Source organism: Passer montanus, unplaced genomic scaffold (assembly GCF_014805655.1).
Source record: "Passer montanus isolate IOZ18808 unplaced genomic scaffold, ASM1480565v1 scaffold55, whole genome shotgun sequence".
Lineage (NCBI taxonomy): Eukaryota > Metazoa > Chordata > Aves > Passeriformes > Passeridae > Passer > Passer montanus.
In genome coordinates, this window is record NW_024370485.1 from 415,907 (window position 1) to 555,211 (window position 139,305).

General features: G+C 48.6%; 9 protein-coding genes across 11 annotated transcripts in view; 4 read left to right on the forward strand and 5 right to left on the reverse strand.

Annotated features, from left to right (window-relative positions):
• The first annotated feature begins 3,936 nt into the window (after window positions 1-3,936).
• SHISA8 (shisa family member 8) lies at window positions 3,937-16,548 on the forward strand. Its single transcript, XM_039725339.1, has 4 exons — window positions 3,937-4,830; window positions 11,762-11,886; window positions 11,991-12,131; window positions 12,661-16,548. The coding sequence occupies exons 1-4, from the start codon at window positions 4,283-4,285 to the stop codon at window positions 12,972-12,974; spliced, it is 1,128 nt and encodes a 375-aa protein (XP_039581273.1). The 5' UTR covers window positions 3,937-4,282; the 3' UTR covers window positions 12,975-16,548.
• Window positions 14,057-38,844, reverse strand: SREBF2 (sterol regulatory element binding transcription factor 2). The gene is made up of 19 exons (XM_039725338.1): window positions 38,763-38,844; window positions 34,223-34,603; window positions 33,140-33,321; window positions 31,854-31,994; window positions 29,849-30,070; window positions 28,647-28,761; window positions 28,274-28,455; window positions 27,296-27,488; window positions 26,139-26,320; window positions 25,174-25,447; window positions 24,677-24,846; window positions 24,311-24,479; window positions 23,626-23,746; window positions 22,047-22,156; window positions 20,659-20,791; window positions 19,982-20,150; window positions 18,543-18,728; window positions 17,557-17,668; window positions 14,057-16,926 (listed from the first exon to the last, which is right to left on the reverse strand). Exons 1-19 carry the CDS (start codon window positions 38,842-38,844, stop codon window positions 16,706-16,708), a joined length of 3,345 nt encoding a protein of 1,114 aa, XP_039581272.1. The 3' UTR covers window positions 14,057-16,705.
• A 294-nt stretch (window positions 38,845-39,138) lies between these two features.
• CCDC134 (coiled-coil domain containing 134) lies at window positions 39,139-46,900 on the reverse strand. Of its 3 annotated transcripts, XM_039725238.1 has the most exons (8): window positions 46,810-46,865; window positions 46,185-46,346; window positions 42,699-42,816; window positions 41,776-41,897; window positions 41,485-41,569; window positions 41,071-41,252; window positions 40,774-40,845; window positions 39,139-40,423 (listed from the first exon to the last, which is right to left on the reverse strand). In XM_039725238.1, the coding sequence occupies exons 3-8, from the start codon at window positions 42,799-42,801 to the stop codon at window positions 40,298-40,300; spliced, it is 690 nt and encodes a 229-aa protein (XP_039581172.1). In that variant the 5' UTR covers window positions 42,802-42,816; window positions 46,185-46,346; window positions 46,810-46,865; the 3' UTR covers window positions 39,139-40,297. The 3 variants fall into 3 exon arrangements, with proteins under 3 accessions (XP_039581172.1, XP_039581170.1, XP_039581171.1); XM_039725236.1 differs by lacking the exon at window positions 46,185-46,346 and having other exon boundaries at window positions 46,810-46,900; XM_039725237.1 differs by lacking the exons at window positions 46,185-46,346; window positions 46,810-46,865 and adding an exon at window positions 43,852-45,354.
• Window positions 46,901-47,168: 268 nt separating this feature from the next.
• On the reverse strand, window positions 47,169-85,699 carry MEI1 (meiotic double-stranded break formation protein 1). Its single transcript, XM_039725240.1, has 31 exons — window positions 85,369-85,699; window positions 83,191-83,241; window positions 81,312-81,385; window positions 80,340-80,445; window positions 79,613-79,816; window positions 78,311-78,441; window positions 77,684-77,798; window positions 76,775-76,891; window positions 76,160-76,259; window positions 73,520-73,654; window positions 72,860-72,974; window positions 70,982-71,100; window positions 69,786-69,927; window positions 68,022-68,133; window positions 67,312-67,372; window positions 65,967-66,064; window positions 65,091-65,265; window positions 64,841-64,988; window positions 64,008-64,280; window positions 60,656-60,821; window positions 58,576-58,680; window positions 56,790-56,900; window positions 56,039-56,220; window positions 53,555-53,636; window positions 52,890-53,095; window positions 52,092-52,173; window positions 49,977-50,083; window positions 49,025-49,156; window positions 48,747-48,856; window positions 47,298-47,480; window positions 47,169-47,199 (listed from the first exon to the last, which is right to left on the reverse strand). The coding sequence occupies exons 1-30, from the start codon at window positions 85,391-85,393 to the stop codon at window positions 47,435-47,437; spliced, it is 3,630 nt and encodes a 1,209-aa protein (XP_039581174.1). The 5' UTR covers window positions 85,394-85,699; the 3' UTR covers window positions 47,169-47,199; window positions 47,298-47,434.
• Window positions 85,691-89,280, forward strand: SNU13 (small nuclear ribonucleoprotein 13). Its single transcript, XM_039725239.1, has 3 exons — window positions 85,691-85,801; window positions 86,618-86,738; window positions 87,314-89,280. The coding sequence occupies exons 1-3, from the start codon at window positions 85,799-85,801 to the stop codon at window positions 87,574-87,576; spliced, it is 387 nt and encodes a 128-aa protein (XP_039581173.1). The 5' UTR covers window positions 85,691-85,798; the 3' UTR covers window positions 87,577-89,280.
• Window positions 89,281-89,845: 565 nt separating this feature from the next.
• On the reverse strand, window positions 89,846-104,637 carry XRCC6 (X-ray repair cross complementing 6). The gene is made up of 12 exons (XM_039725231.1): window positions 104,486-104,637; window positions 104,275-104,384; window positions 104,044-104,182; window positions 100,455-100,709; window positions 99,409-99,592; window positions 97,891-98,077; window positions 96,562-96,730; window positions 95,266-95,427; window positions 94,236-94,365; window positions 93,448-93,548; window positions 91,758-91,871; window positions 89,846-90,983 (listed from the first exon to the last, which is right to left on the reverse strand). The coding sequence occupies exons 1-12, from the start codon at window positions 104,571-104,573 to the stop codon at window positions 90,787-90,789; spliced, it is 1,836 nt and encodes a 611-aa protein (XP_039581165.1). The 5' UTR covers window positions 104,574-104,637; the 3' UTR covers window positions 89,846-90,786.
• A 230-nt stretch (window positions 104,638-104,867) lies between these two features.
• DESI1 (desumoylating isopeptidase 1) lies at window positions 104,868-120,854 on the forward strand. The gene is given in 8 exon segments (XM_039725235.1): window positions 104,868-104,928; window positions 104,931-104,981; window positions 104,984-105,154; window positions 113,950-113,971; window positions 114,881-114,950; window positions 115,633-115,742; window positions 116,468-116,590; window positions 117,730-120,854. Coding segments are annotated over 8 exon segments (687 nt in total). The 5' UTR covers window positions 104,868-104,882; the 3' UTR covers window positions 117,824-120,854.
• Window positions 120,855-123,477: 2,623 nt separating this feature from the next.
• PMM1 (phosphomannomutase 1) lies at window positions 123,478-133,476 on the forward strand. Its single transcript, XM_039725232.1, has 8 exons — window positions 123,478-124,099; window positions 124,194-124,311; window positions 125,187-125,263; window positions 125,424-125,515; window positions 127,703-127,802; window positions 128,597-128,672; window positions 131,387-131,502; window positions 132,286-133,476. Exons 1-8 carry the CDS (start codon window positions 124,031-124,033, stop codon window positions 132,406-132,408), a joined length of 771 nt encoding a protein of 256 aa, XP_039581166.1. The 5' UTR covers window positions 123,478-124,030; the 3' UTR covers window positions 132,409-133,476.
• A 2,017-nt stretch (window positions 133,477-135,493) lies between these two features.
• The window catches only part of CSDC2 (cold shock domain containing C2), a 9,462-nt gene continuing 5,650 nt past the window's right edge, over window positions 135,494-139,305 (reverse strand). The window contains exons 2-4 of the mRNA XM_039725233.1: window positions 138,070-138,335; window positions 137,609-137,731; window positions 135,494-137,340 (exon numbers count right to left, since the gene is read on the reverse strand). Of these exons, the coding sequence (XP_039581167.1) occupies window positions 137,178-137,340; window positions 137,609-137,731; window positions 138,070-138,335 (552 nt within the window). The 3' untranslated portion in view covers window positions 135,494-137,177. The remainder of the gene's footprint in view (window positions 137,341-137,608; window positions 137,732-138,069; window positions 138,336-139,305) is intronic.

Consider the following 139,305-nt stretch of genomic DNA (forward strand, 5'->3'; position numbering starts at 1 on the left):
ATCCAGCCGTGTTTGGGAAGCTGGAAGCTCGCAAATCTCAACTTTTGAATGCTAGCAGTTATGATGGTAATGGTAAAGCACATATGCTTCTGTATTGTCTATAAGCCGTTATGAGGCACAGTTGTTCTTTTACAGCCATTTTACAGCCAGAGCATCAAGCACAGGCAGGAGAATAAAACCCTTGTGCACATTGTGGTGGAAATAGGGTGGATGGTGGCTGCTCTGGGCTCAGCCACCTCATCTCTGTGCCTGCCCCAGTGCATTTAACTTTCCCCTGCTTTAGTTTTCCAATGCCAGTAGTCCAAGATCTGCTTTGGTTTCCCTAATCCATTGAGCCTATGATAATGTGAGGAGGGGAGTAGCATCTTATTGCACACTAGGACAGCACTCAATCCCAGGGATCCCTAATCATAGTCCAGGGATCCCTTATCTCAGTCCTAGACAATGGGTCTGAGAAAACTCATAACTTACAAACAAGGTACTGATGGCCAAAGAAATTTCCCTCACACAGAAAAAGGCAAGGGGAGACTCTTCCCTGTCTCTAGCCCTGGCTGGAACAGAACCAGCTTCAGTAGCTAAAGTTTCAGAGAGAAGCAGGTTTCTCTGGAGTATCCTGGGGAATGGTGGGAGGTATGGGGGGATGCACACGCCCCATGTACCCTCAGGGATAGTGGCAGGAGCTCTGCCTCTCCTCTGCCTCCAGGCAGGGGACAGTGTCGCAGCGCATGCTGGAAGCTCTTCCTGACAGCCTTCCTTTGCCTTCAGCTCTTCCTAGATGATGATGTCGGGTGTTAGCTGCTGATTTGCAAGCAGCAAAACCCACTCTGGCAGCACTCCTCAGCACACAAACATGAGGTGCTGGAGCTCTCCTATTGCAGCACAGCCCTTCAAGATGGGGCATACATCCCACAGCAGCACCTTTCCCCTCATTCACCCCTTGGTCCTGAGTCTGGCTCGGTCCTACATGTTAAAAATCACTTTTTTGGGAGGGGAAAGTGTCTCTGATTCCCCGGGTGGGGGGAGGGGGAGCTGGCTGGGTAGCTTTGGGGCTCCAAACACCCACTGCCAGCTTTTCTCGGGAGCTGACTGCACCCCAAATCCTCCCACATTCAGGGAGGCTCCCAGGGTTTTACTTCACACTGATGGTGGTGATGGCTCCCTCCTCCTCCTGCTCCTCGGGCAAGAGCCTGGCAGCTCTGCTAGGCTTGCACCCCCATGATCAGCAGAGATCTGGGTCTGTCGGGCTCTCTGGCTGTGACAGAGAGGATCTTCTCCAGATCACCGTGCCCTGCCAGAAACAATCTGTTTACAGTGTCAGTGCTCGGCGCATCCCTCCCCGCTCGGTGCTGAACCGCCCGAATATCCCATTTCTGCAGGCGCAGAGACTCCCTTCTGTAGTCCGGGTGGCATTGTCACTACAGGGAATATTTCCGTGACATCCTCCAAGGCTGGTGGTCAAAGTCTAACGGAGCTCTTCTCCCAAACCCCTGTCCCTAGAAGTGTCCGAGGATGCTGCAAGCCTGTCCTTTGATTTTTTCTCCGGAGGTCCCCGCTGACCTGAATTTTCCTGCGGGTCCTGCCGCTGTTTTTCCCAGTGATGTGAGGGTGTGGGTGCCGAGCTACAGGATTTCCCTCTCTCAACCCCCTCCCTTTGGGGACGCAGCTAGAGGCTGGGTCACTAGTTTGACAAAGATGAGCTGACGGCTCAGCGGGGCTGCGGGCTGCAGCCCCTGGTGCCAGCAGCGCACGGAGCCAGCCCCGGCCGGCCCTGCGCCGGGGACGTGCCGGGAGGATGCTCCTCCGAGCCGTGCCTTTGCCTTTGGTTTCCTTCGGGCTGATGCACGCAGCTAACGCCTGCGAGCGGCTCTTCCTCCCCCCTTCTCGCTCCCGGAGACCCTTTAAATCGCTGCTTCACACTCAGTAAACACCCTCCCCCCCGCCTTAAAACCGTTCCCTTTCTCCCAGGTCATGCCAGGCAACCATTTTCCAGCAAACTCCCCGATTCTGGCCAGTTTTTCGCTGTGCCCGCTAACAGTCTGTTAAACCCTGCGGCTCTGCTCGCACACACGTCGGGAGCAATCACCCGGTGCTTGGGAAACGATTGCTGGCGTTACCTGGGCAGCCGCAAACTTTGCTTGCACAGCTTCTCTCAAGGCCGATGCTGCTCTCGGCTATTAGTGGTAACGACCCCCATGTCTGCAACTCGCAGACGATGGGGCCTTTCATCAGAGAGCCCTCCGAGATGCAGGGAAAGTGTGGCTTTTCCGCCTCACTAGATTTTTATCTCTTCCAGGAAGCTCTGGAGGATACAAGCTACCTTACCTAATGGATCTCTATTAGGCTGAGGCACTTGGGACCGATGGACACGTCCCGGGCTCCAGCTGCTCTCCTCATCCATGCTTTCAATGTCTTTGACTTTTGCCAGACTCCAGATGGGAAGCAACCGGGGGCCTGCAGGGCTCAGGCTTGGTGAATAGAGAAAGGATATTTTACCCTCTAAATCCATCCCCCAGAAAAACACAGTGTTTCACCCTCGATGGGGCGGGAAGCTTTTTGTGCAAAGCTCCAGCCTGAAATATTGGATTGCTGTGATGCACAGGCAGGTTGATGATCGAGTGTTTCATCCCCTGTAAGACCCTCAGCCTCCCCCTGTGGTGTGGCAGGTAAGGCATGGCTCCTGAGGACAGGCTGGTCCACGGGGCTTCAGTGTTGGCCTGAAGGAGGCATCTGCCAGAGGGAGGTGAGCCTCCCCAACCCGTTTAATCCCACCTCCATCATTAAAATGTCTTTTTGTATCACCACTTGCTTGGGGGCTGGGGTCTCCTGTGCCAGCACGATGCAGCCCAAGGGCAGCCACATCCCCCAGGTCAGAGTACAAACAGGGCAAGACAGAACAACGCATTATTCATCCTCTCTCTCACGGAGCATGGAGGGAATATATGCCCAAGAACACAGTGGTGATGCCAGATTTGCTGACCTTCCCTGCTACAGGATTTCGGTCTGTCTGGAGGTGATGAGACTGCAGCCACAGCTCCCATATGTCACTGCCCCTCACCCCAGCCACCCTGTTACAGGCTGTACAATGTGCTAGTGCTGGGCAAGGGGCCCAACGGCCCCTCAGTTTGCCCCATCCTACTCTTATCGCAATGGCCCCAGAGCAGGAAAAGCAAATCATGCCCTTCTGGGAAGAGGGGCTGGCAGTGAGGATGAATACCACCTTTACGGGTGGCACCAGCCTGGGACCAGAGCAGCGGGTGCACATTCCCCAGAGAGTCCGAACTTCGAAGTCCAAACACAGGGCCAGCCGGTGGCTAGTTGAAAATCATCCCAGCTCTGTGGAGGGTGGCTTTCTAGGGGTGCCCCAGCAGCCACCACTTTGCCCATCCTAAACCCCCTGTCGACAGCTCCCCTTGGGGGATGCTCTGATGTTCACAAGGGACTGGGACTGCTGCTCTCTCCCCTTCGCTAAGTGTCCCCTCGCTGAGGGGCTGCAGAAGGGCACCCCACCGCTCCGGGGGCTTTGTCCCCGCAGCATACACCTCTCCTGTACCACGGAGCTGGTGGGGGTGCCGCGGCGGGGCTCGGTGCTCGGGGGCAGGCGGGCAGCGCGGGGTTGGTGCCACGCGTGTCCGGCCGCCCGCGGCGGCTGCCCGACGGGGAGGGCGGCTGTCCTGCCGCCCGGTGGCGGCGGGGAGCCTGGCAGAGGACTCGGTGAAGGACCTTCTCCGGTTTCCTCGGGAGGCTGTCAGGCGGCGGGGGAGCCGAGCCCCCTGCGCCTCGCTGGCCGCGCCGGCTCCCTCCCCCTCTCCCCCGCACTCCTCCTCCTCCTCCTGCTGCTGCTCCTCCTGCTCCTCCCGCCCTGGTGCGAAGGGCTTTTGCTGCTTTTCCTTTCTCTCTCCTCCGTGTCTCCTCGGCGGAGCGCGGTGCCGGCAGGCGCGGGAGAGGCGCGGGGATGGGGCGGCCGCCGGCGCCCGAGCCGCCCGCCCGCTCCCGCCGCCCGCCGCCGCGTCCCCTCCCCGGCCGGCGGGAGGCGGCGGCTCTCCCATGCCGCCCGCCTCGCCCCCTGCTCTGAATCTCTGCCTGTCGGCCGATCTGGGGACAAACGGGGAAGGGGTACGTCCCCTCGCACTTTTATTTTTCGCCCACTTCTTTTTTTCTACCCTTTTTTGCCTTCCCTCCATTACGCCCCCCTTCTCCCCAGCCCGTTTCTCCTCCATCGGGGCTCTTCGGCGGCCATGCGGCCGGTCCCGGGCGAGCGGCTCTAACTCGTCTCCTCGCCCGGATGGCCCCCCGGAGCCGCGGGCGCATGGAGCCGAGCTACGTCGTGGGTATCTGCTGCCTGGTGCTGCTGGAGCCGGGCCGGGTGTGGAGCGGCGAGCCCAGCACCGGGGGGCCCGGGGAGAACGGGAACAGCAGCCAGGCTCCGCCGCCGGACACCACGGTCCCCGCGCCCACCGGAGCGGCACCACCGGGGGGGGACCGCTGCCGCGGGTACTACGACGTGATGGGGCAGTGGGATCCCCCGTTCAACTGCAACGCCGGCATCTACCAGTACTGCTGCGGGACCTGCGGGTACCGCTTCTGCTGCCAGTTCAAGCCCGGGCGGCTGGACCAGAGTGGCTGCTCCAACTACGACACCCCCAACTGGGTCAACACGGGCCAGCCGCCTGCCCGGGTGGACGAGACCCCCGAGGACCCCACTCGTGACAAGACCAACATGATCGTCTACATCATCTGCGGTGTGGTGGCCATCATGGTGCTGGTGGGCATCTTCACCAAGCTGGGCCTGGAGAAGGCACAGGGTCCCCAGACAGAGATGACCGTCTCCAGGTAAAGGGGTCCAGTCCCCCCATCTTCCCTGTTTCATCTCCCCAAGGGTGGCAGCTCATGTTCCTAGCCGATTGCATAGACTGAGCCTTGGCTTCACCTTGGGACTGCCGAGAGGGTGAGGTGATCCCTAAAATCCCTGTCCAGCATGCTGAAACACCAGGGGGTGGGTTGGCTGGTAGGGAGGGCTGGCAGCCAGGACAGCCTCCACGAGAAGGGGTGGTTGTACACTCATCTCCTCTCAAAATGACCTGCTCTGTCTCTTGAGGAGGCATGTCCCTGGCTCAGGAGTGCCAACCCACCAGGCAGTGGGGTGGGTGACATGTGAGCTATAGGACGTGGCTTTCTCCCCCCAACAAATGTGTGGTTCCCAGTGTCCCAGGAAGGTGAGACCAGGTCTGGGGTGTGGGGTGACTCTGGATTGCAGTCCCCTTGATCTCAGCCTTGCTTGCAGTGCTGGGGAGACGAGGTGGCAATGACAGTTCCACTGCTGTGGCTGCTGCGCCAACTCTGTGTGCATGTGTGCACACACGTGTGTGCCCTGGTGCCTGCTCTGTGCAGTGGCGTGGGACACTGCCCTTGCAGGGGGTGTCCACACTCTTGTACCCCGGGGAGCACACCCTCCAGTGGAAAGTTGGGCAGCTTCTTCCTGGAGTCCATGCCCTGTGGCTCCAACCCCTGCTTTCCAGCCCGTTCCTGGGGCTGAGCACAGGGCTGGCGGGGGGAAGGTCAAGGTGTCAGACACACTTGGGCACTGGAGACCCCCCCCAGCAACTCCTGTGCTGCTGCTGTGGCTGTCGCTGCATCTTCCCCTCTCCCTCCTGCTGCCAGTACATGCTTCTCTCCCTGTTTTGGGGCTCTACTTTGCATCTTCCCGGTGAGGACATCAAGCCTGGAGAGAAACCCATTTTCATGCCATTTTCCATTTTGTTAAGGGATTTTAGCTTTTAAAAAAAGGAAAAGCAGGGCTGGTGGAAATTATTTCATCAGAATTGTCAGGCAACTGTCCTGATTGCAACCCCTATCACCATCACACTCTCCTTCCCCTGGAGCACCCTTTTCCCCCTGGGACATTTGGGACTTATGCTGCACCCCAAATCCAGACCCATCCTACTTCTTGCACCCACCCAGGGATGCAGAGGTTGATCACCCCTGGTTTGATAAGGGTCATACTGAGCCATGGAAGAGGATCACAGGACCCTCCTAAGACACAAGAAGCAGTTTTGGGGGGATCCATGCCATGCCCCCACCTTGGCAGGGAGCCTGGCTGTGTGCTGCTACGTGCCCACGCCTCCCCCCGTGTTGCCTGAGGAAGTGCTGGCACCTTGACAGGATCAATACGGCCTCCGCCAGCCTCCTGATCCCCTTCCACTCGCCTGCCGCCGCGTCTTTTTTTGGTCATCCCCCCCACCTCCTGGGAAGGAGATACTGTGCTCAGGGAGGGGTCAGATCCTGGGACACCCAGACCTGTGTCCTCATCCCCTGCCATTGGGTATTGCCTTCTCCCACCACCATGCTGGTGGGATGCTGGTGGGACTGCTGCCACACACCAGGGGCTGTTTTCTGTGGGTAGCCTCAATTCTGTGCTGCTGGAGCCATGTGTTTCCCCTGGTTCCCCCTGCCCCTCTAAACTCATGCAAGCCTGAATTTTCCCACTGAGTTTGGAGAGATAGGTGCCTGTTCTCCATAAAGCCATAGGTCTTTTGGGCACTAGCATACAGATGGGGAGAAGGTGAGTTTTTCTCATCCGTCTTTGAGGACAAAATCAGAAGGGCACCTCCATCACTGCAGAAGTCAGGAGAAGTCTTGCCCTCTTCTGTGCCCTGTGTCCTTCAGTGCAAGTTGTGAGCAGCTCTGGTTCCTCAGGGATGGTGACTGCAAAGCTGTGGCAGGGCAGGAGTGGTGCATCAGGTGCAGAGCCCCAGGAACCAGGCAAGACACCAGGCTGACATGACTTCCGTGGTGCTGGGCTGATGGAGACAGCGTCAAAGGCTGGGTACACAGCATCAGCATCCTAAAAGGGATACTGCCACCTCCATTCCACTGTGCCTGGGCAGCTGGGGGTATATGCTTCATCTGGATGCCTCTGAGACAGCAGGGCTATTTCTACCTGCCTTGCCACTGTACCCACACATGGTCCAAGGCATGGGCAGTGCCACCTTGCCTCTCTCCTGGCGCCTCAGGTAGGAGCTTCTCATTTGCTCCTTGGGCACCGCATCATGGCCTTGGGCCAGCTCCCTGTTGCACGGTTGTCTTGATTTCCATTCCTGTCCCTCCCTCCTGCCGGGGTTTTTCCGCTCCTGGGGAGCACTTTGTGCTGCGCTGGACAGCTCCCATTGCTGCTGCTTGCAGGTTTCTCACGTGGGGGGTAAGGTCAACCACTTCTGCACCTCCAGATGTTGTTTGTCATGGTTCCAGTCCTGGTCCAAACCCAAGAAGAGTGACCAGGGGCAAAAAGTCCATTAGCTCCTCACTGATGGAGACACCTGAGTCTGTGTCCAGCTTGTCCTGAGACCCCCAACACCTTGGCCATGTCCAGCATGTCTTTGTCTCCTCATGGATTTGGCTGCTGGTCCACCCAGGGAAGTGAGTGCTCAAGTGACTGCAGCTACCTGGTTTGTCCTCCCATCCTCATCCGCCTTCCTCCTGCAGGACCTTATGGCAGCTCCTGCAATCCCCTCTCCTTCCTGCTCGGCTCATGCTTGGCATCTGTCCCCGGCACTCGCTTAGCCTGGCCAAACCCCGCGTTGAGTCAGGAACACCTGCCTGTGTTTTTCTTCAGTCCCCAGATCTCCGAGGACGTTGGGTCCTTGGGGGCCTCCAGGATCTGTCTGTGCCCATTACACTGACAGCAAGCACGTGCCCCAGACCTCACCCAGAAAACCTCCTGGGTGGGAATTGCAAATTTATAGCTGGTGTGAACAACCCTGCGGGAAGAACTGGGCAAGGAGCAGCCTCCTAGGGAGTAGGGGGGATTCTGGAGAGGAGCAAATAGCTCTTAGGAGCAGGTGCCCTGGCAGCTGCAGTGGGTGAGTGCTCAACTCTGCCTTTTCACTCCTTGGGTCTCCCTGTGCTATTTGGGGTCCCCAAATTTGGCCCCACTGCGCCTCCAGCTGTGCTGGGTGTTTCTCTGGCAATGCTCAAGTCCAGGGCCATGCCTGCAGTTGATGTCCATGGTAGCAGGTAGTGGTGAAGACCTAGAAAAGGTGTTTGCAGGCAGCATGGTGTGCTATCACGAGCTGCCCTGGCTCTCTGGGGGATGAAAGAGGATCCAGCTCCAGTAGGGAAGGAGACCTGGAGCTCTGTCCCTAAACTGAACATCATGTTTAGGGATGCTGATTTCCACTTTGCCCAAGCTCCAATACCCACCACTGCAACTCCAGTTTTGCAAAGACACTTTGATAACCCAACTCCTCCAGTGGCTGCCACCTTCTGTGTCCCCACCAAGGGTTCAGCTCACGGCAATGTCACTTCACCCCATCAGTTCATTATCTCTCCTCTCTCCTGGAGGCTGTACTCCTGTCTACCCCCACTGCTCCCTGCCCGTTGCCAGGACTTGCATACTCTCTCCTGCTGGGCTGGCCAGGTATGGGGCTTGGGCCTCCCAAAAGTGAGTCAGGCCCTGGGCTGGGCTGCCGTGCCAGGTCAGCATCTAGCTCCCACACAAGCACATCCCTTGGGGCTGAATCAGGAGCACTGAGTGCTTCATGCATGGCTTCTGCTACTAGGATCTCTTGGCCTCCATCATTATTGCTTCTGGATCTGCCTCTGTGCTTGGTCTCAGGTCTTGCACTAGGCTGGTTTGGGACATCTTTGTTGCACCCTTAAGCAGAACTAGGCTTGCCATGGTGGTGGCTGCATGTCCCCCCCAGATGGTGCTCAGGCAAGCTGGGTGGCAACACACCTGCACACATGGCCTGGTGTTCTCTGCATCCATGGCCAGAGTGTGGATGGAGGCCTCAGTGGTTCCATTCATCAGGAATTTTTGCAAATGAGCAGTGCAGGTCTAAATCTACATCTGCTCTGTATTCCCTTCCTCCATCTGCACTGCAGATCCATCTTGGTGCTGCAGACCACCAGGTGACCTAGGGAGATGTGGCTTGACCTTCCTCAAGCCCCCACCCAAAGGCTCAAAATCCCCAAGGTGATGTTCAGTGAGACAACAGCTCCTCCATAGTGTCACCTCCCATGTCCCCCTTCCCTGCACTGCATCACCTGGGGATGAGCCAGGGAAGGGGTGCAGTCCCTGAGAGCCCTCCTGGCAGCCCTGGCCAGAGGCACTACTCGTGGTGCAAGGGCAGGGTGAATCCAAGTGTGGGGACTCGTGCGTGCTCCTCACCTTAGCAAAACAGCTCATTAATTGCTGCTCGAGCTGTTGTTGTTAATTGTTATTGTCCACATGCCCTAAGCGGTCAGCACGGAGGGCACATTTATGAGAAAGAGCATTGACAGATTTATGTGGAGAGAAATCATAGATAAAGGACTGCTCAAGCTTCATAAATAGACCCGAGGAAAAGAAAAAAATAATTTAAAAAATAGGTCAAATCGCATCGGACTTCCTGTTGAAAGAAGCCTGTTTGAGCGCTGGCCCCAGGGACAGGCAAGAGCCGGCAGCGTCCAGTGGGGAGGGGCTGGAGAGCAGCACACCCCAGGGAAGGTGGGAGTTGACAGGGCGGCAGCTCCCCGAGTTGACAGCCCACACCCATGGCCTCGGGGACCTGCCTCCCCCTGCCCTGCCTAGGCACAGCCCCTGCCTGCCTAGGCTTGTGCCCAGAGATTCTCTGACTGCAGCATCCGTGAACCCGGAACCCTGGGTGGGTTGGCCTGTTGCAGGAAGGCTCCTGGGAAGGTGCAGGTTTTGAATAGCTGCAGGATGGAGAAGCCACAGTCTCCCCAGGGGGCCTGGTCAAACACTTAACTACTCCTGCAGGAAAAACAAAGTTGTTTCTTCTGTTTAAACAGTATTTCCTGTTTCAGTTTGCACCTCTCACCTCTTGTCAGCTTGATGCTGTCCTTGTTGCACCCTCCCTTCAGATACTCACGTACATTGATAAGATCCCCAAAAACCTTCACTTCTCCAGGCTGAACAGTCTCAGCTCTCTCAGCCTCTCCTCATACAAAAGATGCTCCAGTCCCAACTTTGTGTCCCTTTCCTGGACTCTCTCCCGTACATCCATGCTTGTCCTATACTGAGCTGCAGCCAGCACTCCAGAGGTGTGGCCTTTCCAGTGCTGAGCAGAGAGGAAGGATCGCCTTCCTCAGACCTGCTGGCAACACTTTGCCTAATGCAGACCAGGAAACCATTCAGCGCCTTTGTCCCAAGGGCACTCTGCTGGCTCGTGGTCCACCAGGATACCCAGGCCCTTTTCTGCCAAGCTGCCCTGCAGCTGGTCAGCTGCCAGGGTTTGTTCCTCGCTCGTTTCAGTTTCTTCAGCTCTATCAGGGTTCTCTTGGCCCATCTGGAGATTAAGTGATCCCAGAGGGTTTGCTACACAAAGCTTCCCAAGAATGATGTGAAATTAACCCACAGGGTGAGTGACCCTTCCTTGTAGCTTTGCTCTTGCCCCTACCCTGTAATGTTGACTGATTCCAAAATGAGAGGGAAAAGGCTCCCTCAGGTCGCCACAAGCATAAGCATCCCCCAGGTTCAACTCCTTGCCTTCTCCCTTGTTCCCACTGCTTTTCCTGGAAATTCTGAGCATCACGTTCACTAGGTTTTTGAGCACTCTGGTGCCATGAGCTGACACATCTACCAAGTCAGGATTATTCCCCCCTTCCTCTCCAATTTGCATTTATGCATGTTGAGTTTAATCTGCTGTTTTATCGTCCAACCACTCGCTAACCGTCAGCTCACGGTGTGCGTCTGTGAGCCAGCCAGAGCCTTCGAGGCGCAAGGCACGCTGACAGTGAGCTGGGGATTAGCAAGCCAAAAAAAGCCCTGAGTGGACACCCCTGCACTCTTGCAGTCATGCAGGCATGGTCTCTGCAGGGGCAATGGTGTGTCTTCTGATCACAAAGCCCTACGCCAGTAGGAGCATCCCATCCTGTTCTGAGACTCGCTGCCAAAGGCTGCAGTGGCACGTGGCTAGGTCCTGCTCCAGCACTGCCAATGTGCTCCCTCTGTCACTGCTGTTGTACCCTCCTCTGGCACCACCAGCATTGGTGTACCTTGCTCCAGCATTGCTGGCGTGTCCTGCTTTGGCACTGCCAGTGTGCCCTGCTCCAGCACTGCCTGCGTGCTCTGCTCTGGCATTGCCTGTGTGCCCTGCTCTGGCACCAGCAGCATGCCTCGCTCTGGCACTGCCAGCACACTGTGGTGGGACTGCAGAATCTCTGTCCATGAATGTTAAACGAAAGAGGGCTCTATCTTATGTAATGGTGTTTAATGTTTAATGCTGTTACTTACAAGGAGGGTGTTATGCACAGACAGCGCCTGCGCCAGAGGCTGCCACTAGTTTATTTCCTTCCCTGAAGGGACACAAGTGCTTCTCTAATCCCTTCCTTGGGGTCTTCTCTGTTTCGAAGGGACTTGAGTGGAGGTGTTTCTTCCTCTCCCCTGTTCCACCAGGCTCTTGCTCCAGGGCAGCATCCCAAAGGTGTTGCTCCAGCTTCCATCAGATCAGTTTGCTCTGCCCCAGTTCATCGTACCCTTGCAGCCTGCTGCAAGCCATGCATCTTCCTCACCACTCTCACGGCTCTTCCTCACTCTCCCGGCTCCGGGAGGGCTCAGCCCCAGCCAGATCCCAATTAGCTGTTGGACTTGTTAGCCCGGGCTGCAGAAGCCTGGGGGCACTCTGGGGGCACTGCTCCCAGCTGCTCTTTCCTAGCCCCAGGCTGCCTAGCTCTGCCTTCAGAGTGAAGTTCAGCGCTGGGATGAATTAGGGGTCCCAGGGGAGCAGGATATTGTTCTAACAGCCCTTCACCCCCTCTCCAGGACACTGACAGATCTGCTGAAGCAGCCAGGCCACAGCCCCTCTGAGAACATGGACAGCCTCATGGGGGGTGTGCAGGTCCCGCTGAGTGAAGGGCTGGCCCGAGGGCCCCCCAGAAACAGCACAGGTAAGGCACTGGTGTGGTGGGGAAAAATAAGTTCCTTTGAGTGAATAAAGGCAGTGGGAGGGCACAGTCTATGGCTGAGCCCCCTCCCGTCTCTGCCCCTCCAGACAAGCCACCCTTGAACAACGCAGTGGCCATTGCCCCCTCACTGGGGCGGCCCCACAGCCATGGCAAGCGCCTGCCGCTGGCCAGCAGCCTGGCCCTGTCAGCCCCGGACTACACTTCCTACACCACCCTCAAGGTTGGAGGTGAGTGCCACTGCCGTGGGAGGTGGGATGGTGGCTGGGGGCGTGCACCCTGTTGACCCCAGAAAGTAAGTGAGGAAAGGCACGGGGCTCACAAAGGGGCACAGGCAGGACAAGCATCCCAGTTTCCCAATGCTCCTGGGGTGGCTGCTCACAGCAGAAACTCTGCAGCTCCTCCACCACTCCAGCAGCCAGCTGTGCTGCCCAGCCAGTCAGTGCCCAGGGTGCCCCCACAGACCCACTGCGCTTCCCAGTCAACCAGCACCCAGCACCCCACACCGAGCTGAAGCACTGCCCACCCCATCAGGGTTCAGCATCCACATGGACACTCTGCACTGCCCCACAGTCCCGGTTCCCCGGCATCTCCCAACAGCACGCCCAGCCAGTTCATTGCCAGTATCCCCCCCCAGCACCCGGCATCCCTCCTACAGCCCCATCCCAGCCTTCTTCACCACTGCACCCTCCCTAGTCCCCCCGTGCCAGCAGAAGGGAGTGTCCCTGCAGGGGTGACACCGCACGCCTGTCCCCACAGAGAGCGCCACCGAGGACTTCTACAGGCGGTTCGGGGGGCTGGAGCCATCCCCCGCCAGCACACTGCCCTTCCCAGCCGAGGCCCCGGTGCTGGCCGAGGGCTGTCCCCTGCCCAAGGCCAAGGGCCCCAAGGTGTCGGGGGGTCTGGCCTTCCCGGGGGGCTGGGAGGGGGGCCCCCACCGCGGCCCCCGCCGGCCGGGCCTGGCCACGCTGCGCCCTGAGGGGCCACCCGAGGCCTTCGGCCCCTCCGCCTCGCTGTACGGGCAGCACTCCCGGCACCTCGCCACCAACAGCAAGACCGAGGTCACCGTGTGACGGCCAGTGCCACCGGGGCCCGGGGCTGCCCCTCACGCGGGAGCTGCTGCCATCGGGGCAGCCCAGCGCAGGAGAGCAGCACAGGACTCACCCAAACGGCGAGGCCGGCCACAGCGGCAGTCCCTCCTGGGCCAGGCATGCGGACTGCCAGCCGCGCTTCACCATCGAGGAGGCACCGCCGACTCATCCGGACAAGTTTCAGGAGCTCTCAGCCCCCGTCCGGAAGAGGCTGAGCCGGGGGCACACTGGCCGTGCCCTGCTCAGGGGATGGGGGCCAGTGCTGGGCAGACTGGGAACAGATCCCGCTGGGGCCAGGCAGCCCCACCTGGCTCCTCTGAGAGGTGCGGGCAAGAACGATTGACTCAAAGCACCGCCCCCACGCTGCCTGCACAGCCCGAGCAGCCCCTTGCCCTCCCCAGCCTCCTCCCTTCCCCACTGCCCCAGCCTCCACCTTGTCAATAAATAACACATTAAACTGTACGGCCTTGGCATGAATTGGCTGGCGAACTTCACACTGCTCACAAAACCTTCCCCCGGGGCAGCAGGGCGCAAAGCCCACTGCCCCACAGGGCCTGGGGAACCCCTCGCGATGGGGCACGTGGTGGGAACACAGCTTACAGGGACAACTGCAAAACCCTTCAAGCAGCTGCACAAAACTCAGATCTTCTCTGCCTGAAGTTTAATGGTTCTGACAGAGTTTTACCAGGGGGAGCAGAGAAACAAAGAGATGGAGCGAAAGGACATTGTTCTAAAGCAAGGTCAGGTAACAGCCTTCCTCCCCTAGACAAGCTCCTAAAATTGCAGGCTTCTGGCCCAGCTCCACCTTGCCTTGGCTCTGCTTGAGCTATCATCCTCTTGAGCTGCTTCCAGAGGAGCATGGAGACACCACACTTGCTCCTCCAAGGGACTTTCACTGCAAACAGTACAGTTCTGTTCTCTAGGTCATCCGGACAGAGGACTGACAGCTTCACGAGGCGCCTGTGAGCTTTTATGTCTCTAAAGGACTTTTCAAGCTCACCTCTGCTTAAGAGCAGCTGCTGGGTGGGATGAATAGAGCTAAGAGAAAGAGGGCAGGTGGGAGGTGGTGGTAACATTCATCTTTATTAGGTAACAGATGCTCAGAAGCCCTGGAACAGGGTTTTCAGACAGCAGATATGTTCCCTGGGGAACTTCCCCACCACCAGTTGCATCTCATATCACAAAGCATCCCTACTCTGAACTCCATGTGGATAAATAGACTTTCTTCACATAATCCATAAAACAATTTCCTCCCACCCACAAACCAAAAAGTTACAGTATATACACACACATATAAAAAAAAGTTGTAGGGACAGATGGACAGCAATTTTTTGAACAGTGTAGAAAAAAAACAGGGCAAAGATCCCTCACTCTGGAGGGGGCAGAGACATACCAGCCATACTAGGACCCTTGGTACTTCATGCTATTCACTACCTGGGTTTCAGCCCAACAGCTTCTCCCAGCTCCTGGCCCAGCCAGTACTCCCTGCGGCCCAGCCCCCAGGGCTCAGACTACCATTAGTGACAAAGTGACACCTCAGCATCACTGTTTCCCAAAGCCTTACCTCCCATTTTACTAAAGCACAGAACTGCCCACATGCTGCACACGCAGACCTGGAGAAATGCAAGGTAACTTAGAGGCTGCCACAGGCAAGGAGTTTCTGTATTTTAGGAAAAAAACTCCTTGACAAGGAAAACAGCCACAGCTGAGAGCCACAGAAGAGGAAAAAAATCAGGAAGAGGCAATCTACTGCCCCCAAACAGGATCACTGGTAAGCTCCTGGACTTGGCAATGAGGAATCAAAATGTGTACAAATCAAGAGCTGTTCTGCACACTTAGGGTACCTGCTCAAAGCTGAAGTTGCTGTCACCAGAGCGTCCCCTACACTGATCAGACACTCTTGAGAGCAACCTCTTCCCCTCCAACAATGAGCTCCCCCTCCAACCACCAACTCCAGGAAGCAAGGGACACCCCAGCCAGCAGGACAGTACCAGCTATTGCAGCTGGGTGTCCACCAGCTATTCCCCAAATGAAGTGGGGGAGGTAGGCAAACACCTTCTGGTCCCCATGCTTTCATCCACAGCTACAGACCACAATCACTGGGAACAGGCTTTGCTGGGAGACAGGCTTCTCCTGGCCCCAGTTTCCATCTCCTTGAAGCTGGGCAACTCCAAGACTAGCATTACCTGTGTTCAATCACTGCAGCACGTGAAATGGCCCTCCCAGATGCCAAAGGGATCCTGTGCAAAGGGAAACCACAAGCCCCTAACTTTCTCCTCTCATTCTGAAGCAGCTCATGCCTCTCTGCAAGAGCTGGATACATGTAAAAGCTTCTTGCAAAACAGTCCAAGTTTGCAGGAGCTGGGCAGTACAGGCCTGATTGGGACAGGATGGGTTTGGATGGCTGCCTGTATCTAAATGCTTTGAGCTGCCAACATGGAGAACACGCCGGCCGTACACACGGAGGAACAGCAATGCCCACTTGCCAAATGCTGGTTTCCACATATGCACATGAGAGAGGGCAACCACTCTGCACTTCTTTGGAGAGATGCAACAGGAAAGGCAGAGAGAAAGAGGGCAAACCGTTCTCTCCCTGTCCCAAATCCACCTCCCACTCCTGGAAAGTCACAGGCAATTCAACACCTGCAACTCAAACTGCTTGGAATAGCAACGGTAACAAAGCCGGGAGACTTGCACCCCCATACCAGTGCCTCCCAAATCCTGCAAGAGCTGTGGAGCAGTTAGAGAAGGTAAAGAGAAACACCTGAAGACAAGTTCTGGGACTGAGAGTTGAGTGACATAAAAAAAACTGTTTCTAAAAATTGTTTCTGCATCAACAAAAAGGCACCAGAGAAGCATTCACCCTTCATGCCAAGTGCAGGGCACAGCATATCCACCTCTGCTGCCACCCAGCACCAGATGACCAGGGATGCCAAGGTCTTTTATCAGGCTCTGCTTGTTGCATTTTGCCACAAACCCACCCCCTGCTGAAAACTGGAGGCAGCTATCACAGGAAAAGATGCATGAAGCAGAAGGGAAGGGAAATCTGCTGCATTGTTCCCCATGTTTTTGTAAAGCCACAAACATTCCTATAAAAAAACCTGTATAAAAACCGTAGAGAAATTTTCCAGGCAGTACTGGCCCCAAGCAATAATCCCAGAGCACCTAGGTAAGTTGGGTCTAGGGGGCTTCAGTTTCCTGACACACAACTCAAGGAAAGCTGGTGCCTTTCCCTCTCTTTTGGGAACAGCCTTAGGCCCCAGCAGCCCCATGGGACAAGGCCTGAACAGATCTTCTGCCCTCACCAGAGATTTCCTTTCTGCAGAGGTGTTTGGAAAGGGAACAAAATACCCCTGAGGACAGACACGGGATGTGCCACTTCTCTATGCCGTGGGCTTGTGGGCTTCTCTCCCAAGCAGGGACAGGTGATTTGTGTCGGGGCAGCGCTTCTCAACAGCCCCAGGCATAGTGACAGAAACCACAACTAGACAGATTCCTGCTGCAGTGCCTGAGAACAAGCAAGGAAGCTAGTAAAGCTAAACCTGGGGCAAGTTTACAAAAAAATTCAAACCCAAAACCCTCCCTCCCTCTCCCACCCCCATCCTGATCCCACCAGCACAGCCCTAACCTAGCACTTTTTCTAAGCTCCAGAAGGGAAGTCCAGGCTGATGCTCAACCAGGCTGTCTTTGCACAAAGGGAAGCCATGCCGGCGTTAGGAGGCAGCGATGGCCGTGCCCCCGCTGAGCTTGACAATCATCTGCTGGCAGTCGTTGCAGGAGCGCTTGTCCCCCACCTTCTCCAGGGTGCGGGCAGCCTCGGCCAGCAGCACCGCTCGCTGGCCTGGCGAGGACAGGAAGGACAGGGGCAGATGGCGGCAGGCCAACAGGATGGCTGTGGCTCGCTCCCTTTGGCCAGGCAACGTGTCCAGTTCACCTACAGGCAAACAGTGAAGAGAGAACGCTCGTAACAGAGCCACCACCTGCGTGAGAACACCCCAGCACACAGGCCCTCAACTGCCACCACCGGGAACAGGCTGCTCTGGCTGGCAGCCCCTGGCTGAGCCAGCAGCACGGGGCACCTTGAGGGCCTTCAGGCTGGCAGAGGAGAACACTCTGAGCTAGAGTCAGCTAGGAACTGTCAGTCCTGTCTTCTACAGAGGCAGTTCCTTTCAGCTCATTTCCTAGGGCTCATCCCAACATGCATGCTTCCCATTCCCTTATATCCTTCATCTTTTGGCTCTTCCCTTTAGAATTCCCAGCTTCTGCCTTTGCACTGACTGCTCCAAACCCCAGACTGCCAAGTTTCGTGCACTTGTAGCTTCATGAAGGCAAATGGTTTCCAGTCTGTTGGCTGACAGCTCCAGCCCAGGGCTCGCAGCTCTCGTTAGCTGGCTTGTAGAGAACATGGCAGAAGCATTGCCTTGAGCCACAGGCTGATGGCAGCTCATTATCCTGACACAGCAGAAAACACTGCAGGTTGTATCTATGTCCCCACACCTTGCCCAAGCAGTGTCCCCTCCCAGTCCCCCTTGCAGTGGGGTGCTGCCTGGGCCCCAGGGCTGACCTTGTTTGCTGCTCTGGGGCGTGCGCCGCCTCAGGCTGTGCTCCAGCAGCTGGTGCGTGCGGGTAGGGCTGGCCCCTGCCATCAGGCGCACGGTGGCCTCGTGGAGGAAGACCTGGAAGGGAAGGCAGGATGGAAGATGAGAGGTGGGCTGTCACAGGGACAATGCTGTGGCTGAACTGTCATCCCTCAGCCACCACATTTCAAGAGCAGAGCACTGACACCTTGACAAAAACAGAGACCCATTTCCACGCTCCTCCCTCATCTTTCCACCTGTCTCTGGGGAATTTGCAGGTCAGGGCAACCATGAGGAAGGGGAAAAAAAGTTGATACCTAACTGTGAATGGCCTGGAAAGGGGAAGTATTGAGAGCAGGGAACAGGGTAGAAAAATCTGAGAGCAAAATTTGGTACTGTGGTCCAGGCAGGATTCTCAATCTATGCTGCTAGTGCAGTGCTTTGGTAACAACATCAAACTTTGAAATCCAGAGTTTGGACAACACCAGGACAATTCTTGTGTCCAAGTATTAGAATCTACTTTCTCTACAGAGGCCTAAAACTGGATAAACTGAAGAGAAGTGGGGAAATAGCAAGAAAAGCACCTGGGGCTCTGCAGATGCAGAAGGCATTTGACTCTCCAGCTACTCAGCAGAGCCAACATGGCTGAGGAAGCTTCCCTCCACACTCCCCAGAGGGACAGACCCAGTCTTAATAGACAGGATGCCATGGTATTTGGCAATACACGTGTGCTGATGGTTTTCTATGCAGAAACTAAAGTGAATACTTTCCCACACACCCTGAACTCCCACGAGAGCCTCCCTCATCACCCACCAACAGAAAGTAGAGGCTGGTAGTGGAAGAGCATCCCACCCTAAGTAACCAAACCACGCAAGCTCAGATACACCCCGTTTCCAAGGGCACCAGCTTCCCACGCCCCCAGGAAGGGTCGCAGACAAGCGGAGGCGGAGCAGGCAGGAGAGGCAGCCATCACCTTGCGGTAGGCGGGTCTGAAGCTGTGGGCCAGCTTGCGCAGGCTGCCCAGGTCGCGCTGGAAGCCCGTCAGCTCGGGCGCCGAGGCGTGGTAGGTCTCACCCAGCACCTGGCTGGCGTTGGCCTGCTTCTGCCACAGGCTGGTGCGCAGGGACAGCAGCAGGTCACAGGCCAGCAGCTGGATCATCTGCAAGAGCCAAGATGGCCGGGCACACACTTTTAGTAACACTGCATTGGGTGAGTAACAAGCTGCACGGCTGCTGACACAGCTGTGGGAAGGCAACCACAGCACCTCCGAACCTCCTGCCCGCCTGGGGGGCTCCCCTGCCCTCCCTGCAATGCACCGGCCTTTGCATTTTGCCCAAGTGGCATCTCTCGACCAAGACAAGGAAACGTGCCAAGGGCACATTGTGTCAATGTTACATGCCCTTGACTGCACCTTTCACTGGGATCAGTGCTAACAAATACAAACTGATCCCACAGAAACACAGCCTCCTGCAGAGGCTTTCCTGCCCAAAAAGTGATGCTAACTAGTGGGAAACAGCAAAGACAACCGTGCCACCTGCAGAGAAAAAAGAGGCAGTCTCGGCACAGCCGACAGTGGCTGCCAAACCCTTTTCCCCATCTGCTGCTGCCCCCTAGCACCGCTCCCGGCTCGGGGAGGGCTCTCTGCCTGTGCTGCTGAACGGAGAGTGCCTCTGTACTGCACTGCAGAAACATTGCACAGTCACTGCCACAACATGCAATGCAACTACAATGCACCACAGCTGCCACCCAGCAACGACGAAAGGGACCAGAACCACGTCCCATATGCCATGGAGGGAAGCTCCAGTTTTACATAATCCTGGAAAGAAGAAAAACAAGCCCCACACAAACTCAGGAGTAGCACAGCACAGTCACACTTCTGTGTCAGAGGACTCAAACATTCATGAGTGTGGTCTGAAACAAGCAGACTTGACTTGGTGATGTCCTGTTTTACAGGAATCACCAACTTGACCTGGAGGAGAGAGATAAGATACTTTCCATATCTGCAGGGCCAAATTCAAACTGGTCAAAGCCCCAGAAAGGGGTGACAGCCGTTTTACAGGATTCACCAACTTGACCTAGAGGAGAGAGATAAGATACTTTCCATACTGCAGAGCCAAATTCAAACTGGTCAAAGCCCCAGAAAGGGGTGACAGCTACTGGCACAAGAGGAGCAAGAGCTCACACCATGCCCAGGGACATGACATTGTACCTAGGGCTCTGCTCCCCCATGCAGCAGAAACAGAACAATGGCAATGCCCTTTTCAAGGAGAAGGGAAGAAGCCTCCCCTCTAATCCCATGATACACAGAGTAAATGCAGAACGCAGCTACAACAGAGAAGTGACACACCTGCAGCAAGACCAACCTTACAACCAAGGCAGACCATGTGTAATCCCAGGGATTACAATGCTTACATTGTTGAGGACAGTGCTGGACGTGCTACTGCTCATGTTGAGGCTGTTCCACAAGTGACTGCTGGCCCTTTCACAGTGACCCAGGGAGCTCTGCTGTCCATCTGCCTTCCCAGACAGAGAGGCCTGCATAGCTTTACACATGTAGAAGGTAGCTTTCACCAGGGCATTCCTGAAAGAGAAAGTAGGTTGCTTTCAAGCAATACCATGTCATGTTGCTACCACATCAGCTTTCACTCTCCCACCTTCAAGAGATATCATCACTCCTTAGACAGAAAAAAGATGGCAATTGTTCCTCACCTACACAGACAGAACAGAAAAATGAGAGAAAGCTGGCAAAGATTCTTTAGTGCAAAAGAACAGAGAGGGTGACACCATCCTTTCCATCATCACGTGAGTTTTGGTTGATTTTAGAAGGTGGGAGACTGTGCAATTAGAACAAAGCCAAAAGACATCCCTGAAGAAGCAACTATGACTGTGAATTCCAGTCCACAGCTTTACTACCAGTCTGCAAGGCTTGACATACACATGAACTACTGAGCACACTGGCACTCGCAGAGCACAGGAGACATGCAGCTCCAGAGCACAGGTAGGTGTGACCCCACAGGACAGCAACAGGGGAAGGAGTCACCCCTGTTTAGCAGGAGCAGCAGTTTGAAAAGTGTACGAGGCCTACGCACTCTGACATCTCCAGGGACTTGGGCATGCGCTCCACTTCTGCAAAATGTGACCTCACAGCTGCATCGTCCCCTCTGAGCCAGGCGACCGCCATGGCCACGGCTGCTGACCACCACCGGCACACCACGTCGGGACCTGCAAAACAGGAGAGCACACCTGGCTGCCTCACACCTGGGCAAGGGACAGCTAGCACAGGCCCTCGCCTGTGCCTCCTGCTGGGATTGATGCTAATGAGCCCCAACTGATCCCACGGGAACTCAGCCACCCGTGTGAATGCTGAAATGTGCTGCAAGAACACAAAGGAACTTGGCAGCATGCGAATACCCTACATCTGACTGCAAGCAGAGTTTGGGATGGCATGTTTGTATCCTGTCAACAAGAATGTATCCCACCATCTTGTCTAGAAATTTGTTGACTTCCTTTCTGACAATCATCTCCACTCAGCACCACAAAATAACAATTCCACTCATATATACACTCATGATTGGCACTGATAACTACTAAGACAGTACACTGGGCTCCCTATAGAATTGCCTTCATTATTTAACACCCCCTCAAAAACTTCCCAAAGTCTGCTTAGGGCAAAAGGACATATGTTCTGCTACTCTAACCTGCTTTTCAATTCTATGGCAATACTGGCCCAAGCAGATACTTCCCTTTAAAAAAAATAATTATTTCATTTTCCTACTATGTTTGCTCTATACATTTTAGGTACAGCAGTTAGTCTGTGTCTAAAGCTGCACCAGCATCCTAGCGAGCTGTCTGTACCAACTCCAAGCTAAACAAATACTGCAGCAGCCTGTTACCAACACAGCCCAGATGAGTGCATGGTTCAGAGGGATTCTGCAGCCATTGCTATCCCATAAATATACACTAAGGGACCAAAGCAAGCCCTCCCAATATATGCCCAGAGCTTGCTTACAACAGAGGCTGCAGGTCTCTGGAGATTGAGGAATATATCTGACAGCCACCGTGAAAGTGGGGGCAACTCAGTGCAATGGGTAATTAAATGGAAAAAAACCCCTTCCTGTACTTCAACTGCAATGCTGCTATGTTTGTTTATATGCTCCACCCTTCCTCTCACTTTGCATTGCTAGGAGCAAGCTCTCAGGCAAGGGCACAGGGTTCAGATTGGAAATAAAACATTGCCCAACAATACAAACAGCAGCAGTCCCTGGCTGGGCACTCAGCATTACAATTGAGAGCCAAATCTATAAGCCTTCTTAATCACTTTCCTCCAGTCTGAGCTGTGGTACCACACTGGCATGCAATCAGGCCTCGCTCAAGGACTGCATTTCTCCCTGACTAGAGTTTGAGAGGTGGTAGGGAGAGGAAATTTGTATTGGCAGTAAATCCTGCACCTGAAAGAGTTCAGTTCTGCCAGACTTACCCAGGGCAGACTTGAGTACAGAGTTGCTGGCAAAGGGTGGGGTTCCACTTCCCATTGAGTCCAAGAAGGAATTGAGCAATTTCAGGTACTCCATGGCACCCGAGAATTCACTGAAACAAGGAACAAGGCAGATCTTTGCTATGCTGTCAGACAGAAGATACCAAGGCACTTCTGTCCACCAGTCATGTTTAAACAGTGCTGACCCATTAAGCCCACAAAAAATTCAAGCTCTACAAGTCAGACAACACTGCTGGACTGTAGAGACCACCCCACGATTAGAAGTGCAGCGCAATGCTCTGAGAGGAACAGCTTCATATCTCCCCTTTCATGACCACCAGCACAGAACTAGATTTAAGCTCAAGTCTCACCTCAAACATAGACATATGTTACAAGTTGATTATAGGCTTCTTTTCAATCATTGCCTCCAAAAGAGGCTGAACTACACTTCTCTGATTATTTGCATATATGCAAATATGTAAGCATGGAAGTGACAGCACGTTCTCACTACTGGTCAGAGAAAATAGCATATGCAGCAATGACCTAATTTAACTGGGACACGTTACAGATGAAGATCTTGAGCTCCCATCCCTAGAGTGGGACAAAAAAAAAGCTTGCTCTTGTACTAATCTAGTCCTTCCCCATGAGGAGACAGGACTCCCACAAGTATAGTAACAATCCACCTCCCTTAGACAAATCCTGTTACTTTCTCTCAACAGCAGCATCTGATCATGAGCAATTAAACCAAACTGTTGCTCCTTCTCTGCCAGGAAACAGATGAGATTGGGGAAAAAAGCCAAGCTAGAGTATTTTTCCTACACAGGTAGGGAAACTGGATTATCTTCCCATCTGAGGCTTTTACCCACACTTTCTGGGGACAGGATCCTTACAGAGCTTCCCATATATGTAGGTAACATTTGCCTGGCATCAGCATATCTGCAGATCAGCAAGAAACAGTGCTGAATTACTAGCAAAGGCTGGGCTCCTGCTTCCTGTGGAATCCAGGAGAAAGTTGGACATGGTTCAATACAAAAGCTGCTGTTTCCCGCCTATTTTCTCCTTTCATATGGTCAAGGAGCTTAGAGACAATTACAATTATGTTCAACACCATCTTTCCTCCTCTTGCCACACGTGTGTTTGGTTCTTTACTGCAGGTAAATGTCACACTCAGTCAGAAGAACACTCACACACAAAGTAGCAAGCTGGTGGGTTCACTCCCTGACCTGCTCTAAAAGCCCTGGACATAGGTCCTGGTCCATAGAAGAGGTAGGTGCACACTAATTTTAGTCCTCCTGAACATTAAACTTTGTCTTAGCAGAGAAAGTACCATCCATTTAGTTGAGCAATCAACCAGCATTACCCCACCACTCCCAGGTTCACCTTTGACTTGAGAGATTTTAATACAAAGAAGCAGAGCTTGCTCTGCTAATGAACAGTGGTGGTCAGACCAGCATTGTCACTCCAAGCCTTTAACAAGGACCAACCAAGCAGTCTGCCCCACAGCACTTGGTCAGTGGTTACAAGCTCTGCCTCAGAGCCTGCTGCTGTGGCCAGCAGTGCCCAGTGGGCCACACATACTCACCACGACTCCTCCTCCTCTTGTCCTGCTGCCTCTTTCCTAGTTTGAGGCTTCACAAGCGAATCCACTGCTCGCTCCAGCAGGTTCTCACAGAATGCCTGATGGACTTGTGCAATGGGATCCGCTAGAGAAGAAGGATAAACCAAACAATTTAACTCACATATCGCCCTAGACACCTCCCAATACACTCAGAAAGAAGAATCAAAATGTAGGAAAGACCATGAGGAAGAATAGTAGAGGGAAATTCTCAAGAAACTAATGGAATGATTTAGAGACCAAATTTTAGGGCTTTTTTATCCTTTCAATCCCCTTGTAAAGTTGCAGCCTTTGGCCAAAGATCCCTCTGGCACTTCAGCCTCTCAGCAGAACAGTGACGACACTGCTCTGCAGAGGGTAGACCTTGGTCACCCCAAAGTCACTTCCCAGACATTCAGGGCCACCTTTGGGTCGTGTTCCAGCAGATAGAGTCAAGAACAATGACACAGGATACAAAGGAAGGCAAGCCAGACCCTGCAGGCTGAGGAGACGTCTCAGCTCCTCATGCCCTCTCACCCACCAGAACCACAAGCAGGGTGGGGATAAAAGAACACTCTCTCAAACATGACACCCATTTCTGTCCCAGACAAGAGTGGAGAGACTGCCTCAAAGTGCTGGGATGCCACACACTTGGGAAATGAGCAGCCCTCACCGGGATTCCTTTGTGTGCAGTACAGGCTCTCCTTCGCAGCCGACTTCACCATCCAGCTTCTCTCCACAAAAAACTTCTGTCCCAGGGGGTGGCACAGCCAACGCAACGAGTCAGGAATGGCACTGCGCTCCGAGCTGCACAGGCTTTGAGCCTGGCTGAGAAAGTAGCTCTGGTGAAAGGACAGGACACTATTGAGAACAGTAAGGAAAGAGCAGCACCACCAAGGACAAAGATCGTATCATAACTGCAGGTCATATTATAATTGTAATACTGGTAGATGCCCTCTCCAAGATAGAGCAATGGCAGCTTCCAGGCTTCCCTAGATCTCTGCTTGAGGGTGTGATCAGGGAAGATAACACAACTCACCGCCAGGAAACCAAGCTTGCCTCCACAGCGTGTTTTCAAGCCAACTGCAGCCGTCAGGTGGATTTCTGCCATTGTGCTGGGTGGGATTTTTTCTTCTGCACACTCAGCCAGATTCACAGCACACAATGCCATGTGCAAGCCCGAGTAAGCTGAGCTGGAGGGAAGTTTACCTGTACCAGCAGGAGAAGGAAAAGTGTTAATTTTTAATCAGTAGTACCAGCTACTAAACACTACCACAATTTGCAGGGCTGCTATCCTAAAGAAACAACAAGAACCTGTTGATATGAGAAGCTTACACTGCTGTTGCTTCAGCTGCTCTTACAGAGTTCTTCTATTGCATGAACCTGTTGTGCTTTAGTAACGTTTTTCAGGCTAATTTCTAACAGCAGCCCTCCCAGAGGAGAGAGGCTGTAAGTGCTCTCCCTGTATGCTGCAGGATCAGCTGAGTCTCCTCATTCAGGAAAACCAGACAGCAGCTCTGCCACCTCTGCTCCCACCTGTTATGTGGAGCTGATGGAGCTTGTGATACGCCAGGGCCGCATCCCGAGCGCTGGTCTTGGCCTCATCCTCGAATCCTGCCGTGGCCTCCCGTGCCCTCCACTGGTGAGAAGTCCTCTTGAGCAGCCACCGCACCAGCGCCAGCTTCTGCAGGCTGTAGCGGATCACGTTCCAGGACAGGCTGCAGGCCAAGTCCAGGCGGGAAGCTGGCAGTGCTCGCCCGAGCACCGACAGGCACGTCTGCAGGTTTGACGCAGCTGCAGCAAAATCACCCTGCAAATAACACAACGAAAGGTTCAGCAACAAAAATCACTGTCAGAGACACTTTGGGACCTCCTCGGCACTGGGAGCAAGACAAACTCATGTGCAAGTCAGGACAAGATCTTTAGCAGAGGGACATCAACACAGAAACTGAAAACATAACAGCAGTTTACACCAGCTTGAAATCCGGCCTTAAATATAATTTCTACACATGGTTCTGATCCTGTACTCCCTGTGAGACATCAGCACTAGAGGAAAAGAGCTTCCGGCCTTGTCAAACACCACAGAAATTTCAGGGTCCTTCAACAATATAATGTTATAATGTAATATCATAATATAATGTTTCCTCAACAATAAAGAGGACTTCCAAGAGGCTGGAGGACAGCAGACAGACACAGCAGAGGCCAGATTCTGGACAAAACCCAACATGTTGCTGCCAAAAACTAATACAAGATGCAGTAGCTAGCAACAAGGACAGAAATTAGGAGCCTCTTCCTCTGCTTCCTTGCCTCACTAACTTAGGCTGAGTAGGACAGTAACCTGCTCAGAAGAAGCTGGCAACAGCTTCTCCGAAATCACACAGGATGATCCACTCAAGGAATAGAGTACCTTGCAAGTGCCAAGCCACTGCCTCACTGAGAAACATTCACCCACAATCCCATCTAAAAGATGCATTTGATGGAAAATGACGAGTCAGCTTTACCCGTGCCAAATCCAGGTCCGCTTGCTTGCGGTGCCTCCAGAAGGTGACCGAGGACCTCGAGTGCAGCCGGGTCACCGGCTCGCCGTGCACAAGGAGCTTTATAAACACGCTCAGTACAATCACTCCGTTCACAAACCACAGGATTAGGGTGGGCATCACCCAACCGAACCAACCAGCTGCATCTACAATGGATATCCCAAAATGGAAAGTTAAACTCCAACCTGGACACCAAAAGCCCGGCAGCACGACGAGTGTGCACTCCAAAGGATGTCTTGCTATGCTTGCCACGTGTTTAATCAGCTTTTGCAAAGAGTGCAGTAAAATCAGGAAACACCTTACCAACACCTCTTCATCCAAACTCCAACCCTCAACATTCCCAACTAAATGATTATTTTTACAAGACTGATCTATTAAAAAAATGAATCAGCACTTAGCTTTCCAAGAGCTGTCTTCTGATTTTTCTGTAAGACACACCCACAGGTACTCAATACTCCAGTATCCTTTTCCAATCTTAGTTAAATTTACAAAGCAACACTGAGGAACCATACTTACCAGTCAGGAAAACAACTGCATGCCTACAGCATCCCCCCACCCTCTCCTAAGCTGCACTTTTAACTATGAATTTTATGGAATGAGTGTATCAACAAGCCCAGTTGCAAGACTCCATAGAAACAGTAGTTAAAGTAGTCACTTAATCATAAAGTAGTAATACTTTATGATTAAGTGACAAAAATCAGTCAGTTACTTTAAAAACAAATACAAAGTGAACACGCCTCAAAGGCTGGTGAAGACAGGAAGACACCCCTTACCCTGAACCACTTTTCAAGGGTCTATGCCAAAACCCAAGCTGCTGGGCTACAAATAGGTGCCACCTCAACCTCACCATGCTGAGCCATGGCTGGTTATGCAAGAACAACACTGGATGTGAACTGGAGCCTTATCCAAGCTGGCTGTCCTTCCATGCCCTGCCCTGCAGTCACTGCCCCTCCCCACCCACTAAACAAAGGTCGTACAACTCCCTGAGCACACAAACCCATCCTGCTGAACCACAGCGACCGTCCCCTCTGTGACCGGCAGCCTCCACAGCTGCAGGTGGCTTTTGGGGACACGGCGTGAGGCAGGACATCCTCTGCAGCCCAGGCCAGCCTGGCTCTTACCTGACTCAATGGTCAGCACGCTCCTGCCGGAGCCGTGGCGCACCAGGCTGTCGGACTCGGCGCTTCCTCGGGCGTCCAGGAGGGACGTCAGGGGATTGAAGGAAAGGCAGAGGAATGTGAGAGCACACAGGAGTATTCGGGAGCGATCCACCATACCAAGGGCCACAGGAGGAGAGTCAGGCTCATCTTTAACCTTCAAGGGAATAGGAATGGAGAGGAAAAGGAGAAAAAACTCAATGTTTACCCTTCTGGAGCACAAAGAATGTTTATGCCAAGGAAGGGGTAGGGAAGAAGGAGAAACAGAACATATATAAATTTGCTTCTGAGCTCCAGAGGAGCAAGAACTCCAGTAAAGCTTTTCTTAGCTTAGTAAGATAAGGCTGAAATATTTGACTGCCTTCAACTTCCTTTTGTGTCCAGTCATTTTGGGTATTAACTGTAACTGTATCCCTGGGTTAGGCTAGGATTAACCTTTGCTGCCCTTACTCTTTTGAGGATCTCCCAGAAAACCCACTTCTGTGATATCCACAAAACAAACCCATAAGCCCAAGACAGCTAACAGCTTTTTGTTACTCTGATTACTTACGGTCTCATTAACCACAACTGATGTCATTATCCATTTCCAAGTTCCCCTGCTTTACTCACTGGACATACATATCCTGGAAAGCCATGGGCTCCTTGAGTAATGAACATGCACTCCAAGTGCACAGAGACTGTACAGGGGCTGAAGGATAAGCACAGTTCTTCCAGGAACTAAGGTAGGGCTCAGGTAATACAGCTCAGGAAATAGTCTCAGTAATTCAGAGAAAGATAGGCACATGTTTGTGTTTTTTCTCATCCTTACAAAGGATCTCTAAGCCCTGCAAATCTGCTTGCCAGATGTCTGCTGCTTCCACTCTTGAGAATATGAATTTTAATTCTGGCTCTTAAACATCCTGAAGAAGACAGCTTGAATTTGACAGCTGAAGTCACAACTACCTTTGCATCATCAAGGAGAGGGCTTCCTGGCTCTGAGTCAATGGAATACGGAGAGAAGCCAGCCTGAGATCCTGTATCAGAGGCTGGAGGAGACATCAGCAGCACGTTCTGGTTGAAGTCATCAATCTTCAGGTCTACATCATTGTCAACCAGACTGCTCAGGTCAATGCCCTTCAACAGCTCTGAAAAAAATCAGAGTGCATGATGTACATGTTTCTCCATCCTGACTACTGTCAGTAGCTCTCAGATTGGCTCAGTCATCTGGAGTAACACTGGCCACTATTAATACAATTTCAGTGAAGGATAAACTGCAAGATACATCCTACATCCACACTGACTGCCTCCCATCTGCTACAGAGCCTCCACAACTTACTGTTTTTTTGGTTAGCCAGCTTCAGAACCATGTTCTCCTGCCTCAGCTTATGGTTAGCTTGCTGCAGGTATTTAATGTAGTCAATGGCTTTTCTCAGGACTCCAGACTTGTGCATCTGTAAGGAATTAAATGTACAAAAAGCAGTTTATATTAAGAGTATCAAAGGATCACTCCTGCCTGTAGGAATACCACAGCCCTTTGTATTCTGTGCTGAAAAAAAGGGTATCAAGGACTCTCAGCAGCTGCAAAGGAGCCATTAGCAGGCAAGGTATCAAAGACAAGAAAGAGGTCTCTCTAAGATCTCAAAAATAGTACAAGAGAAACAGATTAACATCCAAATTACAACGGAGTTCACACATAGGTTTCAGCCAGAAATAGTCCTTAGAAAGTACCACAGTTTGTAAATGAAGTGGATCACTTCTGGGATAGAACAAACTGCTGTCTGATCACCAATAAATTCTGAGCTAAGTAGTTCCCTCCTTGCCCTACTGGCTTGGCCATCTCCATGCAAATCCTTGCTTCCAGCAGCAGTGGGCAAGTTTATCTTCTAAACATAAGCCAAAACTACTACAAAGCCACTACACACTACCCATGTTTTTAAAAGCTTCCACTTCCAGCAATAGGAGGTGACTTCACTCATGCACTTATTTGTGCAGTAGTCACAGAAGGTATCAAGAATACTCCTGCCTGCCTCACCAGCATGAGGTAAAGCAAGCAGGAACAAACCCTGAATATGTGGTGCAAGAAAGCTTCCAATATTTGAGCAACAGGAGTTTTTACAGCTCAGTGTCTACAGGAAATAAATTGGAAAGCTCTGTAAACCCTCATCCTTACTGCAGTCACATGGAAAAGGAAACTTAATTGAAGCAAGATCTGCTTTAGCAGAGTTATCAAAACATCCACTTGGATATTCTACCTAGAGGGCCTATTTTAAGTTAGACCTAATTAATATAAGAACAAATGCCTAAGGTATAGCTTATTTTCAAGAAACAGTACCACTAGCATAGTAAAATTAGTATTTTACAGATGACCCTTCCCGAATACAATTATGGAACACAAATGATTCTCACCAGTCTTACCCCCATACACGAGTGCATGCTACTAACAGCTGCACGTACCCAAATGCTTCAAGTGGTAGAGCAAATGAGCACCTCAAGACAAGTATTTAAGACACCAGATTTGCACTTATCTCCCATCTTTACCTTGGCATCTGTCCCCATGACGAGATCCTTCAGCTCAATGATTTTGTCATTTATGGACGACCGGTAGCGCTTTTCAATGATGTTATGAGTTGTTCTCCTCTCTCCTTCTTTAGGTGGTTCAGGTTGCTTGACACCCCCAGGAACTTGTTTGATAGGCACCTTTTCCTGTCCCACCATCACTGGCATTGTGGTCAAAATGGTCCCATTGCTCCCCACAAGGGTCTACAAAGACCAGGCGTAACAAGTGGCAAGAGAAATCAGGCAATTTAGATAAGGTTTATGATGGCAAAAGAAAGAGTAAACAGGAATCAGGAAAAGTTGGTACAGCTCAGAAAACGAGTGAGATGCCAAATTCCTTCCATCTTTCTTAGCTGGCACAAGCATTGGCACAGCAACACAGGAAAAATCTGTCACTCTGGCTCCCACACTGGTCACTGTGGAATAGGAACATCTCTTGTTCTCCAAGCACATCAACACTTCTGCCAATACTACACTCTGTTCATCCACTTAAATAGATAAAGGGGCTAAAGCTCCTCCTTGTTCCTACAATCTTTACACTCCAAGTGTCAAAATCCACCTTTTCTTTAGACAAATAGTCATGAAAACAACAACAGCCTACACTACTTCCAATGAAACAAGTAACAACAATGCTGGAAAGGATCCAACTATGAAAAAACAACCTTTGGCTTGAGGAACGCAGTTCAAATTGATTTGAATTTCATTAAATGAAAACAATCCTAACTCATAAGCTATAAAAATGCCTTAATATGAGGAACTAAGACTAATGAGTGATATACAGCAGAATGGAAAGCTCAAACTTGGGCATCTAGATGTAGGACAGACCATCTAAATAAACTAAAGCAGTATGTACTCAGAAATAAAAAATGATGAATCCCACCACAGCAGCTGCAGAGAGGGGCTCCTAGGACAGCTGCAATGAAAGAAAGTTCAGACTGCTTAATCCAGCAAAGCAAGATTTAGAAAGGCACATGTGTTCTCTGAAGTACACCAAGGATCAGGGAAGCAAGTAGCTATGGAGAGTAAGAGTTATTTCTGTCAAAAGACAAAACATAGTAACTAGCCTAGAGCAGCTAGCCATGAGAATAAACTAGTAATGAGCAATTTCAGAATCAATTTCAACTGAAATAGCCTTCTAATTGGGATACCAGAAATTAATTCAGTTTCACTTCAAGCTGGAACTTGACAAATAAGAGAATTTACGTCCTATACCTTTCCTTGGCTAATATCCACCTAATTTCAATGTGTTCAAACATGCCTCAGATAGACACAGCCTCATAAGCTTCAAATTGTGTGAAAATGTCATCTAAAAGCAAGCAGATTAATTGAAGATTTTAGCCTGGCTGCTAATAAGTATCTAAGAAACCTACCATGCTATTGCAAAACAAGTCAAAATTTAGGTCCACGTGGACAAGCTTATCTCCCCCAGTAAATATTTATACAAAGATATCTGTTCAGAACGTACAAGATCATAATAAATGTTTCTTTGGGGACATAAATTTCTAAAACTTGATTAGAAGTGGAGGCCATGAAGCACAATTGCCGCCTCCAATGATTATGACAAATCCTCCCTGCAAATGCCCTCTGAAAAGCAGTTTAATTAGTTGTCACATTTAATATACTACTATTAGACACTACTGAGGGGCAAAAGAAAGTTCCACAGGTACTCTGAGCAAGTTAGCTTTTGGCTTCAAGTTAAAAACTAGACTGAGATTTTAGGTCATATTCCTCGTAGTACCAGAAAAAGGCAAACAGAAATGTGCCCTTGATCTTTGCTTACTGGCCATGGGAAGGCAGCCAAACAACACAATCTGTGTGTTTACCCTTGACAGAACAGGGGTATTACTTGCCCTGGACGTGTGTACAACAGCCCTCAAAACTCCCTCTTGTCTGTGCCACTGGAGGACACTAAAGCACAGATCTCTTCCTTGTGTTAACAGGAAAGGACTTCAGTGAGGAGAGGGATGGAAGGACAGCCACAGGGTACCTGCAGAGCTGTGGTCTGAATGGGAGCAGTGAGTGCTGTCAGTGCTGGGTTCTGTACTGCAGCCATAACAGGATTGCCGTCTGTCTTCAGGGTTGTCAAGACCAGGGAATCCGTTTTTATGATCTGAGGCTGGACGAGAACCTAGGTTGAAAAGAGTTACAGGTGAAGAGGAGTGCAGGCACGTAGTTCCCTGCTGATCTCAGTAGCCAGAGGTAAGCACTGACAGAGTTGTAATAGCTTTACAACTCAGTGGTTGGCAAAAGAACAAGGTGAGTATTTCTTTGACTCGTACCCTGCGTCACCTGGATGCTTTCCATCAGCCCCAATGCAAACTGAGCAGGAGACAGTGTGAACAGCACTGGATAGAGTGGGCAGAGGAACCACTGGACAGTGGCTTTTAAACCAGTCACCAGAAGTAAACAAGTATATAAAAACACAAAAGAGCTGATGGAAAAGCTGCTTTCCCCTCTCCACTTACACCTATAATTAGCTCTCTACATTAGCTGTCTGAGTATTCAGTCTAACACAGCTAGGACAGTCTGCCTTGGCAAACACCCGTAGTAGCTTCTCCCTGCAATTTCACTGAAAGGATCTGTACCTTTAACATCAAGCAGATCAAAATCCATTCTAAGTTATTTTACTCTTATTTCTTTCAAATACCTTGTTGACTGTCTGAGAACACCAGAGATGGCATAGTACAACTGAACCATAGCAACTTTGTCATACTGAGCCTCATAGACAAACATTTTTCTTTAATGCAAAGATGCACAAGAGTGGAAAAAAAATCAAATGGCATTGTAACAGTAAAATATTAAAAAAAAGACAGAAGAATTAAAAGAACACATTCCAGGTATCAACCAGGCCTTATAACATGTGGTAGAGGTGATGATGTGCAAAGAAGTAGGCAAAAGTCAAAGAAAGCCTGTTCAAGAAAGTTTCCAACTGGGTTTGGCAGTACCAAGTTCAAAAATCATTTCAGACTGCATTTAGTTACTGTTTTACTGAAAACAGTTGCTGAGCATTGGCTGGAAGTCACATCACATCTCACAACAGGGACTCTCACACATGACCTGCTTGAAGTAAAATGCTTCTGGGACAGAGGCTGGCTAGAACCTCTCAGGTTTCTAAACCTCTCGGGTTAAGAAACATTTGTGCAGAAGCAATCCCAGCCACGATCGCCAGCCCTACAGCTTCACCACTTCTCCCCAGGCAAGCCAGGGGACCAGACCCACGAAAGCACTTTCTTGTTCTGCTGGATCCCCCCATCATTCCACACTTTTACTTACTGGGACCTGCTGAACCTGTGGAGCAGCAACAGTCTGGACCGTGGCTGGCGTTAAGGTCTGGATGGTGCCGTTGGCAGCCTGCGTCAGCACCCGCGGGGCCTGCACCGTCTGCACCTGCTGCTGGATCGCCACCGGCTGCACCTGCGAGGACGTCACCAGGCTCTGCACCTGAGGCTGGAGAACTGAAAAGCAGGAGAGATGTCAGAAATGGTCAAGAGACACACATCTCCCTCCTGGAGCCTGGAAATGCTCTTAGCATCGCTCCTCTTCTTCCCACTGCTTCTTAGTAGGCAGCAATCATCTAGCACATCCCACATGCTGGGAAACTTCCAGCTGCTTTGGTGCCTTCTGCAAGAGGGCACTGCACCTAGACTAGCAGCTTTCCAGGGGGCACCTAAGAGAAAATAGAGCCAAAACCCTTTAGTCTGATAGCACAGGACTGTTTCAATGGCATTACACAGGACATCCAACCTGCACCTTCCCACTCCCCCTGGTCTTGGTGGACCTTAGGATCCTATCTGTCATGTAAAAAATCAAAACCTACTGAAGAGGATCAAGTCATCCAGCATTCACAAAGAAGATTGCCAAATATTCCTACAGGTGTCTCTGCTCAGCACAAGTACTGAGCTCCAGAGTTTGGTAGATAAAATGTGCCTTCATTCCAGACTGCTGTGTGGGACAGACTAGATCTGCCCAGTGTACCCACCAGTGGGAGGACAGGGTTGCCAACAATGATGCTTCAAGACATCTTTTCTCAAGCCTCCCAAGAGCCATAGGGCAGAAGGCCAGGCCAGAGGAGAATAGCAAGACAATTATGGTAAGAGATGGCACAAAAACACAAAGATCTCATTCCTGACAATTTCTCATGCTCCCCAACTCCAAAGCCACGCAGGTAGGAGAAGGGACACCCCACAGGCAGCATCACAAGAAAAGCACCATCAGGCTTGTCACGGCTGATGATGCACTTGGAATTTGAACACTGACACCATTTACTGCAAGTGCACCAAGCACATCCACAGCCCGGCCATCCTGGAATCTCACGTGCACCGGGCACACCGGTACCCTGAGCACTCCAAGCACTACCTTGGAAGCTTGTGGCAGCATTCTGGTAGATGACTGGCTGCTGGATAATCCTGGTCTGGGGAGCAGAGCTGAACGTCGGCGCGATCATGACGGCCTGCTGCTGGAGCTGCGGCTGCACCGAGGGCCGCGGCTGCAGGACGGGCGCCGAGCGCGGAGGGGCCGGAGGCGTCGTCTGCGCCGCCTTCACCGGCGCGCTCGGCAGCTGCGGCGAGGCCGGGGCAGGCGGGAAGGTCTGGAGCTGCACCTGGCTGTAGGGCCGCTGCAACGGCGGCTCCAGGGTGCCGCTGCTGCCGCCGCTGCCGCCCTGGAAGGTGCTGCACAAGGGATCCGAAAACAGGTCTGGGAAGTCTCCTGCCTGGTTACTGACAAACTGCAGCATCTCTGGAAAACAGAAGGAAATTTGTTCAACGTTGCTTCGTCACCTGCATACTTTGACGCCTGCCATTTACATCGTGGAATTATGGTGTGTGCGCACAGAAGGGAGCTCTGGGTCCCTCGAAACCTTCAGAGAACATCACACCAATGCAACACCTCCAGAGAGAGACCAGGACGTGGCCAGCAGCAAAGCACTGCTGCTGCTGTTCAGGGCAAAAAGTAATACCTTCCCACAACCTTTTTCCAGAAAACAAGACCCAAGCACAGACTAGAACCTAAAGCCATCTCCAATATATATCTAAAATATTAGTCTTGTTCCATCACTCCTTCAGTCTAACCCTTGCAGAAGGAAGAAACAAGCACCTCCACAATTCCAGCACCAACCATTCTCCTACCCAACATTTGGGAGCTTTCAAGTCCCCTATCTGTACTGCCCCACAGAGAATCTGGAAAAGGAAGAGACAGGATAAGAATTCATCTTATCTCTCTTGTACTTACCAGCATAACAAAAATTGGAGAAAAACCATGAAAGGAAACATCACTTTATAAAACTGTACCAGGATAAGTCCATGCATGTGTTTGAAACATCAGAATAACTTTTCCTGTTGGTTTTATGCCTGCAATCACCGCACAACAGGTTTTCACCATCCCACCTTCTCCAGGATTTTATGAACCCACACCAAGAAGCTCCTACTGCAATACAAAAGGCCTTCCCCCCCTGGAGGTGAACATTTCACAACCAAGAGATCATTGCTCATAAGCAGAGCTTCCTCTTCTCTCCATCTAATCCAATTTAATATCTTAAGACGTATGAATGCTTTCCCTGATCTGTGTGCAGGCAGTGGCATGAGGAATCAGACATTTTTCCCCACCCCAGGACTTGCCCCTTCTGCACTGGCTCTTCCATGGTTTTCTGAAAGTCCTATTTATTTTTTTCTAGAAACAGGAAAAGAGGGGACCCACAAACCTAAGAGAGATTATAACAAAATAATAAATATGGGTTTAGGAAGCAAAAAATAGGTCCTGGCGTAAGGAGCCCTTTGCCACATTTTTTCCTGTAGATCAGAAATCTTTCTCATTCACAAACCCCAAAGGATGTCACTGCTGTGATTTATGAAGTAGGTTTGAAGCAGTAAACTTTTGACAAGAAGTTTCCATGGATTATGTCCCAGCAATAAGAGGGCTATTAATTTGCTCAGCTCTCTGAAATGCCACCCACACCTTATCCAATTAATTCGTCTGACACTCCTTTGTCAGAGCAAAGGGATGAATCCTCCTCCAAGCCTCTTGCTCCCTCAACACACATTTCAACATATTTCTGTGAACTACTACTGTTCCCTTTGGATAGCAATCCCTCCACACCCTGACACACACTTAAGCACTGGCCATGACCACTGCTCTCAAGAACTGGAGTTTTTTGGAGGGAGAGGTGTCCCCCTGGCCTGCTCAGAAGCTGACACTAAGTGGGGACACACAGCTCCCCCAGCACGAGGCAGCAGCCACCCTCGGGGACCAGCTGGACCAAACCCTTGTCTCCACTCTTCACTAGAGGAAGGAAAGATTTAGTTTTTCTAATACACTGCCTTAACTGGCTTTCACAAAACACTAGCAGAACAAAGAGGGCTGTTTCAAGATCAACATCTACATGGATATTAAACAGCTCTTCACTTTCCAACTGACTTCAGCTAAGACCATCCCAAATAACCCTCACCATGATAAAGCTGATAATTCAGACTAGTTCCTGAACTCTGCATTTGATAGTATTGCTATTTCACTGTCAGACAGCACCACTGCAAGTAGGGAATAAACATAAACCAGATGAGGTTTGCTCTGGAAGAGTAAGTAGAACAGCATAAGAACAAAATTTCAAACACTGTGTTTTAAAGAATGTTGCATTCAATGCAGCAGATTTAACAGATTATTTAAAAAACCACTCCTGCTCTCACAAGTTAAATCACATCTTTATGAGAGACTTAACTTTGACTAAATGCAAAAAGTCTACAGCTTAATTTTTAAGAAGTAAGAGTGCCAGAAAGTCTGGCAGTCTTAATTAAAACCCACCTCTCTTAAAGGGCTCAAGAGCTTTCCTAAAAAAACACACAAAAAATTAACAGCAAGAGAAACAGCCAACACCCAAAATCTAAATCTCTGCTTTTTAAGACACCTTCACCTACCCAGAAATCAGAATATCTACACTGACTGTGAGAAACCTCAGGTGCTTCTGGAGCCATCAGTGACAAACCCGGTGTCACCAGAGCACCTGCACCCTCTGTGCCAGAGAAGTATTTAGGTCTCAGGCCCAAAAGCAGAGTGACCTTACTGCAGAAAAAAATCCCAGCCCAACCCAAGGCTAAAGAATGTCAACAAGGTATTACAAAACCAAAACAGCCCACCAAGGGCTTCTGCCGCTTTCAGCAGCCTGAATACCTGGCAGAAAGGCAAGGGCTGGGCTCCAGCAGCAGCTCCGCTCTCCAGCACAGAGGCTGCTCCTCCTCACGCTCCTGGAGCTGCTGTGCTCCCAGAGACAGAAAGCAGCAGAGACCCAACCTCCACAGAAACAGCCTCCCTGTCCTGAAGCCTGATGTGCCTGCACCTCCCACGGCTCCAGCCCGGAGCCCAGCAGTGCCCTGCCAGCAGAAGATGCCCACGGCTGCTGGAGCAGCTGGTGCCGGGGCAAGAGGCAGAGCCTTTGGGCTCAGCACTGGGGCCACTCCTGTGCCCTGTCTGGAATTGTGAACCCAGCGAGCACTGACATCCCAGAGCACATCTGCCACAAAAAAAATCAAAATCCACGCAACAGGCAGTGAGGAGCCCCCTCAGCCTGAACAGGAGAGGAACACCCACAAGAGGATTTAAAAACCGAACGAAAATCCATGCAAAATTTCAAACCCTGGGATGAATCCATGCTGATGCACAAAAAAAGCAGGATTGTCACGTATCTTCCCCCTGCCTTCCCCGGGAAAATCCAGCCCTGGAGGTGGGGAGGAAAGTGAAGCTCGTTTTCCTGAGTTACTCATGGCTCTGAATCACACCTCCCAGGGCACACCTCAGTTCAGAGCCATTGCTGGGTTCATCAATTGGTCTCAGTTTCCGTATGGAACCTAAGACCTCATTTCATGGTGCTCCAACAACAGCAAACACCTCCTTCAATGTGCACTATCAAACTTTATGAGCAATAACCAGGCCCATTGCACTGCCATAAGGTACATTCTTCTTTGATAACAAAAGAAAAACAGGAGTACAAATTTTGCCCCAAGCTATGTGGCAAATCAGTATCAATTAGAAACCTAAAAATTCTCCCAGCTGCTAAACAAGGATATTTTGGACACCCCCAAAACTGAGCTCTGTTTGGGATTACAGCCCAGCAGAGCAGTGAGCTCATCTCCACCAGCCTACAGCACAGACCACACCGAGAAGTATCATTTTAAAAGGGGTTTTCAGAAGCTGCTTGGTGTCGCCAAAAATATACATAAAACAGGCGTCACACGCAGGCGCTTCGTCTTGTGCACTTCGGTGGAAAACAGGGGTTTTCTCACAGGTCTGCGCCGTGCCAGCCATGCAGTAAAGTTTTGGGATGACAGGGAAAACGGGAAATTCGAGTACTTAGAGCTGCTCCGATGCAGGAGGGCTTGGAGGCTCGGCCTCCCACGGGCACCAGCGGAGGCACAGCTTCAGCCGTGGCTCAGCACTGCTTCGGAAGGGCCACGAGGAAACACGGGGAAGGCGGGCAGCGCCGCCGGCCCCGCGGGAGCGCGGCGGGAGCGGGACACGGGCAGCGCTGCGCCGGCCCCTCCCGGCCCCGCCACGGGCGGAAGGCTGGGCTCGGACCCCCGCACCCCCCCGCCTTCCCGCGGCCACGGCCTCCGCTCCAGGCGAGCGGCAGCCCCACGGAAGGCGCTCAGGAGCGCTCCCCTGTCAGGGCAGACACGCGTGGCCGCTCGCCAGGCTCCGCTCCCCGGCCTGTGCCCACCCGGGACGGGGATGCCCGCTCCCGTGGGAAGCGCCCCCTCCCTGAGCACCTTACAAGCACGATCCAAGGACCGGCCACCCACCCACGCCTCCTGCCCCAGCCGCCGCGGGGAGACCCGAGCGCTGCCCCCAACCCGCGTGGGGAGCCCACGCGCGCCGCCTCCACCCCACCCCCGCTCCTTCTCGCGGCGCCTACCGTCGATGTCACCCAGGGTGAGCTCGTCGCCCAGCTCAGTCAGGGTGTCCATGCCCTCGGCGGCCAGCTCGCCGCCCTCCATCGCGCAGGGCCCGCCGCCGCCCCGGGCGCTCAAGCGGAGGCTGCTGCCGCTGCCGGCGGGCCCCCCGGGGAACGCGGGCGGGGCGGGGCTGGCGTCCCGGGATGCGCCGGGATGCGCGGCGGAAAGGGCAGCTGCAGGGCGGCGGCGGATGGAGCACGGGGCTCGTGCTTCCCTCCGCAGCGCCCACGGACCCGCAGCTCCTGAGGGGCCAGCCTCGACGCTCTCTGGCGTACACCCGCTCCCACCAGGAATGGGAGCAACAGCAGGATTCTTCTACTTAAAAAAAAAAAAATATATATAATAAAGTCAATTTTATTCAAGAAAAACCAAATGCGCCCATTGCCACCCCCTCCCCTCATTGGAGGGACTTGGCTCTGCTGTTAAAAACCCGCGGCGTTTCCCTTTCCTCAAAGGCTGTGGTGCTGCCAGCCCCGCGCAGAGAACCGGCTCCCTGGGGAAGAGCCTGCTCTGCTGCGAGGCCACCGGCACAGGGAGGAGCCACAGGTGGCTGTGTCCTGGGCCAGCCCCTCGCCTCTGTCCCCACGGCAGCCCAGACGCCCCGCGGAGGGTCGCAGCCCCTCAGGTTGGCTCCTGCTGTCGCCACGTGGCTGTCCCCTGACAAGGGGCTCCGGGGACTCATTTAGAGGATGAGCCCCAAAGAGAAGGGATGGGGCGTGGGCAGCGGGACAGGCTCTCAGCGCCTCAGGGCTGGTTCCCAGCATGTTCAGCATCACTTGCACTACAGGCACCCACGGCCTGCAAAGAGGCTGAGTACCAAAATTCCTCCTGTCCAAAAAGTCACCGGGCATTTGCCTCTGCGGGAATGACCTGACGTGGCCACGAGATGCCATCGGCCAGGAACAGCTGCCATCGGCATGTTCAGCTACGCCTGGACAGTGAAACGCACGCTGCTCGGTGAAACAGCCGCTGGGAAAAGGGAAGGTCTGACCTGGCAGAGGTAGCAGCTGTGCAGAGACCAGGTAGAACCCAGTGGGGGTGCCAATGAGATCACCCGTTGAGCTAAAGGAAAAGCAAACCCGAGAGAAGCAGCATTGCTCATGAGGCTGTTTGGCGTGACACACTCCCCAGCCCACCCGGGCTGGAGGAGGCACCTTCAGCGTGGGGTGTGCTGCAGTGAGGAGGGATCCCTGGGCTCCACCAGAGGCCTGTCCCCCACACCCTGCTTCCCCACAGGCAGCAACACCCTGACCAGGGGATGGCCCCAGTGCTGTCCTGTCTGTGCTTCACCTCTGTGGAAGGGGTATCCCACTTTAGCCCTTTGGGCCAGCCCACCAGCAACCTCCACTGAACAAAAACGAAAGGCAACAAAACAAAACCCACAGCACAAATGGAAAGGGAATGGCCAGGCACCGGCCCAAAGCTGCCAAAAAGGGAGCAAGCCACTCTGTGTCCGGTGGTGTCACCCCCACTGCAAGGCACAAGTCCCAGCGTGCTACAGCTCCGACTGCGAGCGGGAGATGCGTGGGCCCTTGCGGATCTCCTTCCGCTTCTCTTCCTTCTTCCTCCTCTTCTCCTCATCCCGCAGCGCCTTCTGAAAGGTGTCAGCACTGGGGAAAAACTGTGGGTTGACAGCAAGGGGTCAGCATTGGGGAGCATCCAAAGGCGCAACCCCTCCAAGCCCACCAAAGCCAAGGTACAAGCCTCGCACAGGGAGTGCAGAGCACAGATGCAGCACGAGGCAAACAGAGTCTCACCTACGAGGCAGGTGCCACAGAAGGGAAGAGAGGGCACCAGGTGCCCAAAGTACAGCACAGACGGGGAATTCAGTGTTTGTGTTTCAGCCATGATTATTCAGTGATAGGGGCTTTTGGCCATTTCCCACAAGCCACCCATTCCATTCCCCAGCCCCTGGAGCTGTGACACGGATGGGGAAGCCCATGAGACAAGCTGGCAGCATTGCCATCTTACCTCAGACTGGTCCGTTTTAAAGGGATTGCGGTAATCAGGCGATTTCTCACTGATTCCCAGCTCCTGAGCCATCTGCAGAGCAAAGGGGAGACCTCACTGGGGAGTGGTGCCTCCCACTCCCATCCCCCAGCTGTGTGACCGGGGTCACCTACTCTCCCACCAGTCCCATCTATGCTTTGTGCTCTTTCCCCATCCCTCAGCTCAAGGACAGCCCCCAGACACGGGGAGGCCCTGCCTTCCTTCTCCCCCAAACCCTCAGCTCCCCCAGCCCAGCAGCAGAGGGACGAGGAGCCGTACCAGCCGCAGGACCTGGGAGTGGGGTCCCTGCTCGAACACACCCGTCAGGTTGCAGAAGCCGATGCCCCAGCGGATGAGGCTGTTCCAGTTGGAGTTGCGGTCGAAGTAGTGGTGCACAATCTTGGGGAAGCGCAGCACGACGTCCCCGAAGAAGGCAGTGTTCTCCACCACGTGGGAGTACGCTGTGGGGACAGCCACCAGCTCCATCAGCGCAGGCTGAGGGCAAACCAACAGGCTCCCCAGAATGAACTGGTCAGAGAGGCAGCAACAGCGTCCCCAACAGTCAGGGAGCAGCCCAGGTCTGGTCTGGATACATGGGTTTTGTACCTACCCCAGCACTGATCCCAGGAAGAGTGTCTGTGGTGCACCAGAGCACCAGAAAAAGGAGGCGGGTAAAAAGCAGAGAGGACCTACCATCCTTTATCTTCTCATCCTGAGGGAAGGGCCCATCAGGAGGCACATCAGCAGCGATGAGCACAGCACGGGAGTCCTCCAACACCTGCCAGAGTCCTTGGTTACTGCTTTGTCCTGCCAGCCCTGCCCAGCACCCTGGAGGTGCTGCCACAGCTGCCCCACTTTGAAACCCCATGGCATCCTCCCTTCAGGTCCTAAGGCTCACCTGCCACACACTCCAGAGAAGCCCCCAACCCTTCCCATTTCTGCCCACCCGTGTGGGCTCAGAGAGCAGCCTGCACTGTGGCTTACTTTGAAGAGTCCCTTGAGCATGATGTCAATGATTTTGTACTGCTGATTGACGTCATTGAGCTCAATCAAGTTCTTCAGAGCATTCATCTGGTCCTTGCGCTTCACCTCAAACAGCTTCTTATCTGCACCACAGTCAAGGGCACTGTCAACACTCTCCCACCACAGTGCTGCTCTCCCCCCTCCACCGGGTCCCTGGCACCATCCCAGGCCCCCCACGAGGTGTCTGAGGGGCAGCACCTGTGCCAGGATGGAACAGAGATTTCCAGTGAACCCTTTGCCCAAACACCCCAGCAGGGCCCTTAACAATGCTGAGAGCTTGTGGGGAGCTCTCTGCTTGTCAGCCCACGCTCTGACTGATGGGCTGGAGGAACACAAACTGCCACCCTCCCCATGGGTCTCCCCATACTCATGTTTTTGTACTTTGCCTCTTCACCAAGGGATGCTGCTGTGTGCTAAGAAGGGCTTGCATTAGCCCATCATCTCTTCATGGGCAAAAAGTGCCTGTGGCACAGAGCAGACCAAGTGCCACACGCCCAGGAGTCCTCTTCCACCATCCCAGCTGGTGACCCCAAAGCACTGAGATGTGCAGGCATACTCTGCCTTCTGGCTGGCCATGCCACTTCCAAGAGCAGACTGGGAAATGTGCTCAGTGCCCAGCACAATGAAACAGAAAGAACAGCAGGCATCACTGCCATTTCTGCTCCTGCACCAAGCCAGGCACTTGGTTAGCAAACCCAGGAGCTTGGCTAAAACCATCTACAGAAAGACAAAGCAGCAACTTCCCAGTGCTTCTGGATCCTCTCTTTTCCACTTCCTTGTGCCCCTCTCCATGGTCTCTGACCCCTTCCCTGGGCATGTGCTCCCTCCAGCCTCTGCAGCCATTAGAGCATAAGTGGTTATGAGGGGCAGGTTGCAGAGGATACAGATTTCCAAGCCAGAGTCTACTCTCTGTTTCTCCAGGTCTGTGAAGCTGCCCTGGGACAGCAGCAAGGCCAGCAGAAAGGGACAGATGATGAGAAAATCCATGTTGGCCACTGCAGCCTGGAAGAAAAAAGACCAATAAAACCAATGATCAGTGAGGAGACTTACCAAAAGGAGAAGTCACACAAGCCACGTGGGACCGATGGCACCCTGCCCTTGGCACCAGGGGCCTTGCCCATCTCCCCCTTGTCCCCATGAGGGGTCTGAGGGATACAGTGGCCAGAGCAGAGCCACATGGTGATGCTGCAGCCAGCCTGCTCTCTCCTGCAAGTGAAGGCCTGGTGTCCCTCTTCTCTCTACCTGCCTGCACTGCCAGCCCCAGGCATCTGACCCAGCAGAAAATTTAAGTCCTACCCCTTCTTCCAAAAATAACAGCTAGGTTTTTGCCAGGTTTGTGAGGCAGAGCAGCCCAACAGCCACAACCGCAGGTCTGGAAGGAAGAGAGGGATCACTGAGGGGTTGAAGTCCATCTGTCCTTCAAGTCCCAGTGCAACCAGTTCAGCGAGCTCCCCTCACCACTTGGGTATTGGTACCTGGACCCTTTCCCTCACTACAAGCTGGGTGCCACCTGCACGTCCCACACCAAAAAACAACAGTTGGGTGACCTGGTGGTAACTTCCCCTCCCTCCAAACAAGTCCCTTCCCAGGCAGCGTCTGAGGCTTTGTAGGGATGCTCTTGGGCAGAGCTGCTCCTGACCACAAATGTCCCTCAGATAAAATCAACGGCTGGAGGAAAAGGTCCTTGAGAATGAGGATCCTCTTGGACAGTCTATACCTGGAAAAGGAGAGCAATAGCTCAGTCCCCAGGCAGCAGAACTCAGGCTGGACTGTCCTCAGGCACAAGGTTTCCATGGAGCTGAGCACAGGCCACTGGCAATTACAGCAGCAACAGCTCCTTCAGAGGCATCACCTGAGCCACCTCCTGCTCCCGAAGGAAAGGCAGATGTGTAAGGCCACCAGAGCTGACCTCACCCTGTGACCCACTGCCCTCTCGAGTCTGAGTTTGCCTGCCCAGCCAAACTTGTCTCTGTAATGCCCCAACACTGAAACAAAACCAAATCCCTTCTTGTTGCTTTTCTTTTTTTAAACAAATACAATTTCTTCAACTCCAAGCCCATGAAAGAGGCAAAGCAGGCAGCACCAGCAGTTCTCCCAGCCCTGCAAGGATCAGCAGCAGCTCCCACCATGCACCTCCTGCAGAGACCAAGCCAAGCATCTTCTCACCCCTGGCAAAGGCAGGGGAGCAGTGTCAGACAAACATGAGAAACCCTCTGAAATATTTTGCTGCTGTGCTTTGTAAAAGGCTACACCCCTGGTAAGGAACAGACCAGAGTAAAAACCAGCATTATTGAAGACAGGGCTGCCCCTGGAGTGGGCTCAGCAACACGCCCCATGTTTCTGACAGTGTGGAGCCAGGGCAGCAGCACAAATCCCCATGCCAGGTTTGGGGTCTGTCCCCTCTTCCCACTGTGGTGTGAGGCTTAAGCCATATTCTAGCCATCCTGAATGACACAAAGCACACCAACAAGCCAAGGCTGTAAAGTAAATTCTCCAGCCCAGACAAACAGATGTTCTGTTGGACCTGCCAGCCTGGTCAGCTTCCAAGAGACAGCTTCACCCTGCCAAAAACCATGACCCAAGGACCCAGGGCCTGGCTCAGTGAGGTGGTGCAGGTCTCCCCTCTGCAGAGCCCCACAGCTGCTCAATACCTCCCAAGATCTCAGGGAGGAGGAAGTGCAGCAATGCAAAAGCACAAAGAGTGACTGCCCTGGGACCAGGCTCCTGTTGGCCCCTCGGATCAGACATGAGGATTAGGCTGGCTATTTGCCATGCTCATGGAGAACTGGAAAGAGAAACTGGAGGTAGCCAGTGGCCTCCAGACTAGGCTGGAAGGCAAAGAGCAGAAACCCTGCCCACAACAGGTCTGCCATGCTGCCTGTGGCAGTCCAGCATGCCTGGTTAGGACAGGGCTGCAGTATCCCCCATTTCCAACACTGGAGCTGGGTGGCCAGAGGATGTTCCACAGGTGCAACAAGGGGGAGCTGAGCTGCAAAAAGCCCCGTTCCAGGCAGCAGCAGAGCAAAGCACAGCTCTCAGCCGGAGCAGCTGCAGGCCAGGCAGCTGCTGCAGCACAGCCTGCCTGGCTGCTTCCGAGTCCCACAACAGTGATGGGCTTCTTCAGAGACAGCAGCAGATGCTGGGGTAGGGATGGCCAGTGTTTGCAATGCAAATGTATTCAGATCCTCTGACACCAGCCCTAAAGACTGTTCCCTGGGACAAGGTCAGAAGTAGAGGGCTGGAGAACCACACCACACTGGAAGCCCATCACCTTTTGATCTGATCTGCTGGCACTCATTCTCACATCAGAGCTGTTTATTTGCCATTGTCCATCAGGGCTGAAAAGCTGGTGAAAATGAAGCAGGGCCCAGCTTGTTTCTCTCACCCACAGGGAACTTGGGGCCGCTGATGCCATGTGGGACCACCTCAGATTTATTTCCTTTCTCTGCCCTGGCAACTTCACCCCATTCTAACAGCAGAGGACATTAATTCCTCTCCAGGCCACACTATGTAACAGCAGAGATGCCAAAGCTCCTTGCAGATGTTCCTCCATGCTTTCCCCACAAACTCTCTCTCATGTCTTCACACCTGCTGAGGGATGAGATGAGACACAAACACTGCAGAGCTGCTCCTCTCTTCCCTCCCTGCTCCTCCCTGAATTGATTTCTGCCAGAGACAGCTCTGCCTGGTGCTCCCAGAGCAGTCCAGGGAGCCAGGGCCTGGCCTGATGCTACAGATGGAAAGGAGTTTCCACCAACATTGCCTTGCAGCCCTGGCCACCTGGCTGTTTCAGCAGCAAGCCCACCAGTCTGTCTCACTGTCTACCAACCTCTTAATTTAGATGTGTTTTGCCAAAGACATGACAACAGATGCCATGTAATAGATGGTTAGTACTTCCCATTAAAATGTTTTCAATTACTTTATAAATTTTCCTGCAGGAGCTCCATCTGAACCAAGCATCCCTGAGATTTATTCACTTAATGAGCTTGCAAGGCAGAGCCACGCTGCAACGCTTTGGTTCCCAGGAGAAACTTTTGCATTACCCCCCCACTACCGCTCTGCAGGCACTGAAATGTAGGGGGAAAAGCACCATCCTTCACCAGGAGCATGCTGTGGCAAAACAAGGAATGAAAACTCCCTGCCCCACGAACCCATTCCAGAGGTGCTCCTCCAACAACTAGATGAAGATTAATCTTTTGTTACAGGTGAACCAAAAGCTTCAGAAGTGAAACACCTCTGCTCAGACTCCTCTAGGAGGACATATCTATATGGGGCTTACAGGACCAGCTGCTTCAGAGGAAACAGGACTGGCCATTTACACCTGCTCGTCTCCAAAGTCTCCCAACCACCAAGCCCAGAAGCTCGCATACCACACGGTTTGGCAGCCCCGATTTCCTGCTGTGATTTCCAGCAGGAACGGCTCCGTTCCAGCCCACCCTCGCGTCTCCGTCGTGCCGGAGGGGTTCAAGCAGCACCCTGCGGAGCTCGGGCGGCCGCCGGCACAGCAGAGGAGGATTCTCCCGCCAGCTCCGCTGAAAGAAAAGGCAGTCACACGGGGACGGTGGGAAGGGGACCAGCCGAGCCTACCCCGGCCGCGCTGCGGGAAGCCCACCGGAGCCGTGTCCAGCGGACGCAGCGGGCGGCACAGGGGGACGCGAACCCTCGGGGCACGGCAGCTGCCCGCAGCCGCGGCGCCCCGCTCCTGCCGCGGCCCCAGCGCGGGGCGAGCGGGCGGCGACGGCAGGCAGAGCCCGTCGGGCACAGCTCTTCCACCCAGGCTCCGGGAAGGTGTCCCGGGGCCGCACTGCCCGCCCCGCTCATCGGCCACCCCGGCTGCCCCTCCCGGGTGTCGCTCGGGGAGCACCGGCCACCTCCGCCCCATCCCCCGGTGTCCCCGGAGCGGCCCCAGGGCTGCTCCCGCCACTCCCTCCTGCCGCTCCCCCCCGGCCCCGCTGGAACTCGCGGGGCGGGGATGGCTCCCGGGCCGGTCCCCACCTGCCGGGTGCCGCTGCCGGTGCCGGGGCCGGCGCTCACGCCCGCCGCGCTGCCATGCTGCCGCTGCCGCCGCTGCCGCCGCCGCTCCGCCCCGCCGTGTCACTTCCTGAGCCCCCGCCCCGCCCCGGCACCGCACCGGCGGGCACTGCCGGGGTCTGCAGGCAACAGGACAGCGGGGGCTGTAGTCGAAGGGGTCACTCGTGACCTGGAAGAAGCCTCCTCATCCCTATGGGACACGTAGCGTGTCTGCTCCTCCCGGGATCCTGGCTGAGCCCCACCGCCCCTTTCCGCGCAGAGCGGAGGGAGCATCCCGCAGGCCGATCAGCCAAGGCGAGTGAGCAGAACACATCTTCCACGGCATCCCTGTACGACATCGTTTCCCAGGCAGGTCTGTGTTTTGATAGATGAAGGGCATCAACCAAGCCTTATCCCGCACAGAAGGGAAAACTGAGTCGTTTCAGTAACAGAACCTTTTAATTTCAACAAACCTTTTTCTCAAAATGAGCAACAAGTAACTTCCTTCGTCCATCTTCTCCCTGCTACTCACTGGGAACGAATGGCAGGTTGGGGTCTCCTGCTACATTTTTGCCTTTTTCCTCTGCTCTTTGCACTGTATCTTCTCATTTCAATCTCCAATGTGTGAGAGGGACACTGCCACGCTTCCCAGACATCTGTCATTGACAGCATGAGTGGAAACCAAAGGAAAGGCACGCATGCTATGGGAATTCCCACATTTGACATATCACTGACAGGAGGTTTTCATTACTAAACCAACCCTCCCCAAGCCATGGAACCTCACCCCCAACATACACGAGAAACACCAGTGCAGGTAAACCTGAAGAAAAGTCAAAGCTCCATTTTGACCAGAGGATTTTGTCTTCCATGTCCATGACTATCTTGTTCACATAGCCCCACTGCTGCACTTCAAGTGCATCTAAGATCTTCCCTAACCACCAAAATTAGAAGGTTACTTAATACATGAAATAAGTCAGAAATGAAAAGTAACTTCAGCAATGTAACAAAACCTCCCATCCAAATTCCTTCATCCCTGTACAGAGAAGCAAAGTGGAGTGCAGAGAGACTTAATGGGGTTCAATGGCCTCCACCAGGACAGCCTGCCCTCTGATTGTTCCACAACAGAGCAGTAGCATCACACTGGGGGTAAGCATGAGGACAAGCTACTCCTGACAGGACAAACACCTCACCCACCACGTACCCTACACATGGCTGATGACAGTGCCTCGCAGTGAAGGAAGTCCCCACACCCACAGGAAATCACTGCCATGGCCATTTCCATCACTGCTGCACGTCTGAGGCAATGCAGCATGATGAAAACAGGAAGGCAAAAAAGTTTGAGAAAAAAAACAAATACTGCATCAGGTTCCCTCTTTCTCCACAAGGCATCTGGGAGTGGCCTTTGCCTCCATTGCCAGAGAAGAGGATTTAGTTCACAGTGGCAGACTAGGCCCAAACAGAACAAAATCTGGTAATTCCACTCAGTGATTCCCAAATGCTCTCTGTATTTTGAAAGTGCCTGAGTCACATTTGGGTTTCCACTATTTCACGGGCATACTGGCACTAGATGGCATGCAAACAGAGATTAACTCATTGCTCATCCTCCAGGGAAATCAATACAGGGATTGTTACTGCTTTGAAGCCAGAGACTCCCAAGCCTGCCCCGCTTTCAACAGACCACCTCTGCTTTATAGATTAATGCAAGCCCAGCACACAGAGCCTTCTTCAATCCCAATTGTCTCCTCATTTCCAAAATGTCTTCTCAGATTAGGACATGATTAAGTCTTTCATCCCACAGTTAGCCAAGTGTAGAAACCACTCAGAGTTTTTCAATTTTGTTTGGAACAGGAGAAGGAGCAGCAAATTAAGTATCCCTTCTACCTCTGTTACACCTGTCACACACATTAGCTATCAAAGGATACACCATGTCCTGATGCTTTACACACAGGGTCTTCTGTCCCAAGAGCTGATCCAGCAAGGTCTGAATGATCCCTGACTGTTCTGGCTCCATCTGGTAATGACTATTCTGAATCTGAGAGGTCAGAAAAAAAGAATGATTTTCACAACAACATAAAACTGTTGGGCTTGTTCTTTCATACTCCCTCCCTCATTTCCACACAGACCAATGACATCTTCAAAGGCCAAAGCAAACACCCAGGGATTCCCTTCCCATTTTCCTAAGCAGTCACTGCTCTCTTACCTGAGAAAGGAAGAGGTGAAGAGCATGAGACGTGGCCACAGGCAGCTCTGCTATGTTGGCTTCTGCTGCCTCCTGAATAATCTGGCTAATTTCTTTTTGAGAAATAATATTGCTACTCTGATATCTCACAAACTTGAACAAAAGAAAAAAGAGACATTAAATAGTGGAAGACCCAGAGAGTGCAACAGTGACTCATCACTTGCAAATACCTCTTCTGTGCACTATTACTGCAGCACCTTAACCACAGACCTGATTTTTATACCACTTCTAATGGAACCAGTGCAAATATCTATGCTGATGGTGCTCTGATTTATAGCCAGATTTATTTGGGTTTAAGCTGGGAAGGAACTAAAATAAATTAGGTAACCTTTTAAAACTGAAATAAGAACAGCAAATACTCACAGACCCATCTTATATTTGGAGGGGGTAGGTTCACTTTTAAATAACCCCTTCCTGTCATTCACTGCCATGAGGGCTGTATCTTCAGTATTTCTGCTGGGTAGGATCACATTCCCCCTCTGGCCCACAGACCCCACATACAGCAGGGTAGAATACTGCACTAACTCCCTGGCCAGAGAAGACAGGTTTGTAAGGTCAGGACAGGAGACAAGCTGTGATGCCAAGCAGCCAGCTTGCTCCCTGACTGGTAACAGCAGTTGCAGGTTCTCTGCAAGTTTCCCTTCTCCTCCCCAGGGATCCTAGATGATATAAATAAATGTTACCAGCACCACAAGAACGGGAGGTGCTCACTAACAACAGCCAGTTTCTGTAGGGTGTGGAAGTTCACTTGAAAGTATCATTATTGATACAGGGCAGGAATACAGTTCCAGGCAAAACCACAGCAGTATCAGAGACTGTGTTACACAGCAAGTTAACTACCAACAACCAGCCCACGTGCATGGTGCCAACATAGTGGGAAAGATGGGGAACAGCCCACCCTTCTGCTGCTCACCAAAGTCATCAGCCTGAGAACTTCTGGCTGCAGAAAGGACTTCTGGCCCCCACTGAGCAGTGTGAAGAGCAGGAATTGGTGCCATGGCTGCGAAGCAACGTGCAGAGCTGGGAGAGAAGGAGAAGCCAATCAAAGACAGCTGTAAAATTGCCAAAGTGTCAGGCTGAACCCAGCTAAGGACAGTCTTTAATACTGATCCCAAGTTTTCTCTCCTAGACCCCATGCTGTGAAACACTAAAGGGATATTTTTCACTGTTCTTACTTGCTTTTTTAATCTGTCACTCTCTGGGCAAGAGTTCAGTCAAGAGAACAAAAGCTTAATAGCTTTTCAAAGCAGAAAATACATATTGTCCATCTTTGTGCTGGTACAGGAAGAGAAACCTTCTCCTGGGGTATATGTCATAAAACAGTGAGAGAATATCTTTAGCCTGGGGTTTTAAAAATAATACCCTCCAGTTTCAATATGAGGACACCTCTCCTGACCTCAGTTTTTATTTAGCTGCAGAATACCCTCTGGGTAATGAAGAAAGCCCTATAACAGAAGCTGAACAAACTGAGGCTGGATCTGCATTAGACAGTGGACTATGGGGACCAGCCAGGCTGACGGTAGCAGTGCAGTCAGTAGAGAAAATGTTCTTACTAAAGAACAAACACGATAACATAACATGTATTAGGTAAGGCCAGAAGACTACACTGGCATGAAGTCTTTCACTGAATGCTGAAATAAAAATATTACCTTATTACCACGTCAGGAGCATGGGATGGACAAATAGATCAGCTGATATAACTTGTTATTCTATAGCAACTCACCAGAGTGTTGAAAAGGTCTCTTTTCTACTGGCAGTCACATAACCTCCCTATTGCCACTACAAGAATCTTTTCTATAGGAAAACAACACTGAAAAATAATGTCAAATATTTTGGGGATATCTTTCATCTGGGGAAAATGAGAAAGTACCAGCACTGTGCATGAGCCTGCTCTGCACATTTGGAAATATCTCTGGACCAAAAGAGGGTTTTAGAAAGCCTCAAGTGAGTCAACTCCTAGGGCAGAGTCCAGAACAGACTCTTTCCAGTGCTCTTGCATCTTTCAGCCAAATAAAGCTATGACCCTCATTCTGCTTGGAATAAGGAGACTCTTGTTATTGATGTTATGAACTTCAGCACCACAGCAGCCAAAGTGACAGGTTCAGTTGTTGCTGCAGCAGCATTTAATTAGTTCAATCCCGAATCCGCAGAGCCTCCCCATAACTTTTTTTCTTTAAATTCAGCCTTTTAATAGCCTCCTTTCAGCTACTGGCTGTCATTCATCTGCAGTATTACATCGTTATCCAACCACTTCCTCTCTCCCACCAGTGTCCCTTTTGCCTGGTTCATTCACTCTATTCCCTTCTCTATTAGTATTTAAGCAACTGAAGTGAACAGGTCAGGGTATGGAGAATTTTCTGGATTGAGAACGGAGCCAGCACCTGGACTTTGTGGCAGGAGGCTGACAAAAAGCAGAAGGGTCTATTCTTCCCCCCCAGCAATGCACATTGCACAAATGTACAATGCAGTCATATTATGTTATACTGAAAGCATGGTATACATTAGGTCTGACATGCACTCTGGAAACCAAGGTTGGAATTCACCCCTGGAAATCCAGAATTTCCATCTTCCATTGCCTAAGTCTGCCTAATATCCTGTTCTCCCTTCCCTTCCTTCAGGGCCAATCTATGACCAACTGTCCTTTTGTAAGACACATCACGTTCAGATCCTCCCTCCCTTGTGCTTATGGTCTAAAGGTTTGATACCATTGGCCTGAAGGTCAAAGACTATTCCTATACACCTTCTATTCCCAAACCTTTCCCTCTTACAGGGCTGGAAAACTACTTTTTGCCTTCTGGAAAGCATCTTGGTGTCCAGAGCCAAAGTGAAGGTTCATGCCTGCAGGGGAGCCAGGCACTGTGATCTCATCCCACAAAGCACAATATTAACTTTAGGCACACAAATAATTTTTCTTGTTTGGCATAAACTGATTATTAAATTTTCTCCAGAGTGCTACTAGATAAATAACAAAGACCTCAAAATCACTGCAGGAGGGGAACTAGGAAAAGAAAGAACATGAAGACTTTACCAACATCCTGGTTCTTCACATACAGGTATTCCACTAAGGTTTCTAGGCAGGCAACCACTGCCTGAGAGAGCAAGAAGTCTTTCTGGAATACCAAGAGAAAGAAAAAAAAACCCCAGTCAACAGCTATTACAAGAGGAAAATTCATAAAGTGCTAGGATCAGAAGAGTATGCAGCACAGGAAAATAACACCTTTCATCTCCTTCAAGGAATGCAATGTGCTGCAAATTATCTGTCACATCAAGGAGCCAGACAGAGGTATGACTACTTATTTTGAGACTAAAAATAATAAGTAACAGCCTCCAAAGAATGAAGATAGGAGCCCATCACAGCTTAAGAGTTAAATGTAAACTGATGTACCACCCCTGGAGGCCAGCATCACTTCAGCAAGTTAATTGTAAGCTGATGCACTCACTACTCCCAAAAGCACCTTGTCAGGGGCATGTGGGATGGATTGGGATTTGTTATACATTTCCCACATCTGTCCCTATGGATGTGGCATCCCTGCAGAGAAAGAGATGGGAAGACAGAAATCGTCATTAGTACAGAGAATTTCAGCTACCCAGTTGAGCAGCAGGGAGCAGCGCACAGCTTGATTTACCTCCTTCTCACTGCACTGTGCTGCAGCAAGAGCATTTTCCCTCCTCCTCATCACACGTCTGTAAGGAGTGGAAAATGCAGGCAGAAGAAAAAACAAGCAGGCAGCCCCTTTGATTCTGCAGCAGGGTGGTTTCTCCTCAGGTTAATGCTCCTGCTTGAAGCCCAACACTACTGATGTTCCAAAAGTCATATTTTATATACCTGCAACTGGACATGCACCAGAAGGTTCTGCAGACTGACAACAAGTGAGAAGACCTGCTGCATGGCAAGGGGGTGCAGGGCACTGTCCTGCAGTGATGATGGCTGTGGCTGAATGGCACCTGGGGCTGTGTTTTGGCCAACAATCACCAGCAGGGAGGAGGAGAAGTTCTGTCGCAGGACAGCTCTCAGGAACTGCATGATGCTCACTAGACAGGGAGATGCTTATTAGTGTGTGTCAGTGTTTTTCTCTGCTCTACCCTCTATGTTGGTGCCTGTGCAATAGCATGGGGAGGGTGACGAGAGAACATGCGAGCTTAATAGCCCACCAGAGTTGTCTGGCAGCTGCTGACAGCTGTAAACAGGAATGGCAACGTGAGTTTCTTTGTTCATCACCTTCTCTGAGACACTAACACAGTTCACACTCAGTTCCAGATGTCACTACCAACCTCCAAGGAAGATCTGTCCAAACACAGAAGAACTTCAGAACTTCCCTTTTGCCCTTTCTCACCACCAGTTACACATTTACAAAGTCATATGGACCAAAGTTTCCAGATTCCCTCCAGCACCCCACCATTCCATTCCATAGTCACCAATTCTCCCTTGCTGCTTGTATCATGGCACTAGGGACTGCTTCCAGACAAATCCCTCCAAGAGATGCAAAATACCTAACAGCAGGATTGGCTTCTTATTCCTGAAGATGACTGCATTTAGGACTTCTGTAAGGTCTACAGAGAGTGTCTGATGAACCTAAAAGAGAATTAAATAGAAGAGAAATGGTTTGGAACAGATAGAAATCTCCATTATGTACTTCCAGTTCTTAGACAGTACCCTATGATGACCACTGAAAACCAAGGGAACAGCAACAGGGTTTCAGGAGGCTGACACAGGAGAGTTACATCATTGGACCCTCATGTTTCACTTGCCATTAGCCTGAACTGCACAGCTTCCAAACTACAGCCTACCTTGTCTGTCTAGTTCTCATTATTCCCTGCAGGACCTCTGGCATGTGGCTGTCAGCCTGCCAAGCACATGAAGTGGCAGAAACACTTAGCCACAGAGCCAGGCAGCAAGACTGAGGAACCAGGCAGCCAAAAACCAGCAGTGGCCAGAAGCTGTCCTTGCCTGCTGGAGCTGGGGCCTGCCAAGAGCCCAGGGACAGAACCATTGCATGGGTGAAAGTGGCAGTGGAGTTTAGGGACTCGGGAACTCGGTGAAATAGGAAGGGTTGGCTTGAGAGGGAAATCTGCAACACATTGTTTCCTTCACAGAACAGCCATTTAAGAGAAAGGGCATGAAGCCTCAGAGAACAGCAGAAAGGTTCAAACTCTTCAACAAGCCAGAGGGTTGATATGGGAAGGCGGCATAAGGATCACAGGGCTAATTTCTTTAAATACTCCTCCAAAGAGAGAAATGTTCCACAGAGAGCTAGAAGTAGTTCCTGCAAGATGGTGGCAGTGGCTACTCAGAACTGACAAGCCAAAGCCTCTAATAGCCTACCATCCATGAGCCCTGTTTATTCACAGGGTAAAGGCAGCAGCAGTAACACAGTTAAGATGTAAGTTGGCTATGGCCAGACAAGTCCTCACTATTAACATCAGCCTGAGATGAATGTGGCCATTTCCTGAAGCCATCCTCCCCTGAGCCTGCAGTTCTCCTCTAAAGAACTGCAGGCTCAGGGAGACAGCCTGTCATCAGCTCATATTCACAGCCACAAAGGTGCTCTTATGAGAGTCTCCAGAATGGTTTGTGCAGCTCCAGCTACACTGAACAGCAGAAAGAAGCAAGAGAAGTGACTCTTCTGCTTCTTCCCCTTCAACAGAAGATTAGAAACACTGACAATTAGAAATGCTGAAGATTAGAAACATTGAAGCAGTCTTGAACCACTTCAATTTCCCAGCTGTAGCTGCAATTTCTGTCCTCATCTCTTGTGCAAAAAACACTTCTGGGTTGTATATCCCAGCACATCAAGCCAGTGGTATTGCTAAAATCAAGCAACAGGCTTATGAGCTGCTAAATGATTGCACTCCAAGGATCAATAGGAGCTGAGAGCACCACTCCCAGAAGATGAAGCTCAATACTTGACACTTGACACTAGAATGTCGTTTGGGACTGGCACAGCACCAGACACAGCCCTGACTTGGAAACTGAGAAGGCAGGCTGTACTTAGCAGCTCACAGAGCAGGGCCAGGCTGCATTCCCACAGCTGACAGTCTGTACAAGTACCATGCTCTAAGCTCTAAGCAGAGGCTGCATGCTGACAAAGTAAAGGGTGCAGACTTGGTCTGGGCTGGTCTTCTGGGAAAAAATCTTCCCTCAGCATTAGAAATCCAACCCTTGCTTTTCTGTGCACATGTATGCATGTCTTTAATGTGATTTTATCACCTGCAAACAGGTGTTCCAACTCCCAAAGAGCTTATATTCTGCTGGGCATAACTGCAAGAGCAGAGCTCACAACTTGTGACATGCTTTCTAACTCCATATCAAGAAAGGTCTGGGTAGATACTTCAAAAGGAAACATTTTCCCTTGTATTGGCATTGGAAAATGCTTCCTTCAAAGTTGTAATTCCATTAATAGCTGACAACTCCAGCTTAGATGTCTTGTTGGACTGCAAAGCATCAAATACAATGACAGCTGCCCACATTTGTAAGAGCTTGCTAATATTGAACACTTACTTGCCAATAATAGGTTCTATCTCACTATTGATCATTTGAGTAACAAAAAAGCTGTTTACAACATGGGAGCTGTGCCTTTCACCACCAGTCTTCCCTTGAGAAAGGTTTTTAAATATATTTTGCTCTGTCCTGAAGAGGAAAGTGATTTGGATCAGGAAGGCTGGGTATGCACTTCTCCCCACAGGATTTGTACCCCTCTTTTTAACTCTTCAATTATTCGTGTCTCAGAATAGTGTGTCTTCAGGGACATGCCAGCTTCCAGTCCTGCTGGAGAGGTGCAGCAGGGAATAACTTGTGGACAATAACAAAAGAGAAATCAACATAATCAGATTACAGGCCAAAGCAAAACACTTTCATATATATATATATATATATATATATAGGAAGGAATGCATGTATATTTACACACATATTTATTTTTAAGGTTTATCCATGTGCTGACTCTGAACACAAGAGTGGTTTAGAGTGGTTCTAACCTCAGTATTGTAGCGATGCTGATAAAGCAAAAGGGATGCCACCAACAGCCATCCAGAGCACAGCAAGGCATCCTCAGATGACAGGTAGGCAGGTCTGGAAGGAGGGGACCACAGCCAGGTGCATTCCAAAACCTTCTGCAGGAGTTCTAGCAAGGACACGTTGGAGAGCAGCACAGCCACTGCTGCATGAGAGAAACAGAATCAGAGAGGGTGATAGGATGGCACAGGTTAAACCAGCTTGACAAGCATAACAGAAGTGCAGAAGTGCAGAGCACACCCCTGCTGCAGTGAGGTAGCCCAGCTGCCACAGCTCATCTGAGTACGGCTGTCCAGCTACTGGTATTCATCTCCCAGAGCACAAGCAATTGCTCAGCCAGTTAATCACTAACAAAACAGCAGGAAAGTCAATTAGATCTTTTCCCTAGTATTGTTTAATTTTTTGAACTATGACAATATCAGGATATTTCAAACTAGGCATCAAAGGCCCACAGCTGTGTTTATGAACATGAAAAATACAGTGATTCTGTCTTTCAGCAGCCAATTCTTTAATCATGAGAAGGCAGCAAAACCAAACCAAACTCCTCAACCTAAAAAACCTCATCCAAAGTATGAAATGGTCTTTAATTACAATGCTGTATCTGGATGGGGAAACATAAACCTTACCTGCTTAGACAGTTAGAATACGGTCTCTGATTGTCAAGCTACAACCTCACTGAAATTAACTTAGCAATCAATAACAATCTTCCCTCACCTCTCTGTTGACTACAAGGTGTTGTTTGATGAAGGCTCCAGTACAGAAAATTCAAGGATGGCTGCAGGAGGTCAGTGTCCCTTGGCCTGCATTTCCCACAGAGATTACAGACTGGAAACAGAAGAACAGGTGTAACAAGGACACCAAGTTAACAGAGCACCTCAGCAAATGAAAGAAGTCACTCAGCGGGGAGGGAATTCAGCCAAAGTGAAAATAAACAGAGCATGGCACAGACAAAGCAACAGGTGTCTGCTCTACAGTGTTTGCTTTAGAGTGGACAGTGCAGTGGAGGATGAGTGCAGAGGTGGGGAGAAGAATTGAAAAAGGTATATTAGAGTGCATATATCACATGGGGCAGTAATGAATCCAAGAGCAATGGACTTTAGGTTATCTGTTTCCACAGCAAAAAAACTGCAGTGTGAGTTATCTGTTTGCACAGTGTGAGTTTGATTCTAGTACTAGAACAAGCACAAACAACCATGTGACTGTCTCTCATGGTGACCAGACTGGGGAAAGCCATGGAGAGCTGTGCTCCTCCACTCTCACCAACTCTGCTCACCCTAGGAGTAAAATGTCATGTTTGTTGTAAGCACCAAACACTTAGCAACAATGTTTAGTAAGAGTTAGGGATGGAAATCCAGGACTGCAGGGCTCAGCAAAACTGTCATTGGAGATCTTTTAGAGAGCTTACAATCACAAGACTAAGCAATTCTCAAAAAACACGCATCAACACACTCCTTCCATCTAAGAGGCTTCATTAGAGAAGAGAGTCTTGCACATCCACCCCTAGAGAACACAGTAAGGAGGCCAAGGCAGGAATAAATGGGGTGGCTGGGGTAGGGAGAGAGTTGTGTGGAAAAATACAAAGCAGAAAGCAAGAGCAAAAGGAGCTTGTGACTCCTGGGAGGAGCTGAGCTGTGTTCTAAAATCACAGCAGCTAAAAAGGCTGGGATAAAGAGGCTGTGGTTCTTCTACTCCCCCACCCCTCACAGTTCCCTTGGTTAATAAATGTCTGAGAAATGCCACTTCTTTACAAGGGCAGCCCTGAGATATGAAACATTTCAAACTGAAGGGGATGGTCCTTCAAAGTCTGCTGCAGAGACCAATTTGTCAGAGCAGGGAAGAGATGAGAGGATGGATCAGCAGGACTTTCCTCCTAGTATCTATTCTTTTTCACAGCCTATGTGAACCTGCAATAGGCAAGTAAGAAGGCAGAAGTCACCAAGAAAGGATCACCAGACAATAGGTCATGGTATGGTGAACAAACACAACCTGCTCTTCTGTCTTTGGGGTGGAGTGGGCAAGCCCTGCAGTTGGTTGGAAGCCATATACTCTGGATTCACATTCCAAGGAAAGCCCAGTTTCACTAGATTGCTGGTTCCTGATAGCTGATTAACAGGAATGATTGTGCCTGAACCCCACCAGACTGTTACAGCAAGGATGGACAGGAATGATTCAGGAAGCACAGCAGCCATGCAGTCATGTGCCAAACCAGAGACAGTCACTGACCCTGAAATCATGTCATGGTCAAGGGAATACTTTAGCCACCTTGTGAGGTTTCAGACAAAACATTTATTGTAAAAGCAAGAGGAAGAGAACCTGGGTTTTGTTAACTAAATTAGTTACCACAACTCTTTACAATGCTCTGGCTATGAAAGCATCTCAAAGCAACCATTACTATAATGCAAGGACAATCTTCTCTCAAAGGACAAGGAGCAAGCCCCTAATCATCATATAGAACAATTAAGAAACACTTCCCTGGGAGAAGATGGATGCACATACTCACCCTGGTGAAGCAGCTTGAAGTCTGTGCTGTCCAGCTCCCTTATGCCTTTGCTCCGCAGCTGCACCAGGAAAAGAAGGCTCAGCAAAACAGGCAGGTTCCTGTTAGCTAAGAAGGGCACAGACAGCTTAGCTTGTCAGTGAACTCCAAACTGTTGTACCTTAAAGTGTGCCAGGAATTGTTAATTTTCTGGCTCTGGAATAAGGACACACACACACACGGCCCCAAATTTATTCTCATCTCTACAGTCCCCTCTGGATCAGGTCCCCTTTCTGTCACTCTGGCTTGGCCTGAGTCACCTGAATCCTGCCAGCACCATGTCAGGAGCAACTAAAAAGGGGGGGAAAAGAGGCTAGGGTCATTCACACCCATCATGAGCTATGTAGCAAGCATGTTCCTCACACTTTGAAACTGATACTGCTAATAAGCTAGAAGTCATCAGCCCTTTCTAGACTGCTGCCTTCCTGCCCACTTGACCATTACTGTTACTTCTGACAGCAGCCCAGCTGCACAGCATTTGTTCTCCTCCATCTTGTGAGAATCCCATCCCACAAGGAAGGGCAGAGACCTCACACATCAAGCCTGTAGGTAAGGAAAATGGGGCTACTTAGACCACCAACCCCACAGAGCAATCTTCTCCCTACTATTCACTTTTTTGCAGTGCTGTAAACAGGTTAAGATTTTGTACTGTATACAGCCATATGTACAGCAAGCAACCAGTGAACCTCCAGTGAACATTTTCACAAAGGCACATGAGTTTTCAGTTTTGAGGAGGAAACATTTAGGGGTGTCTTTAATATTAACATATTCCTGATGGAGTCCAACTGTTGGGCCTCCTTCTTGTCTAAAAGCAGGCTACTTTTGAATAGGGATGCAGATCCCCTGGACTGAAGTGCCCCAGGCCTCACAGAGATGCCTGTGTGCTGGGAGACAAGGAAGCCTGTCTCCAGAGTACATCTGGTGTTTGACTTTCTGGATGGGTTGCCAGGACGTCACTTAACAAGTTCAAGATGTCATACAAAGAAGAGCTACACATATTAGCAGCAGCAGAAGGGCTCAAATCTTGCAAAAGCTCCTATAGCTCAGTGTCCTACCTCCATCACCAGTGGTTTGGAGGAATAGGTCTGACTCCCTACAGGAAATGGATACTTTGCTTCCACACAACTCCTGGCATCCCTAGATCAGCAACAGAGGGACATATAAGTTCAAATGTGCACAACTCCAAACAAGATCAGACCTAGCAGATCTCGTAGCCTCATGCTCTACCACGCTCCTGCTTTCAATGCCTCTCCTCCAGTCTATTGACTTTGTTGGAGATAAGGTAAAAAACTTTCCTTCTTGTTGTCTCCATCCCAACTGCTGTACAACAAAACACTTTAAACAGAGCAAAGCTGTTAAAAGCATCAGTGGCTCCCTCAGGAACAAGTAAAAGTTGTGCTAACTCTCTATCCTGAAGGAGCCAAGGACATCCTAGCACTGCTCCCTCTTTCAGTTCAATCTCACAGACTGGTTTGCATAGCACCTTTCTTAGTGGGACAACAGTTCCAACATCACAGACAGAGCTAGTAAGGAAAACAGGGATTTCCCCCAGTCACAGCCTTGCTCCCTATGAGCGACTTAACAGAGTTATAAGATCTGGTGATACCACAGTGCCTGTTTGGGGATCAATACCATGAATGATTCAGTCCTTGCTCCTGGTTTCTTGTCCTGGGGACAGTGTATATTCAGGCACACTCAGCTGTTTTGCACAAAGAAGAGGTAAAAAGGAGGATGTCTTTCAGCCACCACTTGGGCCCCTATTCAAGCAGGAAGATTTACCAGCACAGCTCTCCATTTGAACACTGACAGCAGTATACAAGAACCTTGCCTTGGTTTAACAATCACAGTTTGAAGCCAGAACAACCTAAATTAGAAAAAAGGCTCTCACTTCAAAATGAATCTCTGAAAAAGGAAACTAAATTAGTACAGTGTTGTCCATAAATTTACTGAAGCTACATCAGCAGTTCAAAACCACTTTACCCCAGACTGTATCTCTATAACTAGTTGATCTTACAGCAAGACCAAGTCACAGAGGTGGGGTCACCTTGTAGGGTGGCTGAGCTGCTCTCTACCAGGAGCTGCTGCAGGATCTGTAAAAATCGGCTCCGAAGGAGGTCACAGACAAGGACATCCTCATTTCTTTCCAGAAAGGTCCTTAGAGTCATCAACACCTTCCAAGCCACTTCCACAGAGCTTGAGCAGACTAGGTCCTGCAAAGGAAGAAACAAACACATTACCTTTTTACCCTGATTAGGCAGAAGTCACCACTATTTAATACCATTATGTTAATCTGGTGCCTTGGGAAACAGCCTAATAAAGCACCATTAAGATTAAGTATGTCCTGATTAAATAGAGAACTGAATAAAGCAGAAGGACTCATGTCTGTTAGGCACCTCTATGTAACATCCCATTTAAAAATAATTTGGCTCTGTAAGTGTAAGGGTAACATAGATTTAAGGTTACAGTTTTAGACAAGTGAGACCTAAACAAGGGAACAGAATCTCTGGCACCTCTGTTCTCCTTGTTCTTTCAAAAAATCAGCTTCCATATTAAAGATGCTTGCCTAAAATCAAGCTTACGTGTCAGTTCATAGTTCCTAATTTTCAAAAGGCTGGCAGCCTTGTATGTGCAGTAGTAACATAACTAAACTGCATGAAACATATGTAAGCTGGGCAAGCAATCAATCACAGGAAAGGAGAGAGTCATGTATACACAGCTCTCAAACCTGCCTCTTGACTACAGGGCTTTGTCTGGAGTCTCTGAGCTGAATCCCACAGCCAGCAGGCTTAATTTGGGCATAGTCTTCATGTTGAGGCACATAACATTAAATTCATTTGCACAGCATGTACAGAGGCAGTTGTACAAATATCAGACTGAAAATGCCTGGTAGTGCTGACATAATATGGCCATCTCAACATATATTAGGTCAGCACTACCTTTCCTCTCTTCCTGCAGTAGTCCTGGCTACTGCACTGCAATGGTAGAGTTGAACAGGTAAATAAGAAACTGGTCTCAGCAACTGAGCCTACAGCCTGCCTGGACAGCTTCCTGCCTTCCCCTATCACACATCAGTAATGCATCCAGACTTGACTGGAAAATGGCTGTGGGACCCCGATCCCAAGGAAAGCAATAAAGGAAAGAACAGGCTGGCTGTGCCAGAAAGAGCTCTCTAGTTCTGAGCTGAATTCCTGCCTCTAGCAGGAATTTCACAAATAAAGGGCAGGGAGATGTCTGCTCAATCATCTCTGCTGACATATGCTTCATATGACATTCAGGAATGCAATCTAACATCTCAGTTCTCTGAGAGAGCACCTCAGACCTGGAGCATGGAAAAGACAAGTAGGACAGTGTGTCATCATGACTACATTCACCCCCAGATGAACACACAGAGCACAAAATGACATGAACCAATGGCCACAGCCTTTCTGGTCCTGGCAAATGCACCACTGTGTTAATCGGTTCCTTCCTACCCAGAAGCTCAAGGTCTCAGATGAAGTCACTAACCATCTGTTATATCTAATCCAGGCAATTATTTAAAACAGATAAGCAAAGAAGTCATCCTTGGAAGGACATTCATTTTTGTTTCACTGTACCATGCAAAGGCCTTTCCACCCCACTAGTGCATTCTGAGGCTTAGGTTATTCATCTCATAAGTTTTCTTCACATCTGACAGTATATTCATCCCTGCATATTGCACTGTTTTATTAGTCCATCTAAATTCAGATTGATTATGCTCTTCCACAACTGAAAGGTGAATTGTCCAAGCCTGTGACTTATTACACCTCACTTTAAAGACTGGAACAGAGCTAAATGAATGTATTTTTCCAAGAGCATATGGCAAGGCAGAAAAGAGAAAGCAGGAATGTTGTACCATTCAGGGAAGGGAGACACTGTTTAGGTTTTGCTTATTGACAGAGCTGCTTCAGTTTATGGAGTGATAGGTTCCAGAACTACTGCCAGGTAGTTCTGCCAGGTAACAGTGTGGACAAGCCCCAAAATGCTGTACCATTCAGGGAAGGGTAAAACAGTAAACACTGTTTAGGTTTTGCTTATTGACAGAGCTGCTTCAGTTTATGGAGTGATAAGTTCCAGAACTACTGCCAGGTAGTTCTGCCAGGTAACACTGTGGACAAGCCCCATGGGACACTTCACCTCCTTAATTTGTCCTGATATGTAAACTCGTTGCTCACTTTTACCAATGCTCTGCAATGGTATCAAATGCCTGGATGTTGTTACCTACTCTGCAATATCATCCCAACTGTGAAAGAAGTGCCCTACGTGAGAGCCCTCCTGGCAGTCATCCCAGTAACATCAGATATTAAAATTTAGCCATAGCCTCTTAGATCAGACCAAACATGTTCTGTAATGCCCAGTGGATGCCCACTCAGAGTCAAGCCTTGCTTCCTCCTACTTCTTTACCATCTGCTGATGCAGGGTTTGCTTTCTCAATGATAGTTAGTTTCAATTTCTCTAACAGACTGGAGAAGAAATATCATAGCTCTTAGCTTTTGCCCTTACAGGCAAATCTCATGTTTTTTCTGTGGAAAAGTTAGCAAATATTTACTATGTGACTGGCTCAACAGTCATGGGACAAGAGGGCACTGGTGGGGAGGGGTGACAAGAAGGTGAGAAAAGTGGGAGAAAAGGCCTCTAAGCAGCCTCTAAGCAGCCTCTAAGCAGCCATCAGGACACGATTGTGACATGATTACATGGGTTAATAGAGATTATTACATCAGCTAAAGGCAAACACACCAGCCTGGTACTTCAAGGCCCCTTTCTCTCCTGAACTGATTAATTTTCCCTGTCACAAGACTTTTATTTTATCTTTTAAGAGCAATAAAACATGTTATTTGCAGTTGTGAAAACTCAAGAGTACTTCAAAATTCTCTGACAAGAGTCTCCAGTTAAAATGAGACAAAATGAAAACCTCAAACAGAAAGCTGTGCCCTCAAGACCTGTTCTCTCCACACTGCTTTTTCAAAGTTCTTGTTCGTTATACCCTTCTCATCTGTGAGTAGCAAAGCTTTGCTCCCAAATTTGCAAAAAAGCTTCTTCAAAGGCTGGCACTGAAGAATCTGAAGTGCCCAGCTGTGTATCTGGGTAGAGGAAGGAATGGGATTTTTCATGACATCAGCATAACTCTTCAGATCCCTGCCCAGCCAACTCTCAGAGGGTCCCTTCCTGTCACAGTAGATGGATGACAGAGAAAGAGATAACACACATACAAGGTTCCATTTTCCACATAAGGCTTCCCTGGCAGGTGGAAGTCTGTGTATACACAAATGGCCCCTTCTACTAAAATCCTTGGTTTAATAATGTCACTAAAAGCTTTAAGAAACAAAAAGCCCCCCAAAATCAGGGCCAAGATAGCAGCCCGTCCTTTGAAAGCCACATACCAGTAAAATAAGCAAAATGCTGGAATTGCTCTTCAGTATGGGAAGCAATGGGTTAGCACTGTTCAGCTGATCAGATGAGCCAAAATCAGCTTCTTCAACCTCAGTCTGCTTACAGTCTTCCCAGGAAAACCAGAGCTGCAGGACTTGGTGTCCAAATCTCCCCATGAGTTCAGGGTAGCGCAGGAAGAATTTCAGCAGGAGAGGACAATGGACATAGACCAAGCTCAGATCTGGAAAATTATCCAGGATCCTTCTTATGGTAGACAAAGACCTCTGGTAAAGAGGGAAAGGAGAAGTGAGACAGAGAACAAAATAATCACTAATACTGAATATAAAGCATCTGAAGTGATGAGACTTTACTGCAAGAAACAGTCACACTGCCTTTTCAGCAGACAATCAAACACATCAGTTAAACATCATTTTGTGAAGCCCATTTGCATCACAAAGGCTAAGAAACCTGTAGGCTTTATACAGAGCTCAAAGCTGTGCAGCAGCAAAAAGCCATATGGGAACACTAGAAAGCCTGCTGCAGAGGCTGGAGATGTGTTTGGGAGACCAAGCCATGAAATTCATTATATTCTGTATGTGAATTCACAGCCTATCCAACGCAGTTACACTTTCCACACATACACAAGTTTATTCTGTCATATCTATATTCCCCTGTGTATTTTCATAGTTCACTTTCCAGAGTGTAGATGCACTGCACAATCTTCACTCATTCACTGCTCACCACCTATGCCAAAATACCTTCTACAAGTAGGTTGATGTGAGTGGGGAGAAACCTTAGTTTCAATAAAAAGGCTTAAAGGGGTAGGAATGAAATCTTCTTTTACCACATCCAGGGCTTTTCCTTTGTCCTGACAGACAGCAAGGAGGTAAAGTGCAGCTCTGAGTATGTGTGGAGGGGGACAGTCTCCATGGTCCTGTGCTGACAGGAGAAAATTTCTTACAGCTAGAAATAATTCTGCATCTGGAACAAACCTGCATTGAAGGAGATTGGAGTGGAAACAGTAACAACAGATATGCTTTACCCACCAATCCATGGTATGTAATGGCCACTTGCTTTGTTTAGTCTTGGCTCACCTGTCCCCGAAGGTGTAGGCAAAGTATAAGAGTAGCACAAAGCAGTGCTGCTGGCTGCAAAGAGACTGATCCAAAAAGAAAGGCTCAGGGGTTTCAGACAGGAGGAGAAGGCTTTCAGCAATGGTGTAGTTTAACTGAGGCAGACCCTTCTGCAGGAGCTCAGACATCTCCTGCTCTAGAAATAAAAACATAAGCAGGCAGCAAATGATAAGCAATGTCTATGGATTGACTCCACAGTCTGCATACACCAAGCACATCTCTGGGATTTGGCATCAATAGTGGTGTGAGACCTGATTTAACAGAACTGGCTTTAAGGATGAAAAGACACTTTAAGGATGAAAAAACATAATCTGTTTGAGATTCTGAGCCCTTTGCTGATGCTGCCTGTATGGTGACCAACCACTGCTAATGGGAAAAGTGTCTTTTCTAATGTAGAAACTTTCATCTCATTTGTTTGGGACTTATCTATTATGAAAAGTTACAGTACACACAGGAAAGCTTTACAGAGTATGCCAGAAGGAAAAAATTACCTTAATCTGCAGATGCCACTTGACTGTGGCAAGTAATTTTGTTTCAATTAAGCATGCACAGCTGTGCTAATAAATGCCCCCATGTAAAGATAACCATAGGCAGATGAAATGCATTCTTTCAGGTAGGGATCCAAACTCTTCAAAAGGCATTTTCTGAGTGTTTTCTGTGTTGGTCCTTGCTGGACCAGATTAAAAACAAGCTGGGGAAAAGAAATCTCTCAATCAAGCTTTGTGTGTCCTCCCTTCTCCTTTGTCCTTTTCTATATTTTTTTTCACCTGTTGCCTAAACAGAGTGTGGCAGGGCCTCAAACTAAATGAAACAATTTTTCACTTTCCCCACACTTGCCCTCCTGAGAAGAAGTTCTTGTCTTCTCTGTGGCTGAGTAAAGGTTCAGGCATAAGCTGCAGAGGAAGCTGGAACAGGTGTGATTCAGGACAGGATTACTGTGAGGAAGAGCAGAAAAAGACAGTAAAAGAGGCTAGAAATATCCTCTTCCTACTTCTGATATCACACACTGTCTGCCAGAATCTCATTTTACTGAATGATCACATACAAGCACCTGCCCATCACAAGATTCTAGGAGCCAACCTAGGCTTCCAGGAAAATTATGAGTTCCCAATGGACTGTCAGCTCACAGATGTGGTGGGTGTGTGCAGGCACAACAGTGAACATGCTCATACTTTGGGCCAACTTTGGGCCATACTTTGGATACAGAGGGGTACTCACAACCATCACACCCTGCCTACACGGGGAGTCCTGTAAGGACCCCCAACACTGCAGAGAATGGGAGGTGTTTAAGGGTAGCTCCCAACACATGATTCCACTGGCAAACAAGGGTAGATCCCAATACATCATTCCACTGGCAAACAACACTTAAATTTTTTAGCATTGACATTGTCAAGGATAAACACTGAAGAATGCAGAAATATTAACTAAAAGGGTGAGAACAGCTATTTATAGGTGTTTCTCTCTCTCCAACTATTTCCTTGCAGAACAGACATCTGTAACACACCACCCTTGGCACAGCACAGTGCTCTATTCAGAAACCTAGATCACTTCCACCACACACCATTCACAGGCACAAATGCCCCCACTTGAAGCTCCACACTAGTAAACTGAACTAGAAATGCTGTGTGTTTTGTTTACTTTTTAAATGAGGTACAGTCACAGGAAAGAGGAGGTAAAACATCTCTGCAGACCCACAGAGAGTCTCCCCAAACACTCCTCAACCTAGAAATCATAGCCTCTACTACAGGAGATCTTTTGCAATGCTTGCTACTGTAGTTATTCTCCTTCCCCCCATTTCTAATATCACACCACGAGGAACAGCAACAGTGGTAGTAAATGGTTAGGAAGCCAGAGCTCAGATGGAACTGATGCTGCTGATACTTCTCTTCAGAACAGCCACTGATCTGACTACTCCAAAGTCAGGCTGCTTTATGTCTATCTGTGCAACTCACAACAGAGCACAGAATTCTCACAATGCCATGTAAATCCATCCCCCTACCAAACTGCTTCTCCCACATCAAGCTCTTTCACTGTCAGTAACCATTTACATTTTTCAGTAAGACACAACCATTCTTGAGTCTTTCAGCCTCTCATCTTGCCTAATCAGGAGTATTAGATAAGGCATGATCTACATTCCCATCTGGAAATTTTTGGCTCACTTACAATGCACACATCACAATACCTCTGTACAGAGCAAAATCTGGCCTTCAGCTCCAGTGTCAGGCGGATGAAGGACGAGGATGCTAGACAGAAAGTGAGGCAGAGATGTCAAAGGAGCACAGAACATGTATGATAAGAAAAAGAGTAGGCAGGTCCCATAACCACCCCCACACATCTCCATACAAGCCTGGTGAAGAGGGCAGGCCATCTCAGTAAGAATACATGTATTAGGCTGCCTCTTAGGAAGTAAACTACTCCAAATTTGGGTGTGAGGACAATATCTGAGATTCATTTTTTTTCTCAGGAGAAGTGAAGATTTGCCTGTTTCACATGTTTAGAACAGAGGAATTCTCTGTATCACCTCTCTGATGTGTGAATAAGGCATACAGAGACTAAACTAGGATTTCTACACAGTAAAATCCCACCAACAATTCCAGCGTAATCCCTGTCTACAGGAACAGCCAATTCAATTCTGAATTATTCCAGAGGGAAGGATAAAGCTGACATGACATTCTTATCTAAAATAAAACCTGTCCCATCATCATTGCTAGACCAAATAACTTTTCCATCCTGCTGAACATGACTATGCACTCTATCCTTACTCATATAAACTTGTAATAGAATCCTCCACATAAAGTCTCAATGTTAGGCTCATTGCCTCAGTAATATGCAGTAGCAGCAAGTTCCACCAGTTAAGAGCACAGAGAGCATGATCCCACAACACCCTCATACCCAGCTTCTTGGAGAACTTATTCCTCATGCTTGGCACCACTGTGAAGAGGGTAGTGAGTGTTGAGATGAAAACCTCTGTCACTGATGGGCTGACAGCCCTTTCCAGATAGCTCTGTGGAAAGACAAATACACAGGTGCACAAGATGCTATAAACACTGAAGGCAGCTTCCTTCCTTCCTCCTGCCTGCCCAGAAAGTTAGGTTTCTAAATCCAAACAAATGGGGTAGCAGTTCTTTTAGCAAAATGCCTGGCAGCAGAGCAGGCTCACAGAGCACTCTGAACACAACTAACACTCCCCCTGGCAGTGCTATGAGCTGTGCTGGTAACTCTGCCAGGCATCCCACCAGACAAGAAACTTCTCCTGGATTCCAGCAGGCAACAGTTAAACCTTAATGCACAGTGGCTGTCACTGCTGCCCACACTGCCCTGGAAGTTGCTGCTCTTACAGTTCAGATGGTTAATTCTCCTGTACAACATAGGATATATGTTTAAGTGCAGCTGACCTCAGCAACACTTAACACCTGTGCTTCAGTGTTTCACTGAGCAGTGGCAAACAGGCATTTGAGCTCTCTACAGAATCCAGCCCTGAACTGTTTAGAACAGAATGACTCAACTCACTCTTGTTGAAGGTCACTGAACAATTTTCTCACAGTCCATTAATTTTTACCCAAGTTCAATGAGCAAGAAACAGCACACTGACTCCAGCTTTGCCAAACTGGACATGCACTGCACCCTCCTGTCAGGGAGGAGAACAGCAGTGCCACTGCAGCTGCCTACCAAAAGACTGGTTAAGAAAACACCAACCAAAAAATCTCCAAGCTCCTAACAACTGCAAGAATCCATACAACTGTTCCTGTCACAAAGCACAAACAAACTTTACTAAATGTTAGGAACAACAATAAAAGTCCCATTGTTTTGACAATTCTGCTTGAAGTGTCTTAGGGACTGGCCTGTATGGAGCATTAAAGCATTTATGAATCTCCACAGCTACTTTTTAAATCATGTCACAGCCTTACTAAAGCACAATGTTTAATACTGCCCATGCAGACTGGGCAGCCTCATCAGTACCTTCTAGGTAGAAGCATAGAAATGGTGCAAACCATGGCAGCTGGACACAGGCAAGTTTTGAAAAAGTGGCAGAAAGGGAAACAATAGTTCAGGCACACTTCATTTTCTGACACATCCAGAGCTGCAGTGGATCCCACAGCATGGTAGGTAGGCTATGGGATTGCACAGTCTGAAGAAAGACATTGACATCCACATGGAAACTCTATGAATTTCTGCATCCTCTGAGAGCATACACTACCTTTTGCATGAACTATGAACTTTTGCATGAGGGAAGAAGCATAGAAATGAAATTGCAGGTGCAAACCATGGCAGCTGTCTGGGACACAGGCAAGTTTTGAAAAAGTGGCAGAAAGGGAAACAATAGTTCAGGCACACTTCATTTTCTGACACATCCAGAGCTGCAGTGGATCCCACAGCATGGTAGGTAGGCTATGGGATTGCACAGTCTGAAGAAAGACATTGACATCCACATGGAAACTCTATGAATTTCTGCATCCTCTGAGAGCATACACTACCTTTTGCATGAACTATGAACTTTTGCATGAACTAATTCCATATTTGGTTATGGAAACAGTTGTTCTCAGTTGACTTGACATGCCCTCTTCCCCAAAAACACATTTGTGCAACCCACTCTTGGTGCTTGAAAGCACCTTTCCAGGTACCCACGGAACAGATCATGTTCAAACGAAATCCTACCATGACCATGGGGATGCAGAGGCTGTCACAAATCCTCAACAGGAACTCAGAGAAGTTGCTTAGTGTGTCTTTGCTCTCAGAGTTGGGGGCAGTGAAAGCATTCTCCTGGGCCATGAAGTCACCCTGGAATTCCACTGCTAACCTACAAACACACAGTGGATAACAGAGGAAAGAGGAAATCTCCTCACTCTGTAAAGGAAGCCAGGAGATACTACATTTTAATCACAATTTTCACCATAAAGGACCCAGAAACACTCAATGGGTTGGAAACAGAGGAATCTGGCAATCACACTCAGTTACCTCTTGAGTGAAGCTATTAAAAGTCATCAAGGTTGCACAACAGTACACATTGGGAAAGGAAGACTTAGTTTCTGTGAAGAAAGCATGTGCTGTGAGAAACTCTGGTGTGGCAAGACTGTTTTCAGCCATACCAGAATGCCTCATGCACAATACAGCAAACCTTGTGAAAATCAGCCATGGGACTATTTAGCTGATATAAAATCCATGACAGAACCTGAGTGTCCTCTAACATGACCCTGAGACTCTAGGTCAGTGCAGAAAGAATGTCTGATTCTGACTGAATTATCTCAGCCAACCCACATGATGCAAGGCAAAAACTAATTTGGCCAGACCACCCTAAAAGCTGATCCTGATTCATCCTGATTCATATTCAAACTCATCTACCACTGTCTGATGTGCAGCTAGGGGTGCCAAATAGCTCTGATCCAGCAAAAGAGGCAAAGCTGGTCCCCATAAACCCACTTGCAGTAACAGGTGACAGACACAAGCAAATCCAAGGCCAGCATCTGGAGCAGATTTACATTTGTTAAATGGTTAATCCCCCCTGGCAGTGAAACCACATAGCACAGGAATCTGGTTTCACACATACCTTCCAATAGTTCTTACATTATCAGCAGTTTTGGTGAATTTTCAAGCAGTCTCTCAAAGCCCAAAGACATGAAATAAACTGATAGGTCCCAGGCAAATTTCATGGGAGACATATTCAGGTGTCACAAAATTTTCACTATTAAAACATACCCCTGACTTTGCTGTTTCACTGACCAATGCCATGCACTGAATTCACCTGTGATATTTCTGTGGTGGGGCTGGGTGGAGGAACAAAATCACAAGAACAGAAGAATGGACAGACATGGAAACACACCACCCACCCGCACACCTTCCTGACTTGTCCTCACCTGCAAGCATTTCTGAAACTTTCCAGGGTATTGAGCAAGAACTGACCCTGTCTCTGAGGAACTCTACCAAGATTTCTGTTTGCCGAGTGACTCTGAGACACTGAGAACAGGAGATCACCCTGTTAAAGGAGAGAAGTCTTTAAAATCTTACATCCACTTTCAGAAAAAAATAGCTTTCTCCTCTGACACCAGCAGCAGGAGGATCAACAGATTTCACTTCACTTCTTCACACAACAATTTTTTTTACTACTGTGCTTTCCCCAGAGATGGCAGAGTTAAACACCTTGTGTGCTCTTCCTAGGGAGGACAGAGTTACAGAGCTATTAATTCTGCACTGCCCTGTCTTTACAGCCTGTATTACCATGATTTGTTCTAATCTGAGTTTTAAGCATTTCAGCTAATGGAGCTTTAAATCCTTCTGAGAAAACTTTGTACTTTTAAAAATTTTCTTTCTTTCAAATACTCTTCAGACAACACAGAATAGTTCTTCTCCTTGCTTAGCAATGAAATCTTAGAAGTTCTTCTACTTTGGCTCAGAGTTTTAAGCAGCTATCCATGTACTAATTCTTGTTCCCACACAGCATCCCACTGAGTTAAGCCTGAAGCCAACTGAAGCGTCAGAGTTAATCATTTGCTCAAAGTGGGAACAACTTGGAATTCAAAATCTGCCTTTAAGCCTTAACTGGTTGTGGTGGTCTTCTCCATAATACCAGAGGAGGGCACAGCTATACACTCGTGCCTGGCAGTTCAGAACTCCTTCTCCATTTCATGCTGAGATACCTTGGCAGAGGTATCACCATCTCCTAATTTCTCCCTTTAAACACAGCCTGCATATCCTCACTATCTATTTTCCTTCCTGTTTCTAAAAGCTCCTAATTCTGAAAGGGACACCTAGCTTTGATTTCCTTCCTGTGAAGCTCCTAATTCTGAAAGGGACACCTAGCTTTGTGTGTGTGTGTGGAAACTGACTGGCCAACATCTGCCTATGGAACAGAAGGCACTTCTGCCTTCTTCAGGCAGAGAAGGCCAATATCTGGTACCACAGAACTTGGGTCTAGAAATAGTTCATGATGAATTTGGAGCTCTGCTACTCCTTTGAGTATTGAGGTGTTCTTCCCGAAACTGACTGGCCAGCATCTGCCTATGGGACAGAAGGCACTTCTGCCTTCTTCAGGCAGAGAAGGCCAATATCTGGTACCACAGAACTTGGGTCTAAAAATAGTTCATGATGAATTTGGAGCTCTGCTACTCCTTTGAGTATTGAGGTGTTCTTCCCACTACTGGCACGAAATCTAAACCTACATGGCCCTAAGATTACAGCAAGAAGGCTCAGCCCTTTTCTTTTCATTAGCCATCTGCACCTGGGGCTCTTCTCAGAAGTGCAGAGGTCCCAACAGCACACCACACTAACTACAGATGCCAGGAACAGGAAAGAAACTATTTATAGTTCAAATAGTGGCTAACAACTCCCTTGCTGAGGGATCACAGTGCATATATGATGACACTCTTGATCTGAATGGAGAACAAGAAATGTTCATTGCAGAAAAAATAGATTGACCAATGCAGCCTACAAGGTGAGGGTGGGAAGATGGGGAAGTTCAAATGGCTTTGGAGTACTGGAGACATAAAGAGAGTAGCATGCTCAAGTAGTGCCCCACAGAACTTCACTGATTTAGAAGGATATCATTCACTAGCATCCATCTTCATCCGCATCAAAGTCTGGTACCATCTCAAGGCAAGAGGATCAGAAGAAATAGCAGAGAAGCAAACAGTCACAGGGGATGTAAGCAAGGGGATGGAACATAAATAAAACATCGACATAGGAAGACCATTCCTGTCCTGCTCAGTCCTACCAACAAGCAACAGCTTCTGACTTACTGCATGCCTCTTACTACTCTGTGGTGGGGAAAGGTCAGCACATCGCTTCAGCACTGCCTCCAGAAGCTTCTGCAGTTCTTCATATGGGACTGGAGGGGAGCTCAGATGGTCTTTCCTTAACAAGTGAAGACAAAGACAAGATGCATAGTCCCTGCAGGGGACATTTCCACTAAGAAGGCAACACCATCAGAAATAACTGCTCTTCTGATGGAAATATGCCACTGCCACTTCTCTCCAGCAAAGCATAGTAAGGTTACAATATCTGAATAGTGCCTTCACCCACACATAAGCCCAAACACACCCTCAGTGCTCTGTCTGCTCCCACTACAGTCAGGAAGCCCATGACTGTCCAGAGTCTTATGTTTATTATTCTTATCCATCTGGATGGGGCACAGAGTGACAAAGCCACAGCAGCTGCTGTACAAGCCTGCCTGGAACACCAGGTCCTTGCTGCAATGACTTGCTGCCTGCCACAGCTTCACTGCTCTGGCAGCTTTCCTGAGGTGGGTGGGAAGTTGGCTCTGCTGTACCCACGCCTGCCTCAGCCACAAGTCCCACTGCAGAGCACGTTCACCCACACAGCCACAGGGGAACTGCAAAGCCCAGGATGGTATCAACAGATCTATCTGAAGAAATGTCTGCAAATACATTCCTGCCTACCTCAGGAAAGCAGCCAAAGCTTTCACAGCCTCCACTGCCACCTCCAGCACTGGGCAGTTCACTGTCTCCATCAAAACATCAATGGCTTCTATGCATACACCTCGGTTTGTGAACAATTTGATTTCCACTGGTTGCCTGTGAAGACAAAAAAAAATAAGCAAGGAGAATGCTGTCAGAGTTAGGCAACTGCAGTGCCCTTCCCTCATTTCAGCAAATGGACAGCTGAGCCATGAGACTGCAGCCATGTTTTTTCAGTATTGAGAGCCAGTTGCCCTCAAGGAGGTATTCTCACACTTGAGCAGGTAGAGGGTGTGCTATAAAGAGGAAATTTCAGCCAGTCTAAAGCACTGCCATGATAAAACATCCACAGCCTGGATAACTGTGTGACTACTCCAGAACACAGTCATGAAAAGCACAAGAAAAACAAGCTTTGTAAAATAGAGTGATCTCTGTGCCTACGACTCTATGTTCAGGCCATCTGCTCTGGCATTTGTGAGTTCATCTAGGAAGGAACTTATATTTTTAAGTATACAAGCAAACATCACCATCCTAGAGGACAATGCCATGAGAATAGCTCCTCTCACTGCCTTCCTAATGCCAGATGCTGCCAGGGCAGGAACCTTCACAAACTTGAAAAGTAAACAGGAAAATAAACACAATCCAATTTCTTTGACAATCCTTCTCAACAGTGAGCATTTTGGTCATCTGTGGCCCAACACCTCTGAGCATTCAGCATGAGAGCATGGAGGGACAACAGGCCATTAATCCCATTATTGGAGAGAGCTGTGTAAATGGCAGACTGTGCTCATTTGGCTCCTGCAAGTCAGGGCAAGTTAGAAGGGCAGGAGGAAGACAGGCAGTTACATGCAGACAAGAGGCCCAAACAGCCTGCCAGAGGGTCCCTCCAAAGTGAAGCAAGAAAAGCAGCACAGCATGACAGGAGCCAGATTTGGGAGCCAAAACTATTCCCTATTATTCAATTTTCACAGTCCTGCCTGACTGAAGAAATCCAGGAGCACATGGTCTCATGCACAAATGGGAAAGCAAAGTGAACTTCAATGGAAATTACACTAGCAGCCCAGTTACATGGCAAAAAAGGAACAGAGGGAGAACCACTCTTTTTAGTCACTCAGTGGGATGGAACCCAGCTTCACAGCCACCTCACATTCTGCTGTGAGAAAAAGCTGTGAGGTGGGCATGGCAAGGAAAAGGACTTGTGGAACTCAGGCATCAGGAGTGATGCAAGTGATGCACTGAACTTCCAAGCTGCTTCTACTCACACTGGGTAATTCTATTAATTATCTGTATTCTATTAATTCTGTTAATCCTCTGTATTTTCTTTCTTTAATCACTGACCTTCTGAAGTAAAACACATCAGGAAGAAAAAAGTCTTCACTGACTCATGCAGGGAAGAAGGGATGGAGGAGTCTTGCTGACTCATTCAAGATGCACAAACCCACTTTCAAGATGGTGCACTGTGATATCTTCGGGGCCTGGGGGAAAATGTGAAGGGCAGCACTCTTGAAGCTTTCTGCAACCTCTCATCTTTGGGCCCCAAACTGCACCTGCCACTTTGATTATGCTGGGAGAGAGAAGGATCACTCCAGGGAGAGCTGCCCAACACTCCTGACATACTGCCAAGGGGAGCAGTACATCCTGCGTGGACCTCACCAGAATGTGGCTGACTTACACAAGAGAATCCAGCTGCAAGCTAAAACCAGGACAAGAGGTTCCAGCACAAGATCCCTTTCCCACTATGAGATAATTTTAAATAAAACGTGATTTCTAAGGCAAAGCTCAGAGAAACAGAATGGGTGTACGAGAAAATCAGAGCAACTGCACAGAGTGTTCTCTTTGTTGTACAAGCATAAATACTGTAATTAGTGTTCCCCATATCCTGGTTTCTCTTTTTGACAGATCCCACACTGGCATCACCACACTGTTCTAGCACTGTTGCTTTTTCTTCTCCTTTTTACCCTGCTACTTGTTACAAAATTGACTATGACATTTCCAAAATTCTGCTCAAGGGCTCTCTTGGGGGATCTAAGTGGCAAAAACGAGACTCTGTCACTAGCATGACAGGATAGGAACAAGATCATAAAGGCAAGAACAGGAAGCACAGAAGAAAAACAAGCCAGTGTATATTATTTCTTAGCAGAAAACAAGAGGGAAAAAGTGACAGAAGACATTAATATTTCAGCCTAGAATTTGTTTTTGCAGTTTGAATTTAGCTCAGATGATGAGAGAAGACCAGAGGCCATGGAATTTGCATGCTTTGTTTTGTCACAGAGGCACACTTAGCAGGAGCTGGCCTGCTCACATATGCCTGGACTTTCCTGGCCTTCTCTCCTGCTCTGTCCACAGCTGAAAAGAGATTTCACCTCCCTGATGGGCAAGGAAGCAGGAAGAGGAAGATTTAGTGGTGCATGTAAGCACAAAGAGGACAAGCTGGGAGGTTTGGAAACAACCATCAGGCCCTTCTTTGCCAAGAATAAAGGAGATAAGAATGTTCAGCGCCATCTTTTAAACACAAAAACTCTTGTGTATAGATATCTGGTTTTGGAAGAAAATCTTAAAAGCAAAAGTCTCCATTTTGGGGTACCAAACTCTGCCTGCAAGCCTGACAGGGCACTCCCTTACCGTTTCAGTATTTCTGTGAAGAGCAGGAGCCCTTGTTTGTGCAACTCCACATTGTTCAGCAGCAGGACACCTTGGAGACTCCTCACCAGAGATTCAATGCCTGTACATGTTCAAAAGAAGTCACAGAGAGGCTTTTAACATTCCAGATTCCAGAATGGAAGCAAAATTAATTTTTAAAAGAAAGAAAGATTTGAACAATTGTTCTTCTGAGCTACTGACAGAAACAACTGTCCAAAACTGTTGAGTGTCCACTCAGCTCCCTCATAACATGCCTCAACCTTCACTGCTGGAGATAAGTCTTAAAGAACAGAAGGACTTTAACAATTCTTCCTAAATCTACTCTTGGCATACCCACAGAAAGACTTAATAGTAACTCAGAGAGTGTCAATCATGATAACTGGTTATTATAATGAATTAGTGCTCATCAGAAACTCATTACGGCAATGACACTATAAATTCAAGCTATGTTGGACATCACAAACATGTCTGATAGGTACTTATTTTCAGTCCTTTATCCATCCTGACTGGAAACTGTGATTGTGTGTAAAGTGCTGGAATTCAGCTAGAGGCACAAGAATTACTGCAGTCACTCTGCCAGAAAGGTTGATGACTCACCATAGACAGTGTGACACTTGGAGAAGAAAAGGCGCTCTTCAGTCAGGAGGAGCAGGCAGCAGTACACTGACCAGATGAGGATTTCACTTTTGCACAAGAGACACTCAAAGAGGAACTCTGCAAACACACACACAAACAAGGTCACCCTGGTAAGGAGCAGGCTGCTCACAACATGGCACAGCTGCTCCTAGAACAGAGCAGAGGAAGGAGGAGGAAATGAGGAAACACAGCAACAGCCACAGGGAGAACGGCTGTACCATGAAATGGCAGGAATGGAGAACACAGTAGATGCTCAGGGGTATGCTAGTCTTCAAAAAGAGGTGACTGGAGAGCAGAGACCCATGGGCAGGCATCTTCCCAGCAAAAACTCAGTGAGAATGAGCTGAATTGTGGATCTAGCCTTTGGCACAAATGAAAAGCCACAGAGCAAGCTTTATCACAGATGCAGTGACCTTTTTTTCCTCATGACTTTTACATCTCCCAAAGAATTTATATCATGAAAGTATTTCTGTCTTTTAGGATTACAGAGAAATAATAAACCACCTCCCATAGCAGCATTCTAAAACTAAATCCTAGATTAAAATCTGAGCAAACTTACATATTTAGTGGAATGAGATGGAACCCAGTTTGCCTAAACTTGTATCTAAGGTCCTGCAAGAAGGACCTTGACCTTAAGTACTTGGTCAAATTTTCTCAGTGGAAACTCCATTCTGCCTGGTGACACCTGCTTCTAAACTTTCAGCTGAAAACATACTTTCCCCTTCTACTCCTAAAATCACCTGGTATAAAATGGCCACCACATTATGGCACCAGTGGATTTCATGGAGCCAGCCTGATTCCTAAACCAAACAGCCAGGAGCAGCTTTGATGCTGGGGAATGAACAATAAGATGCTACTGCATTTGTTTACCTGGAACATCTGCATGGATAAAAGCAGGAGCATATCTGCTAGGAGAGTGAACCAGCACTGCAGCCATACAGTGAGAACTCGCTGCCTGTAACATCTCATCTCTGGTCAACAAGAGCTGTTGGGAAGCAAAAGGCAAAAGGAGAAAGGAAGTCAGTTATGCAGCTGTCAGTAGGAAACAGTTTGTTCTACTTTTTAAAATTTAAAACATAAATTAAAGTCTCTCTTTCAGCATTTATTTCACAGATTAAACCTGCTAAGGTAAGATAAAACACTGAACTAAATAGACTCAAAAAAGCACATGAGAACTACAACAGAGTAGATCATGAGTAAGAATAGCTCTGCCCCCAGGCTTAGTCATGCTGGTGCTGCATGTGCTGTATCAGACCTCAAGTGTAAATGAGTAAGATCAGCTAAGGCCAGGAGTAAAATTTTCCCCATTCCAGGATGCAGGAATGAACAAGAAGGTGATAAACAGAGGTATCCCCATTTCTCAGTGCAGCCTCTATTGCTGCTGTTGGTAACAGAACACTCTGCTTTTTTATGTGTACAATGCCTTAGATAAAGGTTCATTACAGGCCAGCAAATTATTTATGGGTACCAACAATTCACTACTACTTCAGCAATCACCTTTTTGAGAACAAGTGGCAGTGGATTTTCCCCTTCTAAAAAGTCAGGGTTCTCAGTCTCCGCCTCTGTCTTTGCATTATTCATAAGAATAGATACAAAATGGTCAGATTTCAGCAGCTCCTTTAGCAAACCTGCAAAAGGAAGAGCAAGAATGAGCACCATACTGAGCAGCACAGTGAGGATTATATTAACACACAAGTATTTACAGACTAAGACTTGTTGCCAACTTCCTCCCCTCTACCGGAGGGCCTCACCTCCAATTTAGGGAGCTTCTTCTCACTGTGTCCCCAGATACTGCCATGACCCTCACGTCTTGCAACCCCTTGTTGCTGATATTTTTGCTGGTCTGATCTGCTCTCTGTTCCTTCTCAGAGTCACATATGTACAGGGGTGCAACCCAGGAGCTCCCTACTTGTATTATCTTCTGTTAGTAACCACACCTTCAACTGTTTCTTGGGAGAGCTCTTGACCTGCATTCTTCTCCAAGTAGTCAGTTACCCCCAATGACAAGACATTTTCCCTAGAACACTTCCCAGAGAACAGCATTTATCTTCCCCTTTTATTTCCACAGGCTCTTACAGAAACAGCTGTGTTCAGCTAAAGGATACCCACACTCCAAAAACAGTATAGAACACTGCTACAGGTAATGATCAGTACACATCAGTACAAATTCACAGGGGCATCATCTGAGCTACAGAATTCTACTTTCAAAGGAATCATAATCTATTTCTAGTAGTTGAGTAGATAAGCTGAGGAGCAATCCAGTTTCTGCTTGCCTCCTTCTAGAAAAATTAATTCCCTGGATGGTTTACAAACAAGCAATGTCAGAAAGGCTGAAATTGTGCTCCCCAGCAACAGCTGAAACATGCAGTTGGAAGGATAACTGCAAGAAAGTGCCACTTCCACATTAGCTCTATATCTAATTAACATGATGCCCCACATCTAAAGACTGTATTTTTTACATCCCACTCCATCCCACTGCTCTACAAAAGCCACCTGCCCATGCACAGCATTTGCATTCAGACATTTTGAGGGATGATGAGGCCAGAGCACAAGCTCTGAAGAGACTGAAAATTAGTGCTGGGCAAATGTGAGGCATCAGGGAACACAGGGGCCTGGGGGTGCTCATCAGCAGGTCTGGGCCACTTCACTGGAGTAACAGAAAGGACTGATGGCTTTGGACAAGCAGCATAAAGATCCTCTATGGAACAACCCACATTACAGCATCTAAATCAGCCAAGGATTTCCTCCTCATTCTAAGTCTTCCCTTGCACCTTGCAGTTTCTCTCAGCAATGCCTTACCCAAGCAATTAACCTGCAGCTCCTTTGTCTGTGCACACCCCAGAGTATTCAAGAAGACACCACACAGCCTTTCCTCAAAGTGTCCTGAGAGCCGTTCTGTGCCAACAGGAGAGGAGTACAGCTTGCCATACAAGTAGCAGACAGCAGCTTTTATACCTTCATTTGGGTATGTCAAGCCCATCAGCAGATGATCCACTAAATTATCTAGTATGAGGAACAGGAACAGCAAACATTCACTGACATTTTAAAAGCACCAACCAATTTCCCTTGAAAACTTGCAAAAGCCTACTGGCCAGACTGGTGTATGCAGGTTAATGAATGCCACAACCAGCTGATGTGCTCAGCACCATCTGTCCCTCTGAGCAGAGGTGCAGTAATGAACAGCTAGCAAAGATCCACCATCCCAGCTCCCTCCACAAACAGTTCAGCTTGCTCATCAGACCCCCAAGCACTGGATCAAGATTAAAAAAAACCCTAAATGTATGTTCCCTGTGAGGCAGACCCAAAACCCCAGTTTGCAGAGGCTGCTTTTGCCTGGCTGAAAGCATGATAGCAAGCTGCTATGAAGGTTCTGACCTGTATCCCAGGAGGCCTGAATGCCTCTCTGCCTTCTGGACAGGCTTCTTGGTGACGTTCATGAACTCATCTTGGGGACAGGGGAGTGCATGCATGGGTGAGTACTAGGGCTGTGAATACCACCCTTGGTGGGACATAACATACTACTCACTGTGCTTTACCACCAGTATTTCAGCAAAGCCTGGAATGGCATCTGCCAGCTTGCCCAAGAGAGAAAATGTGGGCAGGCTGCTTCTCATGGTAGCTGCTTTGCACAGCTGCAGAGGAGACAGAGAAGGAAAACGTTTCACTGATGAGGACACAGTCCAAAGGCAGAAATGCACCCAAACCAGGACGTTCTCAGTGATGCATAATATTGTAGAACAGGATCTTTTCCAAAGATGGGCCCTCTTCACCACTTGGGATAAAACACAGAAAATCCCAAATACCACACTAAGTCTCCAAAATGTCTTTAAATGAATTCAAGGAATTGCTTGCTTGTTGTTCCTTTTCCTCCTTCCCCCCTCCACCTCTTACACAAGCAGATTCATAGAAAATCCTAAATACCACACTGTCTCTAAAATGTCTTTAAATGAATTCAAGGAATTGCTTTTCCTCTTTCCCCCCTCCACCTCTTACACAAGCAGATTCATATCTCACCACTTTTGCTACTTCCCTTTTTTTGTATCCCAGGAGACCATCACAAACTTAGGAACAAAGAGTGAGAGCCCATAGCACAGGTTGGGAAAGCTCCTCATATAACTGAACAGTGAAGTAGGAAAAGAAGTATCTGAGGAAACCACACAGCTTCATAAGAGTATCATGAAGCCCTATGGCTGCAAGGCATCATGAGAACAATATAAAAACTCCATGGCAGACAGTAACACTGCCAATGTCACAGCTGGGGAATTGGCATTAGGACAGCCTAGGTCAGATGGGAGGGGGTTTTGAGCAAGTTGGTCTAGTGAAAGGTGTCCCTGCCCGTGCCAGGAGGGTTGGAATTAAATGATTTTTAAGGTTCCTTCCAACCCAAACCATTCTATGATTCTGTGGTCCCACTGCTACATCCCAGTCTTGCAGGGCCACTCATTCCTCAACCTCTGAAAGACTGGAAGGAAAGGGAAGAGAACTCATGTTCACTGACCTCCTTCTGACTTTCATCCAAAATGCAGTATAAGTACTGTTCTGACTTCAGCTCCACAACAAGCCTCACCAGAACTAGGCAGAAAAAACAGGATCAGTAATACACACACAAGAGCACTCACAATCCATCTTCCATGGGGCTTTAGCAGAGCAGTGAGCAAAGAGCTTAGAAATGAAATGAGCACAGATGTGCTGAGAGAGCAGGGTTACAGCAGCATTCCCAGCACTATTACTTCTGATAGCCCAGCTCAAGCTCTCTGAGGCATCATTCCAGCAGTCCTGCTTCAGCTGCACTACAAAACATGCATGGAAATGAGCTGCAGGCAACAAACTGAGCCTCAGGACAGCAAGTAAACACAAGGAATCAGGAAAGGAAGGGGGAAAAAAACCTAGCTTAAAAGCTTAAAAAATTATGGTAATTGAATAGACCAGGCTTCCTACTGTGTGAAAACTGGCCTTTAAAAATGTATCCTTCCAGAGAAAACATCAGAACTGAAACTGCTGAGGATCCTTAGATTCACACTCAGAGCTCCTCCTACAGCTGCTACTGTCCCTAATGTAAGTGAAGTCTGTCAGCCATTCCTCCCCACTGCAGATTTCCCACACACCTTACCAGAAAGCAAGGTGCCAGTCACCAGAGTGTTGCTGGTCACCTCCTCAGCCCTCAGCAAGTGCTGTTATTATTGAAAGAACTCTGCCAGCTCTGTACTAATAAGAGGAATCAGCAAGAAATTATGTTTTCCAGGCAGTGGCAGCACATCACCTGGGGTTTCCCTAACCAAACCACAAGAGAGTTGCCTGATGCTGGCAGGCTGCCTGTGCCTCCACACATATACCAACAGGCCAGTTGCAGCAAGCAAAGTTCCTCCTCCAGTACTTCTAGAACTGGCACCTGAATGTTCAGCCAATAAAATTTTGGCAAGAGCCCCATTACTGAGACACTGCACACATTTCTACACAGGGTTTGGTAAGGCTGTCTTGGATGTAGCTTGCTGTCATGGCATGACTCATTTGGAAAACCTACACTTTTGACTGGTATCCTAGGAAAGCATTCTAAAAAGAAATACCAGAGACTTTTGGGCTCACCATTTCTTGGTATATCCAAGGCAATGCTAGAGCTGCTTCAGCTGCAGAGATACACATCTCAGCAGAAGCATGTATGAGACAGGTGATTTACAGATGGTTTAATAGCCCTTTCTTGCCCCAAACTCTCAGAAATTTTATACACTTTCAAGACTTAGGCAACACTAATTTAAAATTGCTCTGTTAGAGAGCATCCATCTCTCAACAGACTGGTAACATACAGAAGGACTTCTCCACTTTTCAACCCCATTTCAAGCAAGTGTCTGGAAACAAAAATCCCTCTGGAAGAAGTTTGTAATAGTTCTTTCATGGCTGGTCATGAAATGCATCATTGCACTGCTGGTATCTCTAGACTCAGCAGAGGTGCCCAGGGTTAACTGGACTGCAGAGATTCCTTTGTCAGCCCTGCAGACATTTCCTTCAGTTTTCAAATAAGGGACTGCTCACAAAGAGGAATCTACAGCCTGTACAGAAAGCAGCAGATCCCACAGACTTCCATTTGCTTTGACAATTTGGTCAGGTCCAATTATGCCAAAGTTGAGGCACTGTTACCCATCTGGTATTAAACTCATGACACGCACAGAACCTGTGAGAGAAATGCTAAATATTTTTTAAAAATGCATGCACTCCCCTGCCCCCCAATATTGGAGCAAGCCACTCATTTTTGTTGCATGGATATTGATGGTCTTCCCCACTGAAGCTGTGTCACAGCTGAGCATGTCACTATAGGTGTCACACCAGACAGATTGTCCCCTTCACAAACTGCCAGTGACCGAGATGTGGCATTTGTCTCTCACCTTCAACTAACAGGTTCAGGGCACTGCTGTCTTCCACAGAATGCAACATCCCTACAAGACAAACCACAACAGGTCATGGAACTCATTCCTGCTTCTGATCACCAGTGCTGCAATTCCTTCTTGCTAAAAGGAGCTGATTTTTTTTTCAGAACTGTTGTGTTTTCCCGCTTCACCTAACACCAGCCTGATTCTGTCAGACAAGGGTGGATACTCTCCAGGAGTATGGCAAAAGGTGTCTCCATGAGCAGAACACAGGCACATGAGACACTCAGTTCTCTTGCAAATTTTTTGTGTGCTTTATAGTTGAAGTCAATGGCTCCACCTATGCCAGGGAATATGGAACTGCTGCCACCACCACATCTCACTGTGTGTATCCAGTATTACACATCTGAAACAACACCCCAGAATGACAGAAGTGGGTTTTGTGCTTTGTGTCCTCCATTCCTACCAGTTACTATGAACAGTCTTCTCCCTCCTCAGTACTGAAAACCCTGAAACCAAACCTGAACACCAGGTTTAAATCATCCAGAAACTATTCCAACATTAAACTCAACCTGAAGGCATCACTTCACAAGTTAATTTTACAATGAGAGCATAAGGCTGGACATGTCAAAATAAACCACTGTCTCACTCTACTACAGCCCAGCAGACAAGAAACTCCACCTCCCAGCCCCTTCCAACCTACAGCATCAGGGATATGGTTCAGACCCCACTTCTGCCACACTAAATCACTTGTTTCAATACATCCAGTCTAACTACCTCCCCTCTGGAGGCTCCATGATGTCTCAGAATTTTGACCAACTAAAGCAAAGTTATAACAGGTGAAGAAATTACTTATTTTACGCCTCATCTGCCCAATCCTTAGTAATTCTTTAGAAAATATTTGTATACAGCATTATTGAACATTACAGTATTAGCTGCATTAAATTCAGGCTTATCTGAAACACACCACCTCATACATAACACTCCACCTCTCTTCACTCTCTTTCTTCTGCCTGTGCTTATTCCAATATTCTTCTGCCTGTGCTTATTCCCTCCAAATGTATTTTTCTGAATTCACTATTAATACTTCCTTCACAGCACTGCTCAAACTTCTGGGGAGGTCCCCCTTACACTCTTGCACCAAATGATCCTGGGGTTTAATTGGCCACAATCACCAATTTTTCCACTACTCTGAAGGATTATGTGTGCACACACTATTAAAAAAATGGTGCAATTAAAAGAATAAAAACTGCATAAAGTTCTGTTTCTAATAAAGCTGCTTTCAAAATGTGCCCAACACAATTTATGGACAATCAACTGTTTGAACAATTCAGTGTGTCAAGGCAGGGATAGGGTCTTGTAGGGTCTTGTTCTTTTCCCCAAAGAACAAGAATTATCTGTGATGTGCAAATGCGATGGTGGAATTGAACGAATCCGGTATATCTGCTCTTGGAAGGCACTCTTATTTCTACCCTCCACCTTTCCCTTCCTGCCTTGCTGTTTCTTCATTTAGACCATTATTTCTTCTCCATCAAGATTTTAGATGTTTCAAAGACATTTCCCTGCTATGCAAACAGAAACCATTAAGAGAAGTTCAAGATCACAGAGACTTACTGGAAAGACACTTTCTGACATCCTGCTGAACACTATTTTGCTGAGGCTGACTCACCAGAAAGCAGCAGGTTTTAGTTGTACAGCAACAAAGATTTCTACAAATGTAAAGTGATGGTGTAAAAAATTCCTACTACATAGATCTGTGGTTTGCACATTTGATATTAAATCCTGCAACACCTTTTTAGGCTCACAGTTTGACTTCTGTATGAATCTTCATATAACTCCAGAGGCATGAGACCAGAATGGAGAATATTCAGGGAAGAGCAAAATGCCAGGCACTCCCTATTCTCCAGAAGGACTTTACAGATACGTCAAGATACTTTGAAAAATCACAAAAGCTTTATGAACACGCCAATCCTGCACCATGGGGAATGAGAAAATTAATTAACCTATTCTAAATCAGTGACAGGCAGTTTTCTGCAGGGAGTAATTACACAACAGAACGGTGAAGTTTGGAGGCAGGCACCTCAATGTTCATTTACTTTTTTTTTTTGGCTTCCAATGTGGGGAACTTCCCATGTATTCAACAAAAGGCAGCTGCCTCCTCCCTGCTGCTGCAGCAGGCCTCAGCAGAGCTCTTACCAAAGAGAGTTCCTATCAAATGCATGCACACCCTCTCGTCTGGCGCCAGCAGCTGGACGAGCGGCAGCGCCTGCCAGGCCAGGGCATCCTGCAGCCGGGACAGGACGTGCTTCTTGCGCACCAGCTGCGGACCAAACACAGCAGCCGTCAGGCCCCGCGCCCGAGCCCCGCGCTGCTCCCACCGCCCTGAGGGGAAAAGGCCACCGGGGCCCGGTGCGAGGGGACAGGGCTGGCCAAGGGCCACACCGGCCGGGCCCGGCCCGAACTGAGCGCCGGCAGCCCGGCCGGGGGGCGGGAAGGGGCGCGCTGAGGGGGCGCGGCGCCGCCCCGGGGCCGCCGCGGGGCCGCCTCCCTTCCGGCGGCCGCAGCAGCGCTCCCGCCTCTTCCCTCACAGCGCGCTCGGGCCCACAGCAGCCACCGCGCCGCGGCCATGGTGAGTGGCGTCGGGCCCGACCTCTTCTTCCTCCTCCTTCTTCTCCTCTTCCTCCTCATCCTGTTCTTCCTTCTCCTCTTCTACTCCTCTTCCTCCTGCCTACTCCTGCCAGCCTGGGGCAGAGGGAGGCCGCTCTCCGGCCGCGCGGCGGGCAGCACGTGGAGGCCGTGCGGGCGGGAGCGCGGCCGGCTGCGGGCAGGAGCCCCGGGGGGCTGGCGGTCCTGGGGACACCCGCTAAGGGGGGCTCTGTGTCTGGGCACTCTGTGTCTGGGGTCACCCCGGCCGTGCTGGGAGCCGGAGAGGCCGCGGTTCTGCCAGAGCCAGTCGCCAACAGCGCGTGTGACCTCGCTGCTGGGCCACCCCGCTGCCCGCGTTAACGTTTAGGAGCTGTTTGTGGTTTGCAGAAATAACCCTGATGCGTGCTCTTCTGGTGGTTTATTTAAAATTTTTGTTAGTCTGTTAATTGGCTCTATTAAGGTGCACTGAAGTGTTTCATTTTGTGTAGTCTTTGTGGTATAAAACGCCTGAAGACTGCCCCATGAGTGAACTGCTACTGGTTTGTAGGGTGTAGATTGTGAGTAAATACACTATTTACTTTGATGTAAAGCATATCCTTCTTACTTTTTCCCTCTACTTTGATACAAGAATCCTTACTCTTTTAGGAGCAAAATGCAATGGTATTTCTTCTATATGGGCAGAGCAGATTAGCCACGACTTCAGAAGTCAGTATATGTGGTGGACATGATGTCTGTGCAGTGCTGATCGGACCAAAGCCTCCTTTGCTCCTATTGTAATATTCTTTACTTTTTCCTTTAGAGTGAGGCAGAAGTGAATCCCAAAGCTTACCCGCTGGCTGATGCACAGCTCACCAAAACGCTGCTGGATCTCGTGCAGCAGTCCTGCAACTATAAGCAGCTACGCAAGGGAGCCAATGAAGGTGAGACTTGCATGTTGAAAAATGTGCTACAAGTCACAACAAGGATTTTGTGAGATGCTGGGGGTAGAGATTGTCTTTTCTCTGTAGCTGTGAATCAGTCATTTTATATAGATTTGGTTATTGCAGGTGTGCATCTCCTTTCTCCTCTCTCAAGCCTGCTTTAACAAGAGTCAGGGATAGAACTAAGCTGTAATCTTTTTGAGTTTTATAGGCAGTTCTGGTAGATTCCCAGACTGTATTCTTGGTGAATGGTTTGTAATCATGCATGCTTCAGTGGTGTGGCACTGGGGTTACCAGATGCTTAACCAGTTCAGAACCATAAGAGATTTGGGTTTGAAGGTGTCTCTAGTGCAACCTGCTCACAACCCCCCTTCACAGTTGCCTGGGGCTTCACCTAGTCAAACTTATAAAAAACCCCACAATTCCTAAGGATAGAAACTCAGCAATCTCTTAGAACCCATATTCCATGCACTAGATCTTCTTCCCACTGAAGCCACTTCCAGCATCTCCTGAAGTTGTTTTACATTAGATGTGCTTTCCAGGAACACCTAGACTGACTCCAGTTTCTTTTACAGCCACCAAAACACTGAACAGAGGCATAGCAGAGTTCATTGTGATGGCAGCAGATGCAGAGCCCTTGGAGATCATCCTGCACCTCCCTCTTCTCTGCGAGGACAAGAACGTGCCCTACGTGTTTGTGCGCTCCAAGCAGGCCCTGGGCCGGGCGTGCGGCGTTTCCCGGCCCGTCATCGCCTGCTCCATCACCATCAAGGAGGGATCACAGCTAAAGCCTCAGATCCAGTCTGTACAGCAAGCCATAGAGAGACTGTTGGTCTAAGTGCCCAGGAGTGTGTGTGTGTGAAATAGAAAAGTGCAAATTAGGGGAAGTTAATGTTTCGCTTCAGTTGAGATTATAGTTTTGATACCAATGTTTCATTTCAAAATGCCATATTTTTGTTTAATAATGGCTTAATTCTTAGTGTTTCCACCTTCTATTCCCCCACTTTTCTATTATTCCACTTCAACATTTTCATTCTCATTGTATTACTTCTTGAAAAGTGACTGTACAACTGTGTTTCCTGTTTTATGTTTAAAAGAAGGACAGACAAAAAAAGTCCCCCCCTTGTCTTCCTGTCTGCCTGCTCAGGGCTTTTTTAACCCACCCATCAGCTTTCTCTGTGGTGCAGTATTTCTGCTAAGCTTGAGCCTCCAGCAGGTGTGAGTTACTCTGTGCTTCTGAACGGTTTAGGCTGAGGAAAAGGCTCCCTGTGTTCAGGCTGCTGGAGTCTGTAAGTGATGGAGCAGCACAGGCAGGTATAAGGCAGGCAGCAGCTACTGTGTAGCAGCAGATGGAGCCAAGATCAACACGGCCCTTACTCTTGAAACCAGACAAGAGACTTCTGTAAGAAATGCACAGCAAGCAGAAATCTTATGGCAGTACACAAGGGGAACTCTCTTGATTATTTTTAAATACTGACTTTTTAAGTAAAAATAAAAATGCTGTAAGGCTGAATAGAACTGTGATTCCCTTGGTGAAGTATTTACAACTAACTGGAGTGTTTCTGCTTGTAAAGCTAAACTGCTCACAGGTTGCCTAAAGGCTGTTGCAGTGCAGTAATTTATTCTCCTTCAGTTTCTTTTGTATGGACTGTTACCACTGAGGTTGGGCTCCCTAGAGAAGTTAAGTACAAAATACATGGCAGAGAGCAGCCTGTTGTGGCTGATTGAGTACCCTACACCTGGCTGTTAGTTATAAAAAGTGCCATGCTTTTTAGCTACTGCACTCTAGTCACCTGACAGAAGATGAACCCTTTTAAGTCATGGCCAAGGAAACAGAGAACAAGTAGTTTTTCAGATAAATTAATATATGAATGCTGAATCATCTCATGTCCTGGAAAAGCAGCATGGAGCACCAACAGCAGTCTGGATTAGTGGTGTTTTTATAGATCTAGTTTTAGTTAAATACATATTGTATAATAAATGCACTTCTGCTCTGTTCAGAAAAGTTTAAACCCCTGTGTTGGAATATCATCCTGTTTTCTATTGCAGGATGCCAAAGCAAAATAGTGTGGAAACTTCATTAGGTGCAATAGTAGAAAGGAAAATACATTTTTCTGTAATGTTTCCACAGAGGCACTAACTTCTTACCTCTCATAAGTACTTCCCAAGCAGATGAAGTGAGCTCATGAAACACTGAAGACATTATGTTGGTATATTTTTGTAAGTGGCTGATACCAGTAATCCTTGCTGAGATGAACTTGATCCAAATACTTCAGAATCCTTTTATTTGTATGAGGTTTAGAAGGGCTCCTGTTCCCTTCTACTGATGCTGACTGTTGAGCTGTTTAGAACTACAGCTTTGCCAAGGATTTGCCCTATTTATACCAAGACAGATGATGTAAGAGAGCACACAAGGAGCAGAAATAAAGGATACTTGAGCAAGCAAAACTGTCTTTTTCTGCTCTGAAGCATCCCACCACCTTCCCTTTTAAATTTCTGCTTAATGTGATAGCCTGCTATTAAAGAGAACAAAAAAAAAAAAGCCAGGAGGCAGATCTAATAACCTAGAGCAAACATGCCACAATCATCCAAAGCCTGGCACATAGTGTGCCTGAGGGTCAGCAAGCCAAGAGAGATGTTAAGAAGGGTATTTGCAGAATTCAATCCACAGAACTACAGACAGGACAGTCTCACTGTTCCACTCTTCAAGCCTTGCTAAAACAAGCATTTACGGTAACTTCATTGCCCAAGGGCAAAATAAATTGAGTGCTTAGGCAAATCTTTATTAAAACTAACTAATCCAGGCTGATTGGAAGTGTAACAGGTAATGTAGTTTCGTAACTACAGAGCTCAGTGCAGGCTAGCTGCTCTCTGGAGGAATTGTGGAGGTAGAAGTGAGCAGTGTGCTGGCACAGCTGGGACAGTCCCAGTGCCAGAAGGGTGGTCACAGCTGGCTCCACACGTGCCACACTACAGCCTGGTGACAGGACAGTTTGTGAGGCACACACAGGAATCTCTGGACACTAAAAACACTGTGCAGACCAAAATGGACACCTTAGGTATCCAATGTTTGTGTCCTGTAAAAAGAGTTCAACTAAATTAGTAAATTCCCAAAACAAAAGCAACAACTGTATATTGGTTTTAGTCATCTTGCACTGCAAGACAGGCAGGGCATGCCAGGGATGGAAGTCTAAAACCCAAAACACCCAGCTGCAGCCTTCTTAAGTATGACAAAAAATAAAAATACTGTATGTAACAAGGGCTCTCTCTACAACTTGCTACTCTTCTATTTTAAAAGCACAATAGTCTGACTCACATTCACTTAGAGAGGTGGAAAAGCTCTATGCCATCTCAGTAATTTAATTGGGATAAATGCTTGCAGCCTTCCGGGGAACACAATTTGTCTTCCATTTTTAAACCAGCTTCTGCTATTACCATTTAAAAATGGAAGACCTGTGTGTGCAGATTTGTTAAGTGCCAGCTTTTTGCCCAAGGGATTGGATACTGCTTCCCAGTAATGATTTTTTCCTTTTAAGATCTGCTGGTAATATTTGTAACAGTGATGGCAGAAAAGAACCCAATTTGATTACTAGTACTGATACTGGCTGTTCTGGAGAGTAATACATATTTATACCCTCTGTTAGGACACAGACTCAATCTGCTGCTTGAATTCATGTGGTGTCATCAACACAGGTCATTGTGTTTTCTTACCCTGAAGTGAGTTCTGCTGTCTTTATGATGGAGAGACAGACAGCACAGTCAGTGTTGCAAAGGAAAAGGTCCAAACTTTTATTAAGAAACCAGCAAGGCACAACTCTGTCCATGTGCAATGGGTGACCCGAGTTCACAGGGAATTCAGTTCTGCCTTTAGCTACTGTCAACAGAATCCAACTTTGCAGATATGTTTCACAACTAAGTTTCTCCACTGCTAGACAGAGAAACATTTAGTTGCCATCTTTTTCATAGCAAGATTAAATACACAGAGCACCCACATAAGACAATCAAGCTTCTAAGCAGACAGAAGTAAACCAGGGTCTTCCTCTCCAGCTTAGTGCTCATTAAAGTATTCAGTTAGAGCATCCACGAGCTCCTGCTTCTTGCTTCCACACCTCAACCCCAAAAACCTACATGCATCCTTCAGGACAGACACGGTGAGCTTGCCTAGAGTGCCCTTCTGCACGTGACTCTGCAGCTCATCTTTTGAGACTTCTACCTTGGGCTTCTTCTCAGTTTGACCATCAGAAGCTAGAAAGATACATTTTAGATCACAAAGATTTTAAAAATTAGATATCAGTGTTTCTTACACATATCATTGTTAATGGCCATTAGTACATGGTGCTTTAACAGGCACACGCTCACAGACCTAGTTTCCATGTTTTAAGAAACAGGTGTCACTCTGTAAGTCATGCAGTATTTAATTGATAGGAGTGATCTTAGCTGAAGTATGAAACTGTGTGTTCTGATGAATACATCACCCTCCAAATGAAACTTAAGGGATTCTTGTTGAGCCAGCAGAATGCAATGATTCCACAAGGAGCTCAGCTAACTGATACTTACTTTATGCACTCTTTCACAGACTCCCAAATTACACAAAGACTTCAGCATTGCTTACACATTTAGCCCTTAAGATGCCTATTTTGGATTTGCTAAACAGCCCATGCATAAAAGTCTCACCAACACAAACTGAAAGCATGAGTGATTTTACTCTTCTGTTATAAAACAGAAAGTTGCTAAAGTTTTATTTATTTACATGTATATATATATATATTCTGCAGTAATTTACCCACATTACCCCTATACTTCACTCTGCAGTTTGTCACTCCAGCAATTCCTCAACTGGATACCACAATATTCTCTACTCAGTAGAATAGAATCAATACTGGATGTAATACTTCATTGTGGAGATTGCTAGAGTTGTTGCACAAGCAGCTTCCTTAAACTATGAGACAAACTGAAAACACAGAAACTTCTAAACAGAATACAGACATTATGTTTTGTGTCTGCACCACCATTACTTACCTTGTTTTCTCTTTACAGCCTTCACATCAGGATTGTAGTCAGGGGGATAAACCAGCTGCTTAAACTCGTCCACCAGGCTGCCCAGCCTGTGGCTCATCTGTTCAGACTTTGGCACTGGCAAAAGATAAAGATTTGCCCTCTCAAAAACAGTGTGATCACAAGAAAGTCTGCAAGGCCATCCCTGTTGCCAAATTAATTATCAGCTCACCTGGCAGGAAAAATACAATGCTCATGCTACAAAACCATTCCATATTGTGTATGGAACCACACAATACTTTATTTTGTAGGATTATGTTAAACATTCACCAAGAAGGGACTTAGAAAATATGAACCAGCTTAGGTATGCCAACTGTGCTCTGTATTGGCTTGAAACACCAGTTCATCAAGCTCTCAGCTGTAACTTTAGGGTCTACAACCACCAGAGAGAACCCCAGGACAGAAGAAAGTGTGCACAAAGGGGACCTAACACATGTTAATGATTTTGGGGAAATTATTACCACACGTATGTTTCTTCTGAAAAAACCTACACAAACAGTTTTTTCTGTACTAGAGATGCATGATTTTGGTGGAGATATCCCCTCATGCATCCAGCACTGTGATAAAGAACACCTGCTTCTTAAAGCTGCATAGGTCTGACTGGTTTTCAGTAACATCACCAGACACAACTGTGCTTCTGTAATAACTAGTCTACAATTGTCCTGCAAGCATGCAAAAATGCAAATACTTGTGTTATTATACAAGTATTTAAATTTCTCCCAAATGAGAAATTTACAGCTCTTGGTAATATCAAGAATTTGAACATCTGGAATGCTGCGTCCAGTTCTGAGCTCCCCATTACAGGAGAGATATGGAACTCCTGGAATGGCTCCAGCAAAGGACAACAAAGATGATTAAAGGACTGGAACAGCTTCCTTATGAGGAAAGTCTGAAGGAACTGTTCAGCCTCCAGAAGAGATGACAGAGGGGAACCTCATCTAAGTATCTGAAGGGAAGGTGTCAAGAGTGTAGTGCCAGGCTCCTGGTGGTGCCAAGCAACAGGACAAGAGGCAATGTGCAGAAACTGAAGCACAGGAAGAGCCATCTGAACATGAGGAAAAGCTTTACTGGGAAGGTGACTGAACACTGAAACAGGTCACCTACAGAGGTTGTAGAGTATGCCTGGCTGGAAAAACAATTGAAGAACTACCTGGAACTAACCCTGTGCAACGTGCTGTAGGATAACCCTGCCTGAGCAGGGGGGCTGGATCAGATGATCCACTGTGATCCCTTCCCTCCTGACCCCCTCTGTGATTTTACAGGACACTCACATACAAACTCTCCCAGTCACTAGGTGGCAACACTGCCCCCAACAGAATAATTCATTCAGTCCATTTATCACACTGAAATATTAATGAGAATCTTGAAGAGAGGAATTTCAGAGAAAACATTTCTCACCGTATGAAAAAGGTGATTCAATTTTAATTTTGGATGGTAAAGTGAGCATTTTTTTCTTTACTTTAAAAGTGACAGCAATAGAAAATAAGGTTTCAGTATTTCAGAATGGACACATCCAGAATCCTAAACAATGAAACTGCACACAACTGAAATCTTTCTTAAAAGACAGTTGGGTTTGTAGCAGCACATATTTGACTTGTAACAAAGTCACGAGCCCCCTACCCTGCCTCCCTTCACACCCGCCGATAGCTCTCACTTGTAAGATCCTCAGCCTGCTCTGGTTCCATCATATCCAGCGCCAAAGCCTCCAAATTCCTGAAGTGCTGCTGCAAAACTGGGTTCTCAAAGCTGTCAGCCCTGTCAAGAATCCCCCAGAATGTCAATGCATGCTGCCAAGAAGACAGACAAAACACTTAAGATCTACCACCAACTTACGTCAGAATAAAACTTCCCTCTTTCCCACACAACAATCCATTGCATCAGAACTGCTTTTCCTCTTTGCAATTTACCTGCTGAATCACTCTCCTGTCATGTATCAGCCACATAAGAATGCTGTGTCAGAGCTAGAAAGTTGTATGAAGCAAAAGGAGATCGTGGCATTATACTTTAATAATAGTTATGGTGGCTTCCAGGTATCTAGGAAAAAATCTCCCATCAAAGTACTTCATAGCTATAATGAAAAAAAGGCCTAACTCTTCTTTCTAAAGTGCTCTAATTTAAATGATCTGGGTCTGATCTGCTGTAGAGTGGCAGAACCACAATAAAATGTGATACCTCTGCAACAAATGACAACAGCCCAGAGAACAAGAGCAATTCTACAAAGAACTCTAGAACATGCTACATAAAGCATTGTGATGCCTGGGTATCCAGAATGATTAAGAATAAAGTTTGGACAAAGCTACTGCAAAGAGAAGCAATTTCTATCAAAATACATCAAAATCTGATCTCAGGAACACCACAGCTGAACAACATGTGCAACAGAGCAAGCAATGGTTGTGCTTTCTTCCCCATGCCACCCCCTGTACTCTATTTATCTCCAGGTACCTGTATTTGAACCGCAGCTTCTGAATTATTTCCTTCATTTTGTCTACCTGCTCTTGGCTGGCTGGCACATTTTCTGTAACATCAACATTACGTTTGTCATCTGCATAGGGTAGAAAAATCAGGTGGAAACCTGCACAAAAGAGAGGGAGGAAGACAACAGTTACACAGAAGCATGGTCTCAAAATAATTAATGGGAAAAACCAAGATGGTTATTATCTAGGTCTGATTACTCCAAACTAACTTCCTGTTTTGTTGTTAACAACAGCAATCCATAATACTTCCAAGTGCCTACAGCACCACACTCAATCCCAATCTCAATGTTTGTAACCATCATCACTAATGGCTTTGTGAAAGACATTCAGACTAAATTCATAGCTATGGGTTGGATACCAGGGACTTGCTTTATATGCAGGAGACCAACTAGTCCACCTCTCCCACTGAGTCTGAGCTTGAGAAAGATTTGTTTGAAAATCAAGATACTGCCCACATTATTCTGAAATACTTTACTTTGTACACAAGCAGTGTTACTTCCCTACTTTACATTCTTCCAGAAGATGTTTTTGCACTTAAAGAGGTGAGAAAATGCAAAACACCAAGAATCTGCTCCCTAATCATTGCCCACTCGTCTGATGTGGCATGAGGCTCACTACATGTGAGATTATTTATTTAATACTTTACAATCTATTCAAGGATACAACATAATTCAAGAAAAGATATTCTGTCTAGTCTTAAACAGGAAAAAAAGGCTTTTCATTTCTACATCAGTTATTTGAATCTGATGAAAAGAGGTAGAAGGCAGGGAAAACACTCTAGCCAGGTCATAACTGAGCAAGCCCTGATGCAACTGGGGCTTTAAAAATAGATTCAGTGTAAGATGCTTACACTGACAAAACTGAAAAAAAGTAATGTTGGAAAGCATTTTCCCCAGTTTTAAGGGGAGGTAGAACTAAGAACATTTTCCCTCAATCCAGGACACCATTACACTGACTACATGCAATCAGACAGGGAAAGGCAGCATCTCTTCCCATACCTGGAGGGGCTATCTGCACTTTCTGCTCATCCAGCTCCTCCTCCTGGGGAACCAGGGCCACAAAGCGAGGAGGGATGTTGCGCCGAGGGGTGTACCTGCACAGCATCATCATCTCCCTCTCCAAGCACTTCATCAGCAGGGCATTGAACAGTGTTGTACTCCCTGCAAAGGAAAGAGGGGATTGGGCACACTGACAGCTTTGCTCCTTTTTTCTGGAATATAACTCTAGATATAACCCTCTGACTTCTTTGAAATGTTTGCATTATTGTGGAGGTAAAAAGCAAATTTTGGAAGGAAGAAGACTCAAAATGGACAATGTTAATGAGTCTCTCCTGACCAGCAGTAAGAGTTCTGGTGGAAGAAATGAAATCACTACCATGTGAGAGATTGAATACCATGAAATTTTATCTACCAAGTCTATTTTTGTTTGGTGGGACATCACAACAGAAACAGATCATCGACCTTTTGTGAAAGTAACACACTAAGAATTCAGATTTCAGTACTCTTCCTGAGGCACATGTTTGCCTCAGGTATATTTCACCAGACATGGTGGTCAGGGAAAGAGTGACATATAAAGAACATGGTTGAGCCAGGAAACTGCAGTTAGAGAAGCAAGCCTAAGTGTTTTTCTTTAGTCAGACACTGCAAAGCCTTTGGTCATAACTCAGCCCTCTTCATCCACTGCTAGACTGAGGAGCTAAAGGTTTTTTCTTACTACTGCAGATTTGGATATATTTCTAGATAAACAGACATATGTATACATACAAAAAGACAAAAATAAGCAGTTCTAAATGTCCTTGCCTTCTCTCTTTACAAGCCTATAAAGCACTGTTAATTCAACTATACTTCCTGAGTATCACGTTTCCACTTCTAGCTGACATAGACTTAAAAACAGCAATTATCTCCCCAGGTTTGGGATTCAGGTTTTTCTTTTTTTGTTGTTGGTTGGTTTTGTTTGGGCTTTTTTAACCATCTTTACCTTCTTGTCAGGTACTAGGATCCTTCACTTTCATGAATGGCTAAAACAAGTACTTTGGGACTACATCTGCATGGTTTAATTGGCTGCTTGTCATGATGGATAAACATGAAGCACAATTGGCTGCTCTGCTATAGAAGAAACCAAGAAATATCTGCAGCTGAGAGGGGCAATAACAGTTAATTCAGTTCTTCTTAACATGAGCAAGTTTTTAAGTTAGACAAAGCTTTTACACTCATTGATCCCCACTCAAACACAGCATGGCTCAGCAGGTTACACTAATGCAAGGTGATAAATCTTCTCTTGCCATCTCTGCTTACCTCTCACCAGGGACTCCTCAGGATAGATGAACTGGGAGGGCCTGACATGGTGGTGCTGCTTTAGCATTGAAAGTGGTTTGAAGCCAATCAGAAACAAACCTGGAGAATCAAACTGTTTTATTTCTTCTGTCTCCTCTTTCTCCAGCACAATCTGTCGGTTTCCGTATGTCTAAACCAGGGAAGAGCAGATGATAGGGCTGCCAGCATAAAAAAAATGAGGACCAGGAGGCAGGAAGAGGAAGCAATTGCTGTGTTCCACTACTTAAAAGAAAGTTACAGACAAGACAGTGTAAACTCTCATGAGTAGTGCACACAAGTGACAGACAAATTTTACCTGAACATAAGTAAAATGCACTTTTCTAAGAATGGCTAGGCCCCCTGATACAGAGAAGCTGTCACATCTCATCTCTGGAATTCTTCAGAGCTGTCCCAAAAAAGCCCTGAGCAACCTGACCTGCTTTTCCTCTGGGCCAGCTTATACCAGACTTTCAGAGGTCCTGTCCAGCTGTAAAATTGCTTCAGCAGATGCATGTCAGCTACCTGCTCCTGACAGAAACAGTGACTGAGAAACAATGTTTCTGTAGCACCACTCATGCACCACAAATTCAAAACCATATTATAGTCCAGCTGCAGAAGGTAAACATCAGGGCTTAATGCTCAGCTTTCTGTTTATCTCCTATACTTTATTTCAAGAAACTAATATCCACTATAAATAGACTTAATACTTCATTTTAAGACAACAACTTTAAGAAGACACAAAGCACACTTGTGACAGAATACCTAGCAACTACATAACCTGTTTTGAAATAAAGCTGTGCATGATCACAACATGACACTCAATTTACATCAGCCAAACTATCAAGCAGGAAGGCAAAACAAAGAAAAATTTATACAAAAAACTCCAAAGGAAACATGCCTTTTGTTTGGAAAGCAGCTCCAACTCTCCTGTGATTCACACTTTATGTTTATAAAAATGGACCAGATCTATTCCTAATGAATCCAAACTGACAGCAGTGGCAATGGCATGGGGTCACACAAGGTCAGGCTCTGACAGCCTCATTCTGCCTTACAAAAAGAAATGACCTCTGCTCCTGACAGCACGTCCACCAGCAGCTATGCCTTCCCATGACAGTCAGGCCAGGGAGACAGCCCATTCTCACCCTGCAGAGCTCACAACACGACCAGCCTGTCCCCAGGTGCATACAGATGCAAATATTCCTGTATCTCATCTTCAAAGTGCAATACAAACAAAAGCAGCAAGGGAATTGGCACCTCTCTCACACACCCACAGAGAGAAAAGAAAAAGCAGGTACATAACCAAAAAGTTACCTGAGCCCTTTTAGTGTCACTGGGCAGGAGCAAGCTGCCTGTTTTTGCACTGAACATCCTTGTTTTTGTTTTTACTGGTTCATTAGTTTCCCGATAAAGCTTCACTGGATATGGTTTATAAGCTTTTTGAATAAGGTTGTAAACACCAACAGAAAGAGCCACAACTTTGCCCAGATGCAGATTTAGCCTGTGTAAAAAAAGCAGATACAGACTTGAGATTCCTGAAAAATCACTACTGCAGAAGAAAATCACCTCCTCATCTAAGTTATTTCCTGTGTTCTTCTCCTGTTCTCCTCCTCCAAAATCACATACATCTTTGGAAACACACTATCACTTGAGTCAATCTCACTTGAATAAAAATATTCTTGCAATATCATCATAAAAGTTATCTAAACACAAGTAATTTACCATATTTCTTTGACCTTTTTTTGACTGAAGGGCAGCTATGCTCAAACAGAGAACAGGACAAGTCCCCATCTGGGTACTCCAACTATGCCTATTGTAATGTCCATGAATTCTCACAGCTGTTTGAGCAAAAGGCAAAATTCTCCCCAAAAAACCCACTAAGACAAACAATACCAAGGTTTAAGAAAAAAATATAAATCAGACCTTAGAGAAAAAAAATAGATGTAAAAGTTTAAAAATAGAGGCAATCTTCAAGTTATGAGAGCAGAAGAGTGAGTTAGTACAAATGCAACTTCCTCTCTTGTAAAACGTATCAGTGGTATGGGATTCTTCCTCCCCAGCTATTAGAAAACTTAAGGAACATTCCCAGAAAAGAAAATAAAGCTGCAAGCAGGAGCAAGAATGCCAGTGACAATAGCTCAGGTTGGGATACTTTCTTAATATTTATTGGGAAAAAAAAATTAGGCCTTGAAGTTCATTCCTTTTCTGTGCTTCCACATCATTCTGCTATGAACTCACTCCCTAAAAAAACAACTGTTATGCAGCATGTGGTTCCAAAAATACTTTCTATCTGCTTTGTCAAGATCCCTTTAATCTTTCTTAAGTATCTCTAATCTTTTAGTAGGAGATTAGAAATATCAAGGCTGTGTGAATCCATGCCAAGTACCTAGACAGATTGGCAACATATTACTATTTAATAACAGGAAAAAATACCTGGCATTCACATTCAGATGAAATTTTTTTTTAGTTAGTATTGGCAAGAAAAGCCTAATTTCAATCAGATTTCACTATATGCTATTTTTTATGTTGCAGCTTTTTAGGTAAGTACTTGGCAATTATGTAATTTTTTAACAAATCATAATTTCTGGCCAAGCTCAATACAGAAGATATCACACAGAGGAAACAAGAGGTCCACTCTGCTCCTCTCATCCACAAATATCCTTGGAAACCACAGAAGAAACACCAATCTTGGACTGAAGAATTAAGATTGAGGAATGGAAGCACCTCAAAGTGCCTTTAAAGACCAATCATTCCAGAAGAGGAAAGTGAGATGCAGTCTGAAAATAACATCAGGTGCCCCTGCTGGATGTTGTACCACAACCAGGCACAAACCTGACTAAAGCCCGTTTCTTCGTCTCCTTTGCTCGTACTTTCTTCATGAGATGTTCCAGTTTCTCTGACTCTTTAGGCTGGATCCCAAGGTCCTCATCATCTGCTACATTTATAATATCCCTGTAGAACAAAGAGATATCAAACCCTCCAGGCTTCTTCAAGTGCATCAAGTCTAGGATGATACCTAGAAACAATGGAAGAGATAAGAGCAGGATAAGAAACTGCTTTTTTCTTGCATCAGCATGTATCTCAGCACTCTCAGATTTCTCTATCTACACAAATAATTTAAGTAAGAATAAGCTCCAAATTGTCATCTGTACCAGATATGAAATATTCTGGAGAAAGGGGCGATTCTAGGGCAAGAAGCAAAACCCATTCTTTAACTTCACTCAAAACAATGCAGAATAGAAAATCCTTCCTCTCTAATTAAGAATCTGGACAGCAATGAATATGAAATGGCTCTGATAAGCTCCTATAAAACATAATCTTACCTCAGGCATAGAGGGGAGTAACAAGTTCAGAAAATCCTCTTTCCTTTAATTATAGGGGCTAATGGATTAAAGGAAGCCTCACAGCTTCTAGATCCAGGACATCTCCTGAATTCCAAAAACACTGGCTACCTCAGCTACACAGCTGAACTAATGCTGTCTACTCTCTGAACTCAGGCTGATGTCCTTCAGCTAATTCAAAATGGAACCATTAAAGTAATTTTCCTTTTGTGTTAACTTGGTGTTAGCATTCCCCTCCTGGAAAATGGTACAAGACCAAAAAAAAGTTTATTTTCTAGGCCCTGCCATGTCCCCATTTATGCTATCAAACTAGAAAGAGATCCTAGAAAACAAGTGCTAGCTACTGAATACCAGACCAGAAAACATATATTCTAATTTAGATTAGATACCAAATTTCTAGTTTAGGAGCTTTCAGAAACATTCCCCAGTTCTGATGATTTTACATCTTTTTCCATCACAAACCAGCAATGCAGTTAACATCTGCAGCAAAGATCCATCACGTTTACTGCGTGTAAAATGCAAAGGGGAAACAATGACCTGTGTCTCTCAGATCACCAGCTCTGGTCCTGGCCAGCTTGGCTTTGGCACTGTCATTGGCATGAGGGTCATCCTCGTTGGTGAAGAGCATGATCCTCTTGTGGCTCAGCCTGACTCGCACGTCACTGAAGAGATTGGAGCAGGCCCAGAGCGCTTCCCCCAGGGAATAGTCAGTGCTGTGGCCAAAGCTCTCCCGGAAAAGCGCCCGGCCTTCGTCTCCCCTGTACTGGTCCAGCTCCAGAACTCGCTTCGCACCTGGAGGGGCAACAGCAGTCACAGGTGTGCAAACCCAGAGCACCAGGAAGATTTCTCTGTCTGCTCTGGGGTGCCCTGACCCTCAGGGGGGCACTGACTTTGATCCTCAAGTCTCCTAGACTTCAAGATAGGCTAGAATTCACAAAAGTGTGAAATGGTTTATAAAGAGTAGTGTAAGTGTATCGCTTGGTGAGAAATTTAGGTTTGGGGTTTTTTAGTATGTTGTGGATGGAAGCAAGATGGAGGGCACAGGGCGTCATCCTGGGTTTCTTCTTCATGCTTGTTCTTCCTTCTTCTCCATGGGTTTGGGTGGCATTTTGTAATTGGACCGAAAAGTCTGCATTGTGGGCTCTTTGGGATCAGTTATTGGGTTAAAAGGGAAAACAATCTAGGTGTCCTTTCTTAATTGGATAGTTTAGTCTCAAAAGACCCTGTAACAAGAGATTGTTGGCCATTTTGTGCCTTCTAATGAAAAGCTGCCAAACTCACAGTAATGAGACTGTTTTACTGATAAAAAATAATAAACACTTGAGTCCCAACATGAACTACTGTCTCAAGTGCCTTCAATCCAGACCCAGAGAAACCAGCAACTGGGACCCCCACACACAGGCATTAGGAATACTGACAGAAGCACCACGAGCTCTTCCAAGTATGCACCAGGGAATTCCTTGCAGCTGACATCCAAGGAATGCTCCCAAGCACCTCTGTGGCAATGTCCTTCCAACACCTGGCTGAGAAAGCTGTCCAGCATGGCCTAACATCTGCAATATCACAAGCCAGTTACCCCTGAAAGCAGCTGCTAGGGCAAGGGGACACAAAATGCCCTGGCACCAATGTGGGCTCTTTCTGTGGGGAAGGGAAACAGACAGGGATCAAAGTATTGCAAACCCCTCCACTGAACGCCAAGTGCACAGCAGCAAACTGTACCTGCTGCAGAGGCACAGCAGACTGCTGCACCACCACAGAAAAGAGGAGCCTGAAATGCATCCTGCAGCTCCACAGCATGCTGGGAAGGTGGAGAGCTCCTCCTTCTCCTTCCTCGCCCCTCATGTCAGAGAGAATGCTCACAGAGGGGAGATGAAGCCCACAGATCACCACGCTGAGCACAGCAACATTCAGCTCAGGTGTCCACAGCCTGGCTGCAGCTCTGAGGATTTCTCTTGTACTGCCCAAGGTGAATCTCCCACATGTCTAACAGCAGGTTCTGTTCTCTCCTGTAACTCTGCAATAGGAGACAAGCTTTCATTTTTCAGCTACTGCATTCTGCAGAGCTTCCTCCTTTGTCCCTCCCTTAAGCTCTATAGCACTTACAAAATTTAATTTGAAAATGTTTTCCTCTGCCTTTACTATTTTATTTTCATCTCCTCATCTGTCCTTTAACGTAAATCTTCATAATTATGTACCCACATGTCTAACAGCAGGTTCTGTTCCCTCCTGTAACTCTGCAATAGGAGACAAGAGCTTTCATTTTTCAGCTACTGCATTCTGCAGAGCTTCCTCCTTTGTCCCTCCCTTAAGCTCTATAGCACTTACAAAATTTAATTTGAAAATGTTTTCCTCTGCCTTTACTATTTTATTTTCATCACCTCATCTGTCCTTTAATGTAAATCTTCATATATAATAATCACCTATAGCATCTCTTCCTTCTCCAGGGGCAGCAAATACACAATTCCATTCCTTTTGAACTGATGCCTTAAGTTTCAGCTTTCATACTTTCTAGCTTCTGTACTGCCGTAGTGTGTAACTCTGAACTTCATCTAAAGTGTTAGCAAGTTCTCTTCCCAGGGCTCCTCATCTGTCCTTTAACGTAAATCTTCATAATTATGTACTCCATAATAATCACCTATAGCATCTCTTCCTTCTCCAGGGGCAGCAAATACACAATTCCATTCCTTTTGAACTGATGCCTTAAGTTTCAGCTTTCATACTTTCTAGCTTCTGTACTGCCTTAGTGTGTAACTCTGAATTTCATATAAAGTGTTAGCAAGTTCTCTTCCCAGGGCAGTCAGACAAACAATCCTTTTCCAGCCTGAGAACCAAGGACACTGTTGCAGCTTCAGGCCCAAAAAGTGTAAACAACAGCAAAGTGAGGAGAGCAGTCTGGGAGGATGGGACTTCATAACCTGAAGCTGAAATTGGACAATTACCCCCAATATGTAAATGGACTAAAACTTACAGAAATGTGAAAACTCGTGACCGAGTGTCCATCTTGGGTGGAGCCATGGCCAGGCTCTTGTACTGCCCAAGGTGAATTTTTTGAAGGCCTTTCAATAAATACCTACTTTATTCCTTTAACACCACCTAGCCTCTGCTCCAGGTAGCCTCAGAAGGCATCAGAACAACCCCCACCTTTCACCTGTGCTGTTTTCATCCTCATGGCAAGGCTACTGCCTCTAACATGGGAGAAAGGACAAGCAGGGAAGAAGGGGAAAATGAAAAAGCAGAACCTGTAAGGCACTGTCTGCCAGAAAAGGGAGAGGAACCTAAGGCAGTCCTATCAGGTCTCTACTGTAGTGAATAATAACTTACAATAATAATATTGTAATAAATTCTGAAAATAGGACAAGGCTCAATTCTTTCAGGAGAAGCCCCTCTGTCATTAAACCTGCACCCCCAGTAAAGAAAATGAAATCAAACATCCTTAGTGATAAAGGCTGCTATGAAAAGTTGCAGACAAAATTCCCCCAGAAGACTCTCAACTGTCAGACAATCTGTCACCACTGGCATGTATTCTTTGCACTTCTCCTACTGCCTTTCTAATTCAGCTAGCAGCACTTGTTATCAAGCAGATGGTATGTAATCTTAAGAAAATGAAAGAGCAAAACTCATGAATTGCAGAACTTATTATGGAAATAAGAGATGGAACACCCCAAACAGGCTACAATATCGAACCACCTGTTCTAGCTGACACTGCTTGAGCAGGAGAGCTGGACGAGATAAACTCCAAAATCCCGTCCAGCCTCAGCCAGTCTGTGATATTCTCCATCAGCTGCAATCCATGGTGCCTTAACATGGACACACACTTTTCTGATGGTCATTCAAGAGTTCTGCTGAGATACTCTGAAGTTTAGCAGACAGCAAGTGAAGGCACCACATTCAAATATAAGAAAAGGCATAGGAAAGGATCTGAACCAACTCTAAGGGAAAATGCTAGGCTCTCATGAATTTTCTAAGCTCTCAATAAATATCTAAATCTATCCCCACCACCAACAGCAGATTTCAGTAAGATGAACTTATCTGATAGCTCTCTGATTTTAGAGGGATCAGTTATTGACAGTGCTACTACACCAATTTCCTTACTCCATCTTTTTACAAAACCTTCATACCACTTTACCTGGATTGTCCAGCTCCTGGAGAACATAAATGTGCTTGAAATCTGCCGAATTCTTGTTGTTTTCTGTACCATAGAACACAACACTTAACAGGTCCCTGTCACTGCTGATAATTTTGCTGGTATACACATTCCGGATGCACTGAAAAAAACCGTACCCAGGTCAAAATTGCAAGAAAAGAGTTTTCAGAAAGGAGTGTGAAAGTGTTGCCTTAGCAGTTTATCCATCCCTACCTGGATGGTCATGTCGAAAGGAGTCTCTGCGTCCCCGTCGGACTCGAACATGGCCTTGGAGGCATCCACCAGGAAGATGAGGCTGTCCCGGCCCGAGAACCTCTGCTCCGCTACGGGGGAACGGGGGGAACAGTCTTAGCAGCGGCCCCTCCACCCGCAAAGCAGGCAGTGGGCCCCGATCTGCCCTCCGTGAGGGGGTGGGGGCCCTTACCGACCGCCTCAGCCCCTTGCTCCTCTTCCTGCGGCTCCTCGTCCTCCTCCGGGCCCTCGCCCCGGTAGAAGGAGCCCCAGCCCGCCATGGCCCGCGCCTCACGCGGCCCCGCCCACGCTCGGCCAACAGCCGGCTCGCCCCGCCCCCGCAACAGCGCTGACCAATGGCGAGAGCGGGAATGCGCCGGGTCCCGCCCCTCTCGGGGTATTTGCCCCTCTCCCACGCGCGGATTGGCTGCAGTGGGGTAGCGAAGGGCGGGAGTTCCTCGCGCCCCGCTCGCGGCTCCGAGCCTCAGCCAATGACAGCGGGACTCGCCCGTCCCCGCCCCCGGCTGTAGCTCCGCCCCGGCTCTGTCGCGCAGTGACGGGGCGGCCCGGCAGGCGCGGGGAGGCCGCGCATGCGCGCGGGCAGGGTCGCCCCTTCCTGCCCGTCTGTCACCTCCCGGCTGTGCCGCTGCGCCGGGGACCGGCACCGGCGCCGCCCTTTCCTCCCGCTCCCTCCGTCTCCCGGAGGGAAGGGCCGTTCGACCTTGTTTGCAAGGGCTCCGGCTGCCGCCCGGCGGCCGCGCCCGCGTCCCCATGGAGGAGCCGCTGGCGCTGCACCCCGTGAAGCTCTATGTGTACGACCTGTCCAAGGGCATGGCCCGGCGCCTCAGCCACCTCATGCTGGGTAAGAGCGCGGCGGGGACCCGGGCCCGGCCCGGCCGCCGCCTCCGGGGGCTCGCGTTCCGCCGCCGACCTCCGCGGCCCGGCTTTGCCGCGCCGGAAAACGGGGCCGGAGCCGCCGCCTGCTGCCCCGGGGGAGGCGATCCCCGCCCGGTGCCGCTCTCCTGAGGGAGCCGCCCGCCGGGAAAGGCTCCCTGAGGGCGCGCCGGGCGCCGGCCGTGTCTGGGGATGTGCGGGGCTTGCCCTGCGGCTCGGTGCTTGGGAGCACGGCGGGGTTTGGCCCTGGGATTCCCCGCTGTCTTCGGGACGAGCCTTGTCAGCGCGGCAGATCCGTCCGGCTGCTCCGGGTCCTGCCTCCTCTGGCCGCTGCGCGGGTGGAATTCACTGACGGCACGGCCAGAGTGATCCCGGGCCTGAAGGGAGGGACAGCCCGGGACAGCCCGGGACAGCCCGGCTCCCGGCTGCTGTGCTGGAGAACGGCGCCTGCTGTTTACAAGGTTGTGGAGTTCGAGCGGCTCCATGTTGTGGCGAGGCCGGGCTGGGCTGGTGATGTGCAGCTATCTGTGCTCCCTCTCCTTCAGAGAGTTTGTAGGAGCCTGCTGTATGTCTTGTCGAGATTGTGTGCGTTTCCAACCGAACCTGAAACTTGGGATGGAAGGGAAACGGGTTTTGCTTAAAGTTTTGGAAGCATGAATTAGGAATGCAACAAGAGAGTTTTATACCTGTTATGGAGCAGATTCTGACCCGTGTCAGACCAGCAGTCTGTGTGGGTTGAGACTTCTGAACAGACTCGGTGTCTGAACAGATGGCTCTGTGTAATCTTGTTTTACAGTTTGTTGGCATTCGCTTTGCTCATCTGCCCTATGAGGAGATTCTTGTGGTCTCCTGCAAGCTTAAAATGAAAGTCCAAACCTTAGCGTGAGGTTTCATGCAGATCAACGATAGGTTTGCAGAGTTGAGAAGAAAATAGTACAGGGATCGTGTGTGTTGTGCTCTGTTAGTCATTTAGCAGCAACCATTTTGGGAGATGTCTGTTTCCTGCAGTGGATAACCTCAAAACTTTTTATGTGGTCAGAATTGCTTCTGTTGTAACTCTTAGGGAAGTAGCTTTTCACCTGTCAGGTGAAATAGCCATGTTTTATCATGTGCTAAGAGTTATAAATCTTGAGATTACATGGGTGCATGATTTACCTGTGTTTGAGTTGAGGAGAGTTTAACTACTATTACATCAAAGTGTTGGTCCTAGTAAAGACTGTAATAGAGATAGGTTGCCACTATAATTGTCTCCATGCCACTCTTCACACAGATCAAGCAAAGGCTTTTTAGCTCCCTTCTTACCCACAAAGTCAGTCTTGGGATCTTGTAGCTTTCTGAATTTCCACATAAAAACACGTAGCACGTGACTTCATTTTGATGCTTTCTAATCTATTCTGACAACAGCTTGAAAACTTTGTGCTTGTGATACAGTTTGGTGGTAAATTTGGGGGATCTGAGCAACGAAAAGGAAAGCTTAAAAGCCTGAATGCTTCTTGGTAGTAGGGGAAGTGCTGCTCGCTAGTACTGCCCGGTGCCTGTGCTCAGATGTGTTCATGGAACACAGCCAAGTAGGCCCGCGTGGTCACAGTGACAGTGCAGACTGCAGAACATTTGAGACTGTGGGTCCTGTGACTTGATTGTCCGTAAAACAAATCATTCTTTCTTCCTTCCTTCCTTCCTTTCTTCAAACTGTGTCTTCTGTGCGTTCACACTCAGCTCTGTTTCAGATGATTTTGGAAACCTCCCCAAGAGCCAAGTGATTGAGAGAATACTCCTCTTACCTCATGCACAGACCCTTTTTTCCCTGAAGAACACCAAAAAAACCTATTTTTATATCTCTGTCTGTCAACTCGCAGATGGTCAATATCAATTCTTTCCTTAGTGATGTTCAGAAACTATAGGTCATCAGGGAAAGTCATAAAAATTAAAGAGGAAGCCATTTCTTAAAGGATTTACACTTGGCATCTCTACTTACAGTATTCTTTTCATCAATGCCAAGTTTGGAACAATGCTTTTGCTTTGAGTGCTAATCCTGTAATAGTGCCTAAATTGAAATACATTGTTTCAGAAAGGAAAAAAATAAATACAGTAATTGATTGTGCTAAAATAAACTTCTGTCAGGCTTGAAAACAGCAGCTCAGGTCCCCTTGCTGGAGGGGGATGAATCCTGAATTATGAGACTGACCACTGCAAGAGCATCACTGCACTGAGTCTTCTGCTGTGCTGGTAGGGTCCAGAGGTACTGGGGACTGTCAGCACAGCCTTCAGGGAGCAGCTCTCACTGCCACATGTCATGCTGACACTTTCAGTACCACTTCTCTCTGTTGTCATTTAATGAATCTGGAAGGCAGAGATGTTTAGCACAGTTCATGGCAGGCTTTAGAGTGACTTAGTCTCGTCCCTCGGACAGTCTTTGTTTTTCTTGGCAAGTTTACTCTTTCTCTACTCAAACTACTTTTATTCTTCTTACTTCCTGTAATTTAGTGACTATTTCTATTCTGAAGTATACATAACCAAAAATTGTAGTTCAGTTGCCTTTGGTATCAGAAGCAGCACATTTAATTGTTATGTTGCTTTACTTTGCATCTTCTCAATAGCTGCTGTTGGTCCTCTCTCCCCCCCTCTCAGTCTGTGGCTACATTTGTCTGTTCAAATACATGTAATAATAATAAGAAATGTTGACCTGAATGCAGTAAGCTTTCTGTTGCCAAGACAGAAAACATAATCCACCTGATTCTGTGGAGGATAAAGAGGAAAAGAGAATAGTTCAGCTTGCAGTGCTGATTTTGAAATAAACGTCTAAAGGCAGAGAACTCTTTAAGGAAGATTAAAATCCTATTGCATCATAGGCTTAAAGAAAAATATCTACCAGCTCAAAGTTCTGCTGTCCTGTAACTGAGGTTATTGCTTTTGTGACTCACAGAGTGAGCTGGGAGCTTGGTTAACCACAGCAGCTTTGGCTCAGTGGAGTATAAATTAACGTTGAGTGGACTGGGAGTATGTTTTGGTTGAAATTTTTAAGTGGTGCATTCAAGTGTAGGGACTTAACAGCCCAGAGGGAATTGGAGCGAAAGGTGACTGCTGAAAGGAGGTGCCTTCTGCTTGGCTCCATTTTCCCAGGCCAGCACATTTCTCTGCTTCTCCTCCATCTGTTCTGAGCAGTTTTGAATTGCTTCAGTATGATATCCTAGCAGCTTTGCTCCCAGCGTTTGCTGGGATTTCATGGAAATGGTGTGTGTTACCCTGCCCCAATACAGCCTCCTGGGTCTCTCTGGGCATAGAAGAAAGTGCTTGACTAAATGCTTGCCTAATTAGAGTAATTTCAATTCAAAAAAGGCAGGAATCTTAATGGATTGTCCTAGGGAAATTACAACAATATGCAGAGCAGTGCACTGCTAGAAACACCCATGCTGGTTGACCAAATTGTATTACTTCCAGTTCCACAGGAGACCAGTTCACTGCTTTTGTTTAGAGTCTTTTATGGTCTTCTGGAGTTTGCATATCCATTGCAGAGCACAAATATGTTGTTAAAGATACTGAGCTTCCTATTATTTCTTTACAGCTCAGAAGCAGGCATAGATCTTGCACTGAGGGTTGGATGGTCTAAACTCTGAATGGGGTAAACTAAGGGCCCATCTGCCCTGACAGTTCCTTCCCTCATGTCTCAGAACTCTTCTGCCCTTCAGTATAATAATTTTGATTAATATACAAATGCCACTTTCATTTGATATTTAAAATTCACAGAAATAATCAACATTGCTTGGCCCTCCAAATTAATAAATTACTGTGATGATAAAAAAGATTGGTGAGCATCTAATCTCCCTTGTGCTTGGCCTTCCAGACAAATCTAAGCATGGAAGTAATCCAGTTTGATTGTATTCTAAAATTATATGGGCTTGCTTCTTTTTTCAGAATACTTCTGTATCCAAACAATTACAGTCTCCTGAATTATTTTACAGTATTCATTCTCCATGGTCCTGTGACTAAGCTGAGGGTCCTGGAACTGTTGATTTTACAAGAAACTAATCTAACTACTTCATTCTCCATGTTTTTGTGACTAAGCTGAGGGTCCTGGAACTGTTTATGTTCTATTTTTCTCGTAGATTTCTGGCTCATGTAAACACCATTACAGTATTTGAGCTATGAATGTTATAAAGAAAATAAAACAGCAAATCTAGAAGCTTGTTTACTTGCTAGATGATACTCTGCCTTATTGAAACAAATTGAATCTTTGAGATCCCTAAGCACACAGATTTATGCTGAACTGGCATCTCCCCCCAGGTTCTAGTGATTATTTTCAGGAAAGAGCCACAGAAGCACATCAGCAGGGGAAAAATAAAAAAAGTAAATAAACAAAACCATCCCCAAACAAAAAAGCATAGTGTTTCCAACCCTGACAGGCTATCCCCCTAAACCCTCACAAATATAACGCAGTAGCTTTTCATGTCCATGTTCATGGTCTGTGATGAAAACAAGGTACCTTGACTTGCTTTAGCTTGGAATGGATGCAGATCAAACTAAGCTGATTTGCTTTACATTTACTTCAGGCTGAGCTGGCACATGGGCAGTTTCTCTGGGAGGGTTGATACCTGATAGCCTGGCCATATGCAGTAAATGTTGTGTGATTAAATGTGTACATCTAAATTTGCAGTGACCTTTCCTGTTCAACAGCCCCTGACCCTTGAACTATTTAAACTAGTTAGCATCTTGCTGTTTTCCTGTTTTACCTGGATAACAAAATCACAGAAGAGGTAAGGTTTGAAGGGACAGTGGGTTATTTGGTCCAACCTCCCTGCCCAAGCAGGCACATTGCACAGGTTTGTGTCCAGATGGTTCCTGAGGATCTTCAGTGAGAAAAACTCCACAACCTCTCTGGGCAATTATTCCGTTGTGTCATCGCCTGTACAGTAAAGAAGTTCTCATGTTCAGGTGGCTCTTCCTGTGCCTGAGTTTCTGCCCATTGCCTCTTGTCCTATTCCTTGGCACACTGAGAAGAGCCTGTATCCATCCTCTTGATAACCCTCCCTTCAGATACAAAGTGCCCAGAAGAGCATCATCCCATCAGGGCATTCCCATTCTGCATTATGAGCATGTGCATCCTTTGGATTAGCTTTACTGGAGGTGTTGAGTGAAGGGTAATGCCTGCAGTTTAATGCTGCAAGGGCTTTTGCAGCTCTGGTGGAAATTACTGGAGAATCTCTGTATAGCAATAGACAGCCTCAGGTTATGAGTAAATGGCTTGGTTTTGGTGGCAGTACCAGCACACAGCTCTACCCACATTGCAGTGACCACAGGAGTTTGGAGCGTTGTGGCAAGGAGTGGAAGAACAGGAAACATGATGATATCTGCCAGTATCCTGGATAGTATTTGCAATCCCTTCTTACAGTCCACTCAATTGGCTATGGGATGTCAGCTCTGTTGCACTGTAGGATTATTTGGGGAGGATCATGGCAACCTTGAGTTTCTGGCTTTCAAGCTGGACAGTGCTGCCAGAAGCAGTACTGGAGAGTGTTGCTGCAAGGTCTGGATACAGCTTGTGTCAGCACTCACAGCAGTGCTGCAGCCTTGTTTGGTCGTGCTGTTGGGGCTGCTGTGTGTATCAAACCTTCAGGGGCTCTGGGCAAAATATTGTGTGTGTAGTAAGCAATGTTGAGCAGAAGGCAAAACATAACTCCTTAGTGCTGGCTGCCCTGATTGCTCTGCCTGAGCTTACCAGGGGTGGCAGTGGTGGTGAGCTGTCACCTGTTCTGTGCAGGGTCTGAGTCTGGGACAGAGGGCAAGAAGAGTCATAGAGGAGGGCCCCCACCAGAGGCAGAACTTCAGGAGGACGATGATTGTGTTCATGAATGTCTGTACATAACCTCTTCCATGACAGACAAGCAGCACTGAGATTCTTGCTGAGCAGCAGGAAAGGGAGCTGCCCGAGTTCCTCAGAAACTGGTGGCCATTGATTTATTCCTCTGTGGCTCAGTTTGAGTTGAAATGACAACAGCCATCTGTGAAGCCTGGGGTACTGCAGCAGCCTAGCAAAAGTTCTCAGTCTTGGATGTCTCTGTTTGATGCATATGTGGCCAAAAATGGCAGGTTTCTTAGGCATGAGATTCCTCCAGCAGTGTTGTCACTGAAGACACTTGCACTGCCTCTCACCAGACACAGTCCATCAGTGGAAGAAAGGGATTATATTTTGTCTGCAGCAGGCTGGAGAGCTACCACAGATGCCTCATTGTCAGCAGTGCTGCAGATCTGGTGTGTGTTTTCCACAGTGCCAGCTTGGTTAATGACTTCTAGGAGCCAAGGAAAAATAGTGGGTTTGCAGCTTCATTAAGATTTTCAAATCAGTGTTGGCACAAACTGACCAAGCTGAGCTGCAGCAGACAGACCTGCCTTGTGAAGATAGGCAGCTTCACTTGCCAAAAGCTGTTCTGTTACTGCCCTGGCACTTGCTGCCTTTGGACTGCTACAGACTTCACGTGTAGCAGTAAAGATTGGACTGCAGTCAAAAGCAAAGTCCAGTTCCTCAATTCTGCTTGGGTTTTGTACATAAAATCAGACAATTACTTTGGTGAAAAGGGACCTCTAGAAGTCCTGCTCAAGGTAGAGCCAACAAGAGCAAATTCTTCAGGGCCCTGGACAGAGTTCTAAGTATCTTCAAGGATTGAAATCCCATATGCTTTCTGGACTCCTGCTGCAGTGTTTGACCACCTTTCATTATAAATGTTTTCCCTGCTTCCTGCTGAATTGTGAATTTCCCATTTTCCAGCTAGCCCCTGTTGCCTTTCACTGTGCATATCTGAGTAGAGCAAGGGTCCCCTTTCACCCATACCTGTTGGGTACTTGTAGACAGGAATACAGACTCTTGGCTTTCTCTTCTTGAGGATGGACACACCAGTTTTCTCAGCTCTTCTGCAGTACAGTAAGTGCTCCAGCCTGGTATGTCAGTGTCTTTTATATTGTGGGGATCCAACAGTGGACACAGCACTCCAGATGTGGTCTCACAAGTGTGGAATTGAAGGAGGACAGGGTCACTGCCCTTGAGCTGTGGGCTGCAGCCTTGCTAGAGCAGCCCATTGTGTAGCCTTTGCTGCAGTGATATTTTCAGGTAGGTGTTGTAATTGCACAAGCAGGTCCTGGCAGCACCTGTGACAGTGCCAATATCTACTGTAGCCCTTTCACCTGCATTCAGAATCTAGGTACAAAGTGGCAGCTCTCTGGAAAGTCTTTTGTTACTGTTTGCTGCAGGTGTGTGTGAAAGTAAATACCAAGATGTTCTCTTTCAATTTAGCATGCAAAGAACAGGCACAATTCTAATATGTGCTGCTTTTGAATTTTTTTTTTTTCCCCCCCTCTGGTCTGAAGGATAAAGTTCAAGTTTCTAGTGAAAAAGTTATTTATCATGAGCAAATGTGTAATAACTTGTTAATAGATACACAGAATGCTAACTAGGCAAAGCCAAAAGGTAGAGCCACCCAGAGGCCAGTGCTGCTGAGCCTTGAGATAGTGCAACACAGTCTTCTGGTTCTGTCACTATTGCCACTCTCTTTTGGCCTTCATCCTCCAAGCCTCTGTCTCTGTGCCATGGGTTGACAGGGAATGTGGTTGCTGCCTGGCTGTGACCCATGGGAGTGACACATCAGTCCAGCTGCTTCAAAACTATGTGTGCTCACTTCAGCTGATGTCTCTGTTGTCACAACAGCCTTTTCCCTGCCTCTGCTCTTCCATGACCCTCATCTGAAGCAGGTACCTATTTTACTTCAGACCTGAGTGGAAAAATATATGCTAGTGATTGCTTTTTCTTGTGGCAGAGGAGTACTCAGTCTGCTGCTTGGGTTCAAGAGAATACCAAATGTTGGTGTCCCAACAGTTTTTCTGCTCTAAATCTGCTTTTTGGGGGTTCTGCACCTCGTTCAGGAAATAAAGTTATAGCACATCTCCCACAGCATGCACTGGCTCCCTACAAGCTCCCAAAGGGAGGGTACCAGGGATGAAGCCTTTCAGTTGTGACAGATAAAACAATTGAGTCTGGAGCAGTAAAAATGACCTTTCAGAAACAGGTTTAATCTTGAGATCCTACCATGAACAACAGAGAGGTTTAGGTCTCCTGCTTCTAGGGAACTGGAAACACATTTTAAAAGGGACCTTTTCTCTGAGACCCAATTATATTATCAGTGTAGTGGTGCCTGAAGCAAGTCTTCACTGCTGAGTTCTGGAAAACACACAGCTTTATAACTTGTGTAAATTTCAGTGCTGTACTCTTCTATCTCCATTCCCACTTAAACTAATTTTTAAGGGTGGGGGTGGGAGGGAAAAGAGGAAATAGTGAAATACATGATAGAGGCTACCACCACTGCTCATATGTTTATGTCAGAGCTCTCATCAGTTACTGAAAAAGAGAACTGAATACACTCTGCTGGCCTACAGTTATGAAATCTGTCAAATTCAACTCTTCTGCTCCTGATTGAAGACTCAAATTTTAGGAAAATGTTTTCTTTCTTGGTGTGTAGAAAAACACCTAAGGAAGGTAAGCATCAGCAGGATAGGATGGCATTGCTACCTCTGCCTGCCAGGAGGCAAGAAGTACAATGGATGTGGGGATTGAGTAGTTAATTTGAAAGATAATCTGGATTTTTTAGAGGCAACTCTGGATTAAATCTTTGGTATTGCTGTCATGGTGAAATAATAAGCATGGTTCCTAAGTGATTGATGGAAAGTAGGCTGAAATCTGGAAAATACATTGCTAATAACTCTTCTTTTCTCTGCATACAGGGAAACAGCTGGATGGCATCTGGTAAGTGACTAGATTTAAATTGCATAATGTGGGTAAAACACTGGTACAGGAAGTATTTTCAATATGCAGTTATATATGCTTCAGAGCTTAAGAACATTTTGTGGTGGAAGAGGGAGCAAGACCTTTTTTGTTCCTGAATACAGATTGGCAGTAAGATGATGTACAGTCAGGTGCTAGTTAAACCACCATGGAATGGGGTGTTGTTAGTAGCTGTTGTGGTTTTGTGCACCTGTGTACTTTTTCAAGGATAAGATGTTGTCCTTGTCCCAGGCACTTTGTCTTATAATTCCAGGCATGACTAAACATGAGAGTAAAAGAGTAGGTGGGAAGAAGGTATTACAGGAACAAGGCTTCTGTCATATAAGAGCAGTATCTACATTCAGTCCAAAAAATACCCTTAATTTCCTATAATTCATACCAAGATTTTTGATATCACACGAAGAAGGCTTGTTTGGTGTTTTTTTTAAAGGCAAGAAAACCCTTAAACCCTTGTCCATCCATTTTCCTCTCCTCTGATCCATCTCCAGTGGCTGTCTGACCAGATTCTCAGCCAGTGAGAAGGGTCTGTCAGTGTGGTAGCAGGGCTGGTTCTGTCTCTGAGGGCTGACCTCACCCTCAGCCCGTTAGCTGAGAGAAGCTCATGCCTGGGCTCTTAGCTAAACCTGTTCTTTCCTAACTGCTTGCAGAATTCCAGTAGGCTTAATAATCATTGCTTCCATATCCTTTCATGTCCCAGCAGATCCTGTTCCCACTCACAGAAACACATTGACCTTTTCTTTCTGTTATTCCCTTCATTATATCCTTGAGCTCATAAATTTATCAGTGATTTATGTGCTAGGCTGTTTATTTTTTCCCTTTATTTCAACTTTCTTTGGTTTTTTTGTTTTTTTTTTTTGTTCTCTGTGGCAGGCACACCTCCATAATAGTCCATAAGGATGAATTCTTCTATGGCAGTGGAGGGATCTCCAGCTGTGCACCTGTAAGTTCAACTTAATTCTCTGACAATTTTTGTAAGGTTACCTGATCAGAATTGCTTATGTTACTGTCTTTTAGAAAAGCAGCAAAAGACTTCTGAATTCAGAGAGATGCTGAAGCCAGCTGCTTGTCATGGTTTCCCAGGGTACTAAGGGGGAAGGGAGCATGGACAGTGGGTTGAAATGGACAGTGGGTTGAAATGGACAGTGGGTTGAAGCCCATCTCAATTCAGGCTGGGGGTTGCTTCTTCTGGTAGAGCCTCTCTATCCAGAACACCTTTTGCAGCTGCTTTGCCAGAGTGACACCTTGTCCAATTCTGTCTCATTAAGTGTTACATGCAGATTTTTTAAGAGTGAAAAAAAGCCCCAAACCTTGATGTTTTCTCAGACCTTTCTGTTCTTAGAGAGGTAAAATGGATGGGCTGTGCTTCTAAAGCAGAATTTTGCCATAGCTTAGAGCTTTCAGCCCGTAGAGCCAAATTTACCAGCTGAAATGGAAGTTTCATGTTCCTTCTCATTCTCTTGAGTGCAGAACAAGGGAGGCCAGCAGGGCCTTTTGCTTGATAAACATACCAAAAGTTCCTTATTTTATGCCTGCATGAACCATAATAGCTTCATTCAGTAGAGTCCTCCAAGAGAATTTGGCCTGATCATTTGACAGTATCTTCTGGCTGCTCATTTTTACAGGGAGGGACACTTCTTGGCCCTCCAGACACAGTTGTTGATCTGGGGAACACTGAAGTCACTGAAGAAATTTTTCTGGAATACCTTTCCTCTTTGGGGGAATCTGCGTTCCGGTAAGTAACAGCCTGTACTGGAAAACCTGTACATCAAAAAGGTGTAATGCAACCAACCCAGCTCCCAGAGCTTCTGTCTGCTTACTCTCTCATTTGGTACTCTCAAACATGGACTGGACTGAGGCACCAGTACACAAGGGGCTACCTTCTAGGCTGGGAAAGCATTCTCCTGCAAAGTCTTTAATGCTGTTTTTTATAAAATCCAATAATGCCTGAAATGTTTTTGAGAGAATCACCAGAGAAAATGAAATCTCTCAGTAAAGCAGTTTCCCCTGTGAGTCATAGGTAGTCACTGTAGTAAAGCTGCCAATTTTCACATGAGTAGAAGCAAGGTCTTGACTGTTAAAGAGTCTACTCTGCTTCTCACAAGAGTGGGGAACCACAACATTTAGTGTTCTGGCTGTCTTTCAGAGTCAATAATTCCTGTGATTTCTCGTTACTGCTACTGTGGTTTTAATTGAAGAAACCTGACCTCACCTATTCTCCCAAAAATGGTTGCATTGAAGTCAGGGATGTGGAGAGATGTCATTTTCCACCCTGATTCAATTGAATTTGAGGGTGCATTGATGTCTGTATTTTACCTATTTACCTTAGAATTCTTTGGGGTGGGGGGATGAAGTGCTAATGTAAGATGTTCTTCATTAAGGGTATAAGTTTTTTTCTGTTTGTATTATTTACTGCTGAATCTGTGGGATTTTTTGTTTCAATTTCTTTCTGTGGCACAGAGGAGAATCTTATAACCTCTTTGAACATAACTGCAACACCTTCAGTAATGAAGTGGCACAGTTTCTGACAGGAAAAAAAATCCCTTCCTATATCACTGACCTTCCATCTGAAGTTCTTTCCACGTGAGTATGGATGCCCCTCCTCTCTGTAGCTGCTTCATGCTAATGCTTAAACATTTGACAGAGCCAGCAGTACCAGTTTCTGATGGATCTGTCTGAGAACCAGCATAAGATTAAGGAGAGGATGCAATTTTCTTTACATCAACACTTGCAACACTGTATGACAAGTGCTAACTGGCACTGGTGTTCAAAGAAGAGAGGAGATGTTCTTCTGCCTTTAACTTAACTAGTTCTTTTGTGATGGTCTCTTATATATAGAAAGTTTCAGAAAACAGTGCAAGGCTTTTTTCCTTCTTAGACAACCAGTATCTGTTAAAAGTCATTTCTCTAAGCACCATAATTGCAGAGGTGTCACTTTGCTTGTGAAGAGGCAGGGGAGATGCAATTTTAAAATTAATGATGCAGTTTTAAAGCTAGGATTGGGTGGAGAAAGAGGATATGAAAAAAAGGAAATTAAGAATTTCCTGCTTGATAATTCAAATGTTGTTTTTGTTTGTTTGTTTATTTGTTTGTTTTTTTAACTCTCAGCTAGTGAGGATCCCAGTAGGATTATGTGAGCTCCATCATTTAGGTCTTTCTTCTCATAACAGTGGTGTAGCACATTATTTGTGAGACATGGGTCTTCTACCCTGGACTCTCAGCACTTCAGATCTCTCAAAATCAGATAAAGTCTGTAACAGAGTGAGTCTTACTGAAAGACAAGCCAGGTGCTACAGATTGCAACAGAAATTATTCAGGGAGTATTGAACCATTGTCTTTTAAGTAAGCTAGAGGCTATTCTTTTGGCAGGCCTCAATATTGATGTACTTAATGGAACACTGCAGTTGCATAACAGGGATTTTGTTTGCACACTTAAGTAGAATGAATTACTGAGAGCTGGTTTCAGACAGTGTTACATTAGCAGTCTAGGCATGTTAGGACTCAGAACTACCTTATCTGATGATTATATGATATAAAATCGTGTTTAAGTTTCTTAGGTATTGAACAGTAAACTAATAGGTTAAATTAGTTTGCTTTAGTTTGTAGTGGAAGTCTTTTCTTCACATTTGCTTCTAGAATGCTGGTTTGAGTGCACTTCAGTGGTAAATGGGAGTTGTTAACCAAGTAAACTATTTGAGATGTTTATTTCTTTACCTTCTCAGACCTTTTGGACAAGCTTTAAGGCCCCTCCTGGACTCCATCCAGATCCAGCCACCCGGAGGCAATACCTTCAGCAGACATAATGGACAGAGCTAACAGGAGTGACCCAGTGTGCCCAGCCTCACCAGGCCTCTTCCTTTTTAAACATGAATCTACCAGATTTCTATTTTATAATTTCTCATGAGAATTAACTCTAAAGAAGTTACAAGACAAGTTTTAAAATTTCCTGGGGAGAGAATTTATCAGGGTGCATGTAAGACAATGCTACCAAAAATATTGCCATAATTTCTAATAGCATTATACTAATTTATAAAGGCTGTCTTGTCCAAGTAGGCTGACACTTTCTACGTAACTCCTGTGCTGGTAAGTGGAAATTCATTCCATGAGTATTCAGTGGCCCCTTACACAACTTGAAGTAAATCAAGGGATGTCCTGGCCATCCCTTGCAGACTTGTATCTGTCTTGTCACTGCCTCTGTTTGGGGGTATTTGCTGAAGTCTAGCAAAAAAAGCAGAGCAAGTATTGGTAGCCTAGGAAGTGAAGGTGTCCCAGGATTAGTCTGTGTATTTCGCTGACATTTGCTCAAGGGAAGAGCTGAACTCATCTGATTAGTATATGTGCAGTGGTGCAGGTGTATGGGAAAGGTGATGAAGCTGAACCACGTGTCAGTGTCACACTCAGAAGCTGAAATTCAGTGGGACTTGCTGTGGTGGGAGGGAACCTGGAGCTGAAGGTTACCAAGAGCCTTGTAATGCCACATCCAAGAGTTATGGGAAAGAACCAGCTGAAAGAACAGAATCTCATGAGCAGAAGTGGTAGAGACAAATTTCAGGGGAAAGTAAAATGAAGTGAAATGTTTCTTTTCTCACACATAAGCTTATCAGCAGATAGAACCTTGTTAATGCATAAGAACTGTTTTCTTGTAGTTTTTTTTTTAACTTGCAAAGCCAGAGTTACAGTACAGTAAGGCAGGAGTAGCATGGCAACTGCATGATAATACCAGCTGGACCAATTCTGCCTTCAATATCCAATTGCAGACACAGTAGGAGTTCCAACAAAGTGCTGCCCTTTCCAAAGCTGTCAAGCACATCAGGGCTTTCCTTAAGAGAAATAAGTGCTAGGTCTCCCCAAACATAAAGAAAATGAGGAAGAGTAAAATTAAGCTTTTCTGTGGAGTAACTGAGTTTCTTGGGGTACATGCAGAAGCAGTCCTGTGCTTAGATTAACCTTTAATTATAGCAATACTGCATCTTCTAGTTTAAGATTTTTAGAGCTTTGCATTTACTTGCAGTGGGAAAGAACAGGGGAATGAAAAAATAGGCACAATGTTTTCTTTTCATGCAAATATATATACACTACTTTCCTGAACCATTTTGTAGCAGTTACATGTAGGAAGGAATATAAGAAAGACATCAGACAAACCCCAGAACACTGCTGATGCTCTCTAAGTGGGGATTGCACATCCCAGATGCTGCCAAAAAAGCATCTATGCAAATGTACAGCCATTTGTCCAGTGCTTTGTTGTGAAAAGTATTGCTACCATTCAGTCCTGCATCTCAAACTTCCTGCACTGGAAACTTCTTATATACCTAAAGGAGATGTCTTTCCTCTGCTGGGCTCTTTCTCCCAGAATAATGCAGATTGATAAATTTCTCACACTGTTATTCTGTGTGGACTATACAGTTTGTATTTCTGAGGGGTTGGAATAGAGGAAAACTGCAATTTAGTCATTGTCAAATACTCTGTTGTCCTGCACCTTGTGGAGCCAGTGCACAGATGGGAATAGGGTATTGTGAGGCCATTCTGCTGTTTCATGTTTACCTGCTCTCAGTGCACAGCAGTGGCCCCTGCAGCCCAGATGCTTCTTTTCCTTCTCATTCTCAGCTTGTGCCATCACCTTCTCCTTAAGCATTTCATTTGATGGACTGGACTCAGAGGTAACTGTGTAGCAGTTACTACAGATGGCTTTATACAAAAGTTTTCAATCTTTCCCCCTCCAAATGTCCTGGTGGCAGAAAACATTCTATGAAAGTCAGTTGTGAATGCCTTTTGATGCTCCTGGAGGAAGGGTTGGTGTTTGGTTTTACTATGCCATAGCTTAGCTTTCCTGTCCAGTATATGTATTATCTCCAGTCTTCTCCCATACATGCTTGTGAAGAGTAACCAGCCTTTCACCTTAATACACACATGACTGTGCCACAAACTGCTATAGATCATGTTAGAGATCTTGGAGCTTCCTCAGTTGAGCAGGTCCACTCAAGCTGACAGTGCAGCCCAGCATCCTGCTGTGCTTGTTTGGTACCTGCAAGCAGCACAGCTGTGCTTGCCTGCCCTTCAGCAAACTGTCACTTCAGGCACAGCTGCCTGTGATGGAAGCAGAGGTGCCATGGTTTCTGCCCCACACACACTGACACAATGAGGATATGCCCTGGATGTCCACCATTTTGGATGTCCTGAGCCTAGTTTCTGCTTGGCTGCCTACTTCAGGACTTTTTGCATCCTCTCGGGGCAGAAAAGAAACGGAAGACATTCACCCTGTGCATTTTTGCAATCTGCCTTTTCCCCTCCTGAGCAGAGCCCCTTTGCAGAGATAATGCTCCTTCTTTAAGGTCACTGGGTAAAATATCATTCAGCCATATATTGTTTGCAATAGTCAAAGAGCTCCTGGGCTCGGGACCTACTCTTTTTTTTTGTGGCAGAGAATTGTAAGAGGGAATCCTCTTTGCTTGGTCTTACTGGGTAATGAGACCCCTGTACCCTGTAGGACTCTTAGGAAACCTGTTTTCTCCAAAGATGGTTATGTGTAAATTGCAGGACTGTGCCCTCAATGTTCCACCCAGCTGAAAACAAACTAGACTGAGAAGTGTATGTAAATGTATATAGGTGATGAACTTCAGCCAGCTGTTTGACAAAGGGGCAGGGAAACTGAAATCCTGAAAGGAAACAGAATCCTTTTGCCCACACTTAACTATTCTGTCTTGTATTGCTGAGGTTCCCCCATGCCATTTAAAAAATGTTAATAATGTCTTTAGGCAGAAAGTGATGTTTTGATTTACTTGTGGGGTTTTTTTCTATTACAATAAAAATAAATACAACACATTTTTCTGATTGAATGCATGTACCCACACAGCTGCCCAGCAGTCATTATCTTCACTCTGGTCCCACCTGGGAAGTGCAGCATGAGAAATTGTCCCAGCAGTTTGTGCCAGGTGCTGCTTCTGGAAGTAGTGGTGGCAACTGCCCTTTGCTCTGACTGGCCAAAGGCAATATTCTTATTTAAATCTGGGAAATCTTTTCTTCTGTAAGTACCACAGTACTTAAAACTATACTCCTGCAGCTTGACACAGCTTGGATGAGGTGAATGAAGATGTTCTGTCAGCACAGGTTTTGTTCAGCCTTTGGTCATCTAAGTCTACGAGTAAAAAACGTCTCATGCCTGCTATTGAAGAAGAGGCCAAACAGAGTTTTAACATGGAAAAAAGTATTTTCCTGACTGCCTTGATGCTACTTTCAAAAGGGGAAAAAAGGGGGGGAAAAAAAGCAGTAGAGTAAGAAATAGACTTCATGACTGTGTTCCTCTGGAGCTTCAGAGGGTATATTGGGGAGGATTAAATAGCACTGCCTAAAATACCTGGCTCTGGGGAAGAAATTCATTCTGCTTGGTTCAGCCTTCTGCATGCTTATTGATGGTATCCAAATGACAAACCACACAGTTTGCTGTTTGTGTAAGAGTCTGTATCAGCACAGTACAGAAGAGGTTTTGTAACAGAAGGGGATTGTAACAGAGATGTGTGATTGTGGTTATTTTGGCTGTGTTCTTCAGATGTGGTGCTAGTTTGCTACCAAGTACTAGTACTGGCTCCACAGAAAATACCTGGAAACAGGTATTTTAATCTTTTTTGTTTTGATTTGCTTTTTAAAAATTAAATTCTAAAGCTAAAAGGAAAACCTTGACCTTAATGGCAGCTCTAGACAGAGTGTAAGCCAGTGCTCACGGTTGCTTGCCTTCTAAACCTCAAACAAAATTTCCTGGCCTTTCCTGTGTAACAGAGATTTTATTCCTGACAACAGCTGCTGCCTATCCGAGCGGCAACCAAGCGAATGTACCAGGAGTGGCTGGAGTGTGAAGTATTAAATAACCAGAACAGCCACGGTGGCCCTGATCTCAGAGCTAACCAGCTGAGGGAACAGCCACAGCTGTGGACAGCTGTGCACTAAAGCACAAGGCACGTTTATGCTCCCAGGAAAACCAAGTTGTCCCAGGTCCTCACCAGCTGATACCAAATGGCTGCCAAGGCGCCTCCTGGGAGAAGCATTTTCATGTGAAGAGACTCCCCAAAGCAGCACGAGAAGCTGAGAAAGCACAGCAGGTAATTCAGGAAGGTTTCAGGAAGTTCTTCCTGGGGAGCATGAACCCAATAGTACTGCAGGAGTGTGAAAATGTGAACGCTGTCCAGTATTTGAGCAGACCTCCCAGTTCTGGAAAGTGCCCCGAGGTGGCAGTGCTGCCTTGCAGCACAGGGATGCACCTGAGCCTGGGGAGAGCAGCTCCCGCTTTTGGAATGCCCATGGTGATGTCAGTGCAAGAGGCACGAGGGAGGTCTCTCACCGACAAGAAAGCTGCAGGTAGGAGCAGCCAGGAGACAAGACCATGGAGAACCCAGTGCTGCTACTTTTCTAACTCCACACCGCTTCCACCCAGACGTGGCAAGTGTCCTCCTCATACCATGTCATGGTTTATGAAAAATAAAGGTTTGCATTTCTGAAACCCCGGGAGTTCATGGTGTGTCTGACCCCACGGCTGTTCTTTGAGAGCCTTGGGCGTTAGCTCACAGCTCTGCTGTGTGGAAAAACAGTTCCTTGGCTTCTGGCACTCAAGCACCCAAACGCAGGAAGGCATCCCTACTCACCCATCAGCATGCCATGGTAGGCAAACTTGGATGGATTCGTATTTTGGAGAAAGTGTCCACACATTAACTGATGAAACCATGCCTCAACAAGTCCTACAAATGAGCATAACCTAGACTCAACTCAAAACTCGGCACCCAACTGCATACAAAGTAGCTGGGTGCTACTTTGAAACTGTTCTGGGAGCTTCCCTGCATCTGAGAAAAGGTCCACCTTTCCAGAGGTGGGAGCCCATAACCAGGGTCTGACCCAGAGGGCCACAGATTCTGCAGAAATACCAGTGCTGGGGTGAGTAACACAGGTAATACCCATCCAAGGTTCCTGACTTGCTGTGTTGTGGAGGCAGCTCACAGAAACAGTATGGAAACAGCTGTCCTGGTGGACTCAAGGAATGTCTCCCCCAGGAAGCAGCTGAGGGTACTTTGGTAAACCTTGTCCGAGGCAGTGCAGAGAGATGAATTATTAACATTGTTTCTGTGCATACCCCTGCCACTGAGTGGGAGCAGGGAAATCATAAACCGCAAACAAGAAAAAAACAGAATCTGTGAAGCTACCTGAATGCTTACTTTTGAGAGGAATCTCGTGGAGAACTGGGAAAAGGGGTTGCACAATATCCTGGAACAAATTATACTGAGGCGAAAACAATCAGACTGTAAAAGGAGAATAAATCTCCTCAGTTCCAATCTAGCTCAGCACACTGAGCTGTTGGGGGAGAGAATGCAAGCTAATTTTTGAACAGAAAGCACTGGATGCTCCACATAAGCTGGTTTTGATTTTGGAAAATAATTCAGGAATTACTGTAAGAGACCGGGGGGTGGGGAGGAGGAGGGGTATGGGGCCGGCTGTCAGCATCAGGCCACCATAATACAGCGCTGTATGAATACGGTCTGACCAGATGGTCTAATTAAATCCTAAATGACTCGTGGGGCAAATGGTAGGGGGGTCAAAGCAAAAGCTACTGGCTTTGTGCAGAGGGTATTTTCGCTTCCCCAGTGAAAATATTAACAGCATCCCATTGGAAAAGCAAGGTGAGGCACTGTCCAGGAAAGTGCGTGCTGCTCCTGTGCCCTTCACTCGGACACGGAAACCCCCAGAGGAGCTGAACTTCGGAGGCAGCGCAATCCAGAGCCAGACCCCTCAGTTCCGGGGGCACTGCGGGAATAACAGCGAACGTGAAGAGGCGCGCCACACGCGCACCCTCCCCCAGACTCGGGGCTCTGAAATGATTTAGGAAAGAGCCGAGGCCGTTCAAGACGGCACCGGAGTGCATCCTTCAGGGGCGGCGGGGGAGCGCACGAGGGGCGCCGGCCCGGCACGTCCCGCCCGGCGGCCCCTGAGGGCGGGCAGGCGCCATCAGCCCCCGCGGTCCCGCCCCGCCCGCACTGCCCGGGCGGGATGGCGGCGGCGCGGGGCCGGGTGCTCTGTCTCTTCGACGTGGACGGGACCCTGACGCCGGCCCGGCAGGTAGCGAGGCGCGGGGGCGCGGGGCGCGGGGGGCTCGGCCAGCGAGGCGGAGCTCGTCCCGCCGGCTGCGGCCTCACCGCTGCTTCCCCGCCAGAAAATCGAGCCGGAGGTGGACGCGTTCCTGCGGGAGCTGCGGCAGAGGGTGCACATCGGCGTGGTGGGAGGCTCCGACTATGCCAAGATAGCCGAGCAGCTGGGGGAAGGGGACGAAGGTGAGCGGGGCGGGCGAGGTCTCCCGGGGGGCGGCTGTGCCCTAAATGCAACCCCGAGGCTGCCCTTGGCGAGGCTGGCCGTGCCCAGGCGGGAGCTGCTGCTTGCCTCCCTCTCCCCGGGTGTGGAGGGCAGGCAGGGATGCTCCAATCCGTGCTGCCGGCTCCAGTCCTGGGCTGCCGGCTCGTTTGGTACGAGCTGCCTCCGAGCTCTGACAGCTGCACGCCCCGCCTGCAGTTTTCGCCTCCCTGCTGCTCCGTGCTGGGGTCCCCGCAGGTTCCTCCTCACCTTCCGATGGGGGCATGGGGTAGGGTAAGGAGTGGGAGGGCAAGGAGGCAGCGACTGCCTCCTCCACCGTGTTCTCCTTCTCCGGCATGGATGACAAGCGCCACTGGGCTCCAAGCTCTGCCTTCCACTTCGTTAGTGGAGGGAGGCCGAGAAATTCCCGGCTGAGGCCGATTGCTGAGGCGCCAGTGCTGCGTGTCTGGCTTGCAGGGGGGGCTGGAGTTAGATAACCAGTAACCACATCACCCCAGCAGCCTGGCAGCGGGGAGGGCACAGCAGGGAGCGGAGTAGCACGTATGTAGTTGAAAGCCAAACATTTGTGAGCCTTTATCTTCGTCGTGCAACTGATTCAACCCGTGACCTCAGTCAGGTCGTTTCCCCCTGCGTGCGTCACCTCCCCACCCGTGAGCAGAAGATAATCTCCTCATCCACTTTGCCGAAAGCGAGCAGCGTAGGATGGCCAGTGGCTCTTTGCAGAGCACAGGAGCTGTGGAGGGAAACAAGAAGACATCACTCAGTCCTGATGCCAGTCCTTTTTGCTCCTTTTCCCAAGCAGTAGTAATGTTTCCTCTTTTTTTCCTCCCCCTCTCAGTCATTGATAAGTTTGACTACGTCTTCGCAGAGAACGGCACAGTGCAGTACAAGAACGGGCAGCTGGTCTCCAAGCAGGTGAGTCCAGCTCCCTTTGCAGCCATGGCTCTCCTGCTCCCTGGGGAGCAGCGCCTGCCCTACCCAGGCAGAGGGGCGGCCTCTTCTCCCCAGTTGCTACCTTTTCCAGGTGGGCTTCCTGGGAAGTCAAGCAGTGTCACTTGCCCTTCTCTTTCTGCAGGCCATTCAGGACCACTTGGGGGAGGAGCTGCTGCAGGATCTGATCAACTTCTGTCTCAACTACATGGCGCTGCTGAAGCTGCCCAAGAAACGGTAATGGCTCAAGCCTACAGAGTGGAAGTCATGACACTGATTTCTATGGAGCTGAGCTCCAGATCTCCCCTAAAAAGAGCTGATCTACAGAGCTTGTCTTGCTCCAGGTTTTATCTTAGCGCCCACAGGCACTGTGTAGGGTCACTGTCTCCCTGAGCTGAGCACTGTGGGCAAATAATGGAGGAGTGTGTTTGTTCTGAACAGTCTGCATTATGTTTTAGCATAATGCCTGCTCTTTTGCCCCTTGGATTTTCCTCCTTGGGAAGCAGAGTGCAGCCACCATGTGTGTCTCATTTAGGACAATGGTGCCAGCTTGTTACTGGTCAGGGCATCAGGCATCACTGGTAGTATATGTTTCCAACCAGGCAAACAATGGATCTGAGGATGGGAAGTCCTTGAGCACCCCTTTTCCCACTGTTTCTAACCCGGTTTGCTGGCTGGCCCTGCTCTGCTCCCTACCCTGTGCTCCTCTCTGCTCTTCCCTTTGAGATCCAGCAGCCAGAGGGTGAGCGAGGTTGGTACACCTCTGCTGAAGGAAGACCAGGCCACTACCAGGACAGGAAAGGGTGGTCTTCCACTGGATCAGCTCACTGTTAGCACAGAAAGAGACAGAGAGAGAGAACTAATGGCGTGAAGGTGGAAGGGGGGATCAGGAGAACCTCTTTCAGATGCAGCCTGCAGTTAAACCAGCCTGGTTGCAGGGTCAAACCTCACCTCAGACCACAGTTTCAGGAACACGTGAGCCACTCAGGGCTGTTGGGAGCAGCAGCTCTGCCCTCCCCTTGCCATGGCTGATTGTTTTCCTGCTCTTCCCGTGTTTGTACAGTGAACACAAGCAGGTGAAATGAATCTGATAGAAGTTGCTAAACTGTGACCAGATTAGTTGTTTGTTGTGAGTCACCACGTGGCAGTACAAGGACCAGAGAGGGGTGCTAGGGTGGCTCCCTGCAACAGGACTGCTGGCAGAACAGGCCCCGGAAAGTACGGGCTGGGACCCAGAGCCCTCAAGGCTGTTTGGTTGCCTCATTGCTGTCTGCTTACCCAACAGCCTTGGTGGAGTTTCAGCTCCCAAGCAGCTCTGTGGATTTAGCCTTATGGGATTTCTAGCAAAGCAAGGACTTTAACCCACATCTCCTGAGTCCTGGCCTGGGGTGTGGGCCACCAAACCCTCGGTGCTGCAGAGATGCTGCTCCTGGGCTGCAGGCATGGCTGCCTGTGTGTCCATTCCATGATGTTCCTCACTGTGTCAGGAGATAGGAGGGGGAGAGCTTTTCCTCCAGACTCGGGGTGGGAAGCACTTTATCACAGAGAAACAGCAGGCAGGGCTGGGAGGGACAATGAGCTCAGGGGTCCTCAGCTGGACAGGGGAGAGGATCTCCCTCTCCAGCACAAGAATTTGTCTGTTTTCACACTGTCAGGGCTGCCATCCCTTGTTGTTTCTGCCCTACCAGTACTGGTACAGCTGTCTGACCCCTCGATAAGCAAACAGAAGTAGCTGGGTTTTTACCAGACACAAAAGAAGGGAGCAGCTTTCTGCCAGCTCAGTGCTTTCAAGCACCCCAGCGAGGAAGCGGCCGAGAAGTGACCCCAGCACAAGGTGAGGGTGGCGAGCAGGAACTGGATCCTGTCTGTGCAGCCTTAGATAAGAGCTGCAGTCAAAGGTGCAGGGGTCAAGAGGGAGATACAAAGACCCTGATTTGTGTCCCTTGAGGAGGCACTGATTGCTCCTCAGCCTGCTGCCGGACATAGCAGTGAGTCACACTGACCTGGGCCATCCCAGTGCCCCAAGTAACTGCCAGCTTCACCCAGCCCACACAGCGTGTCTTAAGAGCCTCAGGGGTAGAGGTGCCACAGCTTCATGAGGCAGCTGGTCCAGGCCAGGGAATAGCTGTCTTTGCAGTTATCACAACATTAGAAAATGTCATCTGTCATCTCCCCTAAGCTCATTGCTTCCAGCCTATCCCCAGGCCACGGAGGGACTGTTTATTTCTCTTCTTTCTCAATCTCTTTTTATAAAACTTTATAAAACACCCTGGGACCTTAAGCAGTTGTGGGTGCCTGACCTGTGACCTGGCATGGCTTCTCTCCTCCTGCACGTTCCTGCAGAGCCTCACTGAGCAGCCATTCTCCTGGAAAGGTTGTTTTCCTCTCCCTGCCCCAGTAACCTGGTGCCTTTGCCCCCTGCAGAGGGACCTTCATTGAGTTTCGCAATGGAATGTTGAACATCTCCCCCATTGGCCGCAGCTGCACCCCGGAGGAGAGAATCGAGTTCTCCGAGCTGGACAAGGTACAAGGGCCAGAGCTGGGCTCAGCCTCCCCCTGGCTGGTTTTGCACCAGCCCAGATCTCAGGTCTTACGTGTTCCCCCCCCTTCCCAAGGAGAAGGGAGGTCCAGCTTCAAGCTGTGCATATGCAACAAGGGGGAGACAGGACTGGGAGCCAGGAAACCCAAGGAAGACACAAATGAGTGAAAGAAACTTTATTTCATTAGGGACCACCAACGCAAGGGGGTGGCCAGCAGGATTCCCTGTGCTGTGGGAGAGCCTCAGGGAATGAGGCAGTTCTTTAGCAGTGTGTTTCCTCATTTGCAGTACCCAAAGATGGCCCAGCAGCTGTATTCTCTCTCCCATTTCCCCAGCCCCAACAGAGCTGGAACTAATGGGCTTTCCAAACTGGGAGGGTCATGGCAGGTCTGCTGGGCAGGTCTCCAGAGGATTTGGCCCATGCTCATACCGGTTTCTGCCTGGAGAAGCTATCTTGGGTTGAGGGATCAGCTGGTCTTTGCAAGACTTTTTAATCAAACCTGGAGGGTTTGGGTTATGAACTGGGCTGTGAGGAACTGAAGCAGTGGCATTTCATTGCCAAGGAAAATCTGGGATCTGCTCCTCCCAGTGGAGTGAGCTGGTGGCCTGCTTGGACACTGGGCAGGCTGGTGGCAGCTGGCTAAATGGCATGGCACTGGGGCCCCAGGCAGCTGGGGAGGGAGCAGAGTTGCCCAGCAGAAGGTTACGGTGGATTCTGGGAGACTCAACATCTAATTGTTCAAACTCTCTTTTCTTCCCTTTCCTCCTGATCTCCACAGAAAGAGCGGATACGGGAGAAGTTTGTGGCAGCCTTGCAGAGGGAGTTTGCTGGCAAAGGCCTGCGTTTCTCTCGAGGTGAGCAGGGAGGGTTCCTTGGCTTTGCCTTTATCATATTTCCCATAAAATTCTGTGAAAGGGAGCAGGAATCTCAGCTGTTCCCTCTGAGTGTCTGGAAACCCTGGGAAGAGCAGATTTTGGTCCTGGAGAGCTGCCACAGGGGAGTCACATTTGCATGCATGACGTCTGCATCCATGCAGAGAGAAAGCCATGCTGCAGACTTCCCTCGCTGGGAATCGGCCAGACAGACAGGTTTCCATCCTGTGGCATTATCCCTGCCTTAATCTCAGCTAGTGGAGCCCACTGCTGCCCAATGGATCTGTTTTGGCTCAAGCACCAGCAGCATGGCAGCCAGCCCCAGGCACATGCAGTCTTCTCTAGGAATGGGACAGGAGACTAATGCATGTCTTGGCTCTGGGGCTTTTTTGGGACAGTTAGCTGCAAGGGAAGTATCTTTCTTCCTGGAGGGAGATCTGACAAGGAGTAAGGAGATTGCAGCTCCCTGCCATGGGCTTTTGTAGGGCCACTTCCAGGGATGGTCTGACACCCAACTTACCAAAGGTGCAGAGCTGAAGGAGGGGCTTAAGCAATCCTGGGTGTCTGGCCAGGACAGGGAGAAAAATGAGGGTGTGTAAGTTGTGGGGGTGATGCTAGAAGAGGATCCTCTGCAGGGGTGTGAGATAGGAAGGTTCCATGTGGCAGCCCAGCCAGAGGGCAAGGGGGTGGTGAGGCTGAGGCAGTGGGTGACACCCCAGGCCCTCTGATCCTCCAAGAGCTTTCACTTGCCTTCAGCATCCTGCCAGGGGCATTCTGTGCTGCCCACAGCACTGGCACACACCATTTGTCAGAGCAGAGAAAGACAAGGGCCCTGCTGCTGTGTGCCCTCAGGCACAGGGTGTGAGAGCTGGACAATGGGCCTTTCTCCCTGGGCTTTGGGGAGCTGCCACACAGAGCCCAGGCCTGTAGTATAAGAACATGAAGGGGAGCTGTGGGCCCCCTGCTTCTCCACAAAGAAAATGTGGGGTGTCTCAGGTCAGGCATCTGAAAAAAGGGCATGCAGAAACACAGCTCCTCTGCCAGGCTGGCTCCATGTGCCTTCTGCTGGCTGTGGAGGACTCAAGGCCCAGAGGTGGTGGGAGGTCTCCCTGCAGCCCCCCAGGCCCTGCTGTACCTAGGGAAGTAGCAGTGCTGGCTGGTTCACAACACCCCTTCACCCTCTGATTTCTTACCTGCACCAGCTGACATCAAGAGCCCCTTCCTACTGCCCAGCTCTGTTTAGAGGGTTAGAATGCAGGGAGAGGCAGTGGTTTGTACAGGTAAATGGCTTTGGATGCAAGAAAAGAGGGTGTCACCAAATTCAGCTCCTTCTCTGATGCTGGATCCTGCTGCAAGCCTCCCCTGGGCTCATAGGGCACTTGCTCCCATCCTTATCACAGTGGCCTGTCCAGTTTCTCTGCTGCAAGGTGGACATATAGGCTCCATCCCCATCTTCTCAGGCTCCAAGGAGGCTTGGTTCAGGATCCCCAAACCAACAGGGACACTCCAAACAGCCAGGAAGGGGAGGTGCGTGGCATCAGGGCTTGCATGTTTGAGCAACCTGGGGTGTCAGTACCTCTTCTTCAGCAGGAACTGACCCTGTGATTATCTTTCTCATCACCCTCTTCCTTAGAGAGGTGGGATTATCATTTAAGGAGAGTGTGAAACTCCAGGATTTCTTGTGGATACTGCAGTAGGTTGCCTGGAGAAGACAAGCTGACTGGCAGGAGGTCACACATGCCAGCTCGAATCTCTGTACCTCTGGCTCTGAGTGAGACTCAAGCATGCATGTGCCCTAAGCTGCAGGCTCTATTTTGGGAAGAGCTTGTCTCCTGTCTTGGTGCTGGGACAAGAGTCTCTCTGCAGCCTGTGGACACAGTGGGGAACTTGAGGATGGGGAAGCTGCTGCCTCCAAGCACCCCCAAAAAGCAGCAGAGTGCTGGGGTAAACTCTGCCTGCTCTAAGAGCAAGGGCTGGGACACCTGGTTAACCCTGGGTGGCTGTGGGTGTCCATGTCCATGCACATGTTCTCTGGGAAAGCTCCCTTGCCACTCTGTGTTGGTCAGATGGGACTTGGTGCCTCTCCAGATGTTGGCAACCCTCACTAAATTCTTGTGTCAAGAGGTCACAGGTCAGGGTCGTGCCCTGATTATGTCAGTGGGTTGGTGGTACCTCCACGGCAAGGTGCTTGGTCCTTGATCAGTGTGCAGAGACAGCATGCAGGAGACCCCAGTCCCTGCACAGTTAAGGAGCATCAGAAGAGTGATTTTGGAAGGGCCAGTGATGTCTAGCAGGGGCTTAGGAGAGAGTTTGGTGCCAGTCTCCAAGGTCATTGTCCCCTGTTGGGACACAGAACGTGCTGCTGCTATCTGCAAGGCGTGACCCAAAATCTCCCCACCAAGAGATGAAGAACCCTCTTCTCTTGGGAAGAACCCTCTGGTTCCTGCTTGCCTGCAGGGAAGCTGTGCTAATGTCACCCCAGACATGCTGATGTCACTGCAGCCTGTTGTCATAGGAACAGCCTCTGCCATATCCTAGCCATGTGCCAAGAGGAACACCAAGGCAGAGCTGGTGTTTGGGGTGGGGGCTCCCCCCAGACATCCAGCCCCACTCCCATCCTCCTGCCCATCCCAGGGTGGGGGGACACCCTGCCAGCTCCCAGCAGTGTTGCCTGATGCCCTCCCTTCTCCTGGCAGGTGGCATGATCAGCTTTGATGTGTTCCCAGAGGGCTGGGACAAGCGCTACTGCCTCAATGTGCTCGACGACGAGAGATTTGACACCATCCACTTCTTTGGGAACGAGACAACCCCTGTGAGTATGCCCCACTCGCCCCACACTGGCTGCTTTCCCTGCTGCTGCTCCATCACGGGTCCTGTGGGTCCCATGGTCCCACTGGTGCCAACACAGACCTTTAGTGGTGTGAGGGGGGAGGATGCTGCCCTATGCTGTGGGTTTGCTCTCATGATGGCTCTGCTGGCTCGTGGGGAAATCACCTTGGATTCACTGTGCTGGGAAGCAAGTACACCTCAGCATTGCTTCCCTTGCCCCAGCACCCTCGGGAGGCAGCAGCCACTGCTGTGGCCTGCATGACCCAGAACACAAGCTCCCAGCACTTGGGAGAGAACTCCTCAACAGCAGGATCAGCTTCACCTTCCCTTTAGAGCAGTGGAGGATGAAGCTTGCTTACTGCTGGAGATCAGCTTGGTCATTCACTCAGCCCTTCCCAGATGCTGGCAGCCTCTGCTCCCCAGATGTGCCCATCCCACCTTCTGCTAGCCCCTCCACAGGCAGGGCAGGGGTTAACCCAGGCTCCTGGGCAAGTTCTGCCGATCTGGAACCTTCCCCATCTTTTCCATGCTCCTCCCCTGGCACTGAAGAGGGAGGCAAGAGGGAGGGAGCAGAGCTCCCAGCCCAGCCTCTTCTGCTCCCGTGGGCCAGCAAAGCCCTGCCTGCCCCTGCCCACCAAGTCCCTGCCTGCCCAGCCTCTGGCTCCCAGCCCAGCTTCCCACGGGACAGAGCAAAATGTGGATTCATGGATGAGTTTGTTCTGGCAAGACCCTGCTAATGCTGTCCCTGTTTTCTGTTCCCCTGCAGGGAGGGAACGATTATGAAATCTATGATGATCCCCGCACTGTAGGACACAGTGTCCAGTCCCCGCAGGACACGGTCCAGCGATGCCGTGAAATCTTCTTCCCAGAAAGAGCAAACGAGTGCTGACTGCCCACTCCCTGCAGCCCTGCCCCGCTCCCACCCTCTCCCCCCACCAGGAAAAGCACCTTCATGTGAGGAATCTGCTCAGGGTAGACCAAGCAAACACTTGACAGAGCTGGTCAGGATGTAACACGTGAGTGTGGGTGGGAGGCAGGAGCGGCCCTTGGCTGAGCAGCCCCTCAGTGCTCCCCGTGTGGGGCTGGGGGTCATGGCACCAGACCCTCCTCGCCTCCAGAGAAGCTTCTCTCTTGACAGTTCAGCTGTGCTGGGTGGTGATGCAGAGGCTTTTGTGGTCAGAAAGTGTTTGAAAGGGCCAAAGAGTGAGAGTGTGTCCGTCCTGCACTCCCTCTCCACTCCTCTCCTTTTCCACTCACTTTGTCATAACACTTGTTCATGAGGGAACGTGTGGCTCGCCTTTCTCTGCCCCTTGCACCTTGGCCAGAGAGGCTGGGGCTGCTGAGGCTCAAGGAATTCACCAGAACTGCTCCAAGGCAGGAGGCCAGGAAGGCTGTTTGCTCCAAGCCTGTGGTAGGAAGGAGTAGCTGAGATCCCAGCTTGTTGCACTGTTGTACTTTCTAATGGAGAGGTCACCGTGTCCTTCCCCTCAGTGCCACAGTGTGCCAGTTCCTCCCTGCAGATGACCTGGGAATGATAGTTTTAACATGGCTGGGCTGCTGCTCTGAGCTTTGCTCAGGTGCATAAAGAAACCAATTCTCTTTAGCTTACAAAAACCACCTAGGGTTTATTTCCTATACTATTCTCTATTTTCAAGTCAGACCTTGCTTGGCACAGCTGGAGGATCCTGGCACTTCATGCTATGGAACAGTTTGGGGTAGAAGGATTTCCAGTGGTCTTCTCACTCCTGCATCCATTGAGCATCACAGAATCACAGAATTGTTAGGGTTGCAAGGGACCTCTGGAAATCATCTAGTCCAACCCTCCTGCCAAAGCAGGGTCACCTTGAGCAGGTGCCAGGAATGTGTCTGGGTGGGTTTTGAATGTCTCCAGAAAGATTCTGGGCAGCCTGTTCCAGTGCTTTGCCACCCTCAGTGTAAAGTTCTTCCTCATGTTGAAGTGGAGCCTCGTGTTTTAGTTCATGGCCATTGCTCATCATCCTGTTGGTGGGCACCCCAAAGAGAATGTGACACCATGCTCTTGGCATCTGCCTTTGAGATGTTTATATGCATTAATGAGATCCTCTCTCAGTCTCCTCTTCCTGGACTAAACAGGCCCAGCTCCCCGAGTTGTCCTTATAAAACCTTACCCTGGGCATTCATAACAGACCAAGTCCCCTCCCTCCCCAGTGCTCAGCTTTCCATCCTGCTGCCAGAGGCATTTTCAGCAGGGGCCAACACCGGCCATACCTGGTTCACAGAGCTGCTGGAGGTGCCTGCTCAGCAGTGCCCTCCAAGCTTGCTCTTCCCCCATCTCATCCCACACACCCAGTTCACAAGCTCACCTTTAGGGAGGCAGGATGTCCAGTGCAATTGTCATATATCCTCTTCCTCTCCCTGGATCTTTGTGGGTTGCAAACCCACATTTCTCCTTCAGCCTTTGACCTTGTCCCTCACATTGTCCTTTTATTCCCGGCAGTTGTATTGTGGTGTGTGGCCACAATGGTGACGCTTGTCACAACTTGGTGCTCAAAAGGAGCTCAGGGATGCCCTCCAGGGAGATGTCCTGCTTGTAGCTCCCCAAGGTACGCAGATCTGGTGTTTGTAGACCTGGAGAATGTTGGAGGTCTCTGCAAACCCTCTCCCACTCTTTACAGGAACCTTTCTTGCCTCATCCCTGCTGGTTATGGCACTGCCCGATTCTTGGTCCTGTTTTCTCTCCCCTTTTTCTTCTGTTTCTGGTTTCCTCATTGTGGCTCTCCATTTTCCACTGGCAGCTGGACTGCAGAGAGGAATTTCTCAGCTGCCTACCGCCACCTACCAAGGCACCACCAGCCTCCTCAGGCGAGAGACACTGGTGCTTTTAGACGCAGGGCAGGGCTGGATCCCCACATTGCCATGGGCAGAGTCCCTGGTGGCCCTTGGCACTGCTGCCTGGCCACAGGAGCAGGGACACTGCATGACCAGTGCTGCTGGGGTGCTCTCTCCTCCACCTGGCTGCACCTCCTAACTACAGCACATCAGATCTCTGATGCAGCACATTTGCATGAGCACAGCACTCTGCCTGGCATCCAGAAATCCCCAGCAAATCCACAAATTCCTCTTTCTACCCAGGGAAGATTTCTGTGTGGGACAAGAGGATCTGTTGGAGAAGCTTGTATGCAGGATACCCTTTTCACAGGTCACACGTTTTGGCCCTCCACTGCAACCTTCATGGAGGAATTGTGTTTTGTGATTCTTTCCTCTCTCTTTCACTGTGGATCAGGATATGTGTGAGTCTTGGGGAGTTTATTTTTCCTGTGAGTATTCATAGCCAGCAGGACCTCTAATGACCTTAGTGATGAGTGAAGAGCAGGGTCTGGCCCTGATGGCGTGGGGCACCGTGGTGGCCTTGGGGGCTGAGGTGACGTGCACCTTTGAAGTGAAAGGCATTTCCCTGAGGCCCCTTTGCCATGTGCTCCTCTCATGGTGGGTGCCCACAGCATCACTGGGGGTTTCTCCCCATGGGTGTGAGCAAGCAGACGTGGCAGGCCCCACCTGGGACTGTCCTGCTGTTTGGATCCATATCAGTGTGAGATGGGCAGCTCCTGTCTGGCTGATGACAACTGTTAAATGAGAAATATATTTAAATACATAGATGTGTATATTAAAAAATTAAAATCAATCCTATTAAAGCCACAACACGCAGCAGCTGGATGCAGTGTGTGCTTTGTGCTGGGCTGTGCTGGGTGAAGGGCAGGACACACTTCACAGTCCCCAGAGCAGTGGGGGAGCAGCCCCACTCCAGGTCACCCCTCAGGTGAGCAGCAGCCTCCTGTCCCAGGCCCACAGTGTGGAGCATCTCCAGCCCCCTCGGGGACATACCGTGCGTGAGTCCTTTCTGATGTCTGGGTAAATTCCTGGGTGCTCCAGGTACTTTACTTGAGAGAGTCACTGTGACACATGCACACAGGACAAAGAGCCAGGATGGGCAGGGCTCATGGGAAAGTCACTTTTAATGGTTTATTGCCAATGTTACAAAGGTTGACACATGGTCAGACAGGCGGGAACCACACTAGAGTTGTAAAAACACCAACAAGTCTAGGTTTTTAGTTTATTTAAAAAAAAAAAAATCCAACAGTTTGCCTTGGCCAAGCTGACTGCATGTCCTGGGGATGCCTGGAGCCTGAGCCACAGTTGCCACAGCCCCTGGGAGAGCCAGGCTTTGGCTTGGCAGTGAGATGGGCCGGAGGGTCCTGGGGCAATCCCCACACCAGCATGGTCCTCCTGAATCTGCAGGGCCCAGCTGTCCTGCGTGGCACCAGCCTTGCTCTGCTCCTCTCCCCACTTAGCCAACAGCAGCAGCAAAAAGGTGGCAAACACCCCACTCCATCCATGCTGAGCACCAGCAGTGCCAGCAGCTCCTGCTGGCACGGTGCTCCAGGAGCTGCCTATCCCCTCCTGCCCTGCTTGGGAGGACCTGCTGGCACCCCACTGTCCCCAGCCTGCTGTGAACCCCTTAAGATGCTGGTAATTCCTGGAGCATTGTTTCCCTGGGGTGAGCTCAAGACCAGCCCAGTGCATGCTGTCCCTGTCCCCGTGCCCTCTGCCCCATCGCTCCCTGGGGCTGTGGGAGCCCACCTGGCCAGGGTATGGCAGAAAAGACCAAAACCAAAGTTTGTGCTTTGTATACAAGACCCTGCCTACACCGAGGGGCTGGGGAGGAGGTGGCTGTGCTCGCCCCGTGGCCGAGGCTGCTCAGACCCCTCAGCCCCTCGCCACCCCAGCAAGCTACAGACATGCACACACACACACACGCGTGGGAAAGGGGTCCCCAGGGGGCCGGGGGGCAAGAGAAGGAGGAGAAAGTGTCTGTCTCCCCAGAACCATATCAGCACTGGGCCAAGAAAAGTGCATTACTGCCCAGCAGCAGTGGGGAGCACAGAGGTGCCAAGTGCCCCCTGCCCCGTGCCAAGGTGCAGCCCCCCAGGCACAGCACCGAGTGCCCCAGGTGCCCTGCCAGCAGCTGTCTGCCTCTGAAAACCAAATTTTTCCTTTCTGTGAACTACTCACCTCCCCGTGGCACCGCTGACCTGAGATCTTGTGATGGAGGGATGTGGCTCAGGTGGGTGCTGTGAGCTGCCAGCGATGGGGATGGGTCTCAGCCACCCAGACCCTGCACAGTGATATGCCACCCCACAGCACCCTGTTTGTCCCTGCACCAGGGCATGTCCCACTGCTGCTGTCCCACTGTGGACGGAGTGGGGTGCCCATCTTGCCAGAGTGGAGTTCAGGAGGGTGAGCCAAGCCACCCAGCCTCTCCCCACCCCCTCCTGCTCTCAGCACCTGCTTCAGCCCAGTAGAGCTGGAGGGCTGGGGCTAGGACTGGTTCCTCTATTCCCCATGGCCTCAGGGGCAAGGAATGGAACATGGGGCTCGGTGCTGCCCCCGGAGCTGAGGGACAGTCAGGGAGGGCTCCACTTCCCCTGTCCCCCTCGACAGACACTTACAAACACACACAGAGAAAGGAAACCGTAACCTTATAAAAGACACTGAACGCAAACGCCTGCGTGTTTGGGGCAGCCCCAGCCCCGCCGCCGCCTCGGCTCCCCCCACGCCCCTCGGGAGCGGCTGGGCAGGCTTGCTCCATGGGGCTGAGTGGCTGGCGGCCCCCCTGGCAGCCTAGGAGCCGATGATCTGGCCAGACCATGTCTCGTGCTTCGTGTGGGGCGCCAAGTTGGTGAGGACCACCTCCACCGCCTGGAACTTCTGGTTCTTGGGAGGGATGGGGCAGACCTTGTACGTCACCTCGTCCCCCTCCACTGGGACATACTCTCCCTCGATGCTGCAGGAGAGGAAAGGAGAGGTGGTGGTGGTGGTGCCACAGCCAAGAGATGGACCCCTGCCCCAGACCACCCAAAATGAAGGAAGGCACCTGACCCACCAGCTGTGCCTTGGAAAAGAAAACCCACTGGTGATGGAGGGTACAGGACAAGCAGAGACCCATGTCCACCCCATGGAGATATCCACACCCCAGCCCATAAGCCTCCAGCTCCATGCTGATGGCATGGCTTCCCCGGGGTCTTCCAGCACCACACAGCCCTGGGACTTACTCAGACACATGCACGAAAATGTCCTCGGTGCCATTCTCTGGGGTGATAAACCCGTGGCCCTGGGAGCGAGAGAACTGCTTGCAGACACCCTTGAAGATGGGGCCAGCAGAGGCACGCGCTGTCCTGCAGGAGGAATGGGAAGATTTTGCACTGGTGGCACTTGCCCGGGTGGAGGCACAGGGAGGGATTTTTGCTACAAACACAACGGTTCTGGGCTGCGTGCGTGGCACCCACCCACAGCAGCGCTGGGCACCGTGGTGGCAAAGTGCACCAGGTGCAAAGGGCTCTGCAGGCACTGCAGGTGACCACGGCTCCCTTGGACAGTCCGCGTGCGTGGCACCCACCCACAGCACTCTGGGCAGGAGTGCAGCAGCGCTGGGCACCGCGGTGGCAAAGGGCTCTGCAGGCACTGCAGGTGACCACGGCTCCCTTGGACAGTCCCAAAGCCAGCAGGTACTTACGCCGAGTAGGTCCTGGTCCTCTTGGTGGGGAGGGGGCTGGGCAGGTCCCGTAGCAGCAGGTTGCCCCGCTCCCAGATGCGGCTGCCCTCCCGCTGGAAGGGGAAGGTGGGCCACACCGGCGACTTGGGGGAGTGCAGGGGTGGCACTGCCGGCGGGGCGCTGGGCTCCGATGACATGGTGGGGTCGCTGGGCTCCTCCGTTTTGGTTCTGGGCGGGTGGGCAGCAGGAGAAAGGATGCCCAGGCGTGTGGGCCTACTGCTGGTGACCTGGGGAGCAAAAGGGGCTGGGGATTACAGGACCTTCTGTGAGGTTTTTGGCACAATTTTCTGTCAGGAATTGTCCCTCGGCTCCCAGCCATTTGTGGGAGCAGGGAGCTCCCACATGGTGCCAGCCTTCAGCCAGGTTGGACACCAACCTCCAGCACTGGGAATTGCCCCAGGAAGCCTGTCCCAGCTTGGAGTGAGGAGTGTCATCTGGGACATTCCAGAAAATCAGTCCCAAGAGAACAACCTGGTTTGTTCAACCTTTCAATTGCCAGGACAATCCCACATATTTGAGATGAAGTCACTAAAAAGCTCACCCCGGGAAAAGAAGCAGTGGAGCTTGGGCTGCCACAGGCAGGGACCATTTTGGGAAGGATGCCCATGCAGTGCCAGCATGCCTGGGCCTCTAGTCCCAGGCTCTGAGAATTTTCCCTATCCTGATTTCTGATTTAAAAAGTGAAGAAAAAAGGCTGAGACAACAGGTCAGTATGTCAAGGTCAGAGGTCTGAGATCTCAGCACAGGAGGTTGCTCCAGCCCCGCAGGATTCAGGACACAACCCCAACCCCAGCCAGCAGCTGCTGCCCATCCAGGCACATTCCTGCAGAAAGAAGGAACACCAGGAGACTGTGGTGAGGCTGCCAGCAACCCTCATGCCCCTCAGGCACCTCAGTCCAGCCACTACACAAGCACAACCTCCTGCCATCATCAGGCTCCAGTTTCTGAAGGCATCATGCTATTTGCAAGCAGTTAAAGCCCTAAGGGGCAGAAACCCTGCAGATGGAGCAATCACAATTGTGGGCACTCCTGTCCTCACTGAAGCACCCCAGCATGAAATTGGAGGGGTTGTGCATTTTTAAATCTCCCAGATGCTCTGATGTGTGATCAGCACTGCAGCTGCTTGCTCAGAAAGGCCTTGCTCTGTTGATTTTTATTCCAATCAGTTGCTGCATCTGACGCTGGTGCTTTTGTCCC

Bases quoted from the DNA above. Each gene is read 5' to 3' on its own strand.
- SHISA8 (XM_039725339.1), top strand. From the start codon at position 4,283: ATGGCCCCCCGGAGCCGCGGGCGCATGGAGCCGAGCTACGTCGTGGGT. The intron at 11,887-11,990 runs GTAAGGCACTGG...CTGCCCCTCCAG, and splicing joins GCCCCCCAGAAACAGCACAG to ACAAGCCACCCTTGAACAAC. The intron at 12,132-12,660 runs GTGAGTGCCACT...CTGTCCCCACAG, and splicing joins CACCACCCTCAAGGTTGGAG to AGAGCGCCACCGAGGACTTC.
- SREBF2 (XM_039725338.1), bottom strand. From the start codon at position 38,844: ATGGAGGGCGGCGAGCTGGCCGCCGAGGGCATGGACACCCTGACTGAG. The intron at 33,322-34,222 runs GTAGTGCTTGGA...CCTGCTTTTCAG, and splicing joins TGCTGCCACAAGCTTCCAAG to TTCTCCAGCCTCAGGTGCAG. The intron at 26,321-27,295 runs GTAAGAGCCAGG...TATCCATTGTAG, and splicing joins CGTGCTGACCATTGAGTCAG to ATGCAGCTGGTTGGTTCGGT.
- CCDC134 (XM_039725236.1), bottom strand. From the start codon at position 42,801: ATGGATTTTCTCATCATCTGTCCCTTTCTGCTGGCCTTGCTGCTGTCC. The intron at 40,846-41,070 runs GTACGGCTCCTC...TTTGCTCTGCAG, and splicing joins ACTCCCAGGTCCTGCGGCTG to ATGGCTCAGGAGCTGGGAAT. The intron at 40,424-40,773 runs GTAAGATGGCAA...GTCAACCCACAG, and splicing joins TTAAAACGGACCAGTCTGAG to TTTTTCCCCAGTGCTGACAC.
- MEI1 (XM_039725240.1), bottom strand. From the start codon at position 85,393: ATGCATTTGATAGGAACTCTCTTTG. The intron at 60,822-64,007 runs GTATGTGGCTTT...CTTCCTTTGCAG, and splicing joins GCATTTTGCTTATTTTACTG to GACCTAGTCTGCTCAAGCTC. The intron at 47,481-48,746 runs GTATCCTTTGAT...TGTCAATGACAG, and splicing joins GTAAAGCATCAGGACATGGT to ATGTCTGGGAAGCGTGGCAG.
- SNU13 (XM_039725239.1), top strand. The intron at 86,739-87,313 runs GTGAGACTTGCA...TTTCTTTTACAG, and splicing joins ACGCAAGGGAGCCAATGAAG to CCACCAAAACACTGAACAGA.
- XRCC6 (XM_039725231.1), bottom strand. From the start codon at position 104,573: ATGGCGGGCTGGGGCTCCTTCTACCGGGGCGAGGGCCCGGAGGAGGAC. The intron at 104,183-104,274 runs GTAGGGATGGAT...GGTTTTTTTCAG, and splicing joins CTTTCGACATGACCATCCAG to TGCATCCGGAATGTGTATAC. The intron at 94,366-95,265 runs GTATGGGAAGAG...TCTTTTGTGCAG, and splicing joins AGTGCAGATAGCCCCTCCAG to GTTTCCACCTGATTTTTCTA.
- PMM1 (XM_039725232.1), top strand. From the start codon at position 124,031: ATGGCGGCGGCGCGGGGCCGGGTGCTCTGTCTCTTCGACGTGGACGGG. The intron at 127,803-128,596 runs GTACAAGGGCCA...TGATCTCCACAG, and splicing joins AGTTCTCCGAGCTGGACAAG to AAAGAGCGGATACGGGAGAA. The intron at 128,673-131,386 runs GTGAGCAGGGAG...TTCTCCTGGCAG, and splicing joins AGGCCTGCGTTTCTCTCGAG to GTGGCATGATCAGCTTTGAT.